This window comes from Orcinus orca, chromosome 3 (assembly GCF_937001465.1).
Source record: "Orcinus orca chromosome 3, mOrcOrc1.1, whole genome shotgun sequence".
Classification (NCBI taxonomy): domain Eukaryota; kingdom Metazoa; phylum Chordata; class Mammalia; order Artiodactyla; family Delphinidae; genus Orcinus; species Orcinus orca.
In genome coordinates, this window is record NC_064561.1 from 62469971 (window position 1) to 62586840 (window position 116870).

The following is a 116870-nucleotide window of genomic DNA, read 5'->3' on the forward strand; positions in this document are numbered from 1 at the left end:
TATTCACCTCTTTATGGCCCAGGGTCATCATCTGTAAGAAGGGGATAGTAATAGTATCTCCAGGAGCTATCGTGAAGACTCAGGGCATAGAAAGCTTAGCACAGAAGTTGGCACTGAGGACTCACTCAATAAATGATTGTTTTCATTATCTCCCCTTCCCTGGAACTGAGCTATAGGATAAACTTTACCTACTTTACTCTAGTTTAAGTAAACTAGTTTACTCTAGTTTAAGAGCTCACACCTAGTTCTGCTTTTATCAGAAGCCACTTAACAATCTTGGCCACTCATTTGCTTTGCCTGGGTTCTTTTGAGGATTAAGTTGTCTGAGGTCCCTTGTAACTTAAAATTTAAAAAAAAAAAAAAAAGGCTCAGATTTTCCATTGTTTTGTTACTGTTTCTCAGTTTCCAAGGGTTACCTCTTGGCATCATCACTGTGGGTGGCGTCCCTGTCAGGGAAAGGAAAAGTAGCCTGGAACCCAGCTGAGGTATTTGGATGTGACAGCTGCCCTGCTGCTAGTGTCTTGGCAGGAGTGTGGAAGCAGAGGGCGAAGGCTATGATGAAAGCCCATTTCCAAGCTGGGGGAGCCAGGCAACAGGGGCAGCAAGTTCTGAATCCCAGCATTCTGGGTCTCCCTTCTCCCCACTGCCCTTTCCCACCTAGTACTGTCCTTTGGCTTGGTCCTTCTAGGTCACAATCTCTCCCTGGCTCCATACATATATATTAATCACAGTTTCAGAATGGAATATCCCCTCATACTGGAGGCTACTCAGCATTCTAAGAGCAAAAACATCTGCTCTTTACCTTTTCTCCATCCCAAATAACTTAAAAAAAAACCAACAGTTTTATTGAGGTATGATTTACATACCATAAAAATCATTCGTTTTCAGTGTACAATTCAAGGTTTTCAGTACATTTACAGAGTTCTATAACCATCCCCACGATCCCAATTGAGAACATTTTCCTCACCCCAAAAACGGTCCTTTGTGCCCATTTGCAGTCACTCCCATTTCCCACCCCTAGCTCCAGGGAACCACTATTCTACTTTCCATCTCTATAGATTTGCCTTTTCTGGACATTTCATATAAATGGAATCTCACAATACGTCATCTTTGTGTCTGGCTTCTTTCCACTGGCATAGTATTTGTGAGGTTCCTCCATGTTGTAGTATTTATTCCTTTATATTGCTAAATAGTAGTCCATTGTATGAATACATCCGTTTCTTTATCCATTCACCAACTGGTGGATAGTTGAGTTCTTTGCAGCATTTTGGGGTGAGGGTAAGGGGCTGTTTCCAGTTTTCATCCCAAACACTCTCAGTCTTTTTTCTGTATTGTACTTCTCTATCCACCTCACCTGTATCATTTTTCCCCAGGATCCCTTCTATCAAATAAGAAAGAGGCAACTCCCCAAAATAAAAAAAAATAAGGAAACCTAACAAATGTCCACCACGCATATAATTTAATCCTGTATTTTAAATGAATATGCTATCAAGAAAGATCAAAATAACTTGAATTCATAATGTAAATAACAAAAATTCATATGATGTAATTTTTCTTTTAGGTTGGCTAAGTTACACTTATCCTTTAAATGGAAATGATGTTAAAACAAAGAGCAGATACAAGCTACATATTACATTTGTCAAATACCTAGATGCACAAGTGCTGATATATCAAAAGACAAACAGAAACTTGGATTGGTTAATGAGGGTTGCCAAAGGAGAGAATTCCTTTTTGCTACAAGCACATAGTCTCATTTTGATATCTAATGATAATCCAGGAAGAAAACTCAAAAATTCATTTCCAATTCTCAAATGGTTCAGAAAACAATACGTATGTTTATGTGTGTATATATATGCAAGTGTGTGTGTGTGTACAGTGTGCACACAAACTGTTAATAATTAGAAAATCAGAATGAAGTGTATAGGATAATTCTTTGTACTATTCTTGCTTTTTTTTTTTTCCCTATAAGTTTGCAATTATTTCAAAACAAAAAGTTAGAATCAAACTTTCATGCTGTTAAAACCTCCTTGAATCATTTAGCTTTTTGTCTTCTGTATCTTCAGGAGCCTTGAGCATGCCAAGTTTATAAGCCCTAATGTAAAGTAGTATTTGTTTTCTGGTCCTGAACTCATCTCTTCCACATACATCAGGTAGGACTGGCTCTGCTGTAGCCTATAATTCACAAAACATTCATGTGCTCTAAGTAGTACTCAACGTGTTTCTCTGCATACTGCCCCCACCACCACCGTTTGCCTTCCTAGAAGATGGTGTGGGCCTCTTCACCCTCAAAAGTGGTTCTATTGAGGCTTAAGGATATTTCATTGTCCACAGCACTAACTGGGGGTTACCATGAATTGCTGGGACAAGACATTACCCCCGTTTACTGTTTCATAGATACAGCTACTTCCTACAGGGAAAGGGAAAGAAAACAGAAAAGGTAACCCAGCACCACGGACAGCTTTCCTAATATTCACTACGTTTTTATTGAGTCAATACTTATTTGTTGAGTTCCGGGTCTTTGGGGAGATTTTAAATGTAATCCTTAGTTTCCAGAGAAAAACTGGTGAAAGCAGTTAGAACCAGAGCTCAGTCGTCAGACTCTGAGCTCAGCACACTTTCCATTATATGACACTAAGCATTTCTGATTCAGCACGGAGTAGGACACAAAATCCTTTCAATTCCACAAACCCTTTTCCCTGAACAATTCCAGCTCCTCTGACCTCCTCCAGAGTATCCTTCCACTGCCCATTATAAAATTTCAAGACTGGTTCTAGAATCATTTTATCCAAGAAGATTTTCTTTTCCCAACTTTAAAATGTCATTTTCTTTAAAATCTCATAAATGTCTTCTGCATAGAAATTATTTTCCTTTTATTTCACTTGTGAGTAAATCCTTTAGGAATTCTCTCTGAAAAGAAGCCTAATTCATCATTTGGTTGCTTTAATCACCATCACTTGTTTAAGAGTCTTATTAGTATGTAAACTCGTTCTAATGCAGTGCTCCGAAATACCTCTAAGAAATTCGCAATAGACTAAACTTAGAGTAATCCATAATTAGATTTTTTTAATAGGACTTCTCACCAGTAGCTTTTTTTCATTATCTAGCTCTGTGTGTTTGACCTCAGCCAGCCGTTGATGGGGCTGAAGTGGTGGTGAGGGTTTGGTAAAAGAAGAGGAAGCTCATCCCTGCAGAGGGGAGGGGAAAAGCAGTGTTGGTTCTTCCTTTAAAAATGTGGTTCCCCCAACCCGCATCATCATCATCCCCTGGGAACTTGTTAGAAATGCAAATTTTAGGGCCCTTCCCCAGACCCGCTGGATCAAGCCACGCAGGTGATTCTAATACGTGCCTAAGTGTAAAGGACTTGGTTATTCAGATGTGGTGTTTGCTGTATTACAGACGGAGGTCTAGCTTTAGAAACAGCTAGTTGAAAATAATTGCCTTAACTGGCTCTAGTGACCCCCCAGGAACATAACTCACTTACATGTATGTTCTCCTCATTTATCATTGATGGGTACATTGGGGAGTTTTTTACTCCAAAGAGCTGACAATCTGATATTAGACTTGCTAATGAGCAGCAACCATGCTCTCCTGCTGCTTGTCACTCAGTGCAGGCAAGAAATAGCACACGCAGCAAGGAGCAGAGAAGAGTCAAACTTCTTCCACAGTCTGCTCTCAGGAAATAAGCAAGAGGAGGGTCCAGAGGTGTCAGTTGACACTGACGATGACGTATTTACTTCCTACACAAAAGAGCCAAGGCAGAAAGGCAAATAGAAGCTAACTTCTGCAAGTAGAAGCTGGATGGAAAGGGGTATGCTGACAGCTGCCTTGGCAGACTCCAACTCCAGCACCATGAACGGGTCCTTTGCTCACCTCCACTTTGCCGGTGGGTACCTGCCCTCTGACTCCAAGGACTGGAGGACCATAGTCCCAGCTCTTTTGGTGGCTGTCTGCCTGGTGGGCTTCGTGGGGAATCTGTGTGTGATTGGCATCCTCCTCCACAGTGCTTGGAAAGGAAAGCCATCCATGATCCACTCCCTGATTCTGAATCTCAGCCTGGCTGATCTCTCTCTCCTGATGTTTTCTGCACCTGTCCGAGCTACAGCATACTCCAAAGGTGTTTGGGATCTAGGCTGGTTTGTCTGCAAGTCCTCTGACTGGTTCATCCACACATGCATGGCAGCCAAGAGCCTGACAATCGTTGCAGCGGCCAAAGTATGCTTCATGTATGCTTGTGACCCAGCCAAGCAAGAAAATATCCACAACTGCACCATCTGGTCGGTGCTGGCAGCCATCTGGGCTGTCGCTAGCCTGCTACCCCTGCCAGAATGGTTCTTTAGCACCACCAGGCATCACGCAGGTGTGGAAATGTGCCTCATGGATGTACCCGCTATGGCCGAAGAGTTCATGTCAACGTTTGGTAAGCTCTACCCTCTCCTGGTATTTTGCTTTCCGTTACTCTTTGCCGGCTTTTATTTCTGGAGAGCTTATGGCCAATGTCAGAAACGAGGAAATAAGACTCAAAATCTTCGAAGCCAGATGCACTCAAAGCAACTCACAGTGATGTTGCTGAGCATTGCCATCACCTCCGCTATTCTGTGGCTCCCTGAATGGATAGCGTGGTTGTGGATGTGGCATCTGAAGGCCGGAGGCCCGGCCCCACCGCAAGGTTTTATAGCCCTGTCTCAAGTCCTAATGTTTTCCATCTCTTCAGCAAATCCTCTCATTTTTCTAGTGATGTCAGAGGAGTTCAAGGAAGGCTTAAAAGGCTTATGGAAATGGATGATAACAAAAAAACATCCAACTGCTTCAGAGTCTCAGGAAACACCCACTGGTAACTCACAGGTCCTTCGTGACAATGTTCCATCTCCAGAATCCCCATCATCCATCCCAGAGAGAGAGAAAACTAGCTCTCCCTCATCCAGCAAAGAGAAGGCTGAGAAGGCAGAGATTCCCATTCTCCCTGATGTAGAGCAGTTTTGGCATGAGAGAGACACAGTCCCTTGTGTACAGGACAATGACCCTATCCCCTGGGAACACGAAGATCAAGAGACAGGAGATGGTGATAAATAGTTTCAAAGCAAAACAAATTGCGATTACTGTTATTTATTTGTAATGCTGCTAATCAGTATTGTTGACTTTGCCATAACAAAATTACCATTAGGAATTACAAAAATGCTTCACAGTCTGCATTTCCAAAATGTGCAATTTGGTAAGTAGGACACTGTATTAGAATAACTATGTTATAACCTGGTTATCCAAAGAACTAACTGTGTTGTTTGAAGATGCTTTTGTCACAAGTGATTAGAAAGGCCAGCTGTTTTGTCACTTGTCCACAATCGCTGTTTTAATGGGTAGTCCTTAGGACCAGCCATGTACAGGCTGGAGTGGAGCTTATCTGTCAAAGGTTCAATCTCTTTACGTTTAGTTTCTTCCTGAACCTGCTAACTCTAACTTCACCTATCAAACCTTACTGCACATAACCAGAGCTCAAAATCTACTTCTACTTGAGATTTTTAACACATAAACTTTAATGAGTTATCTTCATTTGCTTAAGAAATGTTCATTTACTTGATGAAAATCCATACAGAATTTCCATGACTGAAGGTTGAAGAATAAGGAACATCACCTTATTCCAATTCTGGGCTAATTTCAAACCATGGCTTATTTTGGCTAAGTTTAAGTAAATTCAGACTTTGCCTTATACTAAAATCTGCTTCACTGATCTTTTTAAAGCACCTCTGTGAGTCTTCAGTTTCTAAGTCTGGGGATTTTAGCAGCCTATCATGATATTGTATATTCTGATTTTGAGAAAGAACTTAATAACCACCCTTAATTCTCTTCCCAATTAACTCCTCTTCCAAAGAGTAGCAGGAGACAATCTTCTACAAGCTGAAATCAATGTTTCTCCCAAAATCTTCTTTCTCTCAAGATAAACTATAAGCTATGTTATGGTTAACCATACCATTATGGTTAATGATAAAGGTATTAATTGGTGAATGTAACCCTCAAATATAAAGATGATCATCTTTTTTGTTAAATGAGCATTAAACATAGCCCTAACACTGAACATGAACTGTGCCCAACTTTTAAAATACCTTCGGGTTTTTAAGTTACAAAGACTATCAAGAGTAACCCAAGGTGGGGTGGGGGTAGGGAGTGGGGGAAAAGAGAGAGAGGAAGAAAGGGAGGGAGGAAGAGAGAAAGAGAGAGTTAGCATGGAAAAGAGAAAATTCAATGGACACAAGACAGAGAATCTGGGTAATAGAAAACAAGGCAATGCAGAAAAAGCAATAAAATTAAATTCTGTGTTCCAAAACGTATTACCAGTATAATTTGAATAACAAGCAATCACTGTTCAATTTACAGCATGGTAAAGCATACCCAATAAAGCAATGATGATGATAACATTTCTTCCCCTATTAAATATAATAAAGACATTTATCCATGATTCTTGGTTACTCTAATGGAATTCTGGGATATTTTCACTGAGGGGTTCTCTCTGAAAAAAAACAAAAAAACTGCATTTAGGGCAAGCAGTGGAGAAAATATAAAAATATGCTGTGGATGGAATTTTTTTTAATGTACAGTCTGTGGGTTTTTTGGTTTATTCTTTATAAATGGTCATGATTTGCTTTTTTAACACAGAAGGTAAGGCTTTTTTGCCTTGGTTCATAACATATTTCATTTTAAGGCTCACAAGAGCACACACAGTTAATCCAAGTACCTAAAATACTGTCTTGTGAGACAATAGTTATGTAATTGGATTACCTTTAAAACTGTGATGAACTATTTGAATTAAAGATTTCTATGTTCATTATCTATAGTAAATGCACGATGTAAGCTTTCACTGTGTGACATTTTAACTTGTAAACAAATAAAAACAATTATGTTTTACTTCAGATAGTTTTGGAGACTTAAAGCTGTCTTTGTTTTGAATGCTGCTTTCGAAATCATCATTGCACAAGGGGGCTTTACAGGGAGGTCAGACCTTAACACTTGCACAGGTATCAGCACGCCAACGAACCATGTATTTTTAAAGAGCTTGCTGATAAGCTCCAGATCAAAATGAAGATATTGAAAACACAATGTAATTACAATGACCCTGTCATTAAGAACCTAATGGGGGGGTAGGGGGGATAAATTAGGAGTTTGGGATTAATATACACACACTACTGTATATAAAACAGATAAACAACAAGGGCCTACTGTATAGCACAGGAAACTATACTCAATATCTTATAAGGTTAAATAAGGGAAAAGAACCTGAAAAAGTATATACATATGTATAACTGAATCACTCTGCTGTTACCTGAAACTAACATGACACTGTAAATCAACTATACTTCAAGTAAAAAAAAAACAACCTAATATACAAAGTCCTCACTCCCTTTAAGAAATCTGCATAGAAAAGTTTGATTTACACCTTACGTGAAACATTAATCCCAAATACTTTACAGCAAAAGTAGGAAATTAAAATAGGTATCACCAAACCATTTTCTTCACACTTTTCTATGGTGAGAAATGGAACATAGTGAGTATGCAAACAATATATGTGGAATTCAGAATAACAAAATAAAGCATTCTAGAAACTTCACCTTTGTAGGACAGTCCTATTCTATAATAGCTGTGTTCCTTTGGGCACACATTTTGTTTCACTTCTGACAAGCTTCAAAATCACTCAATGGATTTATTAAAAAAAAATCCTGTTAATTACCAATTTTATAGGTTAGACTTCAGTCAGATAACCCACTCCAGGTTTCTACATATAGAACCCACATCATCTCTGTGGTGCTTCATCATATATTTAAGCTAAGCACTAAGTCACAGAGATATGACTGTATTTTTGTATGTGTGTGATGCATGTCTGGGTCCATACGCATACAACAAATACAAATATCGTTGTCGCTTTTTTTAGGTTTTGTTGCAATCATAGCAGGTGTGAGGTAACAGGGAAAACAATTTATCCTGTTAACATATATTTTTCTTAAACATTTTATTTATGTGGTAACTCAAACTAGAAATCTATGAAGGAATGAAATAGAGGGATCTTTTTAAACTGGGGAGGTAAAGCTAGAAAGAGCACTTGGGAATCAAAGGTAAGTTTCACAGTATGATGTGCATGACACATTGAAAGGAGTCCAAAAAGGCATTCATCATCAATATGTTAATATAAAAGACAAAAACAAGAAAACAGACAAAAATCAGCATCTTCTTGCTATGAAGCAATAAGATACTGCTAAGAGACTGAGCACCAAAATGGTTCTTCAAACTCCTTCCCTTTTATGATGCAGGCAATTTATTATATTCAAGCCTTTTAAAATGATGAGATTTTCAAAATTTAAACTTTCTTTGTGCCAAATTACATTTGCTGCTGCTTTTAAGAACAGGTTTAAAAGAAGTATTTATAAATTATATAACAATAATCATATACAATCCATGTATATAAAAAGGGTTGGTTTATTGTAGTTCAAATACATAAACTGAACATTCAAACATCTTAAAATTAAACTTTAGAAACAAAAATTTAACATTCAAATAGGAGTACAGTTTACAGGGAACACCCAAGAAAGGTAATTTGTTGTCTAATCCAGAATATTGATAAAGATCACTTAATGGTGAATAAAATGTTTTTAACCAGCAGTCCTAGTCTGGTCAACATGTTAGTTATGACCGTGGTTCCATACCTGAGAAGAAATTACTAAATAAATCTTCTCTTAGGCTAAACAACAAGACTTGGCCTATAATTCAAAGGGGATAATCAAAGCACATAAGTGAACAAATAAAACTAAAGTGTTCTTTAGAGACAAAGGTAAAAGTATGTCCATTATAATAATCTTAGCCTCTGGAAGATAAGAATTCAATTTTCAGTGTTTTGTCTTTTACCCGCTTTAAAAAACAAAATCAAAACAAAACAAACCCCAACTTAGGTTTTTTTGGAGTCTGTGGTATCTGCATCTTGCAAGTTCAAACCACAAATGCTCTTACGTCTTGCATGTATTATAACACTGCTAGAAAGAACGTCACCAAAAGTCACTGACTTCCACACCTCATAAAAGGATAATTTTTTAGCTTCAAGATTTTAGATTTACTAGAGACAGCCTATATTTGAGTATGCAAGTCAGTCATGCCACACAAAGAAAAGCATAAATATTTCCAAAGTGTTCTCTGTTCAGAAACTGTTCACGGATGCTTCTCCTTCTGTTCATCAGGTGGTTTTGCAATAGTTTGACTAATGCACATACATGTAAAAACCTGAAAATTGGCTCATGCAAGCGTTTTGAATTAACAGACACCCCTGTGGAAGAGTATTCAGAATTATTTTGTTGATCGTCTTGTGGGCTCTGATGCTGTGGGAGGTGGGGGTGGACCCCGGCGATCCAGGTCATCCACATATGCCACAATCAGTTTGCGCCTCTCCTCTGGCACACAGTCTAGTACTAGATACCGTTTGTCATTCTGCAAAATTTTTTCTACATCTTTCAGGTGCTGATCAGATTCCTGGATTAGCTTTTTGGATCTGAAATAAGAAAAGAAGTCCAAGAATTACTGACTGCTGTTCATAGGTCTTTCAGAAATGAGCTGGAAATGTCCATCTAGTTCCTAATTGTGTTTCCATTTTTTTTTTTTTTTTTTTTTTTTAAGAAAAATTCACTGCAGTGGTCACCTTTGTAAGTCGCCTCAGCAAAGACTCCAAGGAGTGAAAGGGCCTCAGAAGCTGAATTACCCTCCCACCCCTACTGGTGGTCCCTCCAGATCAGGGCTGAGGGTGGGTGGGTAAATCTTGCCCGTGCTGTACCTGTTCTGTGGATGAACAGAGGACTTCAGTCTGCGGGGCTGCCAATCCCAGCATCTTTCACAAGCTTTCACTTTCACATCTTTCACTAAATTAACTATAAAAATGTAGAAAGAAGTCTTACTTCACATCTAATTTAAAAGCCCAAGCTGATGCAAAACATTAAGGATCCTGACCAAAAAATCCAATCACAAAATACCTAAAAACCACACCCTCAGCACTATCTATCCTCCCGTGCACATACCCTTCATTAAGATATTTCAAATTTTTCTCTTAAAAGAAGAAAAGCTGGAGCATGAAACAAAAATGGTTTCCTGCATACTGATTGCTAAGCAATGTAAAATTGTTCTCCCGATGACAACTTGCTGGGGGTGGGGAACTACTGGGTATGTTACAGAGAAAATTTGTTTTAAAGCTCTGATTTTATAATTTAAAGTTTTAATTTAAAAGTATCCAGCAAACTGCTTTCCTCTGAGAAAAAATGTTTTTGCTGAGCTCAAATAAGATGATTTCAAGCTTTAGAATGAACACTGAATAGTCTTCAGAGGAGGCAAAGATAATTGATAGTGAAAGATTTTTTTTTTTAAGTCTCTTCATGAAATACAATTCTTATATATTTGGAAATACTTCTAAAAAAGCAGTGAAGTGAAAACAAAAGTATATTTAAAAACTGGATGGGTGGGTAACACAAAATAAGAATTAACATCTGGGCCCTTTCTTTGAAAAAAAAAGAGAAAAAAGAAAGAAAAAAGGTAAGGGTAGATATGGGCTGTATTCAATCTTTGATAAAGTTGCCTTCTTCTTATTCCTAAAAATTAATAATGTCAACATGTGTGTGAATGCAAAGTATGCTTTGGCCATCAGAGTAAGGACTAGTAAAGACAATGACTGCTGATATGAAACATTCCATTGCACACACCTATATGTTATAAATTTGGTCTCTTTCAAAAGCGTCCTGAAGTCAGCTTTGGCTGTGATGTATTTGTCTCTGATGTATTCTTCAAACTCTCTTTGTTTTTTCTGCAAAAAGACAATAAGATTAGGGGGGAAAATTCTACTAATTCCAAAATTAGTATCAATTATTTATTAAACAAGTAACCTGTAAGTCACGACATAAAATAATTCAAAAGAGAAAGGAAATAAGGTATGTTTTATCCATGTAACATTCATTAAAAAGGAAAATCTGCAGTGTACATTTTTAAGGGAAAAAGCAAGAATGAGAAACCATATAATATATCAGTAGTAGCTAAAACTTCAGGGCTTGCTATGTGCTACACTGTGCTGAGGGTTTTATAAGATATCTCCTTTACCCTTCATAACAACCTCAAGGGGTAGACACTCTTAAAAATAAGGAAATTAAGGGTTAAATGTGCATTCCTAAAGACTGTATTTATATCTTCAAGCACAAAAATAATGTGGCATAATTTATAAGATAATGCTCAGAACTTTAAAGTTCAACTGAGCGTTTAGCTCAGTAAGGGAGCTTGGTAAGGGAATAGCAAAGTATAAACGCTGAGCTTTAAAAAAAAAAAAAAGACCTTATTATCAATTCTAAAAATCAGAAAAGTTAGAGACTGAGACTGGTTCTCTCAGCTATCCATCTACCACTCTTTTCCAACCACGTATATTTTGCGGTCCACACATCTAAAATTCCACCTAATGGAGTAGGAGGGGGAAGAATATTAGATCATGGGCTATTTGGACTCTAGACCTAGAGAAACCAACCAGGACAGAATGATGGGAAGAAGGAACATATGAAGGCTGAGGGACAAAATGGACTGGAATAAGCTACACTTTCCTTGACATCATTCACTATTTCAGACCCTTGGTGAGTTCTCCTACACAGGAGCCAGAGTGCACCAGAAGAGAGCTCAGCTTCTACAAACCTCACACATCTGAGGCTCCCCTACTCCAAAGTCTCTGGAGCATATAAGAACTAGAGATCATGTTATGTTTTTCTGCTAGCGTGGCTGTAAGAGTCAAGCACTTTGATAGCCTGGTACCAACTGCCAGGCTGAATAAAATCTATCTAGTGGGACCTGACTATACAATAAATAAAAACTATAGCTTCATTAGTCTCTTAGAAGATCCCAAAACACAGGCTTAACCCCAAGGATTAAATTTTTAAAGTTCCTCTTGTGCTGTCTTGTTAATATACTGTACAAGAAAGAAAATATAAACTTGAAATTCAGATTTATTTCTCATACACTTAAAAGTTATTCACTTAAAACCATCAACTTCCTTTCAGTCAAGATATTAATGCTGCTGATTAAGCACCCAATTAATATTTATAAACTGAAAGCAAATCTCAGACAAAATTTTCTTACCCTGTCACTGGAGGAGAACTTAATGCACCGAGGATCTTCCTTAATGATTTTTTTTACTTCTTTCCACGTGGATGTTAAGGTAATCTTTGAAAGACAAGTGAATAAAAAACATAAATAGAACTCACTTTTATCGAGGGGATCAAACTGCAGCACATATGGTACATAACATTACACTGACCTGCAATCTCTTGTAATGCCCAAGCATAACTGGACTAAGTTAGGGACAGGGAAGCAGCTTTAATGCAATTTCTTTTTGTTGGCTTGCCACAAGAGTTATGTTCATGGCCATACTTTCAAGATGACCTAAGACAATCACCTGCAAACCCTGTATCTCCATGGGCAACATCGTAACTTCTGAAGAAACCATCACCAAAGAGAGATCAGATAATAGGAGAAAAACCTGAACAGAGGGTACAAACTGCCAAACAAGAGGGCCACAGTACCAAATTGAAAGTGGAGCAAAAGAAGGAATCTATTAACTCTATCATCAGGAAGCATCAATGATCACACACAGCTAAGGACATATGGAATTACATATACGAACTTAAAAACTGCAAAAGGAAGTAACTTCTAAACAGTGAAAGTACCATCAACATTTTACTTAAGCAAACAAACAAAAAAATCAGAGAAGAAAGTGTCATAAAAGCCATGAACTCCAGTAATGGGTCTAAAGAGAATGACATTAAAAGTCATATCAATGTTTTACTTTGGGAATTATTAACAAAGATTCACCTAGATTAAAGTAGAAAAGTAAGAGCCGCTTACTGCAGAAGTTTCATCCAAAAGTTGCCTAAAGTGCTCCCTCTTCTTTTTGGTAAGTGCTTCAATGTGTTCATTAAAAAGCTTCTCTTTCTCCTCTCTTTCCAACAAGGATCCAGATTCCCAGCGGTGATCTTTCCGAAGAGTCCTCCGAGTATCAGACCAGGACACATCTGAAGAACGTACCTAAAAATAGAGAATGGTATCTATCACCAAACAGACTTACCTTTTCATTATTTCATCAATAAAAGACTCATTTATTTGGTTTAGGAACAATACACTTAATAAAAGAAGTTTCTGATGACTCCATCTTAGTCAAGCAGTCACTGAACATCTACTTCTTTAAGCCAGAAATCTCACCTCCCAGAGCTCACCTAAGTTATGTAGTATGGGTTTAGAGGTAGCAAGGATGAAGAGAAGATATCTCCCATCAACCATGGTCCCTAAGAACTTTAAGTACCTAGGTACCTACTGAACATCTTACCAACTTCTGTTAGTAGTAGAAATGGATATAAATAAAAGAGGAAATATACCATCTCACAGCACAAGCAGCTCACCAGATAAAAAAATTTTTTCTTGAGCTCAATCTGGGACTTAACAACATTTATCAAGTGCCTAAAACCATGTCAGGTGAACACTGAACTTGGCACTGGGAATACTAAATAAATAACACAGTTATGTCTTCCTTCAAAGGGCTTACTTTTTGTAGGGAAGATAAAGAACTGCACTAACATGTAATAAGTGCTGCAATGGCATATGCTGAGCACAAGTTTGGTAAATGGCAACAGTGAGATCAAATCTGCCCAGATGGGTCAGGATCAGCCTTACAGAGAGATACTTGAGTGTGCTCCTCAAGAATGACAAAGTTTGCCACTGTGGTGGGAAATTTAAAAGCATTATAGGGCTTCCCTGGTGGCGCAGTGGTTGAGAGTCCGCCTGCTGATGCAGGGGACACGGGTTCGTGCCCCGGTCCAGGAAGATCCCACATGCCACGGAGCGGCTGGGCCCGTGAGCCATGGCCGCTGAGCCTGCGCATCCAGAGCCTGTGCTCCGCAACGGGAGAGGCCACAACAGTGAGAGGCCCGCGTACCGCAAAAAATAATAATAATAATAAAAAAATAAAAACATTATAGGTGGAGGGATTGGCATGTGTAATGGTAGCATTCATTAAACTAAGTATGGTTCATTAAAGGTAAGTTCAGCAAGGCTACAGCTTAGGGGGCAAGAGAGGAAACCAGAGGATAAGGTAATATGAAGGTAGGGAGTCAAGGAATGAACAGTTTCTTATATTATGCTAAGGAGACTGCATTTGAAATGTAGGGAACTTCCAGAAACAGGGAGGACCTTTACCTTCTTCAAGTAACAGGGAGAGTGACAAAATCATCAGATTTGCTTTTTACAAAGACTTCTGTGATTGCAATAAAGAGGATGAATTTGGGGGAAGCAGAGGCAGAGACAGAAAACAAGAAACAACTGTAATTGCCCAGAAAACAGAAAAAAGTCATTGAAAACAGATCAGCAGAAGCAAGGGAAGAAATCAGAAGCAACAGGAGTGATGAGAAGAGCTTTCTTGAAAGAAAGAAAAGAAACAGGAGGAGAGACAGTGACGAAGAGAAGAAGAAAAAACAAATAGAACAGCAGAGTGGTCTGGGGGCATTCGGTGTAGGGACAAAAAACCCTACCTACCTCAACAACCCTGGATAATACAGGAGGATTTTCAAAAAAAATCCCAGGGGTCAGTAAACCTCCAGTCCTACATTCCATACCATCTACGCGTACAATAACTGATCATCACAATGATGACCCAAATCATCTAAAGATGAACTCATGTTCAGCACACTTTATTACTATGACATGCAAGTGTGTGATGATTTAAGATGACTTCATCAAGGATAATTTTTTAAAAAGCTTTGAGACTAAAAGACCATGAATTTTTATACAAAACATCAAACCTCTGAAAATTTTAAATAACTAGGGTTTTCCTATTCTAATGGTGTTAATACCAAGTACTCAATTTTAAAATACTTCATAGGTAACTTACTAAATTATATCTCTGAGTCAATTTAAAGAATATTAAAATGTCCACTAATAAGGTAATGTAATAGATTTCTAACATCCAGTACTTCAGAGAAAAAAGCAAAAGAGTAATACCATATCAGACAGAAGAGCCTTGAAATTCTGGATAGCTTCTTCTCGTTTGTGCTGTTCTCTCTCTCGATCTATTTCTTTTGTTTGTTCTGAACGAGCCTTCTGCACCTCTCTTTCTCTTTCTCGGAGGCTTGCTTCAATGCGGGCTTGCCTTTCAAGCTCCTTTTCTTTTTCTGAGTCTAAATTCTGTAAAAGTGAAATTACATTAACCTTCTTACTAACTCCATCAAAATATGCCTCCACAGAATAACTAGTTGGCCAAATACAAAATTTCAAACCTAGTTTTTAACCAATATACCTAAATACTCATTTCAAAGTCAACTACTAGAGAGTATTAGGAATACCAACAAGAAAAATTCTAAACCCAAAACAGTAGCAAATGGCTTTACACTGCAATTAAGAATTTTACTATTCCATGGTTACTATATGAGTAAACACAATGGTTACCTTGGCTATTTTTTCAATGTACTGTTTGAAAAGGTCTTCTCTCATTGATGAACTATCCACTGCTTTGTAACGTGGATCACTTTCTACTTTGTCTTTTACTTTGCTCCATCGAGACTGACTGTCCAAGTGATGATTAGATAATAGTTCAAAGAAATCTGATTTTATCTGTATTTCAAAACAGGTGTGAGGTGGGAGGAAAACAATATGCCGTAAGAAATTCCTCATATATAAATGTTTACAACTAGAAAAAAAGTTCACTTACCTTAAAGATGAGAATAACTTTTTTAATGCAGTTAGAGCAGAATTTTAGTAAAAAAGAATATCAGAATTGCTCTTTTATGATAAATATAAAAACCAATACACATATAGGCTCTCATTTAAAATCTACCAAATTCAAAATAAATCATATCCTTCAATGAAATTATTCAAATATAGAAATAACTTTTTAGGTTGTTTATAACTTCTGATCTCAGAACTGTCATGTTTTTATGAAGAATATGAATTTGCCATAAGATTCAGGCTTATGAACTAATGGCAAAAATACTTTAACATCAAGATAGCAAGAATATTTTAAAAAGCAGATGAATAAAACTGTTTGTTAAAATTAATAGGGGAATTTAGAAACAGTTGAGCACAAAGAGCAAGTTTTATTCATTACAAATCTGAAACTATACTGTCAAATGTGTAAAAACAAACAAAAAATAAACTTTTATATTTTATTTTTAAAAAAGAGCAATGTTTTTTACCTTTATATATAAGGAAATTATAGAATTTCTATGGTCATAATTAGTCATTTCTAAAAAAAACACTATATTCAGATTTCCTGTGCTCTTTAGCCATTAAACATGTATGCCTTCACCAGAATATGTGTCAATGAAATTAACGTTCTTAACAAATCAAGTACCAAGCTAGTAACATTATACTAAAGGTATTAAATAATATTAACCTTTTAGTGTCAACGTATACAATACTTAGAACGTCTCTTCCAAATTCTTAAAACTGGAAAAATTTGTTAGAATTGTTAAAAATTTTACTTTAATAAGAGAAAAATTTTACTTTAATAATATTTTTATAAGAATAAACAAGGCATTTGTTTTTATGCACTTTGAGGATCTCTTCTAAAATTCAGTCTCATTTAAATTATTATGTACTGCTACCAGGGAAGACATCCGAGGTAGCTAAAGTCATTTCAACAGAGGATTCCGAACAGGTCAAGAACCTCTCCTCCCCATAGGAATTAAACATGCTGCCTTCCTACCTGACCAAGGGAATGAGAAATTAGAAATGGAATCAGAATTTCTGTGTGGGCACAAAATAAATGAATCATTCCTTCTGCCTATTCCAACCCTCTCACTTCTCGCTGTAACCTCATTTCTCCTAATAGAGGATTAAAAGGGAGGTAGATGTCCTTTCTAGAAAACACTTATAAGGTTATAAAAAACAGAGCTTCTGCATTAGAGAACTTTTTAAAATATGAGCTATTCAGCTGTGGATTTCTTCACTCACCTAACTTGGCTCTTGACTGTTAGGATTAATGAGAAATAACTCATAAGCCCAATATTTCTAGATGGCAATAAAGAAACTATACTTGAGGTAGCGATGTAACACAACTTTTCTGTTCATCTGTCTAACTTTGTATCTGACACAATGAACACCAAATTCCCAGATGCATGGGATAACTAGAAGGCAAAATTTACGTTAAATAAAACATGTAAGCTGCATCAAATAGGAATCTTTCTAAGCCATAAGAATTCACATTAACTTAAAAATATTTCAAACATTAGACATGAAGCCTATAAATAATTATCATATAGTTTAAAAAATATATGATGTATAAACAAAGTGAACTTTAAATAAAATTTAACTTCTTTCACTGTGGATATTACCATGACAGGCTACAAATGGCTTACTGAAGCTTTTTTTTTTTTGAAGCTGCTTTTTATATGAGAAGAATTATTTAACAACTGCATAAATGTCAATTTCCATTAGCAACAATTCAAGGTCCTACTGTCCATATTTTCTTCTCTCCAAAAATGGAAGTACCTTACCAACTAAGCTGTTTAGTTAAAAAGGGAGAAATAGTTTCCTCAGCCAAATGTACTGAAACAAAAATTGCTCAGCAGCTAATTCAAAAGAGAGGGAAGAGAGAAAAATGCCAACTTCATAAGAGGATTAACTCCATTATATGCAACTTCAAATCTGTTGTTCCAAAAAATAAATTATTTGAAACACAATTTAATAAAAATTGGTTATAATAATAAATTATAATCAAATAAACAAAAACTAGAGGGTAGCTACTTTGGTAAACAAAATAATCCAGTAAAACAGCTTTGGGGGCATTTTTTATAAAACTACCAGTGAAAAGCTACATGAAAATGATGATTGCACCCTTTAGCTTGAAAATGCCTACTAAAGGGAAAAAAGGATTTCACCAAAAGTCAATGCCCTTCACAGGTTTTTGACTCAGCAAGTAATTACCTTTAAATTTTTACTATTCAGCTATTGATTCAACTGTCTCAATGTTACAAAGACCAGTTAAGAATCTTAAGAACAAAGAAACTCCAATATACCAGTTTATTATTCAATTACACACAGCTAAAATGCCATTTTTAAAAAACGTACTGCCAATATACTTCATAAGAATAAATACACAGTGAAAGTCATGAAGTGATAAAACTTCACTAACCAGATACTTCTCAAAATGTAAGTATAAAAAGTACATTTAAACCTTTATAAAGATTTCTGCTTTCATAAGCTAGTAATTGATTTTGCATTCTTTAAACTGGCTGAGAAAGTTTTACTTCGGTAATTTCCTTTTTTTTCAATGTAATAGTATAAAGATAAACCTTTAATTTAGAGAATTCAAATTTTACAATCAAAAGAAAGTAAAGCTGAATATATTAAGTTCATTTAGATGTAATGTCTATTTAATTTCTTATTTTAATTAACACATCCTGGGCACAACTCTCATTACTTCATAAGGAAAAAGACTAAAAAAAATGTAATGTACCGGAACTGTGGGAGGCTAAAGTGACCACACAGAGAGATATCAATTCTTTCCTCACTAGAGAATCCCATAATACTTTGCATAGCAGTGACTGACAGCTGTCAGACCAAACTGATTGACAGGCCACACAGCACAAAACTGTAAAGTCTACCCACTTGTTATAAAACAGAATACATAAAATAATTACCAAAAAAAGTGTTCAGAAAAAGAACATTAGTTACAAATGCAAAGAGAAAAACATTCAATTTGTTTAAAAGCAATCATACAGTATCAATCATTTATTTACTTGGTTTTCTTTAAAAAAAATAGGTTCTTACTAAAAGTCAAAAGTAGCAAACAATTCATTGACATGATTCTAATTCAACAGTCAAAATGTTTATGCAGAGCTCAACCTTGCACATTTCCTCTGAGAAGCATAATCATTTACCAAAGACAGTCAACAGTGAAATAATTCTCGAAAAATCTACCTTGAAGCATAATAAATCAGATAATCAGGAAATTTCAGTTATTTCTGACAAAGTTATTTCACCTAATACTGTTGCTATTTTCAATGAAAGAGGCTTCCTCCCAATAAGATTGGTGTTACTTCCGTAACAACATTTCTTAATAGAATCTGTAATATTTTAACTTTCTAGAATAAGAGGCAATTTTAAATGTCAAGAATGATAAAGCTTCAGAGGTTCTTCTTCTCTATTCACAAAGCACACAGGGTCACTAAGGACAGTGGCTGCATGTTTTGATGGTTTATGCACCACTGGTGCCACCTCCCTACCAGTCTGCCTCCTCAGTGGTGAGCTCCTCTCCACTCCTGACACCACTGTCAAATGACATTTGGAATTCATTAATCTTTAATAGCTGACCTTTAATTCTGATAAGCAATAATTCATATGTAAGCTATGTTTACTAAAAGATTAGAAAGTCACCAAAATGCTATCTTTTAGAGGGCAAAAAATATAAAGAAGCTTTTTGAAAAACTTAAATGTTACTACCTATAAAGAACCTTGAAATCTTAGCAGGTAGGCACCACTGAATAGATAGGCCTAATAACCACTTCTGGGTTTATTGGGCATCCTAGTATTAATAAAATTTAAAGAAAATCTATGCAGCTTAGTGACACTACTAAAATGTATGCATTATTGAAGTGAAGTGATAATATAAACAACTGTAAAAGTTAACTTAAAAAGCTAAACAATAAATGTGGGTCCTGTTGTGTATGCCCATGAATGAGATTAGAAACGCAGCCCCAGTTCAGTCCCTTCCCATTCACACTCCCATCAATCACACCACTGGAACTAAAACCATCTTACCTTCTCACCTCTGGTCTTCGAATCTTCTTTCTCTTTTTTCCTTGCAGCTGCCACAAATTCATTAAACAAGGCTTCTCGATCTTTCATCTTTTCAATTGCTTTGAATCTTGAATCTTTAGCATGCTTGGCTGCAAATTCACTAAAAGTAGCTCTGTAACAAAATGGCAAGTGTGCTAACTTTGGTAGAGCTTTTTCTACTTGCAGAAAGGTATAGCAGACGATACCATCTTCCCAGTAAGAATATGTGCCAACAAGACAATGAGTCCCAAATCTGCCTACAGAAAGGAGTGAAAGGGCTAAAGAGTGAAAATGTGGTTAGAGATCTGTATACTATCAGCATAGTGTTAGGGGGATAGACATCTGAGAGCAAAGAATTTGTGTACTTCAAGAGACTTAAAGAGTCCATCTATTTCCACCCTAAGATGAGGCTGAATTCTTGCTTCCATCCATGGTGGAGTAACTCTTATTGAATTAGCTCTCCTTCCATAAGCAACTATAAATCCAGACAAAATATATGAGGCAATTGATTTCAAGCAGTGGACAACAGGTAGAGTAAGACTGAGGTAAGAAGCCCCGTGGCACTGTGCCTCAGGACAATTTCCCAAAATGCAAAGAGGTAGAGTCCAAGCAGAGTACAGTGGTCCCAATGAGCTAGAAGCAGCAGAGATCAGAGTTTCGGTGCTAAAATGGCAGAGGAATAAGCTATAGAAAGAGGGTACTACCCCAGAAGAATACAATTTCGAAATCCCTCATGAATAAGTAGATAGCCAAGGCCAAGCTATAAAACAGCAGAAAGACCACTCCCGGTACCAAACTGCTACATGCTTAAGAGCAAAAAAGAGATACCAGATACTGAGTAGTGCTGGAAAAAGAACAATATTAAGACAACAAAGCCCACAAAAGATCCACAAGGGAGACAAAGTCGGAAGTTTGACAAAAACTCCTTCCATTTTCTGAGATCCATACTAACAAAGCAGAAACTCAAACCTAAAATTAAAGTGACTGGCCTGTAACTGGCCTGCTAAAATAAGAATACACACTCTTGAGAGAAAGATAACAGATTCAAGTCTCTACCTATTATCCACAATTTCCAATATTCAATTAAAAATCACTAAACATACAAAGAAACATGGGATCCATATGAAAAAATATTTTTAAGCCAATAGAAATTATCCCAGGATGCCCAGATGTTGTTTTAGGTACAGACAAATCCTTTAAAACTATTATAATTGGGCTTCCCTGGTGGCGCAGTGGTTGAGAGTCTGCCTGCCGATGCAGGGGACGCAGGTTCGTGCCCCTGGTCCGGGAGGATCCCATGTGCCGCAGAGCGGCTGGGCCCGTGAGCCATGGCCGCTGAGCCTGTGCGTCCGGAGCCTGTGCTCCGCAACGAAAGAGGCCACAACAGTGAGAGGCCCGTGTACCGCAAAAAAAAAAAAAAAAAAAAACTATTATAATTATATTGGAAGAATTAAAAAATATGTTCAAAGACATGATCTTAATGGATGAACAATTAGGGAGTTCCAGCAGAGATATAGAAAGTTAAGGTCTATGAGGGCTAATGAAACTAAGTATTAAAAAATTTCTTCATGAATAAAAGGCATTTATAATGCTTTCATATATTTGAATATATTTCACCTTACATAATAAGAATTCACTCTTATAATAAACACTCCCATATTTAGCACATTTTTAGAGGTGAAAAATAAAGCTTACTTTCCCCTATAAAACTACTTATCTCAATTCAAAAATAAAACACCTCCGCTTAGGTATTAACTTTAATTATCAAGAAAAAACTGGCTGGTTAACTTTAGAATTTGGAGTTTAAAACATCAACTGAAGAATAGGCGTACTACTCACTGCTAACATTTGCTATTTTTTTTTTATAAATTTATTTTATTTATTTATTTTTGGCTGTGTTGGCTGCTGTGCGCGGGCTTTCTCTAGTTGTGGCAAGCAGGGGGGCTACTCTTCGTTGCGGTGCACGGGCTTCCCACTGCGGTGGCTTCCCCTGTTGCGGAGCACAGGCTCTAGGCACACGGGCCTCAGTAGTTGCGGCACGTGGGCTCAGTAGTTGTGGCCCGCGGGCTCCAGAGCGCAGGCTCAGCAGTTGTGGCGCACGGGCCCAGCCGCTCCGCAGCATGTGGAATCCTCCCGGACCAGGGCTCGAACCCGTGTCCCCTGCACTAGCAGGTGGACTCTCAACCACAGCGCCACCGGGGAAGCCCTAACATTTGCTATTTTTAAGCTTTGCTAACCAAAGCCAGATTCTAACAATCTTTTTATATGCAACTGGTATTACTCAAAATATCTAACTTCATTAATTCAACATTTTTAACAAAAGGATACATTGCAAAACTGGGTATGTAACCACACATATACATACAATGGATATGTAACCATAATAAAATTATATGGTAAAATAAAAATGCATACCCCAGAAAAGGGATAATATGTAGTCCATTAAATCTATTTTCTTTTCATGATAAATTAAGTATACCTTGCTTTATAATTTTAAGACAAAAAAAGCAATTATTACTATGATTAAATAAACTTTTTAAAATGTAAAATCAATGTATAAAAGTGAGAATTCAATTATTTTATACATACTTATATTATTTAGAATAGGTTAAAAAATATGTAAAATATATCTATTTTTTTTACCAGAAGAGACTAAAATGAAGTTTTAGCATTAGATTCCCATACAGATGTTTTCATATGACTCATCTTTTAATTCCAAAAATGCTATTTTATAACAGACAAGGTAGAGAATCTTTTGCAGGAAAAAAGTGAGGTGGATAGTTGGTTGGTGGTAGGGGATGGGAAAGAGTATAGTGACTCGCAGTTGACCATAGGAGGTATACCTGAAATTTCCATTAGAAAAGAAAAAAGACATAGAAGAAACAGGCACTAAAGTTAGGTAATTCTCCCCAGCCATTCCTTCCCTTGGAATAAACTCCAGTGCTTTATATCTATGAACTGTACTGAAGAACAGTTAGTGGTCTTTTCCCAATTCAAAGTAGCTCTATGGACGGTATTTTCTCAACTTTAAGTTTTTCCTCTTTGTTTTCTACTACTTACTAAAATTGGTCCTAATCTCTATGCTAGTATTAAAATGCATCAACTTAGCAATACAGCACAATGCCCCAAGTGCTAAGACTTCCAGTTATGTGCCTGATGGTTTTACTTTCTGAAATAACCTGCATAGTAAAGATCACTTCAACAATTCTATCTGCCCCATAAGAATATCAGTAGGGTACTGTGATACAGCAAGACTTAATTTGTCAAATCCACAAAAGAGAAATCTCACTGGAGTCTCAATTATTCCCAGACCCATAAAGGGTTTTTATAGATATATTTTGCTGAATCATTTGAAAATAACCTGTAGACATCATGAGACTCCATCTATAAACATTTCAGCATACATCTCCTGAGGCTAAATACTTTTTCTTCCATAACCACAATATCCAAGAAAATTACTAATCTCTAATATTATATAATACCAATTCATGTTCCAATTTCCTCAACTGCCTTCCAAAACGTCTTTTATAACCCAGTTGCAATTGCATTGACCCATGAACTTACCCTTTTGATTAAGAAAAAGCCCAAGACCCCCTGGAAAGTCTGAAACTCTGTTAACTTCTGAAGAATATTACATTCTTTATGGTCACAAATACTCAGCTTGCTTTTATGAAATCTGTATTAATAACACCATTAAGTGTCCCATCATTTTTCAAATATACACTTCTGAAAAAGTGTACCAAATACACTTTTCCAAACAACAATACTCTTCCCTGTCTCCACTGACAAAAGTAACTGTTTAAACAAGATAAACTTTTATAAAAAGTGCCATTTAACCCAGAGACTCCATGATTCTACCCGATAGTTTTAGAGATTCTCCATGTTCTTGTATACTCAAAGCAACTTAATATCTCTACAAGAAAGTGATTCTCCCTGTCTTGACTATTCTGTGTAATACTGGAACCCAGCTGAAATCCCATTCACTCAGGGAAGTTACCTAATTTGCATATATCTTACTTTCCTTATCTGTAAAATAGGTAGGATATGAGCACCTAAATCACACTGGTTGTTTTGAAGACTGAATGAGATAATATACATACACATATGCATGTACTTTAACTGCATATATGTGTAAGTTCATACATCTATCTAAAATATCCAATAACTGATGCCATTATTATTATAATGCTAAGCACGTAAGTTTAAAATGTCTCCTTTTCTTTAGCCCTTTACATATATTCAATATATATTAACAATTAAATGAAAATGTCAGACAAGACAATAATCTAGACACTTCGAAATTTTTGAAATGAAAGGTCCTTCACCACTTCAATCAAAATGTTCCCACTCCGCAATTCATTATGTATAAAACTTAAAGAAGACAGGGACAGATTTTTAATCATTTACCAGTTTCCAGAGAAGGAAACTTATTCTCAGAGGGAAGCTTTTAAAACAAAGGTACCCTTTCTTGAAAACCAATGCCTCACAGAGCACCAGGGATTCCCTCCAAAGAACCAAGATTCTTAGAAAGGCAGAAACCAATAATGAAACAAGAAGTTCTTCATGTCCAGAAGTCCAAAAGAAGTCCAAAAGATGTGTGTGTGTGTGCATGTGTGTACACACACATATATATATTCAACTGATCTAGGAGAAAATATATACATACTTCGATATTTGATAGTAATAAACCATATACCTTGGATTAAATTTTGCTTCTTCCATCATTTTTTTGAAATCTTCCTTGGCTTGCATTATTTTGTTTTTCTTTTCCCTGCGTTCTTCCTCTGCCCTGGTCTTTACATACTGATCAAATACCTATTACAAAAATAAACCAATTTGACAAGTTAGTCTTTCATATAGGTAATCTAAATACCAAAGTGTAGAATCTTTGCTTCTCTCTCTTTTTTTTTTTTGCGGTATGCGGGCCTCTCACCCCTGTGGCCCCTCCCGCTGCAGAGCACAGGCTCCGGACACGCAGGCTCAGTGGCCACACGGGCCACAGGCCCAGCCACTCCGCAGCATGTGGGATCCTCCCGGACCGGGGCACGAACCCGCGCCCCCCTGCATCAGCAGGCAGATTCCCAACCACTGCGCCACCAGGGAAGCCCCCGCTTCTCTTTAAGACATAATTATTTTCACCCAGAATGTAATCTTGCTTTACACATATTCTATATATTTTTTCCCACTTAATAATGTATAGTCAAGATGATGAACTTTTGAAGTCACAAACCAGTAAGAACAGAGAAATGTGGAAAAAAGAAACAGCAACTCTGGAAGCTGAAAAGCACATGGAGAGGTGATAAAGGATTTGGCAGACACAAGAAAGCTGGCCCTAAACCAGCAGTCAAGAAAACAAAGTAACCAATTTTGTAAATTAGAGAATCCTCAAACAGCTCCAGAATTGATAGCACCAGATACCCATGAAGTGAGGATAGGGTAATGCTACAATAAAGCTTTTTAAGAAGCAGTTTAACCACTAGATCCTCGTTGCCAACTTTATGTATCTGGGGCACTGCCACTCCTGAAACTCAGTAAGGCAAGGGGTTATTCTCTAGAGTAAGGGTTACCAAATCGCAATCTGCTAGCCAAATCTGGCCTGTTGCCTCTTTCTTTACAGCACAAGAATAGTTTTGATATTTTTATATGGTTGGGGAAAGTAAGAGAAAACTTCATGATACACGAAAATTAAATGAAATTTAAATTTCAGTGTCCATAGAGCTTTATTTGAACACAGTCATGCTCATTCCTTTACGTAAATCTGTGGGTCTTCTCACACTACAACAGTAGAGTTACACAATCATGACGGAGACCACGTGGCCCACAAAACCTAAAATATTTATTATCTAACCCTTTATGTTAAAAATTTGCTGACCCTTGCTCTAAAAGGCAAAACACTCTCTCTGGTCTGGGGGAACATAAATTAAGAATGAGGCGTACCAGATTGAGAAAACAGGGAATTAAGCAGTTACTTACCACATATCAAGACACAGTTCTTTCAGAACCAATGCAGCAAGAGCAAGGAGACTAAAAGTCCTTATCCAGGATCTAACCAGCCTAAAAATTACTTGCTCTGCAGGATCGCAACAAACTAGCCTAAATCACCTTACAGTGGGGTGGCGGGGGGGGGGGTTTCAACCTCAGCACTTTTGACATTTTGGACCAGATCATGTTCAGCAGCATCGCTGGCCAAAAGATGCCAGCAGCACTCCCTCAGTTGTGACAAACAAAAATGTCCCCTAGGGCAAAAATGCCCTGGTTGAGAATCACTGTTCTACAGTAAAGCCAACAATCATGAGAGCCCACCCAGATGCTAAGAGTGCCCAAATAGCACCTTAGTGCCTTGTTCTTAATCATCAGCAGTTAGGGTCCACAAAAACATCTAAGGATACTCTCCAACATGAAAAAAAGAGACCAAGACACAGAAAACTTAGGGGAAAGAGAGACTATACAGGAAAATGAAAAATAAGAAAAAAATCCTAAACTATATCATAAAATTAAGACATTGCAACCATGAAACAAGAAAACTCAACAAAAAAAGAACTCCTAAAGCATGACAAAGAAAATAAAAAATCTAACTGAAGGGTTACTAGACAATAAAGTTGAGAAAATCATCCAGAAAGTTTTTTAAAAAGACAGAGATAGAAAACAAGAGAGAAAAGATACGAAACTCTGAGGACCAGCCCAGAGCACAAATGCTCTGGCCCAGAATGGAAAAATAAAGCAGCTGGAAGGAAATCAAAAAAGCAATGCAAGAAAATCTAAGAACTGAAAGATAAAAGTTTCTACATTGGAAGGGCCACCAAGTGCCTAGCACAAAGGGCCCTTCCACCAGCCATACACAATCACCATGAAATTTCAGAACACTGAAGGCTAAGAGAAGATCCTACATGTTACAGAAAAAATAAGAAGGTCCACATACAAGGGAACAAGTAATAAACAGAAGTTCCAAAAATAACAGTGAAAACTATATGCAGAGCAATGCCTTCAAAATCCTGAAGGAACAAGATTTCCAACTTCAAATTCCTTAGCAAGCCAAACAATTCCAAATAAGGGTACAATAAAAGTGTTTTCAAATATATAAGGCCTCAAAAATTTATTGCCCATGCACATTCTCTCAGGAAGCTACTACAGAGAATGCATTAAAAGAGAGTAAACCAAGAAAGAAACGACATACAATGCAGGAGACAGGTAAACTTCCCCCTCCACAAAAAAAGAGAGATGAAGGAAATCCCCAGGATGATGATCAAGAGCTGTCATCCTCAAAAATGACAGCTGTACATCAGGTGTTGAGGGCAACCAGTCCAGACTGAAGAAAGTCAGAAGGCTCTGAAAGAAATGTCTTCTGGAAGATAAAACACTCTAATATTTTTCCAAACATATCTTAAAGAACTCTGTGGCTCCTTAAAAATGTGCATGCACGTCTTGGAAAAAGGTAAAACAGAAGAAGTTTTTTTTTTTTTAATACTTAAGACCTTGGGTTCGATCCCTGATCAGGGAACTAGATCCCACACGCATGCCACAACTAAGGAGCCTCCCTGCCACAACAAAGACCCAGTGCAACCAAACAAACAAATAAATAAATAAACACTTCAGACCTCTTTCCAGGTAAGTTCATATATATCCACAAATCTTTAAAAGCTATATAGAAATGTATACAATTATCTCAGCAGTCCCCTGCTAGGCATGTAGGTCATTTTCAAAACCTTCTAAATATAGCACTGTAGTAGCTCATGAAAGTATCTGCAGGCTAACAGAAGTGGGGAAGAGTGTTGTTTCCAACCCCTCTCCTATCTCAGTATATAGTTCTTACTTGTAAAAGTACTAAATTATAAATAAAAGCCAAGTGAATTTATATTAAGTTTCCTTTCAGAAGCTGGAAAAAACTTCATATCCTCTCCTCTAGGATATCCCACACCAAGGTTAGGATTCACTCTCTGAGATGAACATCTCATAGAAAATTAGAAATTCTGGTATGCTTCCAAGTTTCTCCTAATTATTTGTGCCATGCCTCCCAATACAATCGGCTTTACGTTCCCTCATTCCTTACACTCCAGTTTTAAAAAAAGATTTCTACTCAAAAAGTATGAGAACCTTTGAGTTTTTATTTAAAACAGAATAATGCTTGATACTTTTTCTCTTTTTAACTGTAACTCTATTAAGGAGTTAATAATACCACCAGCTTATAAAATGCCTTCAAAATTAAAAAAGAATTTTAGTTCTCAATATGCACTTGTAATTTAACTCAGAAACTGCAACACTCAGTGCCATGAAGAGTAAAAGTCATAAAAGTTTTAAAGTTGTCTTCAGGGATATTCAGGTTAAAGCACTGTTCCAGGCACCACATACAGAGCAATCAACAAAACAAAGTTCCTGCCCTCTGTGGTAGGAAAAGACAGATGGTTAAGATAATTTTAGATAGAATTCTGAGTGCTACAAAGAAAGTAAAGAAGGCAAAGAGACAGGTTAATCAGAAGGCACCTGGTCAAGTATCTGAATGTAATGATTTAGTCAGCTATGCAAGCACCTAGGGGAAGAACATTCCAGGAAAAGGGACTAATAAGTACCAGAATATGCCTGTATTGGCCAAGGCATATCAAGGCCAGCGTGGCTAGAATAAATGAACATAAAAAAAGAGGCTTGAGAAGTATGCAGACATGAGTGTATGTAGAATCTTATAGGTCATGAAAAAGAGTTTCAATTTTATCCTAAATGAAATAGTATGCAATGCACATTTTTTAAGCAAGGGAACAGTGCCTTAATTTGTCAAACTTTAAAATTAGTCTGGCTGCTGTGTGGAAAAAGAACTTGACTACAGAGGAGAGCAAGAATGGAAGGAGGCAAGGAGATCAATTAGGGGCCACACAGATGACCATGGTACCTTGAATTAGGGTATAGCAAGGGAAATGGTAAATAAGAGGTAAATAAATGGTAAATAATTTAGAAAAGGTTTTGGAGGTAGATTTTGCTGATAAGACTTGAAATGCACAGTGGGGAAAAGTAAAGAATCAAGCTAATTTATAGGTTTTGATAGGGCCATCAACTGAGGTGAAAATGAGACCATCACAAATAGTTTAAAATAAAAAAGACTACAGTGCATGAAACACAGATGCAAGTACATATGGAAAGTCATGTCTTCCTATTATGAGTCTAAAATACATGTTTGGTACACTGTAAATTTCATCTCTTCATAAAATGTCTATGATTAGACCTACATGCATAATGGTACAAACTGTGCAGAGAATTATTACAACCATTAAACTATAAATATGGAAGATGGACACTACTTCTACCAAATGAAATTGTGTAGCTCAACAGCACTATAGCAAGTGGTTTGACATACTCACCATTTTACAGAAATGACTGTCAGGGTGGTCCAGGTAATTCAGGAATTATATAAGTTGGAAGTGTGCAACACTTTAGAGGAAGCAGCAATCACTATGAGATGGTATGTGTCACTGAATCATCGTGGAAATAAATGGCAGCTCAGTAACAAGTTAACTCTAGTTCTTATAATTCTTATTAGTTCAGTAGAGACCTTGAAGCGTCCATTATTACTCTAAGTTTACGATGAAAAGACATTTTAACAGTTGCCACTTAATAGATGTGGAATTTGTGTGGGTAGCATGTGTGAGATAAAAACACGCTGAGTCTTGTCTATCTACAATACAGACACATATATATGTATATGTATATTAGCACATAACAGTTGGGAAGGCTCAAGTGTTCAACAATGGGCCTATCAGCTGGAAATGATTGGAGGTAGGTTTTATTCCTTTTTACTCATCTGTATTTTGCTATTTTTCTACATTAAATTTGCATCATTTGACCAGTAAAAACTAAGTTAATAAATGCATGTGAAATGACCCTGAAACCTTGGTATAACATCAGTATGTATGAAGCATAAGGACAAAATGTGCATGAGGCAAAGCCATGTCCACAATGGCAAAAGAATCCAAGTATTTCTGAGGCAGAAATGTCCACACAAAGGATCACTATGTTCTAAGGTATGAAACTGTTCTTAAAGTACTATGTTAGAAAAATAAAGGATCGTACTTTATTCCTTACAATTTAAAAAATATACTGGGGACTTCCCTGGTGGCGCAGTGGTTAAGAATCCGCCTGCCAATGCAGGGGACATGGGTTTGAGCCCTGGTCCGGGAAGATCCCACATGCCATGGAGCACCGAGGCCCATGCGCCACAACTACTGAGCCTGTGCTCTAGAGCCCACGTGCCACAACTACTGAGCCTGCGTGCCACAACTAGTGAAGCCTGCGTGCCTAGAGCCCGTGCTCCACAACAAGAGAAGCCACCACAATGAGAAGCCGGTGCACCGCAACAAAGACCCAAAACAGCCATAAATAAATAAATAAATTTATATTAATTAATTAATTTAAAAAATTGTGCTGGCAAGGGATATACATTACTTAAATACTGTTATTTTCCTTTTACCTGTTTTCTCTCTTTTGGATTAAGCAATAAGTACCGAGGATCAAAAACTATCTTGTGTAACTCCTTCTCCCATGTTGAAAAAGCAGACACCTTTAAAATAAAAAAATGTATTGCCTCATAATTAAGTTGGCTCTAAAAACAGAAAGGTCATATAATTTTGCTTGAAATCTACAGGACATCTGCTTAAAAAGGACACATAATAAAAGCCATACTGCCGTTTCCATCACTAATAAATGACAAGCAGTGGGAGGCTAGCAATAGCACACTTCCACACTAATTGGCTCTGAACATTTCTATATTATATAGAAATAACACACACTTAATTACTCATTAAAATAACCACTACTGTGTGACATTTTAAAAATCAGTACATCAGAAAAAGCCTTGAAGATTTGCATTTTGATTTCCCAAGCTTGCTCCAACCTTGTGAACAATGTTGGGATTTAAAGTTGAACAATTTTACTTACTCAAATGAATCTGTGAATATAATCAAAAGGTTGAAATCCCTTCTCAATTAAGCTTCATTAACAGTAATATCATAAAGTACCAGTTCTCCTTTAACCAAAAGCCATTCGGTAGATATTAAAAGAATCACATACACCTTACCTATTCCGTGTAGTCCGCCATTCTGTAATGTTAATATTCGTCTTATATTACTCACCAAAATTTAATGACCCAATAAATGTTAAATGTTATTTGTACTTAAAAGGACAATAAAATGGCATCTAGTTAAACATGATATCATTAGCCAGGAAAAAGGCTGTTTGAAAGAGTACAGTGATTTGACAGGCTTCCCTTATCCGCCCCCCACAACATGAGCACTAACCTTAGATTTGACCTTTTAGCAAGACATATTTATATTACTTATACAAAACAGAAATATCTCCCCCAAAGATTGTTTTCTGACCCCTCTCTCTAGCAGCATGTCCTTGAACTGCTTCATTCGGGCCTCCAGAGGGACAATGGCCCTTTCTCGGGCAGCTTTAATTTCAGCTTCCATGGCAGCTTCTTTCTCTGAATCAATGTCTTTATTATCGTCTCTCCTATAAAAAAGAAAATATAGGCATCAACTGACAAAATATTAATAAGGAATCTTATTAAAATCTTAAAATCACTGGAATATCCAAGACTCACTACTGAGCAGCATATTTTTGGCAAAAAAGAATTATATTGAGGGTTTCAAATAAACTCTAAGGGATAAGCAACTTTCACTAAAATAATAATAATAAAGTTACAATGAGCTTCTAATGATGTTACAGTGGCTGCATTGTTAGGAATGAAAAATACCTTTAATGTGCTGTCTCTCCCTGACACTAGCTGATACACAAAATGAACTACCTTACTTAAAAACAAAAACAAAAAACTTATCTAATATTGCATTAAAACTCTATGTGTTAGAATCAAACAGCACAGAATATAGTTTTTAGTTCTTGAAATGATATAGGAAAAACAATATTTTCCAAAATGTTTTACATTATAAATGCATACAATTTTTAATCTAATAAAAATTGGTATAAGTCTTAGTAATCTCAAATATTTATTTTGAAAATAAAATATCTGCAAACCTGGCCAAGTGGATATGTGAGATATATACCTTACCTACCTGACATTTTTTTTACTCACTTTCTGGGTGATAAGTTGAGATTTAAGTTGAAGGACAGGTCCCAGAGAGCAACATAGGCCCCGGAGTAGTTAGGTGGAATTAGAACTGTTCATCAATGACTAAACTACTTCTTGTTTCTCCAAAAATGCACCTCAGGGCTAAGGGCAACCCTGCTGCTGTACGGTACTCAAGTGAGATTGTAAACATGAAATTGAGTCAACTCTCAAACCTCTGCCCTATGAAGAAGGACCATTCATGTGAATAATCAAAAAAAGTAATTCAGTAACATTCAGGTGTGTTTAAGCAGATCTTCCTTCTTAAATTCGATCTGCTAAGTATAAAAATAAAATTGGTTCATATTTCCTGCATAAACTTAAGAGAATTAGGAAAACAGAACATCAGGAAATTCAAAAGCATGCTATATAGGAAAATGAAGGTAGCCCAGGAGATGAATGGAACTAATAAGGCCAGCCCACAAATATAGTGAGAGGTAACTGGCAATTTAGGGAATGAATCAAAAATAGAAGATATAGTCCGTGACCTGCAGGAACTTAGCGAGATAGTCTGTGACCTAAGATATGCACAAAACAAACAGGTAAAAGCAATTTGCCAAACAATATACCCTCTTATAATAATTCACTTAACTATTTAAATAAAGAGTTAAAAGACATCCAAGAAATACAACTAATGAAAACAAATAACCTTTATAGAATTATACTAAATGAAAATGTCACAATACAAACTATCACTATCTATCTCAATAAAAGAAATAAAGAAAAACTAAGCCAGGAAAAATAGGCTTTTAGCTTTGTACCTAAATAGAGAAGCTCGGGCAATCCACATAAAGGACTTCTTTGACATTCTCCTGATAAAAGCAGTTAAAAACCTTACAGAGTTGTCTATAAGAACAAACAATTAAAAACAACCTAAAAGTTTAACATTGTAGGAACATCCAAAATTATGGTACATAAACAGAATGAATACAGTCATTTATAATAATTAAGAAAACAAACATCTTAGTCTACATTTTTTAAAAAAAGAACACAAATTCAGTTGATTACAACCAATAAAAATACTTATACATTTGGTCAAGAACTAAAAAAGTCAACTGTAAAAATTCAAACAGCTGTTGTTACTGTGGTCAATTATGAGTGACTCTTTAATATCTTACTTTCTCTAACATTGTTGCCAATAAAGAAAATTTTTTAAAAAAGAACCACCCTTGACAGGGGTTGTCTTACTGATTTCTTTGCCGTAATTTGGCTGCATTCAATCTGTCCTTTTCAGATAAGGACTATGATAAACCAGTCCATAGTAACGTCTTCAAACTTTCCTTTTTGCTGCTAAATAATGGTCCCATGCCTCCCCGGCCCATACACAAACACCTTCTACCCCACCCTTTCACCCCCCATAGTTAGTAACATTCATTTTACCAAGCACTGGTCAAGCTAATACTTCCACTTATACCACTCTCTTTCTCTCAGAGCACTTTCTAATAAGCTTATGGGTTCCCTCCAAGTAATGACCACGGACACAAGGACTAGTGAAGTGACCAGTATATAAAAAGAGAGAGAAATCTGGGTCTACATTTATCAGATTTTTGGAATGGTATCTGTTGGGGTCTACATTAAGGAGGTAACATTTTTATAAAATTCAGGCATAATGAATGTCTGAAAATAATTTATCAACTAACTCCTAAAATGTCATTTGACTTCATAATACATATTTAAATAACCAAATCTTTTGCACATCTAGCAACAGAAGGGACACCATTTCTACATCCTGAAGCAAAGCTTTTTAATAACAGGCCTAAAGAGAGCAATCATGACTTCTGTCTCCTAACACACACATTACCTGTCCCAATCATGAACTGACTGCACCTAATCACAGCTTTTAAAAGGTAAAAATCTACCTAAATTACATAAACAGTAAGTATTACTTACTTCCGTTTTTTGGCTTTAACAGGTTCATCTTCATTCATTTCTTCCATTAATTCTTGTTCTTCTTTAACTATAAGAAAATTTAATTAAACTATCAGAATAAAAATAAGCAAGCAGGGGCTTCCCTGGTGGCGCAGTGGTTGAGAGTCCACCTGCCGATGCAGGGGATACGGGTTCATGCCCTGGTCCGGGAGGATCCCATATGCCAGGGAGCGGCTGGGCCCGTGAGCCATGGCCACTGAGTCTGCGTGTCCGGAGCCTGTGCTCCGCAACGGGAGAGGCCACAGCAGTGAGAGGCCCACGTGCCGGAAAAAATAAAATAAAATAAAATCAGTAAGCAAAAATTTAAATATTTAGGTATGAATCCTTCCACTAACCACTACTGGAACACTGGTGTTAGCAGCATTTTTTTAAAGCTGCAACTTATAGTTCACTCACTTGCGCTCATAGAGAACTGCCACTTTTGGATGGACAGCATTGTCGGGGTTGGGTGCCCTGGCAAAAAAAAACATTTCAAATATTATGAATAGTATATGCACATGGTACACAATCTTTTCTTTTAAAAAATTACTGTTTATATATCTATCTCATAACACTTCTTTATAAAACATTAAACAAAGCATGATAATTCTAAACCTCCTCTATTCATCTTCCCTTTACATTAAATCTTTGATTCATTTTGAAATCTTTATTAACACATGTATTTATCAAATAAATGAATCAAATCCTTGTATCTTCTGCACCGGGTAGATGAAGTTTCACTAATTTGGAAATCACTAGTAAGCAGAAAATGTTAGTACCACGTATACATAATCTACGAAGATTTCTCAATTATTATTAAATGACATACCAGGATTTGTTTCAATTGAATTATTAAATGATTCATTTATCATGCTTCTATACTACACAAGGGGGTTCTTTAAAAACACAACCATATCAATACAATGGCAAATTACCAATAAAACACATGCAATAAAAATATGTACAAATATTTCTATTTATTATATATCATATATACTGAAATGCTATCTGAACATAAAGTAGATTAAAAGATTATCTCTTAATAAGGTGCAGGAGTCTCCCTAGTCTCAGGAATAAGGCTTACCTTCCCTATATTTCATCAAGTTTAAAAGACCTTTGCATTTTTATTTTACAAAACTTTAGTAAACTTTATTTTAAAAATACTCTGTACAGTTTGATTATTTCAAAATATATATTACTAATCACAAAAGGTGCTAAAAGGCTCACTGAGGAGCATTTTAATAAGCATGGAGCAAGCATGAGCAGTACCTACATATCTTGGACTGACAACCCTGAAAAGGACAAGAAGTTAAAAAAATATATATAATATTTTACAAAACATAATTTTACCCAAATTCTCTATTTTTTAAATTATTGAACTCAACCTAGAAGAGCAGTCTATTTTCCATTTCTCAAATATTCCTTTTCTTATATTCCTTGAAAACAGAGAGGATTTCTAAGTTGCCTCACATTTTCCATAAAAATATTAAAAGAATATTAAAATTAGAGGGTAACTCCTAATTTAAAACTTACTTAGTTTCTTCACTTCTTCCATTCCTTTTTTATGAGGGGGCTCCTGAATAATTTTGTCAACATCCGCCCTTCCAATCAGATCATCAGGTCGGTCCCACATAGAAAGACGAGTGGTAGGATTATAAAAGAAGACCCTCTCATCACCAGTCCAAACAACACACCTATGAATTGATTCAAACATTATTTTCTTATGTTATGGAACATTATTTTATAGTTAGGTCTTTTACTACCATCCAACCAAAAGGGGAGGTGGTGGTGGGGAAGGACACACTCATATTATTAGTTACTTATAGAGAGCAAAATATGATTTTTAGAACAGAACAGAGCTGACTGGCTATGGGTAAAATAGCAGCTCAACATACTTATGGAGAAAACCAGGAAAAGCAAAGCAATTTGTGATCAGAATTTAGAGTGCTCAGGAACTTAAGTCTGGCACACTCAATTTTAACCTATCACAAAAGATGAATTTACTAGCGAAAAATAATGCTATTAAGCAGTTCTGAAGCTGAAGAACAGACCATGGCACCCTACGTATTACATAATACTTCTTAATGTTTCTTACCAAACCAGATTACAAACTCAAATGCAATCATTTATGAAGGCTTTAATATCTGACTATATCAAATATTAAAAAATAAAGAGAAGTCCCTATCGTGTATGGCACTGTAGCCCACTACAGCCCACTGTTCCTATTAATTACAACTAGAAACTCAGCAACAACATAGAAAAGACAAGTACATGAGAACTCTGTAAGGTTTTTTTAAAAAAATAAACAGACACATGGAGTCAAAATTTAGAGAAGCAAGGGTATAAATTTCCCCTCCTCTCTCAAACCTCTGCCCTGAGGTGGCCCCTAGTTGCACAGTGATAGTAGCACAGGCAGCTAAAACTCTAAGAGAAACCAGGTCTTTATGACCAGATAATCAAAAGTTAATCCACAGCTGCCATCAAGGTGACCTAGATGTTGAAATTATCAAACAAAGCTTCTATTGTTGAAATAATCAAAGACTTTACAGCAGCAGTTAGAAAAACAAAAACAAAGATAAGCAAAAACTTGAAATGAATGAAGACAGAAGTTCTCAGCAGAGAAACTGTGAAAAAAAAGAATGAGGAGTGTCTCAGAAACCTATGGGACTATATCAAAATGCCTAACAGACACGTCTTTGGGATCCCAGAAGAAGAGACTATTGGGGCAGAAAAAATTTGAAGACAAAATGGCTCCCAAAAATCTCCAAATTTGGTAAAAGACATAAATACTAAGGAAGCTCAGTGAACCTCAAACAGGATAAACTTCCAGAAAATCATTTTTAGACACACATAATCAAACAGGTGAAAATCAAATAGAAAAATCCTTGATAGCAGCTAAGAAAAATATGGCACAAAACAAACAGGGAAACAAGTCCAATGATCGTGAATTAATTACCAGAAATCAGAGGCAAAAATACTGTAAAACAACATCCTTAAAGCCCTGGAAAAAGGAAATGCAAACCTAGAACTCCATATACAGCAAAAATATCCTTCAGGAACAAGGGAAAAGAAGACATTCCCCAATGAAGGGAAACTAAGAGATTTCATCTCCATCAGAATTGCCCTATAAGAAAGTTTTTCTGAAAGGAAATGATTCTTCAAAAAAAAAAAAAAAACCACCCCTGGATCTTTAGTAATGAAGGGAAAACAACAGAAATGGTAAATATCAAAGATATTTTTTCCTCTTAAGTTCTTCAAAATATGTATGAAAAATTACTCAAAACAAACCTATATGGTAGCAAGGTTTCCATATTTTATGTGAAGTGGTACAATAATAACTCTAAGTAGGCTACAATGGTTAGGTATGTATACTGTAATCCCTAGAACAACAAGTTAATGCAAAGAGATATCACCAGAAAGCCAACAGATAAATTATTAAATGGAATGTTGGAAAATGTTCAAATAATTCAAATGCAAGTAGTAAAGGGGGAACAGAGGAACAAAAATAAAGAAGACAGAAAAAATAATAGATCTAAATCCAACCAAAAGTTACATTCATGTGGTTGTTCTTTCTGTTTATTTTTCTCAGCCTTCTCAAATGTTTCTTCTTGTTCTTGACTATGTACCAAGCAGAGCCTGTTCACCTTTTTACTATTTCTAATATGGCTTTAATTTCTGTTATTATATTCTGTTATTTCTGATTTCATATTTCTCTTTCATTTATTTCATGAATTGCATCAGAATTGACAGTGAATAAAAACACAAGACACTACTATAAGCTGTCTTAAGAGACAAACTTTAAACATAAAATCATAGAAAGGGTGAAAGTAAATGGATGGAAAAAGATGCACACAACATTAAGGCAGGCATGGCTATTTTAATAACAGATGAAGACAAAGGGTATTATGAGATAAATAGGGTCATTTCATAATGATAAAAAAAAGACAATCAGGAACACATAACAACTGTAAAATGTATATAAGCCTATTTACAGAGCTTAAAAATAGATGAAGAACGGACCAATTAGAGAGGAATACGCAATCCCACTATTGTAAAAGATTAATAGAACTCTCTCTCAACAACTGACAGACAAACCAAACCCTAAAACTAAGAGTACTAAAGGCCATCTGCTGAACAATAAAAAAAAAAGACAGTGAATTTTAAAGTATCAAAACCAAAGAAAATGCATTCTTTGACCACAATTAAATCAGTAACAGTGAAATATCTAGAAAAACCCCAAATTAAGGAAATGAAATGACAGACTTCTAAATAATACATGAGTCAAAGACAAAATCAAAAAGTAAATTTCATAATAGTAAGAACTGAATGGTAACGAAAATACAACATATCAAAATCTGTGGACTGGTGCTAAAGTAGTGCTTAAAAGGAAACTATGTTAAGCTTTAAATGATTATATTAGAAAAGAACTAATACTAATGACCTAAGAGGACATCATAAGAAGCTAGAAAAAGCATAAAGTAAACCCAAAGTAATTACAAAAAAGGAAATAAGAGCGGGAAAAGGGGGGAGGGGCCCAACCACCCCAAAGCTGGTGGTCTTTACGAAAGACCACAAAATTGGCAAACCTCTGGTTTGACTGATCCAAAAAAAAGAACACATCACCACTATGTGGAAAGAAAAAGGCGTTATCACCACAGATCATAGACATTAAAGGATATTAAGAGAATAATTAAGAACAAAGACATTTAAAGGATATTAAGAGGGGACTTCCCTGATAGTCCAGTGGTAAAGAATCTGCCTTCCAATGCAGGGGACACAAGATGGATCCCTGGTCGGGGAACTAAGATCCCACATGCTGTGGGGCAACTGAGCCTGCATGGTGCAACTACAGAGAGAAAACCTGCTAGCCACAACTAGAGAGAAGCCCATGTGCCACAAGGAAGACCCAATGCAGCCAAAAGAAAAAATAAAGAAAATATTTTAAAAAATAAAGGATATTAAGAGAATAACTAGAACAAATTCAACCTAGATAAAATAAGCAAATTTCTTGAAAAACTTACCAAAGCTGACAGAAGAAACAACAAAAATAACTGAATAGTCCTATAACTATTAAAGAAGTTTAATTTGTTATCAAAAACCTTCCCCTCCAAAAAAATTCTGATCCCAGATGGTTTACTTGTTAATTCTATAAAACCTTAAGGAAAAAGTACTGTCATCTTATAAACTTTCAGTAAACAGAGGAATGGAAATCACCAATCACCACCCAACTCATTTTTATGAAACCAGCATAAGCCTAATACCAAAACCTAACAAAAACATTACAAAAGAAACTTACAGATCCATATCCCACAGGAGTATAGATGCAAACATACTTAATCAAACATTAGCAAATCAAATCCAACAATATACTAAAAAGATTAATCTACCATGACAAGGTTTATTCCAGAAATGCAAAGCTAGTTTAACATTCAAAACTCAGTGTAATTCACCATATTAAAAGAATGAAGGAGAAAAACTCATTTTGAAAGATGCAGATTTATGATAAAAACAGTAGCAAATTAAAAAAGAAACCATATAGCTAGTATTATATCTGATGTAAAAGACTGAATTTTCGGAATTCCCTGGTGGTGCAGTGGTTAAGAATCCGCCTGCCAATATGCAGGAGACATGGGTTTGAACCCTGGTCCGGGAAGATCCCACATGCCACGGAGCAACTAAGCCCATGTGCCGCAACTACTGAGCCTGTGCTCTGGAGCTCGAGAGCCACAACTACTGAGCCCGTGTACCACAACTACTGAAGCCCACGAGCCTAGAGCCCATGCTCTGCAGCAAGAGAAGCCACTGCAATGAGAATCACGTGCACCACAATGAAGAGTAGCCCCGCTCACCGCAACTAGAGAAAGCTCACGTGCAGCAACGAAGACCCAACACAGCCAAAAATAAATAAATTTATATTAAAATAAAATTTAAAAAAAGATTGAATTTTCTCATTCTACATGGCGAATAAGGCAGGGATGTTCACCTATTTTATTTAGCATTGCTCTGATATGATAGTCCTAGCAATAAGAAGAGAAAAATAAGTGGCATTAAAGATCAGAGAATAAGAAATAAATGTGCTCCCATCTGCAGGTGATACGATTATTTATGTAGAAAATCCCAGAGAATCTACAAAACAGTAATAAATGCATTTAGCAAGAGTCAAGTCTACAAAATTAATATATGAAACCATATCACATATAAATTTTATATTTTTATGAGGTCAAATTTATTTATCTTTTTATTTACAGCTTCTAGCTTGTGCCTTAGGAAGCACCCCATTCCTTCTCCAAACATGCAACTACATGGTCCTAGTGTTTTTACAGTCCATCTGAATACACGAAAGATAACCACTTGTCCAAATTATCTTCCAAGTTCTGTCGATGAAGGAATGTACTATCAGTGTAACCTTAATTCCCTAATTTATTTTCTATTTCTTATAAGATGGGTAAGTGCTAACTCTAAGTTAAACAAATTGTTCAGCTAAGCAAGTATGCTACTTCATTTGGATAATCACACTTTATTAGTTTATTTTTTTGATATCTTTAGATGTTGCTCTTCAAATTATTATTCCTTTAGAGATAAGAAGCTAAATGTAAAAAACATGAAGTTCCATGTTTTCCTTAACTATACTAGAATTCTTTTCCTGGTATTTCAGAGCATCAATCTGACTTTTTGTTGTTGTTGTTTTAAGAATAAAGAGAGGTCAAAATTAGAAGCATTTTATATTTCCTAGATCAGTAAGCTTTAGTTTCTGGTTCTAAGAGAGTTTTTAATGTTTTGACAAAAATTTTTAAGGTCATTGAGAACTGTAACTTTTTCCATTGCTTACTAAGATTGCATCACAAAGATTTAGCCTGCCATAAATTTTTTACAGTCCCGTACAAAGTGCAAATTGAGGGCTGCCTGTATTTACCATGTTTTATTTGTCTGTAATCTGTGTTGGGTTTTAACTTATGAAAAATTTATCTTTGAACTTATAGTATTTAAACTTTTGTATTTACCTATAGTGGCACAGGGACTTTATTTTTATTTATATATACATTTATATCAATCAACTGCTGCTTTTCTAGAGTTTCTTTTGTTTCCATAGTTTTTTACCCCCAATATTATGAAAAAATTGAAACATACAGAAATATCGAAAGAATGTTTCTAGAACAATGAATACTAGATACTGACCACCTAGATTTTACATTTAACATTTTATCATATATGCTTTATCACTTATCTATCCTTCCATCAATGCATCTGCCAGTCTTACTTTTCTTGATACATTAAAAAATGCAGATTATCAGTACACTTCCCCCCTAATCACTTTAACATGCATATTATTAGCACAGGGTAGTTTTGCGACACAAGAATTCTTTGTCCATAGTTTTTCTATTAATGCTGAAATGTCCTGACAGCTTCTCACTCCACATTTACCGCTAATACCATTGGAGCTGTATTAGCACACCTAGGTATTTTGAAGCCAACATGAGTTAGTAGAATAGCACCTCCACCTCAAAGTAGTTATTGCTATTAATATGGATCAAACAGTGTTTCAGAAATTGGTATTGAAAATTGAGGCTTAGTTTTTTCCCAATAAAGTTAAACATCTAACAAGATCGCTTAAGTGTCTCAGGATGGTTCTAATGGAAATTCTTGAAGAGGATTCTGCACTGAATAATTGGATGAAAATGTATTACACTCACCCCCCCCAACTCCTGCCTTTAAATTAATTATAAAGAAAGATCAAAACTAGAAGTATTTTGTATTCCCTAGGATCAGTAGGCCCTAGTTTTTGGTTGGATTCCATGACAAAAATAATTTCCACAAAAGATTTCACCTAGCAATAATGACTTCGATATTCATCTATGTTGTTGAGTGCATCTATAGTTGTTCCTTTTTATTGCTGAGTAGCATGCCACAATTTGTTTATCCATACACCTGTTGATGCACATTTGGGGTGTTTCTAGTTTTCTATTTTTCCACTCCTAGATACTTGCTTATTTGTAATAGCCAAAAATTGGAAACAGCCCAAATAAATTACAAATAAAACTGTTACGAACATTCCTGTAAAAGTATAGACATATGTTTTTGTTTCTCTCGAATAAATAGAAGTGGAATGGCTGAATTATTTATTATATATTCTTCCTAGGAAACTGCCCAACTGCTCTGCAAAGTGGTCCTACCATTTTGAAATTCCCATCAGCAGTGTATGAGAGTTTCAGCTGCTCACCATCCTCTAAAACATTTGGCATGCCCAGTTTTCAAAACTTTTAGCCATTCTAATAGGTGTGGTTTTTTGTGGGGTTTTTTGCAGTACGCGGGTCTCTCACTGTTGTGGCCTCTCCTGTTGCGGAGCACAGGCTCTGGACGCGCAGGCTCAGCGGCCACAGCTCACGGGCCCAGCCGCTCCACGGCACGTGGGATCTTCCCAGACCGGGGCATGAACCCGTGTCCCCTGCATCGGCAGGTGGACTCTCAACCACTGTGCCACCAGGGAAGCCCATAGGTGTGGTTTTAATTTACATTTCTCTGAGTACTAATGACAAGGAGCTTCCTTCACACGTACTGCTTGTAAAGTACATATTCATGTCTTTTGACTACTTTTTTGTTGGATTGTTTTCCATATTATTGAGGTGTGCGAGTTCTTTATGTCAGCGTTAAAAGCAGTATACATACAAAGCTCCCACATACCAATAAGAAAAAGACAAGTCCATAAAAAGATGAGCAAAAACTGCAAAGAGGCAATGCACAGCCAACAGACATAAAATAGGTTCAATTATACCAACATTCTGGAAACATACAAGATTTCTTTTCTTATCAGGATACTAAAGATTTAAAAGGAATATCCCTACACTGGTGAGAGTGAGAGAAAACTGGTACGCTCAGGCTGTTGCTGGGAATATTAACTGGTACACCCCCTTCTTCCCACAAAAAAAACCCTTTCTGAGGTCTATTTAGCAATATTCACCAAAATTTTAAATAGCTTTATCACTTGATTCAACAATTTCACTTCTAGAAATAAATCCAACAGAAATACTTGCATGTGTTCACAAAGAAATATGTATGTATAAAGGATGCCCTAAACAGCAACTTTCGTAATGCCAGGGCAAAACAAACAAAAAAACACAAACAATACAAAAACAGAAGACCACCTAATCACCCATTTGTAGGCAAATTACCTATTTTCATACAACAGAAAACTACGCTATCACAAATAGATTTACATGTACTAAAATTGCAAAATGTCTAGGACATATTTACTAAAAAATTCAGAAATAATATACTTTCTAAAGACACTGTAATGTGAATGTATAACACACACACATCTCCACACACGTGCATAAAACACAATATAGCAAAAGGTGCAGAAAGCATATGTACCAAACTTTTACTAACGAGGAAGGGCTTGGTGACAGTGGAATTCTGTAATTTTTTACTTCATATAATTCCTTTATATTGTATGCTTTCTTTTGTATGCTTTCATCTAATATCGTATCAGATCAATGAGAAAATAACAAAGCAAAGTACAGGAATTATAGATATAAAGCGTAAGAGAAAAAGTAAGAGATTTAGCATAAGTACAAGATATTCAATAAGCAAGTTACAAATGTTCCAGAAAGGGGAAAAGAAACAGATGAAAAAAAGCATTACTTAAACAAATTCCAAAAGAAAATTTTAATAATCTGAGAAAAGACCCAAGTCTGAAAACTGGTAACGTCCACAAACTCCAGACTGGTAGGGTTTGGAGCTGGTTACCGGCTTTTCATGTACAATTCTCAGAGAAACCACAATCTAGAAATACATTCTTTTTTTTTTTGTGGTACGCGGGCCTCTCACCATTGTGGCCTCTCCCGTTGCGGAGCACAGGCTCCAGACGCGCAGGCTCAGCAGCCATGGCTCACGGGCCCAGCCGCTCGGCGGCACGTGGGATCTTCCCGGACCGGGGCACGAACCCGTATCCCCTGCATCGGCAGGCGGACTCTCAACCACTGCGCCACCAGGGAAGCCCAAAAAATGCATTCTTTTAAACAAATTGTTTTCATAACTTTGATTCTAGAACTGGGTAAATATTTTGCACAATTATTTTTGAAAGGGAACCTGTGTACCAAGTTGGTAGAATAACTACATAAAAAACAACTATTCCAGGGCTTCCCTGGTGGCGCAGTGGTTGAGAGTCCGCCTGCCAATGCAGGGGATGTGGGTTCGTGCCCCGGTCCGGGAGGATTCCGCATGCCGCGGAGCGGCTGGGCCCGTGAGCCACAGCTGCTGAGCCTGCGCGTCCGGAGCCTGTGCTCCGCAACGGGAGAGGCCACGGCAGTGAGAGGCCCGCGTACCGCAAAAAACAAAAAAAACAAAACAAAAAAAACAACTATTCCAAAATGCTTTTAAAACACAATGATTTGACTATACATCCCTAGAGTAATATACCCTAAACATAAAAATAACTGGAAAAAAAAAGCTTAAACTGTCTTCAGTAATCACACTGTTGGTGATAGTACTGTTCTTGCCTGTGAGAAAAGCAAATGAATAATTATGTTGCTATCACTCAAAGATGGTTTTCAGAAGAAAAGGAGGTACTGAATTAAGATAGATGATGAGAGTCAGTAAAAATCTTGTAGTAGACTTGAACTGCAAGTAATGGTGTGAACTTAAGATGTATCTTTAAACGTATGTATCTTCCACCTCTGTCTACCAAAGAGGTCTAAAAATAATGACTAATTCAGTAGTAACAACTATCCCTAGATCCCACATGGTGTAAAAATGCCACTTCTCACAAAAAGAAACCAGGGCTCCTTGGAAAATGGCTGAATCTAGGTCTGAAATAGGAAATATATGAGATAAAGATCACACATGAATCCGGCACATCTCTGTAACTGCCTGCTAACTTGCAGGAAATTCAGGAATGGAGGATTCTATTAAAGAGTACCATGAGAATGCAATAATAAAATCCAGACTGTGGGACTCTACAGAACACATACATTTATTTTTTTCAATATAAAAACAAGGAGGAAAAAGCAAGGAAAACAAGTTGGAGGGGAATCTGTAGATTATAAGACTTAAGAAACAAGCCAACTCATTGCCATGTGTAGACTGTACATGGATTAAATAAGTTAGAATAGGAACAGGAGAGAAAACCCTCATGTGGGGAGAGGAAGAAAAGGGAAAACCAAACATAAGAAGAAAAGAAAAAAAATAGACTATTCAATGCTAAGATAAAAAGACATAATTTTACAAAGTTCTGTAAACATAATCACATATGAGGAGATATATACAAAAGCAATTTTAAAACATTTTAAACAATAAAAAAGTAGATTCAGGATCTTAGTGGTTCAAATCTATAATTTTAAACAATAAATATTAATGGAGAGTTCCATGAAGGGAGGAAGACACTGCAGCAGTTGAATTTTGAGCACCCAAAATACAATGAACAAGAACCAAAAAATATTCAGTAGATAAAAACAGGTATTTGAGGACTTCCCTGGTGGCGCAGTGGTTAAGAATCCACCTGCCAATGCAGGGGACATGGGTTCGAGCCCTGGTCCGGGAAGATCCCACATGCCGCAGAGACACTAAGCCCGTGCGTCACAACTACTCAGCCTGCGCTCTAGAGCCCGCAAGCCACAACTGCTGAGCCCACGTGCCACAACTACTGAAGCCCGCACGCCTAGAGCCTGTGCTCAGCAACAAGAGAAGCCACCGCAATGAGAGGCCCGCACACCGCAGCGAAGAGTGGCCCCTGCTCACCACAACTAGAGAGAAAGCCCATGCACAGCAAAGAAGACCCAACGCAGCCAAAATAAATAAATAAATAAGCAAACAGGTATTTGACACATGCTTTTTTAAAGTACTTTTTCTTCCTATTGGATAATAATGTAATAATCAAGCATGGCAATCAATCAAACAGCTTAAGTCAAGTACATACCATGGAGTACCAGGAATAGGAGTAGTAGCCACTGGTTTTGCCTTCTGGGCAGCCTTTTCTTCCTCAGTCATTTCCTCTTCTTTGGGCTCCTATGGGAAATGATATTACTCCCATTAAATTAATATTGCAAAACTATACCTGAATATCCCACAAATACAAGAAAGATTGCAAATACCTTAAAGTACAACCAACATAAGGTGTGTTGCTAGCATACAGAGGAGAGACTCTGAGTCAGAATTTCTAAATAAGTTCTCAATCCTCGCCCCCTAGACAGAGCCGAATTGCACAACAGTAGACCCGATCAGCAGCAGGTCCTATCTTACAGACTCACTAACCATCTGTTTAAGAGTAGAAATAAGGAGAAGGGTATAGAAGATGACAGGAGACCACTTCATCTAAGGTTGTTTCTTTTTTCTGCGAAATTCCTTACTGATAAGACAAGACTACCATTGGTCCCTCATTGAATAAAAAAAGATTCCAAAAAGCAGAGCTCTTTTAGTGCTGTACAGAGATTATTCCATGCCACGAGAGGACAAATAAAATACAACGATCATTCCCCAATATGAAGTTGTACTTCTAATTATAACATGTACCAGTCTGTAAGTCAGGAGGGGACATCAGCTCTGGTCCAAGGTCCTTTCTTTCTAAGGGGGTCTTGGTTTAGTATAAGAAGTAATTTAATGAAACTTTCAAAGGAAAAACTGAATTAGAAATTTCAAAGAACCCTAAAATTGCAGAGGTCAGATTTTCAGCAATTATTTAAAACTACAGCAAATGGGTTTTCAGTTACAAGTAAACTGTACCCAACAATCAATGGTGGCTCCCAGGTAAACAGGTAATGGCCCTTTACCTCTTTTATCTCCTTTATTGGCTCTTCTTTAGGATCCTCCTCCTCCGTTTCCATTGGCAGAGGTTCTTCAGAAGGTTCTTTAATTGGCTCTTTAATCTTCTCCTCTAATTTTTCTATTAAAAATTGAGATAACATCACACAGTGGTTCTGAAGTAACTTCTGATGAACTTTCAGAGACTAGGCAGTTAAGATATTCCATTTCTAGTTATTAACCACAAAAATAAAATGTTCTTCCTTGTAATATCATTGATTTGCATCTAATATAATGTTCAACTTCAAATACCTTGCTATACCAATCAGGAAACTGTCAGTAGAAAAGAACTACTGATTTCAGAGGGACATAAAGTCTTTCAGGTCATTCATATATCATTTGTAGCAATCATTCATTTTAGTGAAAGTGATAACATACTAAAAAACACAAACAGGGACTTGTGAAATAGAACATTATGAGTCCTCTTCCTCCAAGATTCCAACAGCCTAAAGTTTTTCTTCAGAACACATACAATAAACACATTCCTTCCTGACCATTACTATCAATCTCAATAAGGATAACGATAATTATTCAGTAGAATAATTATGCAATTCCTGACCAGAGTAAAAAATATATATTAGTGTGTACATATAATTTAACTTCTCCAGATGGTAAAGTGATGGACAAACATGTAAGTAGAAGAACTGGCTTTTTAAATGAATACATATTTAACAATTCAGAGGAAATAAATAATCCAACACTATGTAACTAAAAAATCCCTCAAACGTTTTAAAAAAGGAATTAACTCAGAATTTCAAATAGCATTTCTATTTATACTATGTCCCAGCAAGTCATTAAAACTATACCTTTTTCCTTTAGCTCTTGGGGTTTTTCCCAGGTTGATTCTAATGTTCTATTATTATAATAATATGTCTTCCCATCTGCTGTTTTATATTCAGTCCACTCAGAAACTGCTGTTGCTCCAGCTAAGGTAGCAGGTGAAGCTGCAATAGCAACCTGGGGGTGTATCATGGGTACAATAGGAGGGGCCATTCCTGGCAATACACCTAGAAGAAAAAGAATAAAAAAATTAGATGCAAGTATCAAATTGTGATATAAAATAAAACTTTGAAATATGAGCTAAATCTTTCTACTAAACATTAATAATGAATGAGCCAGTTGAAACAAAAAAAATCATATAAATTATGATTTAATTACTTAAATCTATATCCCTGGTTTACTTCTAATGCCTAAATTCAATTAGATTCAGAAATTGAACCCAAGAAGTACCTTAAGAACAGTCAGAAATTTGGGTCACACCTATAAGTGAAATCTTAATAAAATATAACATAATAAATTATAAAAATAATGGTACATTCTCTACTTATTAATAGAAATATATTTTTATAAAGAATTTCCTGGGCTTCCCTGGTGGCGCAGTGGTTAGGAATCCGCCTGCCAATGCAGGGGACACGGGTTCGATCCCTGGTCTGGGAGGACCCCACATGCCGAGGAGCAGCTGGGCCCATGCGCCACAACTACTGAGCCCGCATGCCACAAATGCTGAGGCCCGTGTGCCTGGAGCCTGTGCTCCGCAAGGAAGGGCCCGCCACGGTGAGAAGCCCGTGCACTGCAGCGAAAGAGGGGCCCCCGCTCGTGCAACTAGAGAAAGCCTGTGCACAGCAACAAAGACCCAGCACAGCCAAAAATAAATAAATAAAATTTATTTGGAAAAAAAAAAGAATTTCCTCAAATTCTAATGAAATCAAGGCAACAAGCACTTTTACTAGGCATATTTCCTGAGGCAAAATTGTTTTCTTGTTCTAAGGTACCTAAAAAGGATATGAATAAAATTCTATTTTAAGGTAAATGATTGAAAAAATAAATAAGTAAAAATAAAGTAAATGACTGAGTTTACTATCAAATCAACTTTAATATACTAAGTGATTAAGTGAGATATCCCTGTAAACTCTTTGACAGTTTATTCTTTTCTGGAAAGAGAGCAATGTTTCTTTTTTTTTTTTTTTTTTAAAAAGATAAGCCAAGATCTATATTTTTCACCAGACAACTAAACAAGCTGGTATTATAAATAATCAAAAACGTGAATCAAAATTGAAAAAAAAAAAAACTCAAATCCTATACCAGAATTTAAGTTTCAGGTAGATAACTTCAGTAACTTTAAAATGCAAATTTATACTATACACACAAATATTCACACACATATACTCACTAGCATGCAAGCATAATCACATCACTTTACACATGGAAATGATTTTTTTATATTTAACTTAAAAACACACGTCAAAAAATAAAATTAAATGTTATGAATATGAGAATGAAGTTGTTTACACTTATTACAAAAATTAAGATATAAAGTGATTTGACCTTATTTGCTTTTGTGAACCAACGAAGCTAATACTACAGGCAATTGGGAAAATTAAGTGTTGGCCAAATATGACAACTGCATTTATACTGCTCATTAAAAAGAAAAATATAAAAAAATCCACTCACTTGGGCAAAATAAATAAATAAAAGGATAAACAACAACATTCACTACCATGCCAACTTACAGACAAAACAAACTAAGATGGTTTTAAAAATTACCGGTCTTGGTGGTAGCGACTGTCTTTACATACGGGCAGCTGACTATTTGCATCATTGCTACACCTGTAAAATGGATAAGCAAGCATACGTTGGAAAGCTGCCATTGTATGTCGGCTACCACTGGGATTCAGGGAAATAATTTACCACTACAATTTAGAATGTTATTTCCAATGAAAAAGACCAAGGATGGAGTAGAATTTCTTTTTGTTTGACATTTTGTGGGAAGTGGTGCCAAATTCAATGATAACTAATTCTAAATTATAGCATCAATTACCTTTTTATCAAACCAGCTGATAATATTTGAAGGAGTCTCAAGAGTTTAAATTCAACAAAGGAAAGCCCCTTCATTACGTATGCATAACAAGTTTTCATGTTTTCATGTGGGACATTTTCCCACAGGACATCAAACCCATGCTGCTTAAGACACCAGTGAAAGGCAGACGCAGCATGACACTAACAAGACACTTTCTCTGTGCTGCTGCTAAGTGGGAACTACATGCAAAAGCAGAGGCATGGAGCATAACCATGCAGAAGTAGAAAAAGAGTAAGATAGGACAAAGAAGGGTGGGAGGAAAAGGAAGAAAATAAAGTATAAGACAGATCCCAATATACCACTGCAAATAATACTTTAAATAAAAGGGCAAAGATGAAGAGGAGGGTAGCATTCAACTGACAAAATATCCATGTGTAGTGCCTGCTGTATGGAATGCCACGGGCTTGGAACACTGTGGGGGCAGGCTAACAAATTAAGAAGAAGACAGCCCCTTTAGTATCATTAATGACTACCTGGGCTGATTACTTTAGAAACCTCAATCGTTTAAGCCAGCTAAAGGAGTAGCACTTGTATTAAAGAATGGAAATTACGTACAGTTCTTAGAAGAATGAAGACTCATCATGATGCATTACAATGGTGATAAAAAGGGAATGAAACGAAAAGCTGGAAAACTAAGACTGATTAATTGAGGAAAATCAAAATTAAGAGTTTTTTAAAACTTTTAAAGGAAAAGGCTGAAGGCAAAGGGTTGGGAAGTTAAATTTTATTTTCTATTTGTTTTGGCTAAAAAAAACCACTACACCTATTTTGGTACCGATAAAAATTAAAAGTAATAAATTCTTTTCCCCACTAAAGTACATAAAAATAAATTTTTCCTAATTCAGAGACAAAAATTAAATTAAACCCCTGCATTTGTAAATAACATACCTATGTTCACGCGCACACACACACAAAATACTGCCAATTTTTGATAAGTGCCTTAATTTCTTAATTACTATTTTAAATAAAAATATTAAAGCTAAACTTTCTATTAACAATGAAACTAAAACGCACTAGATCAAAAAAGTATGCTGAATAAAGTTTATGTATAGTTTTATTTTCCATAATGTTTAAAGAAAGCAATGGAAAAATTCATCTGATTAAGGAAGTTACAGCATATATTAGGTTCAAATTAGTATAAATACTGCTATCTGCAGGATCACTGAGCCTACTAAGTCAGCACTAGAAATTCAATTCTTAGACTCTGAACTTTACTCTCAAAGACTGTTCTCCAAAACCATCTCCTAATAAGTAATTTCAACTATACAACTTAAACAAAAGAAAGTCAAATATACTCATATTCAGGCCTAACTGCCATTGCTAAATATCAGCTGGGCCAACGCAGAACTCTTGTATTTGACTATCAACATTATAGGCCATAATAAAAGGACATATTTGTTTCTTCTCATGTTAAAAAGACCAACTTAAGGTTTTCTAAGGGTGACTATATGCATATCATGAAGACTCACAAAATAACCAAACATCTAAATTTTTAACCTTCTTTTAAAAAGGAGCATTTGTTCAATTTTCCTACAACTCTACCCTCAAATTATATTCTACCAGGAAATTAGAAAATTCCATTTAGTATTCTGGATAATCTTGATGTCACTGACCATAAGCTTCTTAAAATTCCAAATAAGATTTTACAGACTAAGAAGTAGAAATCCTGTAATCCTAATCCAATTCACTATCCCCAACTCCACCTCTTACTCCTATATTTTACCTAACTCTTCCACTCCTTTTCTTCATCTTCACTATCCCTTCTTTAATCATCCTCATTAGCACCATACATTGCTATTTCAAATAGAATATAAGGCTCCAAGATAAATTACATCCAAATTCCTCCTGCTTTACCTTACTGTTGAATTGATATAAAAAAGGAAAAACAGAGATAGATGGCATTATACATAAAACCAAAGATTTGGGGAGGAGAAAAACAAGTCTTCTTTTCCATTCTTTTTTTTTTTTTTTTTACTAAAGTACCTTAGATGACTGAATTAAAAGGGGAAATGAGAAAATGAACGAATTCTAAGATGCCTTACTATATAAAACAAATATTACTTTCTATAAAACATTAGTTCCCTCTCCAAAGAATCTCTGGTATCTTGCATAAAATTTTACAGATTATCTAACTCAGGTTCTCTTCCAACTGACCTACAAAGTATTATTAGTGGCTCCCATTTATTAAATGCCTTTTACTGCCAAACTTCATAGGTACTACCTCATCTGGTAACACAAACGGTTACCACCTGTTCTAAAATTTAACGGTGGGATGAGGACCAGAGAAGACCAAGACATCCAAAGACAGCTATAACTGAAGGGATTTTACTGTGACAAAATTTCACTTTCTACAGAAATAAATTTTGCTACTCTTTCACCCACTGGTCCTATTAAGAACCTCTAAAGCAAAACCAAAGTTCTTTTAGACAACAGCCTTTCCAATACCTCATATATGTTATTATGCTACCTCTCAATCTTCTCTCTACAGAATTAACAATCTCAGCTCCTTACGATCGCTCAGAATCCAGGATCTGGTCTTAACACTGTCCCTGACCCTAAAGCAGACCAAGATTGCAAGAGGTTATGACGAATATCAAGCTTTTATCCATTCAACACTTAATTTTCTACAAAGAGTATATCCAAAGAGGAAAGTATCAGCTGCTTAATCTTAAATTTAATTTTGAAAAAGGGTAATCCCTAGTATTAGAGACAACATTTTTTATTTTCTTCTTACTTTTAAGTGATTTCGGTTTCTTAAACATCACATACTGGTCATTTAATTATCTAACACTACATCGACAACATGTAAAAAGGTTTTCCAAAAAACCCACTAATTCTTAAATTTTTGGTTTCTTTCTTGCTAAGGTGTAATATATGAAAGTGTTCTTTTCGAAGTAGTTACAAGGAAATAGTGTGATAATTAAAATGTGTGCAAATCTAAGAAATAGCTGTATCACAACCTTATTCTTACACAAAAACTAGTACAATAAAGCAGCAACCATAGTGAAAGGAGTGTGAAATTAGAAGAAAAGAGGCCTAGGTTCTATTCATCTTTGCTACAAACTAGCCTTGTGAGCTTGACCTCTCTAAGGCGTCAACATTTTCAACTATAATTCTAGGAGAACGGACCATGGATTAAGGAGTAAATATGTTTGACAACAGCAAACACACTCAAATTACAATGCCAAACACTACCACTGTTCAATCCCTGTGGGAAAAATTCTACTCCACAATCTTTTAATTCCTTCTCTAGTTGAAATGATTTCCCCTAAAAAAATAAAACACATGAACTCACCATAATTAAACGTTAAAATGGTGCCTGTTATACTTCACAATTGTTACAAGGGAAACTTATGCTTTCTGTTTTAGATGAATTTTTTTAAGTTAAGTGACTCACATTTTCTTCTCAGTATAACGTAATTATTACGAGCATGATTTTTGGATCTGGAGTGCCCAGACTCAAACCCCAACACCATCACTTATTAGCTATGTGACCACGGGCAAGTAACTTAACCTGTGTATCTACCTCATAAGACGGTTGTGAAAACTAAACGAATTGTTCCATGTAAAGTGCTTAGACCAATGCATGATATAGAAATCACTTAACTTGTTTTACCTATTGTGACCTGTGATTTCTTAACTTCATACACTTAGTCCCTTAAAATATTGCATTTAGAACATATTTACACAAAAAGATGATCATTTTTAATTCATTGGGGCCATTATCCAAAATGAGTGTAGCTTTAAATGTGGCTCTAATTTTAAGACATGTAAACAACAACAGAAAAGGACATTTACCAAAACTGAAGAGAAAAATACTGCAGTTAGCCATGAATCTTTCAAAAATGTTTCAAACAAGTGAGATTCAAGGCAAATTTCAAATGCAACAGACACATGAGAACAAACTAACTGACAATATGAAAACATAGCTGGAAAAACTATTATTATCTATTGGTTTACCTGGAAGTGGAATTGGCATGCCAGGAAGGGGAACACGAAATGGAGGTACCATTACTGGTGGAAAAGCAGGTATTGCTGCTGCTGGCTGAGGTACTGAATGAGGAACGGCAGGAGGTAACGCCTGGGGGTGTGGCTGAGGAACAGTTTGCACAGGTGTGGCTGTAGGAGCAGGAGTTGAAACACTAACTGTAGGCGTGGCAACTGAAACAGCAGAACTTGGGGTCTGATCTTGTGTTGTGGGTGCTGATAAAAGATAAAACAGAAATATGTATCACTCCTTCATAAACCATTTTACTATATTCATTCATCATTCACTCATTCAGTATGTAAGTATTTAGGGCCCATTCCATGCACTGCAAGGAATTTATAACAAGGTCTCTGTCTTCCAAGAAGCTTGAAAACAGTTAAATGAAACATAAACAATAACTAAAACACAAAGTGAAATGGGATAAATGTATAGGAGTGTAACTCAAGACCCAAAGACCATTTCTTACTGTGAGACAGTACAGAAAATTTTATACTGTGGTGATAGGCCTTGAAAGATTAGGATTTCAACAAGGAAAATGACAAAGTGAAAGGAGTAAATAAGCAAGTGGTGAGAAAAGTGAGTAAAAGCAAAGAGTAGGGGACAACAAGGTATTGTTTAGAAAACAGAAGACAAGCAGTCAACTAGTAAAACACTAGGCATACCAACAGAACCAGTGAGTTACAGCTGGAAAGGCAGGCCAGAGGCATAAAGTGGGAGGCCTTGAACAGACGACTAAGGAGTCAGCACTTGACTGGGTAGGGAAAGGGAAGAACTTATGTAAACGTAGAGAAATGATCTAAAAGAATGAACACCAAAACGTATGTGTACACCTTTTACTTTTTACTACACATGCTTCGTTAGAGTTTGATTTTTTTTATAAGAATGCATTCACACGTTATTTATGTGACTTCATGAATGTAAAAGGGATGTGGGGGAGGTAGAATGAAGGCTTCTGTATGGAAGAGTAACAATCACTGTTCATTTGATGAATTAACCTGGCGGATGCATAGGAAGAAAAGGAAGAACAGAGGTGGGAAAATCAATTTCAACGTATCTGGAGTTGTCCAAGCAAGGAAGAACAGAGAGAAAAAGGTATGCAATAACTAATGACTGACTGGATATGAACAAATGGAGTCAAAAACGACTTGGGTTTCTCTATAATTATTTCAAAATAAAAAGGTAAAAAAAGAAAAAAAATAACTCAGGTTTCCAGTGTGAGAGACCAGTAAAATGTGAAATTCAGGATAATTTGGTTCTGCTAATATGTTATTTTTAAATATCAAAAATAAAACATTTTATCCCTAGTAATCACACTTTGTGACCCCCAAAATATATAAAATTCATATTTCCTTTTTTTTAAGTTGTTCTCAAATATTACAAAACATTTTTTATTTATTCACAACCCATCTAGTTTCAAAACAAAATTCATTTTCATAATTCATTGGTAACTAATACTTCATCTTTATCTTGATATAAAGAAAAATGCCAAACTTTACCTATACTGGAATAAGAATGAAATTTATCAAATTAAATAAAACAGTGCTTTCCTAATCTTTATGCCAATTTTATTCTAAGGGAAAGCACACTGTTTAATGCAAACCACCCAATAATCCAACTGAAAAAATTTCTCACTGTCTTTCCTTCAGCTCCTAACAATGAAAAACTCACTTAGGCTGGGAAGATGTCAGCAATTTCATACTTGTTAATGAGGGACTCACCTTGGCTAAATAGACAGCAGGGCCAAACAAGTATCTTCAGGGGCCCAGGAATGAATTGGTGGTCTAGCATAGACCTAGCCTTAGGGTACAGTATCATATTAATATAATTTTATAACAGTATGAAAAATACAAATTACATGCAACATTTGCCCAGTCCCATACATATACCATTTAGCATTTGTAATCTACTGCAATGGCTGAATATATATCAAGTTATTCTTCCCAACTTCCCTGAGGAGGAGGATTTCATCAGCATTTTTCACAAAACTTGCATAGGATAAAATGAGCTTATGCTCAACTGAGGTTAAAATATAAATTCCTTAATTTTTAGTTCAATTTACCCACAGGTTTATACTGCAGTTCACAGAATTACATTTTTAAAAAATCATGGTAATAGTATTTAGTAATATTGGCTAAACTCACAATACAAAGTACTGAGTCAGGAAAATAAAATGAGTTACAAAGGCATCAAATTTCAGGGGGAAAGGAACACGAAATGGAGATGGCAAAAAGTATTCACTCAACCTATTCCTCTTGCTGACACAGGATTTTCTGAATTTGATTAGTTGCCATGCGTCATGAGAGAAAAGGGACAAAGGCAACAAAAGAATTAACTGGGAAGCTGGGAGAATGGTTAGCTAGGACTTTAGAGCAGGTAAATTCCTACTAACTCCATTTGCTAAAATAACTAGTGTAACACTTGATCTCAAAATATACTACTAATCCAGCCTCAGATCTTAACTAAAAAAGACAAGTGACTATCTCTAAGAGATGGAGAAATATTAAGACTGATAACACTTCTTGACACTCAATCAAGCGAAATAAAAACAGCTATCAGGAATACTCAGAAAGACATCAAAATTGATGTTTAAAGGCTGTAAAAAGAACAAGATTTTGCTATTCTGTTCTTAGAATAAAGGCCTCCCTATCACTGAAGGGTAGTACAAAAAATGAAAAACAGGAATTCTGAATAGAATGGTTGGTAATGGACAAGATACCTATGGGCCTACTGATAGACCACTCCGATATGGAAATGAAATACAAAGAGAACAGTTAAAAGTTTTTGGCTACCCACCTCCCTTAAAACAAAGTACTACTATTTTTCCTTCCGAAGAGGCAGGGAATAAAACAGAAGCAACACAGAGCCTCCACATAGAACCACACTGCTTTTAATTAATCTCCTTCTCCCATCACCACAAGTACCCCATAAAAACTGACTGTTTTCTGCCTTGCCCCACAGGTTTTAGAAGCATTTGCCTATAAAAAGGCAAAGACCTTCAACCAACTAGCTAGTATCACTGTTAATCTGTATTTTCAGAATTCAACTTAGCTACAAGAGACCTGGTAAAGCATTATTTACATCTTCCTATTAAGTACATTTTCTCCCAAGCCCTCTAAAAAATATCAAATAGGGCCTTTAAAAAAACTGTCTCCATATCACAGGTACCTTACTTCTTCGGTTACTACGCACATCAGTAAAATAAAATCAAATTTGAATTTAAATTCAGTAGGATGACTAAATTTCTCTCATGTACATATTTCTTACAAGGTAATATACACTAATAATTCCCTAGTCCCTGAAGCTACTGGGGGAGAGAAGAGAGACAGTTTTTTTTTTTTAAAATTCTCTCCCATTATCCAGGTAGCAAAATAATCTAAATTATAATCGCCTTGTAGGGATAATTATGTATCTTCATGCCAGTATCATAATAAATAATCCAATAAATAAAATTATGTAAATATTTGGGGGCTCAATCTCAGCCTGTAGAAAAAGCAGCAGCATACTTATATCAAAAAAAAAAAAAGAACAAAATAAAATCCAGAACTAGTAGCATAAATATTAATGACAATCTTTCAAGCAAATTAATATTCTTCTCTCCTCATCCCTGAAATCTATTAATTGTCTCTCATCTTTATAAAAAAGATGTAACCTTTGGGCCTCTGTGTCTTCATACCTGAAAATTCTCTTACCTTTCGAACTGCTTCTAACACAATTCCACATTTCATCTGCCTGCATCCCATTCTGGGACCCATCTACCTCTAAACAAGGTTACTGAAAAGTTCCTAAGTTTCCCTGATTTCAACACTACCCAGAGAACGAGTGCCATAAAAATCTTCCAGAATACTGCATTCATATAGACCGCCTAGCGCCTGCCTGCCTCATCCATTTGCCTTGTTCTTAAAACTCTTCATAACCTGGTCTCTTATTCAATATATTAACCAATATAAATCCTCCCACCTAACAATTCATAAACTACATTTATCCTCATTTCCTGACCTACGTTTCCCACTACCTGAAACACCTCTCTGAAACTTTGAACCTATTCAAATCCTATCACACATCCTTTATGATAAACCTCAATACCCATGTAGTCCACTCACTTGTCTCTCCGTTTTCTTGAATTCTTATATCTTCTATTTTCGCTGCATAACTTTGCACGCTATTCTCTAATTGTTTCACATGCATTATTCTTGCCTCCTCAATTAGAAAAACTGGAAACTCTGCAAGATAGGGGCAGGGGCCAAGACTTACACTTATTCTGCAAACCCCACATCACCCAGCATTACTGTTGGCCAAGTTGAATAGCTAACTCTACACTTCCCCAGTTTAGCTTCATGAATTTCAACTGGGCAAATAATTTCTTCTACTAATGTAAATTTCTGTTCTTTTTAGCCAAAAGTCTTAATGTCAAAAACATATTTTAAATAACATCAAGGATAATACCTAAAACACTAGGATCATTTTGGAATGCATTCCCACTTGTCCATTTCTCTAGCCCCTAAATGAAAACACATGCTGACTAGTACTCACTTGATACTGTCTGCGAAACTGAAGAGGCAGTTGTTGTGGTAGAAGTGGTAGAGGATGGGGTTGATGATGACGTTGAAGTGGATACCGCAGGTGCTGGGCTACTGGTCGTAGGGGTGGAAGCTCCCACTGCTTGTGCTTGCACTTGCGCCTGCACCTGGACCTGGGCCTGGGCCTGGGCCTGGGCCTGGGCCTGGGCCTGGGCCTGAGCCTGAGCCTGAGCCTGAGCCTGTGCCTGTGCCTGTGCCTGCGCCTGCGCTTGTGCCTGGGCCTGCGCTTGCGCTTGAGCTTGAGCTTGAGCTTGTGCCTGTGCCTGTGCCTGTGCCTGCGCCTGGGCCTGGGCCTGGGCCTGAACCTGGGCCTGGGCTGCAAGCATAGGTGTCAGTTCTGACTGCTGAATGACCTTAACTCCATCTGGCTTGGTCCATGCAGATTCACGTGTCCGAGCATTGTAATAATAAACCTGCAGAGAAAGCAAAATCATCAGTATCAACGAATCTGTCAACTATCATTTATAAACAATAATACAACTATATTTTGTCTTAAACAGTATTAAAAAAACCTTACAAAACAGAAAGTACACCAAAATTGGCTGTTTGTATATGATGAGACTAAAGGTACTTTTTCACTCCTTTTTTCCTTCCCCCCCCCCAGTTTTCTATAATGAGCACACTATATTTTTAACACACACCAAAAAAGGAGAACCAAGGTTATATTTTGTGCACAAAGTTAACACAGCGGGCCTGAGACTGCTATCCTTAGAAAGCCCCGCCCACAATGTTGGTCCTTGGCTGGCACCTGGAAACTTAGATTTCAGGAGGGTTCCCATCATTCCCTAACTGATAAGAATGGCTCATTATGTTTAAACTGTTTATGCAAACAATGCAGTTTATGCTGAATACATGCCTTCCTTCTGGGAGTCTGGAATGTGGTATGTGCTGGGCAGATGTTGCCAGATATAGGACCAGTCCCCAATGAAAACCCTCGACTCCTCAGCTCAGGAGAGCTTTCCCAGCAGACAACACTTCACCTGTGTGTTCACAATGCCAAGTCGCAGGAATTAAACACATTCTATACGATTCCACTGAAAGGACTCCGGAAAGCTTGTGCGTGGTTGCTCCAGACTGCAGCCCATGCACCTCCTTCTCTTTGCTGGTTTTGCTTTGTATCTTTTCTCTGTAATTAGTCTTAGCTGCAAATACAACTACATGCTGAGTCTTGTGAGTTCTCCAAGCAAACACTAAACCTGAGGGCTGTTTTGGGGACCCAAGGAACATATTTAAAATACAGGCTTCCAGAATCATAGGCAAACCTAGGTAAGTGCTCCAGGCCACCTTATGTCTGTGCATAAGTCCAATCCAGTGAGGCTTTCCAGGACTCCTGCCCCACCCTGGCTTACCCAAGGCTCATTCCTAATTGGCAAAGATATAGTCACTGATCTCAATCTGCCAGAACTCCTGTTTTACTCTTCTGTTACTAAGAAGCTAACAACCTAAATACATTTTATAATTTACCTTCCCATCTGGAGTTTTATTTTCAACCCATATCTCCTCAGTAGGAGGCAGCGCTGGAGTACCAGGAGCAGTCACAGGAGGCATTCCTGGTGGAAACATCATACCCGGTGGAGGAGGCATGGTTCCCATGGGTGGAGGCATGAAAGGTGGTCTCTGTTAATTCACAAGAAGTAATGTCACTTGTGTTTATCTTTTTTCCTTCAAATTATTACTAAATTCTACCCAAAAGTAAAGCACTGTAAGAGAAACTAGTTTTATAGTCAATTCAGATACATTTATCTAGGTTATGTAAGAGAAGTTTCTCTGTAATAAAAATGATTACTAAATAGACCAGAAAGAAGTACATCAAAATACTAATAGGGCTTCCCTGGTGGCGCAGTGGTTGAGAGTCCGCCTGCTGATGCAGGAGACACAAGTTTGTGCCCCGGTCCGGGAAGATCCCACATGCCGTGGAGCAGCTGGGCCCGTGAGCCACGGCCGCTGAGCCTGCGTGTCCGGAGCCTGTGCTCCGCTACGGGAGAGGCCACACCAGTGAGAGGCCCACGTACCGCAAAAAAACAAAAAAGTACTAACAATAGTCATCTCTGGGTTATAGCATTATGGGTGAGTTTTGCTTTGTTCTTTATACCCTAACTGCCTATTTCATACATTGGGCACTAGATTACTTTCAAAAGAAAAAAACTGATTCTTATTTACAAATAACATAGCAATAACTAAAAAGGAAAAACCAGATATACCTAACCCTTTGTTCTCTTTTCCTACAAGAAAAAAAAAAAATTAGCCAGGAAAATGGCTAATTTAAATGAGAATTTAAATGGTATATATTATAGTTAAAAAAAACAACAACTCCTGGAACCATTCATTACTGATTCAACACTATCTGATAATTCCTTCAACGACTGCTGACCCAAGCCAAGATCCTGAACCAAACAATTTAACTGTAACTGCTATATCTTACTCACCAAACCAGAAAAGAGGTCTGCCATTTTGAAAACAGATTTTGAACAGGGATTAAAAGATTTCCTCTATAATCTACAAGTAACATTAGAATTCAATTATCCAAAGCATCTTAATCTGGATAATGGAATTGACATTATGCTAATAATGTGCAACTGTATTTCATTTTCCTAAAAATGTTTTCTTTTCCATACTCCAGTCTTTCTGGATTCAGCTCGCTGTCTTTCAAGCATCAGCACACAGGCCCATGTTCTATAAAATATCTACCCCAAATATATCTCATGCACCAGGAGCTGGAAATCACTTGGATTTACTGTAAAACCACACAATCATCCATCAAGACCAAGAAAAGCATCACAACATTAGAAAGTATCCCATTATAACATCTGATATACTTCCATTAGAGGGTTACATTAATCCATTACATTTTATAATATTCTGCAAGGACTTTAACTATTAAAGGCACAAAGTAGAATAAATTCACATGTAACAAGTTATACCAGTCAGTAGGTCAAAAAGTTACTTCCTATTCTAATCCTGAAGAAAACATAAAACCATTTAACAATTTGTTTAAGGGGGTGGGGGAAAGGGGGGCTGCTCATTACTAGGAAGGCAACAAAATTACTAAGCAAAGTATTAAAACCTGGTGTTTCTTCCATAAATATAACCCTATTGAAACAGAGTTAACATCATTTAAACAGTAGCTCATTATCTCTTTCTATTTTTAGTAAGTTCATTCTTGATTATCCAAGCTAACAGAAGGGAGATGATACTACTGCATTTATTTCGTTTCAGAATGGTACAGGCTGAATAAACTAAGAAAACATAGAAACATACTCAGTCAAAAAGAATATAATCTCAAAAGTAGATATTTTTGAGAGTTGATACCTTCATAACCTCATTTCAGACAATAACTGGGTCTATTTACACTAAAGAGGGATATATGCCTCAGGTTAAAACACCACAAAAGTTTTTATTTAAAGAAATCCCACAACAATTCCATTTCTAAAATTGTAAGATAACCGTATTTTTTTTCTGGGGAAGGAAAAAAATCCAAATATTGTGCTTACAAAATGTGTTTGTTGTCACTTTCTAGATTCTATACTAGGCATCATTTCTGGGGAGAACTGCTCAGGAATATACATACATATATATTTAAGTTTACCTGCAATATGTATCACTGAAAACAAATTTCCCCTACTCTATACATAAGATTTCAAACTTCATTTCCCATAAAGAAGATGGATTACTAAAGACAATTTTCAGAGACTAAGGCAGGTTAGAACTACCCTATTCAATCCTAACTTAACACATTTTTCTATCACCATATACATTTCCAGTCTGAATTTCCATACTAATTATTGTTACCAGTGCTTTTAGAGCAACACATTAATATAAGGATGTTCTCTTTAGTTCCCATTTTCCTATAAAACCAAGAACACAGGTTTTAAAGGCAAAACCCATATATAATATTGACACTAATGCCAACAAAGAAACAGCTATCTCTATATTCTTTACCTGGAGGTGTGGAGGGCCCATAGGTGGAGGAATCCCTCCTGGGGGAGGCATTGGTGGCATATTAGGATCAAAAGGAGGACGTCCAAATGGGGGCCGAGGTGGTGGAGGAGGGCCTCGCATCATACCAAAAGGTGGAGGAGGTCGCATGAGAGGTGGTGGGCCTCGCATCACTGCATTTGGTGGGGGAGCTGGGCCTCGGAACCTCAAGGCCTGCTGTTGAGCCATCCTGTGTGGGAAAGCCATGAATAAATTTTTCTTTCTCAACGTAACAAAAATGTAGCTACTAATCTCTAATTACATCAAATTTTTAAAGCCCTTAAGAGCAAGTAGAGTTGGAAAGTCATATTGTACACTGCAAAAGAGTGCATCAGTAAGAATGATCAATGGACACCAAATTTAGGAGGAAATTTAGATGAGGGAGGTTATTTGGATAGTCTTAAAGTATCTTCCCACGTATTTCTTACAGTTGCAAAGAAGGATGAACAAAACACCTATGCAATAGAGAAACTGACCTAATGTGACTGAGAGGGACACAACATCACCTATTCCAGGCAAGAATGCATAACCTCAATCTAATAAGGAGCTATTCGACAAACACAAAATGAAGAATGTTCTCTTAGAAAGGGGGCAGCAGGGAGTATACTCTTCAGAAATGTTGCTGTTATACAAAAAAGACAAAGGAAGGCTGTGGAAATGTTCTAGATTAAAGAGGCCAAAGAGACATGACAACACAATACCAACTCTAGACAGAATCCTAAACTAGAGAGAAGAAATGCTATAAAGGACATAATGGATTAATAGACAACACTGGAATACGGACAACAGATTAAAGTATTTTATCAACGCAAATTTACATTGATGCCTGTGCTGTAGTTAAGTAAGAAAAGATCTCTACCCTCAGAAAATAAATACTCAAGTATTTAGGGGTAAAGAGCCGCGTGTGTGTGTGTGTGTGTGTGTGTGTGTGTGTGTGTGTGTGTGTGTGTGTGTGTGTGTGTGTGTGTGTGTATTTAGGGGTAAAGGGCCATGGGGTGTGTGTGTGTGTGTGTGTGTGTGTATTTAGGGGTAAAGGGCCATGGGGTGTGTGTGTGTGTGTGTGTGTGTATCCTACCCTCAAATGGCTCAGAGAAACAGAGAGCATGTATGTGACAAGTAATAAAGCAGAACAGGTAAAATATTAACACTAAGCATACTATTTGTTTTTGAAACTTTTTGGAAGTTTGAAATTACTTCCAAATACAAGGTTTTTATAGCAGGGGAGGGGAGCAGCTTAAGAGATCATTAGTATTCTCTAACTAAAGGGAAAGCCCTCTGTACACTGCACCCCACCCCACCCTTCAATCTCTAGCTAAACACCCTATTTTCTCCATGGCACTCAAGCACATAAGCAATATCACGTAAGATGGCATTATCTATCTCCTCTCATAAGTGCTTTTTTAAAAAAATTATTAACTCTAACAAGTGCTTACTATGTGCCAGGCAGTAATCATAAGCTCTTTTTAAGTTATTTAATCATCACAGCAACCCTGAGATAGATTTTATCAAACTCATTTTACAGATTAAGGTGCACAAAAGTAAGATAACTTGCCCAAGGCCACACAGCTGGTTCAGTGGTAAAGCCAGAATTCAAACACAGGTGAATGGCTCTTAAATGCTATACCATGCTTTCTATCTAAGCCCCTTTTGAGCAACAACTGTCTGTCCTGTTCACCTTTATATCCCCAGCACATAGTTATGCCTGCCCATAGTAAGGCTCAATAAGTATTTGCTGAATGTACCATTGAACACCTAGGTAACTGTATCTTACAAATAGGGTATATAGAATGTTAAAAAAATCTTTACTATAATTTGCCAGTCAATTTACTGAGCACTTATCACAGTCTTCCCAGTAGCTATGATAAATCTCTCCATTATACATGAAATTTACATTTCAGTGCTCAAGAGAAGATTAACAATTATATTCCTCATGTACATTTGATGGTAATCATTCTTATACTCTCTCCTCACCAGGCTCTTCCAACTTTCCTACACTTTTCAATCCTGTGCTTAAGACTACCCCCGTTTCAATGTTCTCTAAGTTTTCCACATCGTAATTCAATTCTGACACAAAAAATCCTAATAAAGAACCAATTTGCCTTCTAGGAGAGCACTAGGATTGTAAACACATCCAGAACTACCATACCAAATATATTTCACCAAATCTGCAAATGATCCTACACTCAATGTTAGAAAGTATGAGTTTAAAAGTGATTGCAAAAAGAATAATCAGTCTTTTTCAAATTATATGCACTCCCAAAAGACAGATGGTCACTGTTATTGAAGCAATGTCTTAACCTTTAGGGCAGGAAAAAACTTAACCACCAAGAAAAGATATTCCATTTCAGCCTTCAGTTAACAATGTATCTTAATCTAAGATTTCCTGAATCTGCCTCTTCCTTTTCAAAAAATCTATACTATTTCTCTCTTTAGAATTTCACACTTCCTAGTTATAACTTGAAGTTAAGCATTTTAGGTTCTAAAAGCATGAAGAGTCAAATCAGGGCTCTGCCTTTTGTTGTCAGGCTGCTCACATTTTTTCTGAGCCTGAATATACTCACATGTAAATGAGCGGGGAGCGGGGTGGGGGGGGAATAGAAATAAAACCTCTCTGTTCAATGAGATAATCCCCATGAAACATTTAGGATAGTACCTGGTACACAGTAAACTATTTTAACTATCATTACTTTCATTCCCCCACAAACCTAGCATAGTGCTCTACCTGAAAAGCACTTGGTGGCCAATTTGACTAGATGGCTTTCAAAGTCTGCCATGAAAATGGTGGCAAAATTCGCATAATTTCCTCTATCGACAGCCTCAAGTTGCCATTTTCTGATGTCAGATATGTATAGCACATGTGCTGAGCTCTTTATATACACTGCTTCATCACAACAACCTCACCAGACCTGCACTGAGGATTAAATGTGCTAATAAAGAACTTGGAACAGCACCCAGCACATTAAGTATTAGCTATTATTGCTGTTGCTGTAACATCAGTATAGTAAGAGTATTAATAAAATACTAATAATTTAGTAAAATACTAAAATTACTGTTAAACGGTTTTAATATTAGTAGTGTTAACTATTACTATAATTATTATTAGCAGGCTCTACATAACCTGGCCCTTGCTGACCTCTCTACAGACTCTAGTCTTTCTGATCAACTACCTGATTACCCTGAAGCCTCTGCAGTTGTTCCCTCTGCCTGGCATGCTTTTCCCCAGATCTTTATATAACTGACTCACTCTTCAGTCTCAGCTCAAAGTTCACCTTAAACTCCTTTCTCACCCTAGTCTCTCCCAGGCCCTCTCTATTTCATTACCCAATTTGAGTTTACAATTATGGTAAATGCTATGAAAAAAACATCTCACGTATTTGTTTACTTTTGTATTATCTCTACCCACTAGTACATAGTTTCTCCTTATTATAGTGATGCATCTCAGTGTCCAGGATGGTAGTGTTCAATTATTGTTTTAATAATGATAGTGAACCCTGGGTACTTCCTATATACCTGGTACGGTTATAGGGACATTATTTGTACTAAAGTCTTTCAATCCTAACAACAACCCAATGAGATAAGTTTGGCACCATTTTTACAGAGGAAACTATGGCACAGAAAAAGAACTTGTTTATGGTAGTTAGTCAGTGGTAACACCAACATATTCTTATTCCCATTATACAGCTGAGGAAATTTAGACTGCCAAGTACCTTATCATAAGTCATAAAGCATTAATAAGTAAATATAGGCCTTGGGTAAACGATCTATACAAATATAACTCTAAATCTTAATGACCCTCAACCATAAAGGAATAGAAAGGCATTTGGAACTCCAAATAAATTCTGTCTATTGTAGGTTATTTGCATTCCTACCACTTTCAATCTTTAGGAAAACAGAAGCCTACTTGCATGAACAGAAACCCAAAAAATTTTTTTACAAGAACAAATGTATTTCCCTAGAAGTACTAAATCCAGATATGCAATCTTCCCAATGGTGAAGACAAGTCTGCAAATACTTTAATATAACAGGAAGAGCAAAAATTTTTTAAATGCTGATATATGGCAGGCAAATTAAAAGGAAGACTAGTGAGGAGACCTAGGTTTTAATCCAGACCCTGCCAATACCTCGGTGACCCTGTGTAAGTCTCTTCACATTTGCAGGCTGATTTCCTCATTTGATGTGGTTAGTTTGGAATTTAGATCAATCTTAATTAGCATGGAAGGTCCCTGAGGAAAAAGGTTTTTAGTCTGGTTCAAGACTCTACTGCCAGCACCTAGGTCAGTGACTCTCACACTGCACACACTTAATTAATGTGGGTCCACTACACGGACCATCTCTAAATCTCCTCTATTCATTTATTTACAATATATATACACTGAACACCTTATTCTTCAGGCACTATGATAGTGACACACCATGACATGCGTTCAGAATACAAATACAAAAATTAAGCCCCAATTTCTGCCATCAGAGGCCACAAGAACAACTAATTTCTCTTAAACCATGACAAATGTTAAAATAAAAGTCTACAATATGCTCTGGAAGGAACTTCCAACCCAACAGGCTAAGGTATAAAACATTTCCAACAGAACACCTAATTTAAAGTCCTATTCAAATCAGTTTTGCAACAATGTCTAGACTACTATTAAAGTCTAAAAGGCTACTCATTGTAAAACTGAAGAAAAATACTCTCTAAAACGCAAAGTAATGTTCCCAAATAAACCTGTAAGACTAGTAACCTTCTCTTAAGGTCAGAATCAGGAATGAACCTTTCATCACGAAAACTGAACGACCCTGGCAATGCACTTTGATCACTCATTACTGAAGTGTACACGTGGGGTTTAAAGGATTTGAGATACATCCCTGAAATAAGACTTTATTCCTACCAGAGTAAGAATTTTTGTGACCATTCAGAATCTAAAAAACATGACTTTTTCTTTTTCCCTGAAAACTTAAGTAACAATACCCGTTTTCCTTATACAATTTCATCTGGTGCTCTAGACAATACTAGAGTCCTCATAACTTATTCTGCGCTTTTTCATTCTCAAAGACTGACAGTGGCACAATTCAGAATGGGAGCTGAACATCTGACATGACATTTTTCCCACCCAGAAACATTAAAAAAAAAAAAAAGTATCAAATACACGCAAAGCTCAGTACCTCGTTTTCCTTAAAAACCACTGACTAAAGATTTTTCTCTCCAAGACACTTAATTACAAATTCCAGAGGCAGGGAAAAAACCAAGGCAAGAAAGGTCACTGCCATCCTTAGGGCGATGGCGTGAGCAGACAAACGGAAGAGGAATGGAAGACTGCACCGAGTCTGGCTGCCTGGGTTCAAGCCACTTCCTGGAGCCACGATTCCACCAAACCGAGCCGGTTCTACTTCCCCAACCTCTACGAGGCTCAGTTTCCTCACCTGTACGATGGGCAAGTCACTTAACTGAAGATGGCTCTTGCACTGGGGCCTGCAAAATGATAACAGCAACTACTCCAAAGGATGGGTGTGAGGATCACAAGAGACAAGTCTAAGGAAAGGGTCCTCTGGCCCCTGGAAGCACCTAACAAACGGCTGCTGCTATTGTTACTACTCACAAATACGGGGTAAGAAACCAAAGGATACGAGAAAGGAAGGCCGCACGAAGTTAATGAAAAGCAAGCAACGTGGGGAAGAAGGAACAGGGCAGACGTGGGGACCCCAAAGGGCGCCGGAGGGCGTGGAGAAGACCGAGCCGGGGAGTTGGCTGAGGCGTGGAAGGCTTCCGGGAGGAAAACTGGGCCCCCGCCGGCGTCGCGCCGGGAGCAAGGCTGAGGCGGCCCGCGCCTGAGGCGGGGCCCCAAAGCGGGAACGCCGGGTCCGGCCCAAGGGCCGCAGGCCGCGAAGGGCGCCGGGGCCCCGCGAAAACCGCAGGAAGCGCCCCGAGAACGTGCAGGAGGCCGCGACCCAGTCCCGGCCCGGCTCCCTCATTCAAGCCGCCTTCCCTTCCCCCTTCTCCAATCCCATGCGGTCCTGACCCCCAGCCGCTGCGCGTCTTCGGCCCACCCTCCACCCCGGCCCTCCGCGCGGCGGGCCGAGCCCCTGGGACGCCGGAGCGCCAAGATGTAAGGTAGAGCAGCGCCCTTACCTGAGCTCCCCCGGGTTGAATCGCTCACCGTCCCCCCCGTCCCCGCCACGCTCCGCCATTACAGAGGGCCGCGTTCTTCCACCCGCCGCCTCAGCGTTCCCTATTGGCCGGGCGGATCATCAATCTCGCGCGAGAGAGGCGGAGATAGCAGAGATCTGTGAAATGACTGGTCAGACTTTCTATCAATCCTCGAGCTGAGGATGGTATCTGCCTTATTATTGGTGAAAGGGCCCGCCGACTTTGAAAGCGGTATGGAGACAGCCAGTTGATTGGTCGCTCGGAGGCTTTATGGTAAACGAGACTTCAGCAATGGGGAACTGCCGGCGCCCTCTCGCGGTAAGTGAAACTGGGTCCTCCCACGTACTCCTCGGCCTGCGGTAGCCACGTGTCTGCCGGCTTCCAGAAAAGTCAGTTGTGGAGCCATATTGGCCTCATACTGGACATATTGGCTCGGGTGGAGACCATTTCCATTGCGTGAGCCAATCAAAAATCGACCTGGGTCGCCGGTAAACCAATCACAGAGTTGCTGTGGAAATGAGCCATTTCCCAGCTTTTCAGAATCAGGAGTCTTAAGGCACCACTGGATTATACCCGTGTTATTAAATAATATATTACTAACTACAAGAATACCTCAAATTGTATTAAATAATTAGTCGCAGGCTAAGAAGTGTTGTAAGTTGCTGTATTAAGTAAGTTGCAGGAGGCAAGCCTCAGGCAATTTACAGTTTAAACCATCTGTCCTTCAATTTCAAAATACACTTGTCTGAAATTAGCATACCCTGATACCCAGAAGGAATTCTGAATATTTATTTGTCTTTTTATTAAAAAAACAAAACAAAACAAAACTTTAGGCACTGGAGTTTCAAAGTCATGATGAAGATGAATTCTACCATTAAGGAACTCGAAATATTAAACTAATAATAGATATATTTTACTCAGACCTAAGCATATATACCAAGCACTGTCCTAATTACTTTCCATGTATTATCTGTTTTAGGCCTCATAAAAAGGCCTTATAAGAGGTGAGTACTATGAATAGCCACAGTTTGTAGATGAGACTGAGGCAGAGAGAAGTTAAGTAACTTGGCCAAGTTTACACAGCTAATAAATGGCAGAGCCTGGCCTTAAACCTGAGACAGTATATCAGCAAATCTCCATTGCTAAACACCGTGATCCAAGAAAAACTGAAAACATACATGTACACAAAAACTTGTACAAAAATATTCATAGCAGCATTATTCATAATAGCTAAAATGTCCAAGCAATTGGTGAATCGATTTAAAAATATGGTGTATTTATACAAAGGGATATTATTCAGCCATAAAAAATAATGAAGTACTGATACATGCTACAACATGGATGAACCTTGAAAACGTTATGCTAGGTGAAAGAAGCCAGACACCAAAGGCTACATATCATATTGAGGCAAGAGATAGGTGGGCCCCCTGCAGGGTAAACAACTGGAGTTTCTGTCCACAGGGAACGAACTCCAGTTGCTTACCCTGGGCAGGGTGGGTGGCCAACTATGTCCTGCCTCAATCTTGGCTGATAGAGTTGTGCCCTCGTGGTAGTTTACAATCACTTATGTGGGGTATTTCTTCCGGGTTTTCTTTGGCCAATCATTTTGACTTGCCTGGTTCAGAGTCCGTAATTGGTATATCTCAGGATCTTCCCATGTGTGTGCGTGCATCTCTCAGTCAAGATGGATTCCAGCAAAGAGGCCTATGGGTATACTTGATATCATTCCCCTTTTGACCTCCAAGGAGCTTTCTAGTCGAGAAGGTCTCCTTGACTTCAAAAATGAGAAATATGTGGTCTCTTATCTTTTATCTGGGCAGGGCCCAGCCTCCTCTCTCAATTGTCCTGCTGTTGATATTTTGGAGTTTCTGTTCACAGGGAACGAACTCCAATTGCTAACCCTGGGGGGGCCCATCTACCTCCTGCCTCAATATGATTCCATTTAATGAAGTAGCCAGAATAGGCAAGTCCATAGAGATGGAAAGTAGATTTCCAGGATGGGGGTGGGGAGTGACTGCTAATGGGTATGGGATTTCTTTTTGGATGATAAAAATATTCTAAAATTAGAAAGCGGTGATGATTGCACAATTTGGTGACTATACTAAAACCTGTTGAATGGTACACTTTAAAGAGTGAATTTTATTGTATGTGAATTACAGTATTTCAATAAGTACCATGCTATACTGAATGCCAGTTAAATATTCAAAATCAACGAAGTATGATAAAATGTGATAAAGGCTGAACACAGTTCTGACCATGATCGTTTGGAAAAAGGAAAGTATGGTTAAAATTCCACTAAATACGTAACATTTGAACAAACTGGAGCTTGAATGAGAGTGATGGTTAGATCCCTTTTTCAACACAAGCATGTATCTCCAAGTCCTGGCAAACTATTCCAAAAATAATACTTATATAGATGGCTCAAGACAGACTAATCCCCACTGCTGGAAAACAAAACGAAACAAAGAAAACCCACCTCAAAATGGATACCTTACAGAAAGATAGTCACTGGCATATTATAAAAGATGACAACAAACTGTCAGTTTGAATGGATAGAAGAATGCCTTGTGGGGCAGACATATATACATATGTAGACGTATCACACGTATTAGATATAGAGATAGAGATAGATATAATTCGATAAATATAATTAGATAGATATAGATAGATATAAAATCATTTCATTGCTTCACTACTATAGTTTACTCACATAAACATGTCCTTGAAATTCAGGTATTTTACACTCAATAGTTATTAAAAACATAATGCAAATATGAGCTGTGTCTTCAGTGAACCATTTGATTAAATCAATGTAAAAAAAGAATTAAAGAAATTCAGTGAATCTTTTAAGAAACCAAATAGACTTCCTGTAGTCAAAGCTTGATAACTCTTAAGATACTACAGATGGGCATAGCTGTACAGAACAGAAAATCAAATACCATCTTTGCCCAATTGGCAGCAACTGAGTTATAGATCCTAACATTTAGTATATCAAAGTGAACTGAAGAGGCAGTGTTGGCTCAAAACTGATTAATATCATCAGGGCTCTAAGTCTTTGTTATGAAGTCACTCTTCAGAAGTGACTCTTGAGAAGTGTTTCCAACGCTGAGTCAGTTTTTTTTTTCTTAATAACTACCATTTTTGAACACTTACCTTAAGCCCATGGTAGGTACTTTGCATACACTATTTTTAATCCCCTGCAGGGCAGGCATACTGTCCCCATTTTACATATGGGGACACTGAGCCGCAGGGGTAAGACTCACCCAAGGTTGTATTGATAGAATCTGCTTCTGAGTTCACTCACATGATTGTTGGCATATGTCACTTCCTCGTGGGTTGTTAGACTGAGGACATACCACATGGGTCTCTTCATGGGGCTGATGACAACATGGCAGTTTGCTTCTCCCAGCATGAGCAATCTAAGAAAGAGAGGAAGAGAGAGAGACAGAGGGAGAATACCCAAGATGGAAGCCACAGACATTTTGTAACCTAATATTAGAGTGAAATTCCATCACTTCTGCCCATACTCTATTCATTAAAGCAAGTCAATACATCCAGCCCACACTTAAGGGGAGCGGATTGCACAAGAGCTGAATACCAGGAGGTGGGATCACTGGGGGCCATCTCACCTACCACACTTCCTTTCAGGTCTCAACTTACACAATTACTTCCTCCAGGAAGCATTCTTCAGAGAGAAAATCTGACCGCTAGCCACCCCCATCTAGGTAATTTCCCCTATCATATTCTCCTATAGCACACAAGATGCCTTTGTAACATTCCAAGCACTTGTTACTACCTATTGTAACATTGAGCATTATGGGTATAATGTGTTTTACATATTTTACCTTATTTCTTTTCCTGTCAACTCACTTTATTGTTTTTAATTCTGAAGTATTTTAAAGTAAATTATAAACATCATGACATTCCATCCTTCAATACATCAGTATTTATCTCTTTTTAAAAATCCCATAGTTTTCTACAGATCAAAAATAACATTTTCACTTCTAACATAATTAGCAGTAATACCAAATCCATATTCAAATTTCCCCAACTGTCGCTAAAATGTCCTTTTCAACTGGTTTGTTCTGATCCAATCAGGATCCAATTCAGAACCATACAATGCATCTGGCTGCTATGTCACTTAAGACCCTTTTAACCTAGAACAGTCCGTTTTTTCATGACACTGACTTGCTGAAGATCCCAGACCAGTTCCACCTTTTGGATCTGTCTGATTGATTCCTCTAACCCTTGTATTTTTTATAAGTTAGAAGTTAGATCTGAAGACTTGATCAGATATAAATTGAACATTTTTATCAAGAGGACTTCGTAAGTAGTACTGTGTATTTCAGTTACCTCATACCAGGAGACACATGAATATCTAAATTTCCCACCCTTAATCACTGACATTGGGTTAAGGTTATGACAGCTCAATCCTTACATTGTAATCAGAATGTTATCTGCACTATTAATGATTACTTTTGGACAACAGTCATAAACCAAGACCATCTCCAGCAAAATTGAACAAATGGTCACCCTACCTATCCACCATGACCTAATGGTTTAATGATTTTATCTTTTCCTGAATCAATACTTTCCTTAGGGCAAGCAAAATAATGATTTTCTAATTACATGTTACTTTCTACATTTACTAGCTAACAATTCTTCTGTAAATTAGAGATTTCCTTCAACAACAGGGGCTATTGCCCCCAAATACAGTTTCTATGCTAAAAGTGGATAAATGCTTAGTCCTTCCCCTTCATTTATTAACTTTCAAAATAAAATGATGGTTTGATAGTCATCTCAACTGGGAACAGATTCCTTTTTTCTGACTTCTTTAAGTATTATTACGGACACACGGGTTTTCAGTTATTCAATCCATTTCAATTAGCTACAATCAATAATTTTTGATGCTAGAATTTTCATACATTATCCATTTTCTTTTCACAACAATCATCTAGGTAAGGTAACATCACTGTCTCTTTTACATATCAAGAAACTGAGACAAAGAGAAGTTAGGTAACTAAGAAATTTACTAAGGTGGCTCAGATTATAACTTCAATGTGCAGTTGAATACAGACTCCAAGAGAGTAGGAATGCATTCATGTTTTTTAATCAGGTTCTCCTGAATATAGCTCAGTGCCATTTAATAAATAAGTCAATGAGTAAATTAGTTAATGATTATCATTTCTAGTTGACACCAAAAAAAAATTCTAATACCTACTAAAGACTTTCGGATAAAATAATATCTGGGATTAGCTTCAAAATAAACAAGAATGGGGAGCAGCAAGGTCAGGGAGAGAATGTGAGGGGAGGGCAGCAGGTTATAGATGAAAAAAGGTTGACTATACCTTTATAACTGTTGAAGCTGGGTGATGGGGAGATGAGGGTTTATGATACTATCCTCTCTACTTTTTTAATATTGAAATCATCCATTCATAGAGAAAATATTCTAAGCCCTTGAAACATTCAACTATAGGAAGCTGCCTAAAAGTACTTAAACTGATACACAGCAAAATGTGTCTGCTTACATTGTTAGTTTTTAGTTGGACAGTCGATGAGAAAGTAAAGGAGATGATATGAGGTACCCCAACACACGTAAAGAGTAAAAACATCTTCATAAGGGAGATTAAGGTAACAAAAATCTCATGTTTGACTCCTTAAAAATTGAGATATAATTAACTCGTTTGACCTTTTGTTGGAAAGCCAACAATGCTGTATGCTTTTTTTTTTAATGCCAAAACTTGTAGAAAATCTGATGACTACAAAAGGAAGGGGAAAAGAAACTTGTGAATCTGTCTTCTAGAAGAAAAGATATCTTCAAGAGAAGGACTTATCCAAGTTGACCAAATTGAGAAGCCAGATAAAAAGACACCAGGTCACAAAACACACTGGGGTACAAATAGATATCCATTTACAACCTTGTTTGCAAATAAACATGAAAGGAATGAGGAAAACAGGAAATTACCATTAGAACACCACAGTAATCATTGCTGCAGGCAAGATCTACTGATGAGTGCTAAAATGAGTGGGTGAAACTTTAAGGAGAAACAGGATATTGCATTACTCAAAGTATCTCCACCCCAAATTTATAAATCACTGTGGTGGTTTTAACATATGTCCACAAGTTCTTTGGTAGTCCTCCCTTCAGAAGGTGGAGTTAAGTCCCCTCTCCTTGAGTGTAAATTAGACTTAGTGACCACCAGATACAGCTTACATTTGCAGTGGAGAAACCCAACAGACATCATCTTAACCAAGTGATGGAGATTAACATCTTCAGTGACAGCATGCACCCCTAATATGACATGATGAGAAGGGCTCTTCACCTCTGTGCTATTCTTCCGCAAAATCTGTAACCTCCATCTAAACTTGAGGAAACATTAAACAAACTCAAATTGAAGAACATTTTACAAAACACCTGATCACTATTCTTCAAAAGTGTCTAAGTCATGAAAGACAGGTAAAGACAGAAAAACTGTTTAAGGCAACAAAGGAAACATGACTGCAATGTGGGATCTTGGCTTGCATCCCGGAACCAAAAAAGGACACTAGCGGGAAAAGCCATGGAAATCTTAATACAGTGTGTAGTTTAGTTAGTATTGTACCTCTTAGGTTTGTTTGTTTGTTTGTTTTATTTTTGTCTGCGTTGGGTCTTCATTGCTGCGTGTGGGCTTTCTCTAGTTGCTGCGAGCAGGGGCTACTCTTCATTGCGGTGCACAGGCTTCTCATTGCGGTGGCTTCTCGTTGCAGAGCACAGGCTCTAGGTGCACGGGCTTCAGTAGTTGTGGCATGCGGGCTCAGTAGTTGTGGCACGTGGGCTCAGTAGTTGTGGCTCATGGGCTTAGCTGCTCCACAGCTTGTGGGATCTTTGCAGACCAGGGCTCAAACCTGTGTCCCCTGCATTGGCAGGCAGATTCTTAACCACTCTGCCACAAGGGAAGTCCCCTGTACCTCTTAGTTTTGATAAATGTACCATGGTTATGTTGACACTAAGGGAAGCTGGGTGCAGAGGATTTCAGTATTAACTTTGCAACTCTTCTGTAAATCCAAAATTATTTCAAAATAAAAAGTTTTTAAAATATGTTTTCAGCTTCCAGATAGCTAACTCTCAATGATGCCAAGTGCAGAGGGTGGAAACCACAGCCATATTGTGATGTATGCCTTATTATCCATCTATAAAATGAGAGAGTTGGACAAGATGCTCATCCAATGATCAGGGCAAGCAGTACACAGAAATGTCCCTAGTAAAGGCTCAGTTACCTGAGTGCCAAGAGAGCACCCAAGGTACCCTTGACCTTGGGAAATACGTGTGGTTAAGGATTGTACTCCTAGCTTTACTGTTCTCCAAATATATTTTCTTGGCAAAATAAGACTAGAACCAGGGACTTCCCTGATGGCACAGTGGTTAAGAATCCACCTGCCAATGCAGGGGACACGGGTTCAATCCCTCATCCAGGAAGATCCCACATGCTGTGAAGCAGCTAAGCCCGTGCACCACAACTACTGAGCCTGCACTCTACAGCCCGCAAGCCACAACTACTGAGCCCATGTGCCACAACTACTGAAGCCTGCGCACCTAGAGTCCGTGTTCCACAACAAGAGAAGCCACCACAATGAGAAGCCCGCACTCCACAACGAAGAGTAGCCCGTGCTCACCACAACTAGAGAAAGCCCACATGCAGCAACGAAGACCCAACACAGCCAATAATAAATAAATAAATATATTTATTAAAAAAAAGACTAGAACCAAAGATCCAATTTGATAAACCAGAATGCCAATTTATTTACAGAGAATTACACCTGTCAGATGAGCCAGACATTCCTATCCTCTCTGTGGGCAGAATTACAGAGCAAGCAAAATTATCAGAAAGCAGTTCAATGTGATTGGAAGCAGAACAAGGGCAGTAAGTTATTTGATTTGAATCTTTAGTGGGATTGGGTCATGATAGTCTGAAAATTCACTATTCCAAATAGAGATATACTTTCCACTTAGAGCATCTTTGCCTACTCTTGCATTGGGAAACTCTCTGTCCCACCCAAGAACCTCTTCCTTGCATATATAGCTAAGCCTACTTCTCTAGCTAAGAGGAGATTTAAAAAGAGGTGTGTTCTTTTCTGTTCCGCTCTATAGGAAGCAAACAGAAAGGAAGTCATTTTTATTATTAACATCACTGGCTGATTCAGTCAACAAACAATAAATAATTAGTGAGCTCATGAATTTGCAGTCCTTTAAGATAATTTCATGGACCTCCTGGGATCTGCAAGCCACAGGGTAGAGTACAGTACTCTGGGATGACCATCTATGTTTCGTTTCCACAATTTTTTCCCAATAGAATACCATATAATTATTTAGGCTTCCACTTATTAAATGATAATCACATTCCCTAGGATTACCCTCATTTGGATTTGTCCTAGAATAATCAACCACTCATTTGCAATCCCTTGGTTTATTAACATAAGTGTCTATACCTAAGTCCATTGTATTATATATGCATTTTACTAGTTTAACTCCAAGAAACTCTGGATTTGTTCCAAAATACTCAATGACACATTTATAATCTCTTGGTTCATTAATATAAACTGTTAATCAAATGCATTGTTTAAAGTAACTGCTATTTATCTTACTAAATTGGTGAGGCATTTCTCTTTCCTTCTTTTAGCAACAACAATTATGTCTTTCGGAGTTCATTCCAGCTCTAAAATCATACTATTAAAATTTTTCTGTTTTTCTTTTTTTTTTTGCGGTATGCGGGCCTCTCACTGCTGTGGCCTCTCCTGTTGCGGAGCACAGGCTCCGGACGCGCAGGCTCAGCGGCCATGGCTCACGGGCCCAGCCGCTCTGCGGCATGTGGGATCTTCCCGGACCGGGGCACGAACCCGTGTCCCCTGCATCGGTAGGCAGACTCTCAACCACTGCACCACCAGGGAAGTCCCAATTTTTCTGTTTTTCAAAATTAAAACAACATCATCTCAGGAATCATCACATAATGGTTATTTTTTTAATTAGGAAGTTACGGATTTTTTTTTTTTTTCGGTATGCGGGCCTCTCACTGTTGTGGCCTCTCCCGTTGCGGAGCACAGGCTCCAGACGGGCAGGTTCAGCGGCCACGGCTCACGGGCCTAGCCGCTCCACGGCATATGGGATCTTTCCAGACCGGGGCACGAACCCATGTCCCCTGCATCAGCAGGCGGACTCTCAACCATTGCGCCACCAGGGAAGCCCCGGATTTTTTTTATTTTAAGAGACGTTATGATTGAAAGTGGTGAAAGGACAGCTCTAAAAGATAACATTATTTTTAAAAGACTTTAATTAGCTAGCTAAAACAACAAATACTTTCCCTACACATAGTAAAATGAATGGGTTTACTGTCCAAGGAAGAGGTGTGTCCCTAAAGCAATCCTGGGACCCAAGGGAAAGGGTTCAAGTTGGATAAAGAGCATTCTTAGTCTTTGTTTTTTTTCATAAAAGTAATATTTAAGACTCTATTATAATGCAATTGTTTTAAATACTGTCATACACAATTTCCCCAAATTGCCAACTTGAGAAGTTACAAAAGGAGTTAATTGGAAAGCTAAAAAGAATCTTTGAGATCATCTAGTCCAACATTCTTTGCACAAATTTGATGAGGAAGCAGAGACCCTGAGAGTTTGATTATTAACTTTCTCACAGTCACATATCCAGTTAGTGGCAAAAACAGGACTAGAACCCAAGTCTTGACAACATTGTGCTTCCTCAGTTCAATTTGAAAGCTCTGTCTCTTAAAATTTACAAAACTCAACATCTGTAGTGTATCATTAAGCACCACACCAGTCTCAGGACAAAGTAAAGTAATAATTTGTTATTGCTGTAGCAATAACTCCATCTTAGAAGTTACATGAACTCCTCTCCATTACAAAAACATATCAGACCAAGTGTTCTAATTTCGAATTCAGAAGATAATTCATTTGTCGATCTGGCAAATCCATTCATTTGTCCATTTGGCAAACATTTGATGAACACTTACTGTGTGCCAGGAACTATCACAGTTGCTAAAGAAACAAGACTCTCTGTCCATGGAGTACACAGCCTAGAAGAGGAAGTAGATAAACCAAATCATAGCCATGGCAAATGACTAGTGTTGACTAAGCGATTACCACATGCAAGCATTTTATATGGAACTTCCCAGTTAAGTCCTCATGACAGTCATATGCGGCAACAATTTATCCCCACTTCACGGATGAGGTAGCTGAGAATTAGAAAGGTTCATCGAGTTGCCCAAACTCATACAGTTTAAGTGGTGTAGTCAGGTAATTCCACACTATTGCATTTGCCCTGAATCTTTATGCCATACTGCTGGGAATTCAGGCAGAAACACAGAAGCAGGGGCTCTGATTGGAGGGAAAGTCCACTGTGAAGATGGAAACTGAGGAAGCAAACAAGGACCAGGAAAGGATGCATTAAGGGATAGCATTTTGGAAGCAATTTTAGGAACTAAAGCACTGATGTACAGGGGAGTGGCAGGAGATGAACTAGAAAGGTGGGTGAGGTTATATTTATTCCATAGGTAATAAGTTTTGTGGGGTTTTTTTGCGGTACGCGGGCCTCTCATTGTTGTGGCCTCTCCTGTTGCGGAGCACAGGCTCCGGACGCACAGGCTCAGCGGCCATGGCCCACGGGTCCAGCCGCTCTGCGGCATGTGGGATCCTCCCGGACCGGGGCACGAACCCGCGTTCCCTGCATCAGCAGGCGGACCCTCAACCACTGCGCCACTAGGGAAGCCCGGTAATAAGTTTTTATTCAGGGGTTTCAAGTAGGGAAGTGACAGGATCAGATTTGCTGACTACAGTCAGTATGATGAATTAGAAAAGAGTTAAGTTTGCAGTCAGGGAGACAGTAGAAATTGTTGTGATTGACCATAATGAGACTTTGAGCTAAGACAATGACAGCAAGACTGGAGAAGAGGGGACAGGTTCAGGAACTTTTTTTTTTTTTTTCTGATTAGAAGTTATTTGATTTGAGTTGGTCAAAGACCAGAGATATGAAATGTTGCAAATACATCATCAAAGATAAGCTCTAAACAAATAGTTAAGTGTAACTGTGAATTTGTAATCTTTTATAGATTCGTCCTTATTACATGTAAGTGTGTATATATATATATGTATATAACTTTTCAGAAATATATTTTGTAAAACAGGATGGAATCACCTGTAATTAAACAAGGAGGTTGCAGGTGTGATATCAAAAGAGAAGACTTTAGAAACTTTTAGCTATTTGTCCACTTTTCTGCAAGTAGCCCTTGCTTGAAATATTGGCATATTCCATTTGGAACATACTTCTATTCTCTTTCTTCCACTCAGGTGGAAACAAAGTGAGGGGTTTTTTTGTTTTGTTTTTTCCTTTTTCTTTTTTTTTGCCGCACCCGTGCGTCTTGAGGGATCTCAGTTCCCGGACCAGGGATTGAACCCTGGCCACCGCAGTGAAAGTGCCAAATCCTAACCACTAGACCACCAGGGAACTCCCGAGGGTTCTTAAATCTCAATGAGATTATGATGATTGTTGAAACGCAAAATGGTCAGTTATACAAGCCTCAGCCCCCGAAGATCCGCGTTGCTGAAGCTAATGGCTAAGTGAAGACAATTTAAGAGAAGGGAAGGCAGCAAAGTGACACATGTTGAAGGGAAATGACTAGCTTTCATACCTAATCTATTACTTCACCCCTTATGTCAAAGGCCATGCCGACAGTCTCCCTTCGCCGGCGCTGTTTTCCGCCAGCCCTCTTTCATGCCTGACCTCGCGAGATGCACATGTGCTCTACCTCCTCCGGGGCACCTCACCTGACAGATTGCTGGTTCCCCGCACTGCCCCAGAGCAGGAGCTATTTAAAAGGTAGGATCAACAAAACTAGGTGAGTGATTGGATTTGAGTGTGGGACAGGTGGGGAATTTTAGGCCACATTAAGATTTCTAACTGGGGCAGCCTGGGTTACATAGCGATAACTTCTCCAACCTTAAAGATCAAGTATATAGTTATAGTCACAGACATAAATTCTAAATAGACTTGCTGGGTTTGGACTCTGTATCATATTCAAATTTCCTTGTTTACCAGATACTGTAGGACTTTTAGAACGAAACAGAAACAGAGGAATGTGGAAATTAAATGGTTTACCCACAGCCCAGTTACTTGCATCAGAACATCAAAACTTCATGAGATTTGAATTAGGAAGTTTCCAGAACTAACATGAAAGGTCACAGGTCCCTTTATGCAGAAGAACTTGTTAGGCCAAAGTAATCATACTAAAAAGTAAATAATAAAGCAAATTACTTTTAGTGGAATTCACTATTAGTGAAATGACACATTCATTCCTAGCCTTTCTAACTTATACATTTCTACACTTGTAAATGGAAACAGTATAACGAGACCCAGCTCCTGCCCTCAAGGAGCTTATGGTCTAGTTTAGGAAGACTAAGAAGCAAAAACTGCAGCACAGATGATAAAATTTCCAACAGGATTAGCTCAGATGCTGGGAATCCCAGAAGAGGGTAAGGAGACGCAGCCCTGCGGGCAGGGGCCCCTCCCCCCTGAGGTCAGGCCGCCTACCCTGTAGGAAGCATGTGATTGTATTAGGCACAGACAATGTGGTGAGCATTTCAGGTAGCAGCAAAGCATGGGATGGAGGAAGGACATTTTGACTCACCCCACCATTTTGTTCCAGGGGATGTTTCAATGCTGCAATACCAAGAAGTAAGCAAGCAATATCGAAGGACTGCTGCAGCTTCTCTGTCACAGGTTGCCTGGGTTTGGATCCTGGATCTGCCTTTTACCTGCTGCATAATTTGGGACAATTTATTTCCACTCCTTGTTCCAAAGTTTCCCCATCTTAAAATGGGAATAATAATTGTATCTCCGCAGAGTTTCTGTGGGGGTTAAATGAATGTAAGCCCGTTTAAAGTGTTTAGAACAGGGCTCATAGTAAGTGCTCAATAAAAATTAGCTATTACCATTTCTATAAATATAATATTTTTTCTTATTTGACCTCCTCTTGCTGTCTTTCTCCCTCATGTCTGAATCTTTCTCTCTGTTTTACCTGGCTCTCTCTGTTGCATATACTGCTCTCAATTTTCTCATAGGTTAGCTAAGTAATAAATACAAAGTATTAGTCTGATGTCCAATTCATAATGGATATTTCTGGTAAAAATAACCAATACAAATTGAAACTGAAAATAGCTATCATTGCATGTAGTAAAATGTGATATTGACTAAAAATTGACTGAAGATCAAATCTTAAAGTGCAAATATGCAAAATTTGAGCCAGCAAAGTTGAGCCTGGTAGAAATAACAGTCATTGAAGAAACTTCACACAACTATATAACAATTGATAAAATTTGATGCAGACAGAACTGCTGGATGACTCAAATCTTCACTCTGAAATTTAAATGAAGAACTAATTCTGTCAGAAATAACCCTGGTAGAGCAGTGGTTAAAAATCCGCCTGCCAACGCATGGGACACAGGTTCAATCCTTTGTCCAGGAAGATCCCACGTGCCGTGGAGCAACTAAACCCATGCGCCACAACCCATGTGCCTGCGTGCCACAACTACTGAGCCTGCACTCTAGAGCCTGTGAGCCATAACTACTGAAGCCCGCGCGCCTAGAGCCCATGCTCCGCAACAAGAGAAGCCACCGCAGTGAGAAGCCCGCGCACTGCAACGAAGAGTAGTAGTAGTAGTGGGGGAAGAGTAGCCCCCACTCGCAGCAACTAGAGAAAACCCGTGTGCAGCAACGAAGACCTGATGCAGCCAAAAATAAATAAATAATTTTTTTAAAAAAGAAACTTTAGTAAATAAAAAAATAGCAAAAAATGAAAAAATACTGTCTAATACAGAAAACGGATCCAGAAAAGTATTGGTGTTTTGGGGGAGGATTATTTATTGGGGTTTATGATTTATTGGACTTTGATCCTGAAAATGCTTTCTCAATGAACATGTTAACAGTGTTGGTATAATTTTGATTCAATGTCAAAAATGCCATTAGGGTCCAAAAAATTAGGGTCAGGATGGGGGTATGGATCAAGGGGTGTACGTGTGTGTGTTTGTGTGCACAAGTGTGTAGAAGTTAGGGAAAAACAAAAGACAGCATGGCCTCAGAAATGGAGTGGCATGTAGATTATCCCCCGTGCTATTAGTAATCTCCTGTTAACCTAACTGATGGGCCAGAGACAGAGTAGTGTACAGGCTTCAGGATCAGGCAGACTTGGGTTAAAAAAGGGTTCCATCACTCACTAGCTGTCACCCTGCAAAAGTCACCACCTCCCCGAGCCTCAGCTTCATCTGAAAGCAAGAATGGCAATAGTACTCACCTCGTAAGGTTATCATGAGGACCCCTTGAGACAATGCCCCTGGCAGGTACCTGGCTTTCAGTCTGCCCTTGGAAGAGATGTTAGCCACCATTACTTGTTATTGTTCTACTTTTTCAGTGTGTCTGTGCTCCCGGAAGTTACTCATACAGCTGGCAGCCAGCTAGATGAATAACTTCTTCTGAATAGGGTCTTCATATCATATTTCTTTACTCACCCTCCCCAGCCCAGTTTCCAGGACCCCAACACAATGCCATGCTTATCATATGATCCCAGTGATTTTTAGCTGTATGTTGAGTGCATATTAAAGAAAGAGAGAAATGAAAGGGGAGAAAGAAAGGGAGTTGGGGGTCAGTGCTGTTAGACATATGCGGTGCATCAAAGGACCGCCAGACAGCTGGTGAGCAGGGGAACACTCCTAGGTGCTAGGTACTAATTAGCTGATGGGTGGGTCAAGGGTTGGAAAAGGCGGGAAACAGTATGTTGTTTACTTCCCAGAATGAGAGGCTGCCCCGAGGCCAGGTTCCCTAACATCGCCACTCCTCCTGGCTCAATTGGTACAAGTGAAGACTATGCTCCTCTCCACCTTGAAGAAGCCCTGGGCTGAGTGAAGAGGAGCTTTGCAGACAGATTTGATACCTAAACTTACAAGTAAGGCTCTGGGCCACTTTGGCCTCAGCTAGCACTCCACTTCCCTGGTCACATCTTCCCTGACACTAAAATACAGCTTAGAAAGACAGCTTAGTGCCCTTACAGTCACTGTAGCTTCCTCAAGCTGCAGCCCCCTCTCTCTTTGATGAGCCTGCGGTGCTGTAATTCTCATCCCCTGACATTTATGGGAGGCTGCGTATTAGCAAAAGGCTTTACAGCCATTTTTATGAGGGCTGCCTCCCTGAGACCTGTCAGGTATAGTCACCCAGGCCAAGCAGAAGGAGAGAGCAAGGGCTGGCGAGTAATGGTCCTCGCCCCCCGGCCCGCAAAGAGCCCAGATCGGAGCCTTGCAGGTGCCACATTTCTTCAATCGCGTGTCATGGCTGATTGGCTTGCCCTCGTTGCCTTGGCAGCTGTCAGTCATCCTCTGCCACGTCTGACTCATCAGTGGGTCCTGAAGGTGCAGCTCCCAAAGGCATCTTCTGTCCATCCATTTCTGCCCATGTCCACGGCACCACTCTGGTCCAGCCTACCTCCAACACAGCCCCTGCCTGGCTCTGCCTCCTAGGCTTGTCCCCTGCCCTACCTTCCATGATCCACACAGGAGACAGAGTGATCCTCTAGATGTTTACTTATTTCTTTCATGTACGCACCTGTAAACTTTCTGATACTTCTGGGAAAATCTTTATGGAAATCGTAGAGCGAAAATGTCCTACTGAAAGAATAATCTCTTTTAACTTTTATTTATTTATATTTTTGGCCGTGCTGGGTCTTTGATGCTGTATGCGGGCTCAGTAGTTGCAGGGGCTTAGTCGCAGCATGTGGGATCTTAGTTCCCCGACCAGGGATCGAACCTGGGCCCCCTGCACTGGGAGTGCAGAATCTTAACTGCTGGACCACCAGGGAAGTCCCAGAATAATCTTTTAAAAACAAAAATAGCGACCTTTCAACAACTTCCTCTATTGGATCAGATTTATTCAGAAGAAAATCTAAGTTCCTTCACAGACTGCAGGGTCCCTGCATGACCCGGCCCCTACCCGCCCCTCTGGCCTTCCCTCGACACTGGTCCCTGCTCCCACGCCAGGTTCAGGGACCCACTTCTCAATCTGCCCACAGAGCCCTGGGCTCTGCTCTCAGCTCAGCTGAGTTTGTCTCAACCTCCCAGTCTCAGCTCACGTGTCACCTCCCAGCCCCCGAGTCTTAAATTGCCTGTTAAGTGCTTTCAGAGCCATCTGAACAAATTTTAAATGTTTCTTATTTGTTGACTTACACATAGTCTGTCTCATTTGCTAGAATGTACATCCCAGGAGAACAGGGACATGTATTTTTTACCGTTGCACTAATGCTTAGCACAGCACCTGCACAGGGTATAGGCAAAGTATACTTATACACAGTAAATGTGTGTTTGAAAATCAAATGAAGGAATGAAGCAATCCACTGACACCGTTCTCCATCTCGAACCCCCTGCTAGTCTTCATCATAATCAGTAGAGGGCAGCAAAGACCCTAAGTTATCTAATTTCTGGGGTTTCCTCCAGAAACTTTTGAAAACTTATTCCCCTTTGCCAAATAGCAGCGTCGTGTTTATCAGGAATTTCAGGGAAATGTCTTGCCTTAAAATTTCTTTCTTCTCCTTATTCCTGAAGCCTTCTCCTCTCTGAGTCATTTACAGGTTTTTTGTTTTGTTTGTTTAAGATTCCAGGGACAATGCTCCTTAGGAGATGATAGCAGATGTTGTATTGACTAAGCCAAAAAGAAACCCAATGGCCTGGAGCCTGTACCTCCCTGCCAGACAAGTTAGTGTGGAAAAAAAGATGCCTCTGTCATCACCGACAGCTGTTCGGGACATAAGGATTTACGGCTCTCCCTTATGGTGTTTGGGGAGGAGCAGGTACCAGCTAGGCAGCTGTTGTTTATGTTTTGAGCATTTGTAAGAGCAAGTTGTGTGTGTGTTTCTAGTTCTGTCTTCTGCTTGGATCTGTTTCTGCTTATTCCATCTTCCCTTTTCTTTTTAACAATCCCCCGCCCAGGGCAGGAACCTCGGCATCTCCTGCCTTTGTGGGCTCCTTCACCAAGAATGCACCCTGAATCCAGGTAATCAGCAGTAGAATCAGCATCCACAGAATCCCAGGATGGTGTTTTCATTTGATCTCTGCCCTACAAATATTTACTGAGCCCTGTGACTTACCAAGCCTGGGTGTGTGCTCTCTGGGTACAGATGCTCCATTTGATTGAAAGAACAGTTACCAGAATCAAAAGGGAGGCAGAGTTTCTCAACCTTAGTGCTATTGACACTTTGGATGAGATAATTCTTTGTTGTGAGAACATTTTAGGATTTTAGCAACATCCCTGGCCTCTCCCCATTAGATACAGGTAGTACTCATCCCCTAAGTTGTGATGACCAAAAATGTTTTCAGACATTGCAAAATGTCCCCGAGGGGCAAATTCCCACTCCCCAGTCTTTTTTGTTTTTTTTAATTGTATTTATTTATTTAATTTTGGCTGCGTTGGGTCTTCATTGCTGCACGCGGGCTTTTCTCTAGTTGCAGTGAGCGGGAGCTACTCTTCGTTGAGGTGTGCGGGCTTCTCATTGCGGTGGCTTCTCTTGTTGCGGAGCACGGGCCCTAGGCTTGCAGGCTTCAGTAGTTGTGGCGCACGGGCTCAGTAGTTGTGGCTTGCAGGCTCAGTAGTTGTGGCGCGCAGGCTTCAGTAGTTGTGGCGAGCAGGCTCAGTAGTTGTGGCGCACGGGCTTAGTTGCTCTGCAGCATGTGGGATCTTCCCGGACCAAGGCTTGAACCCATGTCCCTTGCATTGGGAGGCGGATTCTTAACCACTGCACCACCAGGGAAGTCCCTACCCCTCAATCTTGAAAGCCATTCTTTTAAGGATCATGGTGGAAATCTTTTGGGGTGTCTTTCCAGCCTGAGTCAATGACCCCTTTTTCTCCTAGTTCTGCTCCTCACTATCCCATGCTTGTGTGTTGTGACCTGAAGCCTATGGACTGGGCAGATTGGACATCTGACCCAACTTAGGTCTCTCAGCTTCCTTCCTTTGGGAATTTGAAACTAGGACCCAGGGACTGAGTACCAGCTGGGTTCTTCAGGGGGACAAAACTTAAACGCAAATTTAGAAGATGTGGGCGGATGTATGATAATGTGGGGAACATGAAGCAGAGATATACTACTGCAGAGATAAGAATGAAATAAACTACGGGGATGGGGAATAAATTAGGAGGTAGGGATTAACATATACACACTACTATATATAAAATAGATAACCAACAAGGACCTACTGTATACAGGGAACTATACTCAATATTTTGTAATAACCTATAATGGAAAAGAACCTGAAAAAGAATAGTAATAAAATAGTAACTAAATCATTGTGCTGTACACCTGAAACTAACACAACATTGTAAATCAACTATACTTCAAAAAAAAATGCAATAAACTATGGAGAAACACAGAGGAAGAGGCGGACAGAAGTCACCTCATTCTGGCCCTTTCTGGTTCCAGTACTTCCTAAGGACAGGGTAAACTTCCTGCCTTGGGTAGGAAAGACACTGATAACTAATTCCTCTTTTGTGCTAGGGCAGTTTTTGTTTGCTTTTTTCTGAGTCCTAACTGGTACATTCTCTCTAGCCTGGAAGTGAAATCATAACCAGAAAACATCAGGGATCTAGGCAGTTTAGGGAACTGTTTCTAACCCTCAGGGCAGCTCCACCCACCTCTGCAGATGCGCGCCATTCTCCTTTCTCTACCAAATGGCTTCCTCACCCTCTCTATAGAATTTTTCTTGTCATAACCTTAGCTTGTACATGGCCTGGTGTGTCATGGCCTCAGCTCAACTTCTGGTTTGCTGTCCATTCACTAACAGCAAAGCCAGGCTGGGTTTCTTGGCTCAGATTTCTGAGCAAGAGAGTCTGATTGGCTCATGTGGCAAAACACTATTGGCTGCCCATCCCACAATCATCCCTCCCAATCAGTTTTGTTCAGGTGAACAACCCAAGGTGATGAACCAGAATTGGTTTGTTAAGGGCAATGAGATGTAAAAGGAATCTTCTTGGGAGGCTTATGGAAAGAATTTTATCCTTGATACAAGAAGGCAAAGCCCAAGGAGGAGCTAGTCCATCCCCTTCCTGCCTACTTTGGATATGTCATGTGAGGACATGATATATGAAGCCATGGCAGCCATTTTGCAACCATGAAGTAAAGCCAAGAGACTTAGAGAGGAACTGGCAGAATCGGGCTACAAAGCCTTGAGCTGACAAATTAACCAACCCCGGAGCCATGTACCTTTAAACTTCTTGTTACATGAGATAATTAGGTATCCTTACAGTTTAAGCTACTTTGACTCCAGTATCCTGTTACATGAAGCCAAAAGGATCCTGACCGATACAGTATAGCTCATCTTTTCAGGCCAGGTCACTCAGGTTCCAGGTCACTAGCAGGCTATCCTGTCACACACCTACCTCCAATCCATGTGTTTATTCCCCTGCCCCAAACTTTTATTATGAAAATTTTTACACCTACAGAAAAGTTGAGGAAATAATACAGTGAACACTGAAATACCCCTCACCTAGATTGTTAACATATGCAGCTAAATGCTGTATATGTTCATTGTATAATATTTCCATATATATGAGGTTATTTTTTTCACTGAACCATTTGAAAGTAAGTTAGAGAGTTTATGAAGCTTCACCCCAAAGTACTTCAGCATTTATCTCCTAAGAAACAAGAACATTTTCCTATATAACCAAACAGTCATTATAGTAGATTTAATACTGATTATTCTCTAATGCAAAAATCTTACTAAATTCTTCAATTTTCTCAGTAATGTCCTTTAGAGCATTTTTTTTGGTCCAGTCTCCTTTATTCTAAAACAGTTCTTCTGCTTTTTTTTTTTTTTTTTTTTTTGGTCTTTCCTGTCACTTTCAGGCCAGTTGTTTTTATCTGGTTGTTTCTTCAGAATTAGATTTCGTTAAAGATTTCTAGCAAAAACTCTACAGAGGTGATGTTGGGTCCTTCTTAGCACATCACAAGAGGCACAGGGAGCCACTGTGTCCTATTATTGGTCGTGCTAAGTTTAATCAGTTGATTAAGATGCTATCTGCTAGAATGCTCCATTATAAAGAGTTTGAAAAGATGTCTTTACAATTAATAAGTAATCTGTGGGATAGTACTTTGAGAATATCATGTTCCCCAACAACTTTCACCCAAAGTTTTAGCAGCCATTAGTAAACCTTGCCTGAATCAACTATGGGATTACAAAGATCACATTTTTTTGAATTTTATCATTTCCTCTCTACATTTATTAGGTGGCATTCTACTGCTTAAGGAAAAGAGCTTTCTCTTCCCTCACACTCACTTTTTAATTTTCTTGAGTATTATTATGAACTCAGATCTTTCATTACCACTTATTTTCTTTTCGATTTTCAATTTGTCCCAAATTTGGCCCCTTCAAGGTGGGAGCCCCTTCCAGCTGGTCTCTGTCCTTCCGACATAACCCCATCATTGTTTGAGCACTTCTTTGCTCTCTAGCAGAGGAAAGCCCAAGCTCATTTTGTACTTTCCTTTGATTCAGACCTAGAATCAGCCATTTCCCCAAGATAACTTGATTACTTTTAGTGAGAAGTAGTTCATAGAAAGCAAAAACTGGGTGGTAAGAGTGCTCATTGCTATCGGGATGTCACTGTGTCTAGGTCCTTTCAGTGGACAGAGCCAGGAAGCATGTTTGATTTTAAATCATAAATTTATCTTGATCCCCCAACTCCAGTCCAACACCACAGGATTCTTCCTCTTTTCCTCCCAGTGCATATTTTTTATCTCTTTTCTCCCACAGTGAAAACCTGGTTTTCAATCCAACGTCAATCTATTTACTCATTTGCTCCTCCTTACAATACACCCAATAGTATCAGAATTACTGTATCAGTACCACTACCAAGAACAAATCTACTAATAAAGTTCCAGATTGTTTGCAGTGCTTTTTTTTTAATCCCTAGAATATAGCCCACTAAAGGTAAAAAGATCTGTTAAAAAAACTTTTAACCTCGAAATGGGTTCATTTGTTTCTCTTTATATTCAGTGTTAGAGTTTTCCTTTCCTTGTTGACTTAATTTTTTTCTTTGTGATAGTGGGCTTCTTAATTTTTTTCCAGTTTTATTGAGATATAACTGCTATATAAGGTTTGTAAGTTTAAGGTATACAACATAATGATTTGGCACATGTATATATTGATACAATTACCAAAGTTTAGTTAACATCCATGACAAAAATATGGAATGCTTCACAAATTTGCATGTCATCCTTGTTCAGGGGCCATGCTAATCTTCTCTGTATCATTTCAATTTAGTATACATGCTGCCAAAGCAAGAGCTAATTTAATTTTTTGAATATGTAAAACAGTAGCATAGTTAAAAAGTCAAAACTATATAAAATGTAACTCAGAGTAGTTTTCTTCAATCCCTGCGCGTAAGTTTCTGGTTTATCCTTCCTTAATTGCAAAAATAAGCAAATAATATATATGTATATGTGCATGCATATACATATATCCTCATTTTTGCCTTTTTTATTCAAATAGTAGTATACCGCATATACTCTTTTGCACGTTATTGTTTTCACTTCATGTTGTTTTATGTTATACAAATGCAAGTGTTTTATAGCACTGGTGTTTCACTTATTTGCTCTCTCAAATGTATTTGGTATTTAGGAAGGTTTTATTTTTATTTTAATGGTTACTTTTATAATAAAACTAAAATAAACTCCATCTCCCCATCTTATTTTTGTTATTTTCTATTGGTTCCTCAACAATATTAAAATTAATTAATAATTTCTTCTATCCTCTCTTATCCCTATCCAGCAGTATCTCATTTGAATAAATATCCTTTTATCCTCATCAGCAACAAGTATATTCTATATTTCATCCCTCTTACCATTCTTGCCTTTTAATTATTATATAATATCTACTTTGCCTGGTCATGTACTCTTCTTATAACCATCATAGTTCTATAGGTAAATACATATTTTATGCTTACCATCAGTCCTTATGCCAATGTCTTTCCATTTTGGTTGTCTAAAAAACCTTTCTTCAATAAATTCATGGGAGCAGTAGTCTCTGGTTCTTTCATGTTCATCATTTGTGGCATGTTGACTAGATATAAAATCGTTGGCTCATGTTTTCTTTCCTTGAACATCTTCAATATGTTACTCTCTTTATTTCTTTATTTGGCTGCGTCAGGTCTTAGTTGCAGCATGTAGGATCTTCGTTGCAGCGTGCGGGATCTTTTGTTGTGGCGTGCAGGCTCCAGAGCACAGGGGCTCACTAGTTGTGGTGCATGGGCTCTAGAGCACGTGGGCTCAATAGTTGCAGCACGCGGGCTTAGTTGCCCCGTGGAATGTGGTATCTTAGTCCCCCGACCAGGGATCGAACCCGCATCCCCTGCATTGGAAGGCGGATTCTTAACCACTGGACCACCAGGGAAGTCCCTGTTTCTCTACTTCTTCTGGAATAAAGTTCAAAGACAATCATTTCTTTCCCATTTAGGTGACTTGATATTTTGACTAGATGCCCAAAAGAGTTTTTTCTTTTCTTGTAAAGTCCAGAAGTTTTCTGAGAATATACCTTGACATTGGTCATTCTGGATTGATTTTCCTAGGTACTAGTGTCAAATCTTTTTTTACTTCAGGAAAACTTTTCTCAAATGTTTGCTTTTTAAATTTAAATTATTTTAAAATTCCCTCTGCTTTTTTTTTTGTGGGTCTTCTATTATAGTTTGTTCATTTGTTTACCTTTCCACATCTACCACTTTCTCACAGATCTCTTTGATTTGTTGGAATTCCCTCCTTTTCACCTACTGTTATCTGATATATTTATTCATGCTTCTGTTTTTTTTCTATTTTAGTCTCCATCTCTCAAATGATTAATATCAATTCTGAGTTCTCCTACATCATTTCTGAGCTTCTCTAATTCTGATTTATATAGTCCTTTCCTCTCTGATATTATTTGATTAGTTTTTTATCTCATTTTGAAATAATAAATTTTTCATCTGTTTTATAAGCATGTCTTTCTGATATGTTTTCACTATTAGAATGTTATTCTGCCCTTTCTTTTTCTTTTATTTTTTAAAATTAATTTATTTATATTTGGCTGTGTTGGGTCTTCGTTGCTGCGTGCAGGCTTTCTCTAGATGCGGCAAGCAGGGGCTACTCTTAGTTGCAGTGCATGGGCTTCTCATTGCAGTGGCTTCTCTTGTTGCAGAACATGGGCTCAAGGCGCACAGGCTTCAGTAGTTGTGGCATGCAGGCTCAGTAGTTGTGGCTCGCGGGCTCTAGAGCGCAGGCTCAGTAGTTGTGGCACACGGGCTTAGTTGCTCTGCGGCATGTGGGATCTTCCTGGACCAGGGCTTGAACCCATGTCCCCTGCATTGGCAGACGGATTCTTAACCACTGCGCCACCAGGGAAGTCCTCTTTTTTTCTTATAATGACTTAGTGTTGGATTTTTTTCCAGCTTTATTGAGATATAATTAATATATAACATTGTGTAAGTTTAAGGTGTACAATGTAATAATGTGATACACTTATACATTGCAAAATGATCACCACAATATGATTAGTTAACACATCTAACTTAGTGCTGGATTTGAACACAATCTTATTCTATTGTTCATTTTTATATGGATTTACTTTTTCTTTTATGAAGGAAGGGTGAATCAGGATAACTTTTCTGGCTTCATTACTTTAGATTTCCTTCTTCTGGTGTCCTTACCAAGAACTTTTTAATGGCCTGTACTTTCTGAGATGTAGTTCCTCTGCTCTTTTATCTAGACTTTCTTTTTCCTTTGCTTCTATTACCCCATCCTTCTTCATTTGGATTCTACTCTCAGAAGTATTCTTTTGGTGTGAGACTTTCTTCTGAAAAGGAGCTTTGTAATTTGAAGTTCACAGAGCCAAAAACCACACCAGCTCCTTTAGGCCTTATCTTGGACCCCACACACCCACATCTTTACTGAAGTGTAGAAAACCCCCTCCCAGTTTTAGTAGTTGTTCTCAAATTGGTCTACCCCGCTTTTCAGTGAGTACTATTGCCAGTTTTAGAGTTCTGTTCTCAGGTCTATCAGATACCTCATGGCTCCCTCCTGCGCAGACACTGACACCATGTGGTTCTTGAGCTATTGGTAGTTTTCCTCCACCTGCTCATATTTTGAGGTTCATGAGAATATCTTGTCCATCTAGAATAAAAATTTGAAAAAACAAATGTCAATCAAGGAGGAACTGGCTTAAAAATTTAGTGATATCATTGTAGTTTTTAGTAAGGTGAAGTCAATGTTGAATTTTATATAACAATATGGAAAGCAGTATATAATACGTTAAGTCAGAGAAGAAGCTTACAAAGTTTTTATAGTATGATAGCATTTATATATTTTTTAAAACGTTAAAAATATATGTGTGTGTACGTTACTGTAAAAGTTGCCTAGAAAAAGAAACACCCAACTTTTTATATGGTAATTTATTCAGGTGCTAGTGGGGGTTAGCTATTTCCACTTTATACATATGGGTTGCACAGATAAGTAGTGTTGAATTCTTTTTTGTTGTTGTTGTTGTTGCGGTACGCGGGCCTCTCACTGTTGTGGCCTCTCCTGTTGCGGAGCACAGGCTCCGGACGCGCAGGCTCAGCGGCCATGGCCCACGGGCCCAGCCGCTCCACGGCATGTGGGATCTTCCCAGACCGGGGCACGAATCTGTGTCCCCTGCATCGGCAGGCGGACTCTCAACCACTGCGCCACCAGGGAAGCCCTGAATTCTTTTACTGAGCTCAGGATGACCCTCAGATCTGGTCAAGAGGGGCTCCTACCTTGGACCTCATGTATTAGAGAGTCTGAAAATTGCAAACACACAATGAAAAGGTAAACTTATTAAAGAACCTATGAGACTGGGTACCCACTGCTGACACAGAGCAGCCATCACCCTAAACATCCACACTGATGACTAACACCATTCAGGCCGCAGGAAATGCTTCTCCACAGCTCTTGCCCTCTGTCCTGAAAGCAAAGGGTGACTTGATTCAAATGTCAAGAAGAATCATTGGTTGTCTTGCTGCCAGCATTGTGGAAGGACACTGCTTAGGAGTGTAAGGAGAATTTGAGCTGTGGAAGCATTTAGGTAAGAGAAAAGACAAATTAATTCACTTGTCAAATCCTTCCTTTCAGATGTCATGAATGCTATAGATTCTTGCATAATAAAGTATCATTTCCCAGGAGTGCTGAGCATCTACTTTCTTCCTTTCTTCGAGTTCCAGTTTCTAGACCTGCGTGCACTCGCGAATTACTGCAGTATTTGCAATAGTTACACGAGGCAGCCAGAGAACATTTTGCAATATTAAACAATATTATCCTTAAATCATTTTTATGCATACCCTAGATATAACATGTTTGAGACATGAAGCATAATACCACTTTTTGGCATTAGCAACTGATGGATATTGAATGCAAGAATTGCAAATAATTTTGTTTATGAGAATATTTTATAAGATATAATTACATTTTAAAACTAAAGTAAAAACTAAGCTTTATTTGAATTTTTATTTAAATTTTAATGATCATTAATTATTATTTTTATTTTGTTTTTTAATTTTAGTAGATTATTTTGGATATTTTAGAAAAAAAGTGACTTTCTGAGGAGAGGAGGTCCCTCTCCTCAGGGATTCCTATTCTGTGAGACACAGCAAATAAGAAAAATAATTTTAATTTTTCAATATTTTAACATTTACTTTAATTATATTTTTGCTGACACATATTCAATTTTGGAATCTTTTGAATATGATTACATTTTATCTTTTAATTCTACAGATCACTGAGAATGAGAACAAGTTGAGATTGGGGTAGAACCACAAAATATGAAAGTGGGGCTCAGGATACTAAGGACTGAAAAGATATACGTAAAAAACATTCAAAGAGGTGGTCTGCTTCAATTTTTTAAATTGCAGACATTGAAAGTAAACAGACTTTTGCTGAGCATGACCCACACACAATTCACAAACAGGCATGACAAGTTCTTTATTTAATGTATTTTAGTTACTGAGCAAAACAAGGAAAATATGCAACCAAAGTATTCTTAGCATCTACAACTCGAAAAGGTTGAATGAAACACCTGTTACCTTATGTTATTTACTAATGAAATTTTTTTCCTGATCAAAAGAAAACAATGAAAAATATACTTTTCCTATAAAATTCACAGCTCAGAAAAAACACATGCAATTCTGGCCTGCCCATCAGAAGATAAAGAACTTGCAAGAAAATTGGCAAATTGGATGAGAAATATGAAAACTTTGGCTCTTTACTGTTTGTTGGAAAGTATCCTGGAAAAAGTCTGTCATACCCTTCTGAAATCATGAGACTACTTCAGGAAAAATGTAAGATGACTCAAATTATTGGCTATGAATTTTCCATTGAATAAACATGGCAGAAAATTTAATTATTTTAATTATTTCACATCAAAATAAAATGTTTTTCAAATAGAGAAAGAAACCACAGAAACTTTTTTAATATTTTAAGTTGAAAAAGACCGAAGTATTTTGTTACTATTGTTACATATTTCACAATTAGCTTTGGCCAGTGAAACTATTTGTGACTGGAAATGCTGAGGTTCTCAACTAAAAGAATACAAAATGTTACCTGTACCAAAAACAAACAAACAAAAACCCCAGCATATGCAAATACTAGAACTGAAAAAAAAAACCTAAAAGAATAGCAAATAGTAATCAACCAAGAAACCAGTAAACATGTAAATATTGATATAAAATATTGCTATGATATTCTTAAAGAATAGTCATAGGACTCAATATTTTGTAATAACCTATAAGGGAAGAGAATCTGAAAAAGAATATATATGTGTGTGTGTATGTATATGTATGTATATATGTATATACGTATATATATATGTAACTGAATCGCTGTGCTGTACACCTAAAACTAACACAACATTGTAAATCAACTATACTTCAAGTAAAAAAAAGAATAATCATAGGTGTTCCATATTTAGCTAAGCCTTGTGTGGCAACAGTACAACATTGATAGAAAACAATGGACATTTTCTAGTTTGGTAGAAAAAATTACTTTAAATTTGATGCCAGAATGGCCAAGAATATAAGATAGATTAAAAACTAATTTAAAAAAAATCATATAAAAATAGAGAATTCAAAATAGTATTAAAAGTGAGAAAAGAAATTACACATACAATTTTTAACATTAATGATAACTAATTTAACTAGTGTACACTGGGACAAATCATATTGAACAAATAACATTCATCACATGTACTGTCACTATCAAAAGATGAAAATCGAGGAAGTCAAAATTAATGAACATTTTATTGGTTTCATGCTAACTGTTAAAATGTTGAACTGCAAAAATAACTTTGAATTTCAGGTATTGATTGAAAGACTAGTGAGGGCAAGCTAACAATAATAGCCATTAGGAAGGAACAAGCATTTTTTGTGATCCATGGACAATGCATCATTTGAATTCCTTATTCAGAGAACGTTCTCAACTGTACTAAGTATGGCATATTTGGAGCAATTCAATGATTACATAAGATATTTTCTATATTTGCCCAAATATGAAATATCTTGATAAGAAAAACATGTCATATTTACCACTACAACCACTTTCAGACACACAAAGGGAATGCTGACTAAATACCATTAAAGCATTAAAAGTTAATTTACACAAGATGACAAGATGCACTAGAATTGTACAAGAGAGAAAAGATGATTAAGTAAAGAGAATGGTGATCTTTGACAAAAAATTATTTTTGAATTTGCACTACCCACATTTATCTGTGAACTGCTGCTTGCTATAATAATATTAGCCAAAGCTTGCAGAAACTCCAAAAACTCAAACTGATACAAGTTTGGCTGTTTTGCCTTTTTAAGATGAATTCTTTTTAATTTAGAGAAACTATTTTCCCTAAATTGAAATAAACAGTATGTGAAGTATGTAACAAATGTGACATTCTTATAAAATATAAGAAAATCAAAACAAGTAAATAAAAATATTTGCATCACTCTAAAAGAGTATTCACATATAAATAATCTCCAAACTAACTTCTAATGAGACTATTTTTGGGTTACTATGGATCAAGGTACAGTGTCAATTAAATAGAGATTTGAATAAATCGTAGAACATATTACCAATTTTTGGTCTTCCTTACAATATTTCAGACTTGAAATTTTTAAAAAAGGACTTCAATATTTTATGGATCTAGATACTGCTTTTACAGAAGGTAAAAATTGCAATACAAGTGATGATTTATATGATGAACTTAGAATATTTTATAATATTTCTATGATAATAATTAACATAAGACCCCATCACACTACTTGAACTTTATGTGTAAAATTCATTGTTGATTTCTGAATGCAAATGTTACTACAATAATTTTATTGACTATTTCAGTTGCTATTGACTAAACAGCAAATTTTCTCTATAGGAAAATTGATTTAAAAATAAAAATACAATGACTTAAGCAAGGTTGACTAATTTGGCATTACTATCATTGGAACACAAATTATGTAAAAATCCTAATTATAACAACATAATTAGCAATACTGCTAAAGTGAAAATAAGAAAAAAAAATTTTAACATCTTTATTAGAGTGTAATTGCTTTACAATGGTGTGTTAGTTTCTGCTGTATAACAAAGTGAATCAGCTATACATATACATATATTCCCATTTCTCCTCCCTCTTGCGTCTCCCTCTCCTCCCTAACCCACCCCTCTAGCTGGACACAAAGCACCAAGCTGACCTCCCTGTGCTATGCGGCTGCTTCCCACTAGCTATCTATTTTACATTTGGTAGTGTATATATGTCCATGCCACACTCTCACTTCATCCCAGCTTAACCTTCCCCCTCCCCGTGTCCTCAAGTCCATTCTCTGCGTGTGCGTCTTTATTCCTGCCCTGCCCCTAGGTTCTTCAGAACCTTTTTTTTTTCTTTAAGATTCCATATATATGTGTTAGCATATAGTATTTGCTTTTCTCTTTCTGACTTAACTTCACTCTATATGACAGTTTCTAGGTCCATCCACCTCACTACAAATAACTCAATTTCATTTCTTTTTATGGCTGAGTACACATATATCATAATGTATGAACTACATATGCCTTTGTCAGCCAAACAACAAAACTCTCAGATATGTGCAAAAAATTAAAGATCAGTCAAGACAAACTAGAGAACAATTATACCACAGAAGTCCACGCACTGGAGCGAAGGTTCTGAGCCTCATGTCAGGCTTCCCAACCTGGGGGACCGGCAATGGGAGAAGGAATTTCCAGAGAATCAGACTTTGAAGGCCTCCACCATTAGCCCCACCAAAGAGCCTATAGGCTCTAGTGCTGGAGCCTACAGGCCAAACAACCAACAGGGAGGGAACTCAGCCCCACCCATCAGCAGACAAGAGGATTAAAGCTTTACTAAGCTCTGCCCACAAGAGCAACACCCAGCTCTACCCACCACCAGTCCCTCCTATCAGAAAGCTTGCAGAAGCCTCTTAGATAGCCTCATCCATGAGAGAGCAGAAGGAGAAACAAGAAGAACTACAGTCCTGCAGCCTGTGGAACGAAAACCACATTCACAGAAAGATAGTCAACATGAAAAGGCAGAAGACTAGGTACCAGATGAAGAAACAAGATAAAACCCCAGAAAAACAACTAAATGAAGTGGAGATAAGCAACCTTCCAGAAAAAGAATTCAGAGCAATGATAGTGAAGATGATCCAGAACCTCGGAAAAAGAATGGAGGCAAAGATCTAGAACTGTTTGCAAGGACAAGAAATGTTTAACAAAGGCCTAGAAGAGTTAAAGAACAAACACCTAGAAGAATTACAGAACAAACAAACGGAGATGAACAATACAATAACTGAAAGGAAAAATACACTAAAAGGAATCAACAGCAGAATAACTGAGGCAGAAGAATGGATAAGTGACCTGGAAGATAGAATGGTGGAATTCACTGCTGTGGAACAGAATAAAGAAAAAAGAATGAAAAGAAAAGGAGACAGCCTAAGAGACCACTGGGACAACATTAATTGCACCAACATTCACATTACAGGGGTCCCAGAAGGAGAAGAGAGAGAGAAAGTACCTGAGAAAATATTTGAAGATATTATAGTCAAAAACTTCCCTAACATGGGAAAGGAAATAGCCATCCAAGTCCAGGAAGTGCAGAGAGTCTCAGGCAGGATAAAACCAAGGAGAAACATGCTGAGATACATAGTAATCAAATTGACAAAAATTAAAGACAAAGAAAAATTATTAAAAGCAACAAGGGAAAAAAGACAAATAACATATAAGGGAACTCCCATAAGGTTAACAGCTGATTCTCAGCAGAAAGTCTACAAGTCAGAGGGGAGTGGCACAATATATTTAAAGTGATGAAAGGGAAGAACTTACAACCAACATTACTCTACCTGGCAAGGATCTCATCAGATTCGACAGATAAATCAAAAGCTTTACAGACAAGCAACAGCTAAGAGAATTCAGCACCACCAAACCAGCTCTACAACTAAGGCTAAAGGAAATTCTCTAAGCAGGAAACACAAAAGAAGAAAAGGACCTACAAAAACAAACCCAAAACAATTAAGAACATGGTAATAGGAACGTACATATCAATAATTACCTTAAATGTGAATGGATTAAATGCTCCAACCAAAACACAAAGACTGGCTGAATGGATACAAAAACAAGACCCATATATATGCTGTCTACAAGAGACCCACTTCAGACCTAGGGACACATACAGACTGAAAGTGAGGGGATGGAGAAAGATATTCCTTGCAAATAGAAATCAAAAGAAAGCTGGAGTAGCAATACTCATATCAGATAAAATAGACTTTAAAATAAAGAATGCTACAAGGGACAAGGAAGGACACTACATAATGATCAAGGGATCAAAATCCAAGAAGAAGATATAACAATTATAAATATATATGCACCCAACATAGGAGCACCTCAATACATAAGGCGAATGCTAACAGCTATAAAAGAGGAAATCGACAGTAACACAGTAATAGTGGGGGACTTTAACACCTCACTTACACCAATGGACAGATCATCCAGACAGAAAATTAATAAGGAAACATGAGCTTTTGACACAATAGACCAGATAGATTTAATTGATATTTATAGAACATTCTATCCGAAAACAGCAGATTACACTTTCTTCTCAAGTGCACACAGAACATTCTCCATGATAGATCACATCTTGGGTCACAAATCAAGCTTTGGTAAATTTAAGAAAATTGAAATCACGTCCAGCATCTTTTCTGACCACAATGCTACGAGATTAGAAATCAATTACAGGGAAAAAAATGTAAAAAACACAAACACATGGAGGCTAAACAATACCTTACTAAATAACCAAGAGATCACTGAAGAAATCAAAGAGGAAATCAAAAAATACCTACAGACAAATAACAACAAAAACACAATGATCCAAAACCTATGGGATGCAGCAAAAGCAGTTCTAAGAGGGAAGTTTATAGCAATACAATCCTACCTCAAGAAACGAGAAAAATCTCAAATAAATAATCTAACCTTACACCTAAAGCAATTAGAGAAAGAAGAACAAACAAAACCCAAAGTTAGTAGAAGGAAAGAAATTATAAAGATCAGAGCAAAAATAAATGAAATAGAAACAAAGAAAACAACAGCAAAGATCAATAAAACTAAAAGCTGGTTCTTTGAGAAGATAAACCTTTAGCCAGACTCATCAAGAAAAAGAGGGAGAGGACTCAAATCAATAAAATTACAAATGAAAAAGGAGAAGTTACAACGGACACTGCAGAAATACAAAGCATCATAAGAGACTACTACAAGCAACCCTGTGGCAATAAAATGGACAACCTGGAAGAAATGGACAAATTCTTGGAAAGGTATAACCTTCCAAGACTTAACCAGGAAGAAATGGAAAATATGAACAGACCAATCACAGTAATGAAATTGAAACTGTGATTAAAAATCTTCCAACAAACAAAAGTCCAGGACCAGATGGCTTCACAGGTGAATTCTATCCAACACTTAGAGAAGAGTCAACACTCATCCTTCTCAAACTCTTCCAAAAAATTGAAGAGGAAGGAACATTCCCACACTCATTCTACAAGGCCACCATCACCCTGATACCAAAACCAGACAAAGATACTACAGAAAAAGAAAATTAAAGACCAATATCACTGATGAATATAGATGCAAAAATCCTCAACAAAATATTAGCAAACAGAATCCAACAGCACATTAAAAGGATCATACACCATGATTAAGTGGGATTTATCCCAGGGATGCAAGGATTCTTCAATATATGCAAATCAATCAATGTGATACACCATATTAACAAATTGAAGAATAAAAACCATATGATCATCTCAATAGATGCAGAAAAAGCTTTTGACAAAATTCAACACTGATTTATGATAAAAACTCTCCAGAAAGTGGGCAAAGAGGGAACCTACCTCAACATAATAAAGGCCATATATGACAAACCCACAGCAAGCATCACTCTCAATGGTGAAAAACTGAAAGCATTTCCTCTAAGATCAGGAACAAGACAAGGATGTCCACTCTTGCCACTGTTATTCAATACAGTTTTGGAAGTCCTAGCCACAGCAATCACAGAAGAAAAAGATATAAAAGGAATACAAATTGGAAAAGAAGACGTAAAACTGTCATTGTTGGCAGATGACATGATATTATACATAGAAAATCCTAAAGATGCCACCAGAAAACTACTTGAGCTAATCAATGAATTTGGTAAAGTTGCAGGATACAAAATTAATGCACAGAAATCTCTTGCATTTCTATACACTAACAATGAAAGATCAGAAAGAGAAATTAAGGAAACAATCCCATTCACCATCGCAACCAAAAGAATAAAATACCTAGGAATAAATCTACCTAAGGAGACAAAAGACCTGTACTCAGAAAACTATAAGACACTGATGAAAGAAATCAAAGATGACACAAACAGATGGAGAGATATACCATGTTCTTGGATTGGAAGAACCAATATTGTGAAAATGACTATACTACCCAAAGCAGTCTACAGATCCAGTGCAATCCCTATCAAATTACCAATGGCATTTTTTACATAACTAGAACAAAAAAATCTTAAAATCTGTATGGAGACACAAAAGACCCCAAATAGCCAAAGCAATCTTGAGGGAAAGAAACTGAGCTGGAGGAATCAGACTCCCTGACTTCAGACTCTACTACAAAGCTACAGTAATCAAGACAATATGGTACTGGCACAAAAACAGAAATATAAATCAATGGAACAGGATAGAAAGCCCAGAGATAAACCCATGCACCCATGATCAACTAATCTATGACAAAGGAGGCAAGGATATACAATGGGGAAAAGACAGTCTCTTCAATAAGTGGTGTTGGGAAAACTGGACAGCTACATGTAAAAGATTGAAATTAGAACACTCCCTAACACTATACACAAAAATAAACTCAAAATGGATTAAAGACCTAAATGTAAGACCGGATACTATAAAAGTCTTAGAGGAAAACATAGGCAGAACACTCATTTTTACATAAATCACAGCAAGATCTTTTTTGACCCACCTCTTCGAGTAATGGAAATAAAAACAAAGATTAAGAAATGGGATGTAATGAAGCTTTTGCTTCATTAGGCTTTTGCACAACAAAGGAAACTATAAATAAGACAAAAAGACAACCCTCAGAATGGGAGAAAATATTTGCAAATGAATCAATGGACAAGGGATTAATCTCCAAAATATATAAACAGCTCTTGCAGCTCAATATTAAAAACATAACCCAATCAAAAAATGGGCAGAAGGACTTCCCTGGTGGCGCAGTGATTAAGAATCTGCCTGCCAATACAGGGAACACGGGTTCAAGCCCTGGTCCGGGAAGATCCCACATGCCGTGGAGCAACTAACTCTGTGTGCCACAACTACTGAGCCCGTGTGCCACAACTACTGAAGCCTGTGCACCTACAGTCCATGCTCCACAACAGGAGAAGCCACTGCAATGAGAAGCCCGTGCACCACAATGAAAAGTAGCCCCTGCTCACCATAACTAGAGAAAGCCCGTGTGCAGCAACGAAGACCCAATGCAGCCTTAATTAATTAATTAATTAATTTAATTAATTTATTTTAAAAAATGGGCAGAAGACCTAAATAGACATTTCTCCAAAGAAGACATACAGATGGCCAAGAGGCACATGAAAAGCTGCTCAACATCACTAGTTATTAGAGAAATGCAAATCAAAACTCCAATGAGGTATCACCTCACACCAGTTAGAATGGCCATCATCAGAAAATCTACAAACAACAAATGCTGGAGAGGGTTTGGAGGAAAGGGAACCCTCTTGCACTGTTGGTGGGAATGTAAATTGATACAGGCACTATGGAGAAGAGTATGGAGGTTCCTTAAAAAAGTAAAAATAGAATTACCATATGACCCAGCATCCCATTACTGGGCATATACCCTGAGAAAGCCATAATTCAAAAAGACACATGCACCCCAATGTTCATTTCAGCACTATTTATAGTAGCCAGGTCACAGAAGCACTTAAATGCCCATCGACAGATGAATGGATAAAGAAGATGTGGTACATATATATAATTAAATATTACTCAGCCATAAAAGGAACAAAATTGGGTCATTTCTAGAGACGTGGATGAACCTGGAGACTGTCATACAGTGTGAAGTCAGAAAGAGAAAAACAAATATCGTATATTAACACATATATGTGGAACCTAGAAAAATGGTACAGATGAAGCGATTTGCAAAGCAGAAATAGAGACACAGATGTAAAGAACAAACGTATGGACACCAAGGGGGGAAAGCGTGGGGGTGGGGGCTGGGATGAATTGGGAGATTGGGATTGACATGTATATACTAATATGTATAAAATAGAGAACTAATAGGAACCTGCTGTATAGAAAAATAAATAAAATTAAATAAATTTAAAAAAAAGAGCAGTCAACTTTAAAGCCTGCTGATATTCAGTCATATAAAACTTGTTCTGTAGGGACTTCCCTGGTGGTCCAGTGGTTAAGAATCCACCTTCCAATGCAGGGGACGCAGGTTCGATCCCTGGTTGGGGAACTACGATCCCACATGCCGTGGGGCAACTAAGCCCGTGTGCCGCAACTACTGAGCCCACACGCCACAACTAGAGAGAAGCCTGTGCGCCACAAAAAAGATCCCACATGCCTCAGCTAAGACCCGATGCAGCCAAATAAATAAATAAGCAAACTTGTTCTCTAGGTCTCATGTTATATGTTCTTATCACAAAAAAAAAAATTTTTTTTAATGTTTAAGGACAAAAAAGACCTATTTTCAATTTTGTTTTAACTGTAGGAGGATAGGACATATTTTACTATTATTTAACAGTTGTTAGCTTGTTTATAACTTTAAATATTTAGACGTATGTTTCTCCATTTATATTTTTGCCCAGGTCCACAAATTCAGGGGTGGGTCTAATTCAGCACATGTTCATTTTATAAGTAATGCTGACAAGAACTACCATTAAGTGCTTATCATGTACTGGGCACCGAGCTAGGTACTTTTTATACAGTAGGCTCTCAATACCTCTACAAGGCAAATACTCTCATTTCATTTTACAGCTAGGGAAACTGAGGCTTTAGAGGGGTTAAAGTCACTGCTCAAACCATGTCAAAATTGAATCAAACGGACATTTACTGTACCCATCCTGAACTGGGACTAACTGTTAGGGCTGACAGAGTACTAGGGAATGGGCTTTATAAATGCAAGGCCTCTTCTGGGAAATGTCTGTCACTCTATCCCAATTCATGCCGCCTGAAATTCCACCATTATATACAGTGATTCCTTTTAGTTCTAAAGCCTTTCCAGTCTCCAAAAGAAACCAATGGAAATGCAAATCCTCCCAGGGGGTAAAAGATGCTAACATGTGAAGCCAGGAGTATTTCTCATATTTTTTCCACCAAAGTAACCCATCAGACCAAAATTGAATTCTTAACCCACAGGAGTCTGAAGGCTCAGCCCAAAAGATTCTGATCAATTTCTTTTAAGTCTTGTGTTATTTCTTTAAAATCATGCATATATTTTTCTCCATAATATATATATATATTTTTTTTTAATATAAAAATGTTTCCCTCCAGATATCCAAGTAAAAATGATGCTTCACTCCATGTTCCTCTTAGAGCTCAAGAACTCCTTGGCATAGTGTCCAGCCCTCTGGCTTAGAAAGCAGAGCCTTAAACTGCTATCAGTGGGCACGTGGGTGGGGTTTACTTGACCTCCCCATTGAGATAAAGGTCCATCAGAAAAATGAGAAGCTGGATTAACTACTTCCTGATTTAGCTCAGGACTGGTCATGCTCATCTTTTATTTTACTCATCTTCCTAAGTCACTCAAAGTCTACGTCTATTTTGAAGGAGGTGAACTCCTTGTCATTAGAAGTGTGCAAGGAGATTGAACAACTGCTTGCTTGGAGAGCTATGACAGGTAGGGCATGGAGCACTGAATGGAGGAAACTTTCAAATGTGATGCCATATGATCCTGCAATGTTCTGAGTCCTCTGCAGCAGTAATTTCCAGACAAATGTATTCAATTCCATAACTATTTATTCAGCACTTTTCAGAGTGCCAGATACTATGCTAGGCAGTGGTGAACGGGACAGTCTTCCTGAAACTCAGCTGGCTACAGAGAGCTAGAAACCAGCATGTAACTATAATACAGCCTAGGTGTTCTTGCAGGAGAATCACAGTAGTTATGGAAGCTCAGGGGAGGGACACCAAGCCTGAAACAGTGGAGATGGATCCTGGTAGGCTTCCAAGAAGAGGTGACATTTAAACTGAGGTTTGAGGAATGAGTAGGAGTTTGCCCAGGTCCTTCTGGAGGCCCCTACAGTTGCAATTAATTTCAGCTATTTTCAGGCCCCTTCTCTGCCCTGCTACATTTTGTTCACCCATTCTACTTGTCAACTCAAGCTACTTGGGAACAAAAGTGCTGACTTTTTAATTATCCATTGTAACCATGAATGTGTGGAGAGAATAAGTGGTCCATCTCATTATGTAAAACTATATCAGACAGGGGGACCAGATTCCAGGTTTGGAGCATCAAAGTTACTGGGCAGACCCTAAACTCATTTTAGATATTCACAGCTGTTTAACCAAGGGGAAGGGAGGGGGTGAGTCATGCTGCACTTGCCTCCTGGGCTGTGAACAAAAAGGAAAGAAAATATTGTTAAGGGAAGAAGCAGGCTCCTCCTTGCAATAGTATGTTTTTTGGTTGTCACGCAGTAGACAGCAGAGCCAATAATCCAGTCTGTGAAGTTGCCAGCTAAAAACACCAAACCTTTTGAAGTAGCTAATGAATACACTCTTTTTAACTTATTCCGATCTCATCGCTGAGAGCTGTGCAGTTGCTCCTGGGCAGAAGTTTCACTAATGTAGGGATGTTGACTGGCCACTGCATCAAATATTTATCAAGTCACAGATGGGAATCTACAAAGAGTTTGCAGAGAGGTTTAGTGTCTCCCTTTGGTTCTAGGGGAAGCACGTCAGCACTGCAAAATGCAAGTCCACAAATACATAACTTTAAGCTTAGGCGTATGGTTGCTGACCCATTTAAACAGGTTAAGTGGGGCCCGATTTAAAGAAATCACCTTTTTTTCGCCCTTAAAGTAAAAGTAGTACATTTTCACTGTAGACGTGAAAATATATACAACATTTTTATACAACATTTTGTATTTTTCTGCAGCATATTTTTATATATTTCCACTATTCTAGTCTATCGATGTACCATGACTTACTCAACCAATCTCCTGATTTAAGTTGTATTTAGCTTTTCACTATTTACTGTAAGTGATGTTTTTGATGAGTAGCCTTGTAATTAATTACTTGTGCCTAATTATGATATTTTCTCAGGCAAATGAGTGGAAAAGGAATCACTAGGTCAAGAAGTTAGCCTGACACACCAGTTTGCATTTCCATCATCAGAGTATGAGAGGGGGTGGGGCTGCCATTTTTAATGGGCTATCAGCTTGCCCATCTCAAGTGAGATGGTCTTCAAGGCCACTGAGAGCTACATATTGGTCTAGGAGTTTGGGGGTTGGTTTATTTGTATATTTGTTTGTTTTTGTAACAGCCTCCTTGAAACTTGAACTTTTTTCCTCTTTAATTTAACAGCTATCTTATTTCGCTAATCTCCCATCTTTATTTAGTTACACTGGAGAGAAAGAATGATCTCTTCAATGATAAACAGCAGCTCCTGGGTTCAATAAGGATTTATGGCTTGCTTTTTTGCATTGCTATTAACCACAATTATAATGGTGGGTCTATCAATACCTTTTTCCTCTAACTATAGAAGGCAAGCTGTTTCCTGCAATTGAAGTCTCCTAGAACAGAGATTCAGTGATATATAGAAAAAAAAATAGAGGAGGAGATTGTTAAGATAAGATTGCCGGCTTTTTGTTTTGCCAAGTAAAGCTATTGAAACAATCACAAGAAACAATGGCAATCTATTATCATCAGGCAACCACTAAAGCATGAACATTTAACACACATGTACTCATACCAAAATAAGAACATAATTCCAGAATAAAGTACATTCTTACCTAAGAAAGAACAACTGGCATTCCTGCCCTGACATACACAGCGTCCTTATTTTGCTTCTCACAAAGGATTTGGAAACAGCATCTTGGATTGTGGACCCTGGCTTGAGAACCACTGTCTTCCAGGCTCATGACCATGTCTTCTATGGGGAGCGGGATCTGACCCAGTCCTCTTCCACCCTGGAAAAGAGAGAAGTGAGAGAGACCCTCTAATTCCTTCCAGGTGTCTCTTCCTACTCGCTTGGTCTATGCAGTGTTTCCAGGTTGCAGTAATTTGGGTATCGTTTTCACAACTTGCCCATCTCCACAAATCATCTATATATTGTTTATTTAGCATTTGTTTTAAATCAACACTTGTCTTAACTTCAAAAATAAATTTATTTCAAAGGGAAACTGAGTACCTCAACCATCAATGGAAAAACCGATATCGCTTGTCATAAATAAAGCAAAACAATGTTATTAGATTCTAGATCGAATTTATCTGCCAAAGGTTCTGAGACAGAGTCCTGCACTTTCTTGGTTTCTAAAGAGAGAGGGAGATTAGCAAGTAAAAGGTGTTAAAGATATATTAGCACAGACAGGAGACTTTGCCCTTGGCAGAACTAAAGGGCAACTAAGATTGAAGGAGAAGTGGAGCGGAAATAAACTTCTCACCAGGTGAGGTCATGTACTTTGATGCTCTTGCCTGTGTGCCACTGGTAGCGGTCCCTGGTTTGGAAAGTACCAGTAAAATGGAAGGAGAGTTGGACTTGGTTTCTAGCCCTGGCCTGGCCACTTGCTGATTATAAATCCTCGGGCCAATCACTTCACCTCTTCTTAAAACCTCAGCTTCCCCAGCTGTAAAATGAGATGATAATAATCTCTGTAATGGGGATGTTGTGAGGAATACATGAGAATAGTTAAAACATTCTGTAATCTCTGAAATGCTGTACATGTCATGAAGGATTAGCCTCGCTTGTAGTGCTTTTATTTATGGGTATCAGATTTCTTTTCCCAGTGGCCCAGGATATACTTCCAGGCCAAACATCTCACTGTAGCCTAAAATAAATAAGTGTATTAAAGCCTTTAAAAATGAACTGTTGGATCCCAGATCACATAGAATAGGTCCTAGTAGGACAGAACGAAGCATTCTTAAGAATTCTAATGGATTTTCCTGGTGGCGCAGTGGTTAAGAATCTGCCTGCCAGTGCAGGGGACATGGGTTCGAGCCCTGGTCTGGGAAGATCCCACATGCTGCGGAGCAACTAAGCCCGTGTGCCACAACTACTGAGCCTAAGCTCTAGAGCCCACGAGCCACAACTACTGAGCCCGCACGCCGAGAGCGCATGCTCCGCAGCAAGAGAAGCCACCGCAACGAGAAACCCGCGCACCACAACAAAGAGTAGCCCCCGCTCCCCGCAACTAGAGAAAGTCCGCGCACAGCAACGAAGACCCGATGCAGCCAAAAATAAATAAATAAATAAATAGATAGATAAATAAAGTCAGCACTAAAAAAAAAGAACTCTAACTATTTGATCAATGGCTCTAATTATCGGGAGGGCAGAACCATGCCTGGTTTGTTCACTTCTGTGTCCCTTGCACCTAGTTCAGGGTGTGGTACATTAAAGTTGCTCAGTAAATGCTGTGTGAATAACTGAATGAGTGAATGAATGAATGGCTAAATCAATGAGATGACAGCCCTATGTTAGACCTTGGTTTTCATAGTACATATCTGTGGCTTTTTCACCCCATACTGTATTCATCATGTCTTTAACTTTCTATATTTTGTGATGCTTTGACATCTTGAGGCCCTGTGGACCCAGAGAAGAACGGCCCCTCCCAGGGGTAGCTAATCCCTAGAAATAGCAAACAATTTACCAGCGAGTGCATCTTTAATATGCAAACCAATCAATCCTGAGCCCATACCCCATATCTACCTCCTTTTACTAGGCTCCTGCCTTCCCGGACACCATCCCCCTACCCTAAATCACCCAGGGCCAGGTACCAGGTAACTAGGGACCACCCCTGCAGTCCAGAGCCCTCCAAAATTATTCAAATTATTCAAACTCTAAACCTACTCAGCTGTTTACCCTCCCTAGCCCATTGCTTCCTGTGGAAACCACAATAAAGGCTTTTTCTCATGCTCTGCCCTTGCTCCGTCTGACTCCTGGTGCTTCCCCTTTGTGGCCCTGCATGGCGTGGCATGCCCCCTCCTCTTGGGAACTCTGAGTAACAAACTATCTTTTCAACAGCAGTCACCTCCTGATGTGTTGACCTGTCCATATCTGTATAAAAACAAAATCCTAGGTACATTTTTTTTTAATGAATTTATTTTTGGGCTGTGTTGGGTCTTCATTGCTGTGCGCGGGCTTTCTCTAGTTGCAGTGAGCAGGCTTCTCATTGTGGTGGCTTCTCCTGCTGCAGAGCACAGGCCCTAGAGCGTGTGGGCCTCAGTAGTTGTGGCGTGTGAGCTCAGTAGTTGTGGCTCGCTGGCTCTAGAGCGCAGGCTCAGTAGTTGTGACACACAGGCTTAGTTGCTCCGTGGCATGTGGGATCTTCCCGGACCAGGGCTCAAACCGCTGTCCCCTGCATTGGCAGGCAGATTCTTAACCACTGCACCACCAGGGAAGTCCCCTAGGTACATTTTAAAACAAGTATCAACCCTGAGAACCCACCCCAACTTCAATCTCAATTCATGATTAAAGGGGAGCTGTTCTCACCTCCGGCTCAGGGAGGAATATACAGCTCAGGTCTAAGCCAGTCAACCTGTCACATCAAGAGTGTCTCAAAGATGGACGTATGACCACAATAAAGCTGCACACGTCTCCTCCTGGGACAAAAACTGTTGACATTTTTTTTTCCTGCTGGATTAGAGACTGGGGAAGTTTTAGGTCTGGAGCTAAGCAACCATTTTGCTAGCTAGAGGCAAACAACCTGTCTGAAACAGAGCCAATCAAAGAAAGTAGAGCCAAATGACAGAGGAAGAGAGAAGTCAGTTCCCGGTGGCATCACCTGAGGCAACCCAACTCCTGGACTTCACAGTTACCTGTGTTTAAGCCCATTGAAATTGGGCTTCCTGTACTTACAAATAAAAGAATCCTAACCTACAAGGTTTTCTTTCCCCTTTTCTTGCCACCCAAAGCCACATGTGGAGATATTTAAAACAGCAATTTGAATTAATCCAGTTCCACACTTAGTGTGTGCCAAGCACTGTGCTGGTCCCACATTGATACCACATCTAAGACAACCCTCCAAGAGCTTCAGTTTAGACGGGAAGACAGACATGCAAACAGTCAGCGGAGAGTGGAGTAAGAGCTCCCCCAGAGGCTCCAGCAAAAGCTGCGGAGCAGAGAAGGAGTTGCAAATCTGCCTGGAGGTCTACCCTCTTCAACCCTGTACGAGTTACAGCCTTGACTCGGCTGGATCCTTTGTGAGTGTGTGTGTGGGGGGGTCTTACCACTTCGAGGAGCATCAACTAATGAGTGCTGACACTGAGTGAGGATTTCCTGTGTCACTGTGTCCATGCTTATTTCATTCTCTGTTCCCTTACAGGGCAGATATTACTATCCCCATTTTAGAGATGAAGATTCCTCTATTCAGAGGCTCAGCTAGGGTAAACAGTCTTACTTCACTCAGTGGTAGAACCCAAATTCAATAGAATGTGTGACCCCAAAGGCCAGGCACTACATTGCTAAGCCACTCCCTCGTATTTGCTGAGAGCTCCTTGTGTGCCAGACTGCACCCCATAATTGTAGAAGAGAGAGCAGCTCTCCAAAAGCACTCCTTATCTTACAACAGAGTTTGCTTTAGGATTCTTTTACTGTATAGTACATGGAAAACAATAGTCAGCTTAGAAAAATCTGTTGAACACGCAAGTGATTTTAAGGGCCACATCTAGTGAGTAAAATGACGTCCACCTGTGTATGTCCACATCCCAGCCTCTCATTTGAGATGTCTCCACCTGGCAGTCCTCTGAGAGGTGGAGCGGCCAGGTGCAGCACCAAGTAGCAAAGAACCTCCTGGGTCCCAAGATCAGGATTGCCTGTGGTTGGAAGGGGCTAGGCGAGATCTCCAACTGACACACTCAGTGAATTGTGCCTTTACTTCCAGCAGAGCATGTGGGGCTTCTGAGAATTTCATCGTGCCTGATGGACACACCGCAGGCAGCCTGAGCCCCAGGTGTATCGGCCACCGAGGCAGATTTCCTTTTTAAGCTTCCTGTTGCCTTGTCAACCTCATCATCCCAAACGAGTTAAACAAACAATTTATTAGGCTGGCAGCCCCTCTGGATGCTGTACCTTTTCTTTAAGGGACTGTTGGCTTTTCCATTTCCCACTACACTTTCCTGATTTTCTTTCCAGAGGAAAAAGGGTGCATCTCTCAGCTTGGGTAAGAAGTGTATTGTATGAATATTCATGGGCTGTCCGGGACATATCACATCAAATCTGTGTGAGGGAGTAAGTATTTCATTTTAAAATCAAAGCTGAATAGGATGCTTTTAAATCATCATTAGGTTTTTATTATAAATGAATGCATTTATATTAAATTGGATTAGAATTAGATATAATTCACACAGTACATAATTAGATAACTAGCTTGCTTCCCTTAATGGTATGTCTCCAAGATCTTTTTATGATCATTTAATTTTGAGTCTTTTGAAATAGATGCGAATAGACACATTGGGTTTTGTAACACATTACTGCCTCCTTTATTTCAAAATTGCTATTTTAGGCTTCTTGACAACTAAGAATGGCCTTAGTTTTTTCTGGCACTTTTTAAAATAATCGGTCAGGAAAACGTGGATGTCACTGCCCTGTTTTACTTTGCTTATTCACAGATCTCCTTTGCATTCAGTTTTCACTCCTAGAAAATTCTTTTGCTGTTCATTTGTCCTATGAAATATACAAGGCTTCATAATGACAGTCACTACCGCTTGGCAGTGCTTACCCTGTGCCATCCTCTGTGCTACGTACAGCATAGCTTGTTCAAACCTCATCTGTAACCTAGGAGGCAGACAGTATTTTTTCACGCTTTATAGTTGAGGAAACCAAAGCTCAGAAAATTCAAGATAGCTTGCTCAAGAAACCTGGCTCATGAGAAAAGGAACTGAGTGGTCAATGACTCCCAAGTCAGTACACTTATCTTGCCCATTTATTCTTTCATTCCACAGGCATCTGTTGAGCCCCTTCTAGGTCCCAGCCACTGTTCTGAACACTGGAGATACTCCGGGGAACAAGACAGACAAAAGCCCCCTGTTCTCAAGGAGCTTGTAACCTTCCCAGCGTCCCGATCGAGGCTGAATCGTAAATCTGGACTCCTGTCCACAGATGTGGTGGAAGATGCACATCTTCAGCACGACTGGATTCCCCGCTGGTTTGAATCCACCACTGAGCATGTCTCATTTTGGGGGGCTGGGACTTGTATCAATGCCTAGTTCAGTGGCTACATCCTTGTAAGTTCTTAATAAATATTAGTAGTTGTTGTTTGACATTTAGGCTTCCAAAAGGAGTGGGGGGGGGGTGGCCAGGTTGCTTCATATGAAAACACTGCATTTAAATATCCCTTTTAAAATGTTCCCGCTTTGATTTTACTCTTGACCTGAATTCACTCCCATTCTTCCTTGGCTGCAAGTGCCTGACATGACCCTGAGGACGACTGGGAAGGGAATGTCATCTTACGCCCCACACGGGCATTGTTATTGCTGATCCTCCGCAAACCTGAGGACCAGGGCGAGACTCCCCAGACCTGGTCTCTCCCTTTCTGAGGCTGCCACCTTCCTGATAGTTGGGGCCTGGCTGGCTTCCCACGCCTTCCTGTCTCCAAAACACAAGAGGGGAGATGAAAAGAGGTTTGCTACCATCTCAGCCCTTGCCATCCGATTTACAGCGCCTGCCTCTTGATCAGCCAAAGAGAGGGGAGATGCAAAAGACCCATCAGCCCCGCCCTCAAACTCCTGTCTGTGTCAGAACTGCTTCTTCAGGCTCCAAAGCATGTGGAGCTTTCTCACGGCAGGAAACTAAAACGCTTTCTTCCCCAGACATGATTGCTTAGGTCCTCCCCAAGCAGTGGGACCTGTGTGTCTTCCATTGGAATCTTTCATCTTCGTTTACAATCCCTCCTTTTCGGAGCTTCTTCCGTAACTGATGGTGTTCTCAGTGGCACGTCCGTGGCATCTCAGGGTGGAATCGGGGTGGGAAGGCTGGGGAAGAGGAAGGTGATACTGATGTGGCCTCACAGCAGCCTCAGCGGTGGCCTGTGTCCTCTTCTCTGTACCCCCTCCTCCAGCGCCCTCGCCCAGTGCCATGTCCGTGAAAGAAGTTGTCTTAAATCAGGTTCTCTAGATGCAGGGGCCCAGATGGCGATTCTTGTGCAAGTGATTTATTGAGGGACTACCCTCAGAAGAAGCCTTTATTGGGTCAGGGGAGAGGGGATAGAAAGAGGGAGAGAAGGAGAACGGGGCAGGAAAAGGAGCTGGGCAAAGATGGGATTTAGGAAAAACCTAGCATAGATCCAATCTCCCTGGGGCCTCTGCAGGATGAATTGCATCTCCACGGATGTCCTGCCCAGGTAAAGGGGCTGGACCGTTATGTTCCCCCCATTAAGAAGCCAAATGCCATGTCATTCCCACCCTTGGGGTGGGAGGTAACGTCCCAGGCATCTCCCACCATGAGGCTCTCTGCAAGCACGGATAACCCTCTAGAGAAGAGTACAAGTATGTGAGCCGGTAGCAGCCAACATCTGCAGCAGCTGGGGGATGCGTGCGCTGGCCTGGTAAAGGGATCCAGGTTGGGTACCAACTGCGTCTGCTATGATGCTTAAGAAACAGTTTTTGACAATGTGAGAATGACTAAGCAGTTCTGTTCACGTTGACAATATCTGTTAACGAGGCTCCCTCCCTCCCTTCTTTCCTCACTCCCTCCAACAGATACTTTAGTAAACTAGTCCTCAGGGTGCTTAGAGTCTAAGTAAGGAGTCAGGCAATGAACAAGGAAATAAATAAACACACAAAATAATTCCAAATTGTGACCATTGCTCCGAAGGAAGAAGAGTACCGGGATAGACGATAACAGACAAGGGGGGAGAGGCACCTATTTTCGTTGAGGTAGTCACAGAAGGCTTCTCTGAGTGGGTGACTTGTAACCTGAGGCCTGAAGAAAGAGGAGGACGCAGTTGTGAGAATGCAGGGCGAGGCACAGTCCAGGGAGGGAAGCAGCAGGTGCAAGTCCCTGGGAGAGAGGTGCGCATGCTCTCAGAACTGACGCAAGGTCAGACGTGAGTCGGGGGAATTTGACCTGGCGCAGATGGTGCTGAGCTCTGTAGGCCGTGGGAAGGAGCTTGCATCTAACTTACCTGCAAGTGGAAACTTACTCCACTGCATTCAGATGTGCAAAGAAAATGCAGTCTCTATTTTCTCACGTGGGTCCAATCTTAAAATTTTCCTAACTCCAGCAGGAACTTGACTTTTCAGTATTCATCATATCTTGGTCTCAGAAAATGCCAGGAGGATCTGCCCCTTTTTCTTCTCAAGATGGCCCCTGGGGTATGGGAGCTTACACACAAATCCTTGTGTTGGCGGGGGGAGGGTCTTGGACCTAATGCGGGTCCTTGTGAGGGTCTCGGAGTCTTTCTAGACTCTGCAGCAGGAATGCGCCCTTGCTTTCCTCTCCTTACCTCCCTGCTGCAGAAAGGCTGTAAAGAGTGAGCATGCCTCTTTGATCCATAGTGGTGTTCCCAACCCACAACATCCCAGCCCAGTTGACCCAGTTTTGATCTTGCTGGTGCTACAGACCTGCAGCCTGCCCTCAACTCCCATTCAACCCTGGGCTTGGGGGTCAGCCTTCTAGTCCTCGGTTATTCCACGGTCAGTAAGCTTTCCAAACAGCTCTGCTACATCCCTCCACGGAGCACATGGGAGCTTCTGGATACTTTCCATGCTATAAGGGGCCAAGGTTGGATTTTTTTGCGATTTAACTCTACTGTTGCCGTGCCACTGGTTTTACCCTGAAGTGGCTTTTCCACATTTGCCCAGATAGCACCAGCAAGGCAGTCTCCTCCCAGAGTCCAAATCAGAGTCAGGAAGCCAAGTAAAAGTCTCCCCTCACTCCACCTAACAAGGGAGATTGGGCACACGTGTTTCACCATCTCTGTCCCCTAATCTTACCTCCAGCCCCCTGGGGTAGAAGGATTCAGCCTCCCTCTTCTTCTTCCTCTGGTCGGGACTTCCTGTATCACTTTCTCCTTCCTCCAGAAGAGACATCACCATTCACTCTTACCAGAGGCTGCTGTGGCCAATCAGCTGTTTGAGATTCTTCTTCATGGGGAAAAGAATGGTATATTAGTTTAAATTTTCCAAGTTACTATTACTGTTACAAATGATATAAAAATATCTCTGCAGTTGCAATGTGGAAATTGAAGAGAAAGTTGGAAGCTGGTTTATTGCTCTCCAGAGGACATATTAGCAGCTTGAACTGGAGTTGTAGTGGAGCTGGAGAGACGTGGACAGATTGGATACATGTTTGGGGTGTCGATCGGGCCAAGAGTCTATTTAACAAGACTTTATTAAGCACATGCTCTGAACAGGCCCAGAAAAGACACAAAGATGGGGAGGACATGGTCTCTGAATTCAAAATGCTTATAAAACAATAGGTAAGAAAAGACATGTGACAACTGATTTCATGCTAGGTGAGCACTAGAATTATGTATAAGGAAAACCAGAAGTAGGAATTACTAAGGGCAGACTTCGTAGGTCCAGTAAATGGTTAATGGGTTTCAATACCATCATCCCCATGATAGTCATGTGACCTTGGGTAAGTTACTTAATGTCTCTAAGCCTCAGTTTCCTCATGCCAAAAAAAAACAAAAAAGGGATGCAATAATAGAGTCTACTTCACAGCGTTGTGTGAGCAGTCAGTGAGATTATATGTAAGGCACTTCGGATATGCACTGACTCATAACATATATTTTTTAGCCATCAACTTAATTGAGCACCTTTATTAGCCATGTACCCTTACTTCACTTCCCTGAAATGCACTTCCCTGACTATATACTTCTCTACATCGATAGGAGGGCTTCCAGACCATGCAGTCTTCCATGGCAAAGACGATGTCAATTAGCTGCTAACATCCACCCATCACTGCTGCCTAACACTTGTACAGTGGATGAGAGCTGACCCATTACGGAGCCTCTGAGCTGATTGGAAAGATAAGGCTTTAAATGTGTGAATAAGGAACAACACAAGGCAGCACCAGACTTAGTGATTTCATTCAACACTAACTACTGAAGGCATATAGAGTGATAAAAGGCTTATTCAATCCTCCCAGCTGCCCTCCCGGGAAGGCATTATCAACCCATTTCACAGATGAAGAAACTGAGGATAAGTAATTTACCCAAGATCACACAGCTAGTAAATGGCAGATGTCGACTTGACTCCAAAGCCCACAGTTGAATATGTGTTTTCAGCCAGTCAGTAGCTGCCTTTAAGTTCCCACTATGGACCAAGACACTGCTGAGCTCAGGGTACTCAATTTGGGCAAACTTCCAGACTGTGATATAGATGCGCAGAAGATCAAAGGTTAAATGTGTGCCACCCTAGCTGGGAAGAGCACTGGACAAAGAAGGGGCCCAGAACAGTTTTTATGACTCTAAAGGAGGCTTGTAGCGTGGTTTAGAAGCAAGGCTTTGGAGTCAGACAAACCTGGGGTGAATTCTAGCTCTGCCACTTAACAAGCTGCATGCCTGTGGGCAAGTTTATCTTACCTCTCTATGCCTCAGTTTCCTCATCTAGAAAATGGGAGGAAAAATCTACTTCTTAGGGTAACTGAGAGCGTTAAACGAGATGATGTATGTGAAGTGCTTTGTCAGTGCCTCACCCAAAATCAATGCTTTAAAATGGTAGCTGTTCTTACATGATATTGGATAAAACTGGGTATAAATGATGGTGAACATCACAGGTTTGCAGCACAGCATTGCTTCTTGGTGCCACCCCTGACCTCACGAAAGCTTATATAATCATTCTGTTAAACAAGCACATCTTGTGGGGTGTAATCACAAAGAAATTTAATGTTTGACCCCTCTATCCATTTAAATCTGCCCTGTGGGGAGAGTTCTTCTGCCACAGGATAAAAATTTAGGCAGGTTCCCA

At 38.4% G+C, this 116870-nt stretch overlaps 2 protein-coding genes, 1 long non-coding RNA gene and 1 other non-coding gene across 16 annotated transcripts; 2 read left to right on the plus strand and 2 right to left on the minus strand.

Annotated features, from left to right (window-relative positions):
* The first annotated feature begins 3700 nt into the window (after positions 1-3700).
* GPR151 (G protein-coupled receptor 151) lies at positions 3701-5070 on the plus strand. Its single transcript, XM_004280396.2, has one exon. The coding sequence runs from the start codon at positions 3799-3801 to the stop codon at positions 5068-5070; it is 1272 nt and encodes a 423-aa protein (XP_004280444.2). The 5' UTR covers positions 3701-3798.
* Positions 5071-8439: 3369 nt separating this feature from the next.
* On the minus strand, positions 8440-68281 carry TCERG1 (transcription elongation regulator 1). 13 transcript variants are annotated; one of them, XR_004477200.2, is made up of 25 exons: positions 68131-68280; positions 61974-62199; positions 59499-59651; positions 57988-58447; positions 57558-57677; positions 53430-53672; positions 49157-49219; positions 47419-47619; positions 46582-46694; positions 45732-45820; positions 35354-35514; positions 34238-34294; positions 33803-33869; positions 32674-32724; positions 31164-31299; positions 30257-30346; positions 24503-24621; positions 19789-19939; positions 15475-15639; positions 15031-15213; positions 12886-13065; positions 12121-12204; positions 10713-10813; positions 9797-9890; positions 9380-9517 (listed from the first exon to the last, which is right to left on the minus strand). XR_004477200.2 is itself a non-coding variant. In XM_033406848.2 (24 exons), the coding sequence occupies exons 1-24, from the start codon at positions 68187-68189 to the stop codon at positions 9316-9318; spliced, it is 3474 nt and encodes a 1157-aa protein (XP_033262739.1). In that variant the 5' UTR covers positions 68190-68280; the 3' UTR covers positions 8440-9315. The 13 variants fall into 13 exon arrangements, 12 of the variants coding, with proteins under 12 accessions (XP_033262739.1, XP_033262744.1, XP_033262742.1 ...); XM_033406848.2 differs by lacking the exon at positions 9797-9890 and having other exon boundaries at positions 8440-9517; XM_033406853.2 differs by lacking the exons at positions 9797-9890; positions 15031-15213 and having other exon boundaries at positions 8440-9517; positions 68131-68281.
* On the plus strand, positions 68189-81298 carry LOC125964011 (uncharacterized). The gene is made up of 3 exons (XR_007476503.1): positions 68189-68466; positions 79855-80011; positions 80838-81298. It is a non-coding gene; the product is annotated as an uncharacterized LOC125964011 (long non-coding RNA).
* Positions 81299-89397: 8099 nt separating this feature from the next.
* Positions 89398-89499, minus strand: LOC117196821 (U6 spliceosomal RNA). The gene has a single exon (XR_004477208.1). It is a non-coding gene; the product is annotated as a U6 spliceosomal RNA (small nuclear RNA).
* Between the last annotated feature and the right edge of the window lie 27371 nt (positions 89500-116870).

Coding starts and splice junctions, on each gene's coding strand:
- GPR151 (XM_004280396.2), top strand. CDS start 3,799: ATGGAAAGGGGTATGCTGACAGCTGCCTTGGCAGACTCCAACTCCAGC.
- TCERG1 (XM_033406848.2), bottom strand. CDS start 68,189: ATGGCGGAGCGTGGCGGGGACGGGGGGGACGGTGAGCGATTCAACCCG. Junction 45,821..46,581: donor CAATAAAGGAGATAAAAGAG/GTAAAGGGCCAT, acceptor CATTTCCCATAG/GAGCCCAAAGAAGAGGAAAT. Junction 31,300..32,673: donor GCCCGAGCTTCTCTATTTAG/GTACAAAGCTAA, acceptor TCTTTTTTATAG/GAGAGACGATAATAAAGACA.